Raw genomic sequence first — 139,687 nt, 5'->3', positions numbered from 1 at the left:
AAACCCCATCTTCAAAGAAGCCTGCTTCATGTTTTAGTAAATCTAAAAGTAAAGTAATTACCTTGTTGATTCATTGATCATAACACAAGAGGACCAAAGTTTGACTACAATATATGGTACATCAATCATATAATATACACAAAATTAGATATAACACGATTCTTGTTATATTATCACAATTCTAACAAAATCAAAATATATAAACAAAAACAATTCGCTTTCTAGTTGGCAAACACAAATGTTAGTGAAGATTAATCATTAATGCATTTAAGTAAAAAAACAAAAATTTCAATTGTTAGATTAAATTGTTTACTTAGAATGACCCTGTTAGTAAAATATTTATTAAAATAGTGTTTCAAGAAAAAAAATATGTTTAATAAAATAAACCTATTTTTAAAAGAAAAAAAGCAAGAAAATATAATTAATTAATGTTAAAGCACTTAAAAAAACATTTATTATTGAAACATGTAAGATGGCGTGGTTAGTGAAAAATACTTACCAAAATAGTTTTTTTTTATTAAAAAAGTGTATGTTTAATAAAATATAACTATTTTGAAAGAAGAAAACAGTAAGTGCACTTAACTAATGTTTTTTATTTTCTCAAACATTATAATAAATGTTAGTGAAGATTAATCATTAATACATTTAAGTAAAAAAACAAAAGTTTCAATTGTTAGATTAAATTGTTTACCTAGAATGATGCTGTTAGTAAAATATTTATTAAAATAGTGTTTCAAGAAAAAAAATATGTTTAATAACAAAAAAAAAATCAAATTTGTTTTGAATACATTTAAAAAAAATAAAAAATAAAATAAAAACTAGCTAGAGAAAACATACAAAACTTTTCAATTAATTAAGTTTATTTAATTAATATTTTCTCTATCAAAACATTAATAAAAAAAATAAACGTATCCCCCTTCCATCCATTTTTACTAAACATACCTCATCCCTCAAGTTTTACATTAAGCCGTGGGTAACGGGGGTGGGGGGGGGGGGGAGGGGGGGGGTGAAGGATGGGGGCGGTGGTCCAGGTGGCGGGTGAGGTGGCTCGCGAACACCACTACACGCATCAAGTGGTCAGGGGCGCAGACAAGTCCCGTGGCCGGGACCTACGCGGGGCTTGAACGAGTGTTTGAACAAAGGGTTGAATCAAAAACTTTTGGGTGGATCAAACCAAGTCCCACTACACCATATGGGGCTTGATCACGAGCAATGTCATCGCTTACGTGTCGGGTTTTGATTGGTCATTTGGGACTCAGCCAAGCCCCATTACCCTTAGCCTTAATACAATTAGACATTTTTGTTGTTTCTTTTGTCATTTTGTTATCTTTTATTATCATTATTATTTTTATAAAAGCATTTTTTTTCTATTTTTATTTAACAATTTTTTTTCTATTTATCTTTTTATGTATATTAAAAAGCCTTTAAAAACATATTTTTTCTTACTTAGAAAAACGTTTTTTTTTTTCTTATCTAAAAACGTCGTCATTCTTGGTTTAAAAAATGTTGATTTTTCTATACCCGCTTTAATTTTTTTGAAGAGCGTTTTTTTAAGAGATAGTATACATTTTTTTATAAAAAATCGTATTAATTTTTTATAAATAAAATGGTTAAATAACATACAACTTGATAAACAAGTTTGGCTCTTTTATCAGGTAACATTCATCTTATTTATCCAAACCTAACAAAAAAATCATATTGTTTTGAATACATTTTATATAAAAAAAAAGATTTAAAAAGTAGCTAGAGAGAACATACAAAACTTTTTAATACATGTAAAAAGTAATCAAACTTTTAATAAGATCTTAAAGAAATAAAATAATAAAATCAGTAACAAAATTTATATAAAAAAAAGTAAAACACAAATAAGAACTTAATAGTTTTTTAATTGATATTTTGAGAGAATTATGATAAAATAAAAAGAGACTAAAATGTTAATTACAAATGTTAATGAGAAATGAAAGTTCAGGGGGTGTATGGTTAGCAAGAAAGAGGGGTACGTTTTATGCTCATTAATTTGTAAACACAAGCATAGACTGTTTCTAAATTATATAATGGGGTTTTATGCTCATTAATTTGTAAACAGTCTCATTGCAATTTATAAAAAATCATATTTTCTTAATACTTTATGATAAGTTTACTGACGTTAAACAACTCGTGACTACTTAGTTGATACCTTTTAGAATTTATAACTAAATAGTTATTTAGTATATATTTTTTATATAATTTTGTGTTTTAAAGGCTAAACATTAATGTAAATATAATTACCCTCAATACAAACTGGTCATAATTTTTATTTACCACATGCAACTTGTAATAAAATGTTACGCAAAAAGTATGGATATTGGTTTTTAATACTTCCAACTTTAACTCGTTGGATGATAACACTACAACTTTAAATTTGTTATCCACCACTCCTAACTTTCACCATATTCGTTTATGGCACTCCCGAATTTAACGAACCATAACTTTGTTAGTTTTCTTGCTGATGTGGAATTTTGTATCAATAAAAAAGTAGGTTGTGGGTCCTACGCCATCTTCTTTCTTCAACATATTACATATTACCCACCTTCAACAATTAAAAACCCTAGATCTCAAAAACCAGCCGCCATTCCACCGTCCACTGCCACCACTCTATCACCCAAAGAGACCATAATCTCCACCCACCGACACCATCAACGTCATCGGAATCCTTTGCTTGTCGGAAAAACGAGTTGCAGGTTTCGACGAGCACCATATCCATCATTTCACCGCCCACCCAGCCACATAAACCATAACCTCCGGCCACCCTCCGCCACCACCAACTTCGCACCCAACCACCTTTCAGAAACTTCTGCTTGCCGGAAAAAACGAGTTGCAGGTTTCCGGCGAGCACCATCCTCATCGTTTCTCCACCGATACACAATCTCCATGATCTCCATCATCTTTCTACACCTTTGCACCATCTCCATTGTCAGAAAAACGAGGTCGTCGGAAAAAAGAGGTCGCCGGAAATGGAGGTTGTTGAGGTTTTATGTTGAAAATAGAAGATGGTATGAGACCCACAATCTGATTTTCATTAATAAATATTCCACGTTAGCAAGAAAACAAATGGAGTTAGGGTTCGTTAAGTTCGGGAGTGCAAAAAACAAATAGGGTGAAAGTTGGGAGTGGTAGATAACAAATTGAAAATTAAGAGTGTTATCATTGGATAAGTGAAAATTAAAAGTATTAAAAACCAATATCCAAAAAAAAAGCTATGTTAGGGAATAAAATAGAAGAAAAAACAATATGAAGATAAAAATGATTTCATGTCGCCCAACAATATTAAAAATTGAGAAAAATAACAAAACAAAATTTTTAACATATTATCCTAAATCAATTTCGGTAGCCACCTTCACCGTTTTTCATATGGCTAACCTTCACAGCTTTATTAAGTTACTATATAATCAACCTTACACTCTCACACCACCTTTCTCATATACAAACTATTAACTTTTATCAACCTCACAACTTTTTAATAGGATAACCTTAACCTTAACACTGTGTTCATTAGCCTCAATAATAAAGAGAAAGGAAAAAAAATGAATGAAAAGTAAATAATTGTTGTTTCTTTAGGTTTTTTTAGGAGAGAAAGAAAAAAAAAGATTAAAATGGTGTGTTCCGGAGTTTCATTAATAGAAAGAAGGGAAAGGAAAAAAGGATGAAATAAAGAAAAAAAGTTGGTAGAAAACTTTCTTTCTAAAATAGAAAGAATTGAAAAGAAAGGAAAAGAAAAAAAGAAAGAAGGAAAGAAAAGTTTCTTTTCCTTTCCTTTCTCTTGTTAAGTAAGCTCGGAAACACAGCATAAATTTATTGAGCCACACTACACAATCAACCATACTACTTTTTAATGTGGCAACCCACAAAAATCCATTAGATTACACACACAAACAATCCACAAGTTTTAAGTATGATAACTTGCGTTCGTTAGTACTTTTACAGTGCTACATAATGTTTCTTAAGTGTCCGACACAAACGCGGCCGAACATCAACTAGTTAATTCATCAATTTTCAAAACCCTTACCAATATCAATTATTCAATCCTTTTTTTCTTTCCAAAATCGATGTGACCTTCAGTTTATAAACATTAACCTTGACACTGTAGTGAAGACAATTGCTGAAAATACAAATTTAAAGCAACAGAGAGCAAATAGTGAACACAAATGTACATTATATTAGCAATTAATTAAGAACATATCTTGAATATTCAGTTGTTTTATATTTGGATAAACATTTTCCATATACACAAACGATGGCTTCTAACAGCCGTTGTTAATTTATACCCTCACATTGCCCTAGGGTATGTACACAAACCAAACCAACACAAGCAAATATGATGCAAGCCCCTGCCGTTAATAATAATGACAATCGACCATGGCTTTTTGATAGTGGTGCTTCTCTCCATATTACCAACGATCTCAATACTTTGTCTCTTGCTCCATACGATGATGCCCAATAACTCGTCATTGGTGATGTTTCACTTCGTCCCTTAATATTCACTTTATTTTGACAATGTTTATTTAATTTTAGATAATGTATTATGTGAACCATCCATCTCCCATAATATTATCTCTATATCCCGTTTATTTCTTGATAATAATAATATACTATTCCAATTTTCTCTCTTAGTTTTGTTATCAAAGGATTGCCAATCCCATCTCCCCTCCTTCGGGGAACACCTAAATACATAATAGCTTCGTCCAAATTCAACATGTGTACGACATCATTGTCTTAGACACCCGCATTCACAAGTGTTACAATATTTATCGTCCCTTGTTTTGTCTATTTCTTATTTTAATAACTCATGCTCAGTTCTTGTTGCGTTAAGAAAAGCCACAAACGTCCATTTCATGTTTCGTCAGTTACTTCAAATGCACCGCTACAAATTTTATTTTGTGGCATATGGTTTCCACAAGTTTTATCTTATGATGGTTATAACTACTATATCGTTTTTATTGGTCATTATACAAAATATACTTGATTTATCCACTTAAAAAATCCAACTTGCTGAACACGTTTATTAATTTTCAAAATATTGTCAAAAATTATTTCTTATGTAAAATCAATAATAATTCTCGAACAACGGGGGCGAATACATCAAACTTGCTTCCATCTTGCCTCTTGTGGCATCCCTCACCTTATTTCTCCACCCCATACACCAGAACACAATGGTTATGCAGAACGACGACATAGTAATATTGTCAAAACCGGTCCAACTCTTTTCTCTCATGCCACAAGTTCTCTAACATATTGGCCCTTTGCCTTTACCACCGCTACTTATCTAATTAATTGTTTGCCTACCTCAGCTCTTAAAAACTATTCTCAGTTTCTTCATTGATTTCATCAACTGCCTAATTATGATAAATAGCGTCGTTGTTTTGATTGTCTTTTCTATCCTTGATTAAGACCATACTCCTCAGTCCTCCCACAAGCTTCAAGCTAGATCTAAACCATGTGTTTTGTGGCGTACTCATACATTCAAAGCGCATACTATCTTCTCGATCCTCAAATCAATAAAGTTTATACTTACGAACATGCACATTTTGTGGAAACTCAATTTCCCAATGAAACTCTTTCACAATCATATACTCCTCTATCCCCAAACCCGGATACTTGCTTACCCTCACTGTCAATTTTCACCCTAACTTGCCCTCTATTACATCACATGCTCTAATACCCTTAACTCCACAATGATTTAACTCCATCTCAATCTACTTCTCGTTCTGCTCCAATCACTTTACAAAGCCCAAGCCCAAACAACTCCGCATCCATTACTCATTTATCCATGTAAATTTTATCGAAAGATGGTAACGATAGTTTTGTCATTTTATATGGACTTGACTGAATAATTCAGCGATGTTAGCATGTAGTGAGTGATGTGAGAGTAGAGGAAGAAGGGTGGAATTGGGCCCACTTTATTATTATTATTATTGACGATATATTTTGGTCACTGTAGTTACAAATTTCATACATTGCGAACACCTTAAGTTTATAACCATTAGGATTAAGTTTATCATTAGTTAGGTTTGTGGATCAGATGTGCAAAATCTGCAAATCACATGGACCAACTTTAAAGTTAACTCTACAATTTAACTTGTACTATTATACGTCATTTACATATAATTAATTTATTTAGTAATTCTATTCTGTTTTGAATAACAAATGTTTTTTAACACCATAATTTCATCATACCTTGTACTTGTAAAGATTTTAACCCACCACCACCAAAGTAGTAAAATAAACATCATACAACTAAACTAAAACGAAACTATTACTATTAGTTATCATGTCTTTTTTTAAAATAGATTTTACCTTAATGTTTGATTGCATTTATGACATTTGCGTGTTAACATAATTATTCTTTTATATCTATAACATATTTTTAATAATATAATTAATTATTAAAGGTTATAGATTAAAAAGAATTCTGTTAAAAATCTCGAAATGTTCATAAATGCAAACAAATATCAAGATAAAAACTATTTTAAAAAATGAAATCTTAAGTTATATAAAAAAATGCATTAAATGTTCAAAAGGTCAAATTGTATCAAACAATGTAATAGTTTGTTAAAAAAAATATAATTCCAAGTTTGGTGATATCTTTGTGTTTATCTATCTATAATATATATAAACGAAAACATAAAAATCTTACGCGTCGTGATGTGGTCGTTCCCCATTTTTTATGCAGTCACCAGATTTGTTTGATTTTTGAATGGAGGTTTCTCATGCATTTGACCCGAATTCACGTGTATGGGTCTAACCAAACCCAGATATTCTTTAAACGGGTTATAACATCTCATTAAATTAAAAATTATTCTCACTAAATTATTGATGTGAAAATCCTATAAAATAAGATATACTAAAAATTATTATATGATTTTTTTAAAATATATTATTTATAATTAAGAAACAATTTCATAGTAAAAAAATAAGCGGGTCTTAGGTCTCACCAAACCCAAATAACTTTTAAACCGGATTATAACATCTTAGTTATTTGTGAAACCATTTTATCATCAAACTCTAAGTATATTATAAACTTCCTTACAATAAATAAAATTAAACTCAAAAAAGTACATAAACAATAAAAACGAGTAATGTAAAACAGCCCCGTAATACAGGGGACAAAAACTAGTAATATATATATATAAATCATACATGTCGCGATATGGTCGTTCCCCCCTTTTTTAGAGTCGCCAGATTTGCTTGATTTTTAAATGAGGGCTTCTCATTCATTTGACTCGAATTCACGGGTACGGGTCTTATCAAACCCAGATATTTCTTAAACGGGTTATAACATCTCATTAAATAAAAAACCAATCTCACCAAATATTTGATATAAAAATCTAGGGATATACTAAAAATTAATATCTGATTTATTTAAAAAATAGATATATTATTTAAAATTAAAAAACCAATTTTATAGTAAAAAAATAAACGGGTCTTGGGTCTCATCAAACCCATATAGCTTTTAAACCGGGTTATAACATCTCATTTGTTTGTGAAACAATTTATCATCAACCCATAAGTATATTATTAATTTTCATACAATAAAAAATAAAAATTTAAAAAATATATAAATATTATAAACAAATAATATAAAACAACTCCGTAATACGTCGGGGAACAAAAACTAGTGTGTGTGTGTGTGTGTGTATATATATGTAGAAAATGGTTAAAATAAAAAGACATAGTTTTTTAGGAAGAGTAGGAATAACATAAAATTTAGAGTTTGGAAACTATTATATATATATATATATATATAGGAGAGGGTTATTCTAAAAATAAGTAGTTTTATAGGAAGACTAAGAATAAATCATAGCCATTAGATCATGTTAATCAATGGTTGAGATTTAAAATTACCAATAACCTACATAGTTTCCTATAATTACTCTTTCATCATTATAACCGACATAGTTTCCTAGAATTGTTCTTTCACCATCATTTGTAATGTCAAGTGTCAAAAATTTGTTGGTTCTTACCATTCTTAAGAAATTTTTTATTCTTGTTTGAACCATTTTCTCTCTCTCTCTATATATATATATATATAACATATAAAATCACTATGAAAAAAATGGGGAATACAAAACAATCTTTCATTCTATTTATGATGTTTGCCATCATTTCATGTGGTAATTAAAACTTCTTTTACTCCTTATGCTTCTTTGTCTTGTTATAGCTCTTCGGATTTTTATCTTGTATGATCTAATATTTGAGTTATTTGAATTATGTGTGTGAAGGAATGTGGCACGACACAACCGCATTTTGTCAAGTCGGACCAAGTTGTAGATGGTTTTATGACTGCGTGTATTATTGCCTAGATTGGCCGCAATGTGATTGTATAAAAAGAAAGTGTTATCGTCGAATCGTTTTAGACCCCCTTGTGGTCCCAAACTTGTAAAGGACATTAATTTGAAGGGGATTTAGCGTGACACATCACCCATAAGAAGCTTTTAGTGATATGATATTCAGTAAAATATAATTGTGGGCTTGTGGCTCTAGGTACTACTTTTCTTATTAATTAAATGGTCTTTGTAACCTAAGGATGACAACGGGTCGGGTTCGGGGCCGGGTATTGGTAATCTTGTGCTCATACCCATTTGTAAAACCGTGTCTCATACCTGGGCCATTACCCGTCGGGTTTCGGGCATACCCGCGGGTATCGGGTATACCCGTTGAGACTTTCCAGTACATTTTTTTAATCGTTATATTTATTTTATACCTTTTATTCATAAAAAATTATTACAAATATAAATATAATGCACTTCATATATAAAAGTGTGACAATAAATAAATACTGTTATTATAACTTTTATATATATTTTTATATATGTGCTTCACAACCTATAAAATACAAAGAGTTTTCTCATCAACAATAACAAAAGGGGGGACCCAATTCCCATAATAATAATGATAATCATATTTCAATTCTTGTTCCTCCTACATCACCTTCATCTTCATCTTCATCCAATCTGGTAATTTCATTCTTATTCAATTCTTCTTCTTATTATTCATTTCATTTCATTTCCCATGTGGTGGTTAACAGATTTTAAGTTTCTTTTTTGTCCTTTTCAATCATATGGTTTTCGGGTATATAATTCGGATACATAGTGCGGGTAAACGGGTATGTATTTTCGGGTAATCGGGCTGGGCATCATCTAATCTCATACGCGGCCCGTACCCGCCAAAACTTTTAAAACCTAATCACATACCCCGCCCATACCCATCGGGTTTCGGGTATACCCGTCCCATTTGTTTCAGGTTTCGGGTATACCCGCCGGGCTCGGGTTTTTTGCCATCCCCCGGGCGTAACCTACAATAAATATAAGTTTAACTTGGAGGTGTTTAAGAGTTTCGTACAACTGAGTTGGGTCAGTTAGTGGTGGCCTTTTGTCATTGGGTCACCCCGAATGGAGTATCTAGTCATTCTATGTTTGTTGGTCGTTAAAAAAAATAAAAAAAAATCTCCCCCTACATTAATTTATCTAAGAATAAAAAAACTAGTTTTTCAAGTGGTAGATTAAAGTATTTACCTAATGTCCTTTCCAATGTGGTATACTCGGATGTTCTTAGGATTAAATTGAAGATTACAAAGATTTCAGTCTTCGTTCATTGAATTACTCATATCCTTAAAAGTGTTGTCTGCGTGAGGATTGAACCTAAATTTCCATTGAAAAATTCAGACTTTCTACCATTACACCACATTAGAAATATTAGAAACGTTTCTATTGATTTTTGTTAACCTTAATTATTAATTTTAAGTGTCTTTTAATCTCTTGTGATGGTTTTCTATCAACGTTTTATTTTTTTAAATTTAATTTTCTATTCAACTTTTACTTTTACGCTGGTACAATGTTTAAAGTTTGATTTATTTATTTATAGTTTTACCATAATGTAGCTTTAGTTTTGCTTTATTTATTTTTATGACTCGGACAAAGTAACTAAACTAGCGACCATAATAATTGGCGATAATTCTACTTTTACACTAAATAGTTTAACATCAAAAACACCATATTTTACCGAAAGCATAAACATTAAATAACTATAAAGAAAACAATGATGTTCCGACAAACTACTTGGACATTAGTTGTTCATCATCTCAAAACACAACATAGACTATTTGCAAATTATATAATAGGGTTTTATGCTCATTAATTTGCGAACTGTCTTGTTGCAATTTAGAAAAAAATCATATTTTTAATATTCTATATAAGTTTTGTGGCGTTAAACAGATCGTGACTACCTAGCTTGTACATTATAGAATTTACAACTAAATAGTTATTTAGTATATTTTTATATAACTTGACGTTTTAAAGGCTACACATTTTCTTTTGTAAAATATAATTACCCTCAATACAAATTGGTCGTAAATTTTATTTACCGCATGCAACTAGTAAAAAAAAGTTAATGCAAAAAAAGCTGTGTTAGGGAATAAAATAGAAGAAAAAATGATTTCAAGTCATTACCAATATGCATTATCAAGAACCATTTTCTAATCATGGTTATCATATTTTGTTAAACACCATCACTCACCCAAGCAATTAAAAAAATTGCTTATAAAGTTATAATAATAGTTGGAAATTGGAAGTGTGTTGGGTCAATTGTTGTTTGGCCCGAGTGTAAGGCCCAACCCAAGAATTAAGGTTTTATTATATTTGGTAATGTCTTGGCTAGCAAGTTAGGTTAGTCTATATAAACCGAGTTATGGTTAGACATTAGAGATTGTGAGGTTGGTGTAACCGAGTTAGGGTTCATCAAGAGTCAAAACGAGTAAGGGTTTGAGAGAATTGTAATTAGTTTTTAGAGTTATTTTTTTCCGATTAATATAAACGAGAGTTATTTTTTGAGAGAATTGTAACTTACATAAAAACGCATTAAATGTTTAAAAAATCAAATTGTATCAAATAACATAATAGTTTGTTAAAACAATATGATTTTAATTTATGTGATATCTTTGTGATTAATTTTAGGTGTATATATACACATATTTGTATATCAGATAAAATCACAGTTAAAAAAATGAAGAATGCAAAACAATCTTTGATTCTATTCTTGGTGTTTGCCATCATTTCATGTGGTAATTAAAACTTCTTTTAGTCCTTATGCTTCTTTGCCTTTTTATATCTCTTCGGATTTTTTATTATGTATCATCTAATATTTGAGCTATTCGAATTATGTGTGAAGGAATGTGGGCATGAGACAACTGCATTTTGTCAAGTCGGACCAAGTTGCGGAGCTAATCCCGACTGCGCATACTATTGCTTAGATTGGCCGCGATGTTTTTGTAAAGACGGAAAGTGTCATCGTTCTGATCTAAAAATACCCCCGTTGTGATCGGAAACTTGTGAAGGACATTGATTTTGAAGGGAATTTTTAGTGACTCGTTACCCATAAGAGTTTTAGTGATAATACTTTAAAAGTTGTGACCGGAACATGTTGAATTGATCTGAGTAAAATAAAATTGTGGCTCGACTCCTTATTTTATTGATTAAATGTTCTCCGCAACCTACAATAAATATAAGTTTAACTAGTAGAATTCCCCCTTGCATTGTGTCAAGAATTCAATCGCAACGGGTATGGTACTGACACTCGGTATAGCAACCATAAGAGATCAATATGGAACCGATAATTTTAATAATTATAAAAACAATTATGTTAAATATCACACAAATGTAACCAATTTGATAGTGGTCCATTGATAAAGACAAAACATTTACAACACCTTAATTTGAGAGGGTAAGATCATGAGTTCAAATGTAACAGACGACAAAGATTAAATAGAAATTCGGTGATAAAAAATACGCAAATGTCATAAATGCAAACAAACATTAAGGGTAAAAAACTAAAAACTATTTTATAAAAATATATGTTAAGTTACATAAAGGTTTTTTGGATTTTAATAATCCCTATAGACTGACATCAGCCAATAATAATTCCTATTCATTTTATCACCACTAATGGTCCTAAATTTAAAAAAGTTGGTCATCAATGGTACTCCATTAAAAAGGTTAACGACGTTATACTTTTTTTTGAATTTCAAATTGTTGTTTTATGGCTTTTGATCGGAAGGAGGATATGGGTGATTGATGTAAAACTTAGTTTGAAACGGTGCTTCAAAACGACGTAACAATGCTTCAATTCGGGTGTTTAAGTTTACACTTAATAAAAATCAATACGTTTGGATCACCTTTTTTAGCTTAGTTTTACATCAATCAACATCCATCCTCTTTCCAATCAAAAACGCTAAAATATTAGTTCGAAATTCAGAAAAAAAGGTATAACGCCGTTAAGTCCTTTTTAATGGGGACCATTGGGTGCCAACTTTTTTAAATATATGTGTGTGTGTGTAATGGGTCAAATTATTGCACAAACTGGGAAAAAATGAACAGAATGATTTGTGATTTAGAAAAGAACCTGTAAAAATATAAAAAAAAATTAATAAAAAAATAATAACTAAAAATACAAATCAAAAAAAAAAAAAAAGTAAAAAAAAAAAATAAAATAAAATGTTTCTCCAATTGTCCTTGTTAAAAAAAAGACAAAATTGAGAGAAAAAGATCATTATGTCTTTTTTATTAATTGTTGTGTTTTTTTTTTATTTTCGTTTTTTATTGTGTCTTTTTCGATTGATATTATGTCTTTTTATCTAGTGTTTTTTCTGTTATCGTGTCTTTTTCCTCATTGTGTATTTTTATGAGCGAGAAAGATGGGGGAAATATTTTGGTTTTTTCACTTTTTTCGTTTTTAATTTATATTTTGAGTTATGATTTGTTTATATTTTTCCTGGATTTTTAGGGGGGTTTAAACCACAAATCTTTTCACACTTCTTATTTTTATCTCCCTTTATATTTTAACTTTTTCCTATTATATTGAGCAAGTCAATGTGAAAAATAAAATGGGGAATACAAAACAGTGTTTGATTTAATTCATGGTGTTTGCAATCATTTCAAGTGGTAATTAAAACTTCTTTTATTCCTTATGCTTTTATGTGTTGTTATATCTCTTTCAATTTTTTCTTGGATCATCTAACATATTAGAGCTATTTGAATTATGTGTGAAGGGATGTGGCACGAGACAACTACACTTCCGGAAGCAGATTTCTATTGCGTATACACTCATTTAACATCTGTTGGAGGCTTGTAGATGCACTTTTAACTAGGGGTGCAAACGATCTGAGCCAAGTCGAGCCGAGCCTGAGCCGGACTAGGCTCGAGCTCGGCTCGTTTAACCTACATAGACAGTGCCGAAGCTTGGACTAAGATACCGAGAGGGGCAGACTCAAAATGTATTAAAAATATTCTCAAACGTGGGGGCCGGACTCAAATTTTTGATCAAAAACGGGTAAATTTACACAACGTATTATAAATTTCGGATGAAAATGGGTAAATTTATACTGCTGCGCAAAAAAACAGAGGGGTAGGACCACCTCCGACCCTAAGTATGCTTCGCCACTGTAGCTCGAGCTCGGCTTGTTTACTATTTGTTAACTAGTTTTTGTATATTTATATTCATTTTTATAAATAAAATTCAAAGGTAGTTATATATATATAAGTTTAAGTTCAAGAGAGAAATGATCTTAGTGCAAGAAATGTGAGAAATAATTCCAACCAATCACATATTTTCTTTTCTATTTTCAGTTTATTTAATTAGAAAGGTGTATTAGTAAATTATCTAGTCTTGTTATTTTGGTAACTAATAAATGTTAATAGGAAGTTAGTAATCATTGTTATTTTTATTTTATTATATTTATCTATCATTGTTAATTCTTGATTTTCTTTTTTTCAAAACTAATTTATTCATTATGTCAATGTTATCAAAATAATATGAATCACCAGATTCAATATTTTCGAACAATAATATTTGTCCTACACAACGAACTAGGGCTAAGCACGGTTCGGTTTTTATGTAAAACCGAAACCGAAAATTCGGTTTTCTCATATATAAAAACCGATCGGTTTCGGTTTTTCGGTTTCAGTTCGATTATATTCGTTTTTTTTTATTTTTTCATGTTTTGTTTTTTTTGTTCTATTCTTGTTTTATGCAACTAGTTCCTATGTACAAAAATAAATAACATTTACTATTCCTTTCACAAACTCTAATTTCTCTTACAAATCTATTGAACCAACAAACTCCTAATTTGTTTCGGTTGTTGTCGTATATGGCTTAGTAAAAATATATTTAACAATCATTTAAATTAATTATTTTAATATACCAAATTAATCGGTCGGTTTGGTTTTTATAGGTATTTTTGAAATGGGTAACCGAACCGAAACCGAAATTTCGGTTTTCCAAAAAAACAAAAAAAACGTCGGTTAATGCTTCGGTTCGGTTTTTTCGGTTCGGTTTTTTCTGTTAATTCGGTTTCGGTTCGGTATTTTTGGTTTTCTGCTCACCCCTACAACGAACGATGTCAAATTCCATTTTTATTATTTAAATCACAACTAACTACTACACAAAGTATTGCCCATGCATATATAAAATTTGGTCAAGAGTTGTATCATTCAAATACAGGGAAATAATTTATACATACATAACTAATATTCTTCCTGCACAATATACATAACATCCTATATCACAAATAAGAGTCATACACAGATTCATAGTTACTACCTACACAACCAATAATGAGCCCTACATAACTAAATAGTTACTACCTTACACAACAAAAAATAATCCTACACAATATTAAAACTAATATATGTACTCCACAATAATCATGGCATCCTACATAACATATAAGTTTCATACGCAGTTGTACTTATGTAGGTTTACATATACAAATGATCTCCTCAATAATCTCACATGAATGATCTACCTACACAGATTAAATATATTTACATCATGCACAACATCTTTAAAAACTGTATATTCACACAACATGCATCCCTATATATATCTTTTCAAATGTTGTGTAGGATGTAAATATATTGTGTAGGTTATGTACGATTGAATGTTGTGTGAAGATATATATAGTGCATAAATATGTTGCGCGTGATGTAAACATATTGTGTATGATTAAATGTTGTATGAATATATGTAGTGCATAAACATGTTGCGCATGATGTAAATATATCGTATATGTTGTGTAGGATTAAATGTTATGTGAATATATAATATGTAAATACGTTTTGTAGGATGTAAACATTTTGTGTAGGATGTAAAAAATAATTATATAATTAGACTTGCTTTGTAGAATTTTTGCTAATTGACATAATAAGTTGAGTAAAAAATTAATAAAATATGAAGTTCCAAAAACATGGATGATGATATGAATACTAATCAATTACTTTTCAAATTAATAAAAAAGAAATTATTGTTTTGTGAGAGTTGACTTCCAAATTAGGAAAGATGAAGTTGAGGTCACCATTAACATCCCGTGGATTTCAACTTTTGATGTAAAAAAATTACAACATTACCCTTTTGTATTAAAAAGCATTGAAATCAAGAACCCAATAATTACAATAATGTCATAATCAGTATAGTCTATAGATCAATCTTAATCAAGGGCTATAATTCACTTCTCGTAATAAAATGATTTATCTCCTGAACCACTATATATATATATATATATATATATATATATATATATATAACATAATTATTAATATGGATAAGGCTAACGTAAAAAACAATTGTTTTGTGAAAATCATAAGAATAGCTCTAGGCCCTTGGATTAGAATCCAGTGACTGAGATTAGTATTTTTTTTAAAACTGTATAGTATCATATTCACATGGTATAGTGTGCTATTTTAGTGACGTACTTTATTTTAATGTTTTCTCACAAATATGTGTGTGTTTGCATGTATATGTATATATATTATAAAAATTATATAAATGACAGGCTCGTTTAGACTCGTGAGTCGGCTCGAGCTCGATGACGATAAGTGAAGCTTGGGTTGGGCTCATTTATTAATATGAGCTTATTTTTAGGCTCGAGTTCGGGCTCGTTTAAACTCGTCTCGATCAAGCTTTTTCACGATCCGACCTTGAGTAGCTTGCGGACGGCTTGATTCGTTTGCACCCATACTTTTAAAAGTTGGGCCAATCGCTTCAAACTTTTTTGCTATGTATTTACCCATAACCCATTTCATTTTAATTCCTACACTATGACCCGTTTAATATGTGTAGAATAACATCCACCACTAAAAGCATTTTCATCTTATTACCATAGTATGCTTACTACATTCTGAATCTATTAAGTTTAAATCATACCAAAAGACAAAAGTTAAATTTGAATTAGAGATCAATCAACAGTCCCTTGATCAGCTTTGATCAGATTTCTCCGGATCACGAATGTCTATATCAGACTCGACAGATTTGCCATGCTTTCAACTTGTTTTCTTTTTGATGGCTAATTTTTGCATTCTTCCGCATTTTCAATGCGTTTTATCCTAAAATAAAGGGATTACTTTATAGAATAATAACCAACTTTCAATTATCTTAAAATACTATTGTATAAAGTTTTACATAAAATAAAATGTATAAATGCATGTTAAAACTAATAATTATTGTTAACGAAACTCGATCATTGCAAACTTACGTGTTTGAGATACGCTCATATTAGGACTCGGAAAATAATCTGCAAGCAGTGTTTGGCGTATAATGTTTATTAACATTTAATATAATTTAACTTGTATTATTATTAAAATTATAGATTCAAACAACGTTTATATTACAAATCACGCAAATGTCATAACTGCAAACAAACATCAAGGTTATAGAAACTATTTAAATAAGAAGATATACTATGTTTCATAAAGAAACTCATTGAATGTTAAGATATCAATTTCTATCAAATAACATGATTCTATATTGGCTGATATCTCTTTGTTTAATTTTGTGTGTATATATATCTATATCTATCTATAATATATATAAACGAAAACATAAAAATTCTATGTGTCGCGATGTGGTCGCTTCCCCCTTTTTTGGAGTCACCAGTTTTGCTTGATTTTTAAATGGATGCTTCTCATGCATTTGATCCGAATTCACGGTATGGATCTTATCAAACCCATATATTTATTAAACGGGTTATAACATCTCATTAAATTAAAAACCAATCTCATCAAATATTTGATACAAAAATCCTATAAAGCAGGAATATACTAAAAATTAATATCTGATTTATTTAAAAAAAGATATATGTTATTTATAATTAAAAAACCAATTTTATAGTAAAAAAATAAATGGGTCTTGGGTCTCATCAAACTCATATAGCTTTTAAACCGGGTTATAACATCTTATTTATTTGTGAAACAATTTAATATCAAACCATAAGTATATTATTAACTTTCATACAATAAAAAAAATAAAAATTCAAAAAATATGTAAATATTAAAAACAAATAATATGATACGAACAGTACGGGGAATAAAAACTAGTTTAATATATATACATATATATATATATATAAACTAAAAAATCTCATGTGCATTAAATAATATATAAATTAAAAGAAATAAAGAATAAATTACAACTCTATCCTTCTTGTATGCTTTATATAGTAGTATATAGATTTGTATAGAGAGAATATCATAGCAAAAAAGTATGAGGAATACACAACAAGCTTTGACTCGGTTCATGGTGTTTGCCCTCATCCTATCCGGTATTTAGAACCTCTTTTAAACTATTACTCCTTATGCTTTTGTTCTTGTTATCTTTTTGGCTTTTAAACTTGTTTCGTCTAATATTTGAATAATGTGTGAAGGGATGTGTCTGGAGACGATTGCCGACGGTATTCCATGCAACGATTATAGTACTTGTCTACCATTTTGCAATGGATGTACGTTTTGTGGTTGTGTAGGTGGACAGTGTGAGAGTGTTAATTGTCATCAAACCTCAAGCCAAGAGCTAGTAAGGAATAGGGGTTTTGAAGGAGAGTCAAGTGTGGTGAACCATCCTTAAGACTTTTGTTTATTGTTATATTTGATTAGTTAATTATGATTGGAAATGCTATAGATCACAAATCTCAACCATTAATTTTATTTATATCTCCATGTTAATCTTCACATCTTATTCTTAAATCTCTCCTAAATTAAAGATTCCCCGACTGAAAGCATTTTCATCTTATCACCACTATAGTCTAATAGTTTAAGCAGTTGATGTGATACATCCAAAGACTTCATTTAAAAAAAAAGAGAGTCTTGGGTTCAAGTCCCATCTGTGACAGAAAATAAGATGACCGGATAAGTCAGTAGTCCGTTATTGATTTGAATAACCACCATTAAAGATAAAAAAAATCTCCCGTCTTCCAACTAATCATCATATTCTTTGAACAATTCCAAATCCAAAGAATCCCGACGGTTTTGAACTTTTGATCTCACCTAGTTCCAACACCACCTCAAACCACTAGGCATCAATACTAACAATCGGTCCGCCACCAAACATGCTTGGACTTTCCAAGCAGGGACAACAGATTTGGAAATCTATAACATAGTGGCTCAAAATATGTTTCCAAGGAGCAGCATATGTTACCTTATCCGGGATCGATCTCAGGACCTTGAGTTGCCATGCAAGGATCAAATAACATTCCTCCATAGCCTATATATGTTTTTCTCTTTTGAACCTCCAATATCACCGACTGCTACATTCAGGGACGGATCTTCTAACGGCCCAAGATGGGCCTCGGCCCATCCAGCCTTTTCGTTTAGTAGGGTAAATTTTTCTAAAAAAGTCATAAACGAAATTAAATATATTGAGTCCGGCTCATCCATATTATTTGTGTCCGGCCCATTCATATTTTTGTGTCTTGCTCACGTTTGAATTTTTTTTTAATTAAATTCCTTAAAGTCGAATAACGAGAGACCGTTTACCTAACAAACGTGAAGAAAGTCCCATAAGCCCATTTTTTTTGTTTAAAACAAACAAGTCTAAACTCAAATTATTTAACAAAAATTAACAATAAGTTTACACTCTCAACCCTAATCGAACAGCCGAAGCAGAAGAGTTTTTATCTGGGCACTAAGGTGTGAAAATTGAAGTTGTAAAAGCATATTCAGGGCATTCGAAGAAGACTCGGACTACTAAGCCAGGGTCGAGTCACAAGTGCTCACGAATCACAATTTAGACATTAAAGTTTTTATTGTTCGACCCAACCAGACCCGAACTGGATTGCCAACCCAAAACGTAGAAGTAGGAAAAAAAGTTTAATGGGTCTCGTGACTTTCAGTCCATCCATACTAAATGTTCAAGATCCACTGGCTTTTGCTCATGTGCGTGTGATTTGCGTTTCAACATGTTGACAATTGGCTTTTGTTAAGAGTTATGAATTATGATGCCTTATTTTAAACGGCAATTTCATATATACTACCAAACACGATACATTGATTGGTTTAACACTATTATTAATTTATTATAATTCCGTGACTTCCTTGTTGTAGCTCCGGTTTTATAACCAACTCACATAAGATTTACATAAAATCATTCGTTCATACCACGTTAAAATTTAAAAATTGTTCAAATATATAAACATCCATTTATATATGAAATCTTCTATACGGGTATCCAACCTAGTGCAAAATGAAGAAACTTATGGCCTGTTTGGTATGTGGTAATTCCGTGACTTCCTTGTTGTAGCTCCGTCATTACCAACTCACATAAGATTTACATAAAATCATTCGTTCATACCACGTTAAAATTTAAAATTGTTCAAATATATAAACATCCATTTATATATGAAATCTTCTATACGGGTATCTAATCTAGTGCAAAATAAAGAAACTTAGGGCATGTTTGGTATGGGGTAATGCCGTGACTTCCTTGTTGTAGCTCCGATTTCATTACCAAATCACATAAGATTTACATAAAATCACGTTCATACCATGTTAAAATTTAAAATTTGTTCAAATATATAAACATTCATTTATATATGAAATCTTCTATACGGGTATCTAACCTAGTGCAAAATGAAGAAACTTAGGGCCTGTTTGGTATGGGGTAATGGAATGGATGACGAAATGGAGTGGACGTGGTAATGGAATGGACAAAGGAATGGAATGGGTTATTACCATTCCAATGAAATGTTTGGTTACCACATGGGAATGAAATGAATCATTAATTTGTATTGTTGGTAGGTAAGAAAAAAATAAATAAAATAAAATTAAAATGGTAGTGAGTGGTGGTGGTGGGAGCGGTGGCGGTAACGGTGGAGGAGGTAACAGTGGAGGTGGTGGTGGGCGGCGTGTGTGATGGTGGGGCGATGATTGATGGATGCGGCGGGCGGCTGGAGGTGGTGGCTGGCTAGCACTGATGGCGATGGTTTGTGGAGGTGGGTGATGGTGGCGGTGGACGCAGATGGTGGTGATTGGTGGCATTGGCGGCGACGGTGGGCAGCGGTGACGGTGGGCGACATGTGTGATGGTGGGGCGATGGTTGATATATGCGGCGGGTGGCTGGCACCGATGGTGATGGTTGGTGGAGGTGGTGGTGGCAGCGGCGGTGGTTGGTGGTGGTGGTGGGTGTTGATGTTGGGTGGTGGTGGTGTTGGGAGGCTGGTGGAGGTGATGTAGGGTGAAGGAGAGAATGAAATGAAAAAAACATGGGGTATGAAAGGAATGAAATTGAAGTATTTTAGAGGGAATGAAATGGATTTGGTAATGAGTCATTTCATTCCTTTGATCAACCAAACACACTATTAAGGATTTAATTTATCAACCCATTATCTAATGTGAAGGCGTAAACTTATCCCAAAAATATACCAGAACTAATTAAATCATTTTTTTTCTAATATTATCTCATCTCTCTTTTAAGTTAATGACTTGTATGATTGGATCAAATATTTACCAAACGTGTCACTAATATTAGTCCCGCGTTAGTGATTCAACCCAAATATGCATCTTATATACCACACGTTAGTTTACATGTCCCGAAACAGGTACAATCATAACGTGCACTTTATGTTTTAACTCAAATACAATAAACTATTAATAATAAGACATAAAACTAAAAATAGTTATAGTAATAAGGCATCTTTCACTCTACTATTTTTGTCATCTTTTGTTTTTATTTTATTTACAAAATATAGTTTTAAAAATTCGTGTGTGTGCATATATATATAGATACATGTATGTGTAAGAAAAAAAGATCATAGAAAAAAAGATCATAGATTCATGGTGTTTGCCGTTATTTCATCAGGTAAAATCTCTTTATACTCTTATATAGGCTTCAACGCTTTGTTACGTACTTTTTCTTTATTTTAGTCTAATAATATTTGAGTTATTCAAATTATATGTGAAGGCATGCGGTTGGGGACCATGGCTGTTCGATCAAATGATCTCCCAAATTGTAGATACAATTGGGATTGTTTACCACTTTGCAAAGGTTGTGGGTTTTGTGCTTGTTTACAGGGAATATGTGTTCGTGGGTGTCCTGGTCCCCCGGTCAAGAACTTGTGAAGACGAAGGGAAATTGATTGTGATGAACCGTCTATAAAGCTTATAGTAATTGTTGTTATATTTGAAAATCTATATATGGTCACATATTGGAATTGATTTGCTTGTGACCAAGAATATTGTTGTTCTATTGCACTAGCAAATGAAACATTTCCTTCTATTATTTAAATGTTTAATTTAAATTTCTAGCACTAAAACAAATATAAGGTTATCTATATGTATTGTGCAAGTTGAAGTGTGCATTTATTAAACGAGACTACTTTTAGGCTCGAGTTTGAGCTCGTTTAAACTCGCCTTGATTGAGCTTTTTAACAAGTAGCTTGTCTCGTTTTCACCCCTACTTTTACTATGTTTATACAGACTCCAGTTGTATTAATCAAGCTGCTCATAAGTAACTCGTCTTGGGGTTTGATATTTGATTCCCTTTTGTCTCTGTTTTAAACTTTTGTATATTGGTTTATATAACCTTTAATCTTGTGACTATGGGTTGTTATTTCAGGTTGTAATATTGTAATTTGGAATAAAATGAATTATATATCATAATTCTAACAGTGTTAAAGGACCTATTTTCTAGTCTCTTCGATGTCGAAAAGGAAAAAAAATGTTAAGTTTGTCAAAAGGATGACCTTTCTAAATTAGTGACTTGGAGTTAATAGGAAGAAACTTAACATGACTCAACAAGTCGAATTTTTGTTTTTGGTTTTAAAAGGTGACCCGTAATTGTAATTTGAAATTGTGGACCCTATTGTCCGGTGACATGGAAATTTTGAAAGTGTTCCGCCATTCTAAATGAAGAAAAAAGTAGTTTGAATTTTCTAGGATCCGTCATTATATGTATTTGTCTAACGAGAACAATTCAAGACCAACCAGTTGAGGTATGTTTTATCATCGTTTAAATTTCTTCGTGTTGATATCAGCCATCAGTGCTGCAACATGTTCCACGTGAGTATCACATCGTGCGTTTAGATTCCGCCACTGATGCCCGATTGCAGAGATTAGAGGAGGGGATGTCACATCTCCAGCGTCAGATAACCTGGGTTGTTGATATTCTAGCCTTCGACCAACGTGGTGAGGTGTACACAGAACCACCACCACGTTTTGACCACCAGATGAGCACATCGGGCGTCATACGCCGCAAGGACGACGACAGTGGTGATAGACCGGGCTTCAGTCGTAGGCTTGACGACGACGACACTGCCCTTTAGATATATTTTTACATTATATTTTACTTTTACGAACTCGTTATAATGGTTGTGTATATATAAATATAGTTTTATTTATAAAAAAATTATTTTCTATAAAACAAATTAATATTACAAAAACAAAAACAAAAAGAACTTCTTTTGAGAAAACAACCCTAATCCGTGACGTATATCCTTATACGCCCCGTACTGATAGAGTGTTTTACCAAAAGGGGAGGAGAAACCCCCCAAGTTAAGTGTTCATTAAAAATGCATTAAATGCACATGAAAACAGAGTCAAGGGGCTTTGTTTGAAACTTATGTTCATCACCATCAAATAAAATAAATAAATAAATCTTCACTAGCAAACCAAACCCATTGATTCGATAATATGGGTATCTTAAATTCGATTGATTTGGAACACGAATCGTTCCCAACATATGGGGATTTTGCTGTTCTTCCTATGTTCCTTGTCTTCTTCCCAACTCTTCGCTTTTTCCTAGACAGATTCATTTTTGAGGTAATTATATTCTTGATTTTGTGCTCATTGGATCATAGAATATTAATATTCTAAATGTTATTTAAAATTCCCAAATGGGTATATGATTTTTGTTGTTTAAATTTCATGTCTAGTAATCTTGTTATTGGATCATGTGGAAAGTCAATAAATAAGAGAGCTACTATTAACTATTTGACTTAATATGTGACGGGGTACCGTAAGTTTATATTTAAATACGTGACAGGGTATTGTATGTCGCAGAATTGCCTTGCTGTCATGGTCGACTGAGATTCAGTCTTGCGTCTCTCAGATTCGTTAAAAAATGTTGTTTCGGGCCTGAAAAGTTAATATTAACATAATTTTTTTATAGAATCAATGTTCTTACCGTAAACATGACTTAATACGTGACGGAGTACTGTAAGTTTATATTTAAATATGTGGTGGGGTATTGTAAGTCGCAGAATTGCCTTGCTGTCATGGTCGACTGATATTCAGTCTTGCGTCGCTCAGATTCGTTAAAAAATTGTTGTTTTGGGCATGGAGAGTTAATATAAACACTTTTTATTATTATTATTATTATTATTATTATTATTATAATGCCATAAATCTCTAGATTGTTTGTAAACATGATAAGAATTTTTTTTTGTGTTTCGTCTGTTTTTGGGACTAAAATGCGCGTTTTATTACTTTTAAATTTTAATGGTTTGAAGAAATTAAGGAGACATGAATTTGTTGATAGAAATATTTATGGTTAGTAAAACAATTTTTTTTATATTTGTGTTGCGTGTTGCAGCGGGTAGGTAGATGGTTAATATTCGATAAGGGGCAGCAGAAGCTAGAAGTCGAGACAGACGAAAGAAATAAAAAGATAAGAAAGTTTAAAGAGTCAGCTTGGAAATGCATTTATTTTCTTTCAGCAGAGTTTTTAGCACTGGCGGTAACTTATAACGAACCATGGTTCACTAACACAAATAACTTTTGGGTAGGTCCCGGTGACCAGAAATGGCCAGACCAGAAAATGAAGTAAGCTCTCTGCTGTTTTATGCATAATTAATACTTGACCATAATAAGCAAATATTAATAGTGTAATTGATTTCCAGGTTGAAATTGAAAGGTCTGTACATGTATACGGGTGGATTCTACACATATTCCATCTTTGCTTTGATTTTTTGGGAAACAAGAAGATCTGATTTTGGTGTGTCGATGGGACATCATGTTGCTACCGCCATTCTTATTATGATGTCTTATATTTGCAGGTTATTAGTTTTCTTTTTTCTTTTTGTAGAAACTAAGAATTGGTATGTTCTTTTTCTATACAAACTAAGGATTGATTATTATTATTATTATTATTTTGTAGAATTTTTTTTGGTAGAAACTAAGGATGGATCTGTTTTTTTTTTAATTTTATTATTATTATTATTATTATTATTTTTGTAGAAACTAAGGATGGACAATATTTTTGTTTTGTGGAAACTAAGAATCAACAAGTCGATTTTTTAAATACTTTTTGTAGGTTTGCTCGTGCGGGTTCGATTATTTTAGCGCTTCATGATGCAAGCGATGTGTTTCTTGAAGTAGGCAAGATGTCCAAATACAGTGGTGCGGAAACACTCGCAAGCTTCTCATTTGTTTTATTCGTAATATCTTGGGTCGTGCTTCGCCTTATTTATTACCCGTTTTGGATATTGTGGAGTACAAGGTTAGAACATAACTTCTATTAAGAATATATTCATCAAATACAATTTTTTTAAAATTTTTTGAAATTTCAGTTATGAAGTAGTTGTGAGCTTGGACAAGGACAAACATATTAAGGAGGGCCCGCTTTACAATTATGTGTTCAACACACTTCTTTACTGTCTACTTGTTCTTCATGTATATTGGTGGATGCTTATGTACCGTATGCTCGTTAAACAGATTCAAGATCGAGGCAAACTCAGTGACGATGTTCGTTCTGGTATGTTAATAAAAATAATTTATATATTTGATAAAAAAAGTTTTGTTTTTTTACGCTGATTTGGTTTCTTGGTTCGGGATGTATGCAGATTCAGAATGTGATAAAGAACATGAAGACTGATCTCTCGTTCCTGTCGCAAAGTTGGTACCTGAACGACACCCCGAGTAGGATGCATAAAATTGTCCCATGATTAAAACATTTATCGACTTTCAAAGATTTATAAAATTATCAAACCATTACTGATATGGCTGTAAACAAACGGAACGTCTGGTCAACTGTTCGTGAACAGTTTGGCGGAAAGTGCGTTAATGTTTTTCTGTTTCATAACTAAACGAACATGAACAAAGGGTTTCATTCGGTAAGCTTAATGAAGAACACAAACATATGATGCATTCGATCAGTTGTGTTCATGAACGTTCTGTAATGTGTTCGTTTAGGTTCGTTCGTTAACGTTCATATGGTTACATTTGTTTACGCCTGTCTGGTTTCGTTCGTTTAGTATAATTTTACTATTGCTATTTTTATTTATTTATTTTTTACTATTTTGATATAATTATGTTTATGATTACTATATTAAGCTTCTTTTTTTTTTTAATTATATTATGTGGTGTATTTCTGGATATTTTTTTGAGTGATTTAGTGATTGTTATTCTCAAATTAATATATGTTTGTTATTGTTCATTTACGTTTTGTGTTTATCAGTGTCTTTTAGTGTTAGGTAACGTTTGCTTGTGTCTGTTAGTGTCCAATTGCAGCTGTTTACTAATTTAATGAACGAACACGGACAGACACAAGCACTAACAAAGCCCAATTTCTTAATGAACGAACACGAACACAAAATTTTGTTCGGTAAAGTGTTTGTGAACCTTACGTTTGTCAGACTAAAGCTTAACGGACGAACACAAACACTGTCCCGTTCGGTTCGGCTCGGTTCGGTTTGTTAGACTACAACCATTGGCATTCTCAAGATTGCAATCTTGAGATTTTGAGAATAAGAAAAAAGAAAAAAAGGAGTAAAGGGGGCAATCTCGATCGGAATGGCAAACCAGATTGCAAAACCAATTTGTTTGTCTCATTCACACATGTCACATTTATATTGGTTACTTTTTATTTTGATTTTTCCTTTTTAATTCATAACAATTATTTATATATATATTTTGGGTTTTGTTTTATAACTTATTATATTTGACTTTTTTAAAAAAAATCTAAAAACACAGTCTTACTTAGTTTTTTTTTTGTGAGCATTCCGGTATAAATTTCGTTAAAAATGGAGTTTGTTTAAAAAATCGTATTTTTTATATAAAATTTTAGTTTTAATTATTATTGAATTATCTTATTTGAACCACTAGTTTTCTAATTATAAATTGAATTTATTTAATAAAAAAAGGATGAGATTGGGTTGTTAATGGGAGTAACACTGTGTTCCCGGGTTTCATTTAACTGAGGAAAGAGAAGGAAAATGAGGGATGAAAAAATATGTTGTGTTACCGAATTTCATTTAAGAAAGGAAAAGGAAGGAAAATTTTAAAGATGTGTTCCCGAGTTTCATTAAAGGAAAGAAAAGGAGGGGAGATGAGAGAAAATGATAAATAAAATAAAAGAATTTGTGTCTTTCCAAATTGGAAAGATTTGGAAGAAAAATATGTTGAAGAGAAAGAGGAGATACCAAAAGAAAAGATAAGAAGAGAAAATTTTCTTTTCCTTGCTTTTCTTTTCATAAATGAACTCGGGAACACATCGTTAAAGATTGAAGTGGGTTAAATTTTGTAGATTGAAGAGAGAGAAATTAATTTTATAATGTGAGATTGAGATTGTGAGATTGTTGATGGATTAACGAGGAGCTCAATTTACAAATACAAAATTCTAGTGTATCCAATTGAATCATGAGGGGCTTTTCATGCCAACCCCAATAACCCGAGGGACCAAACCTATAACAAAACCACCCCCTCAAAAACAAAACACTTGTCAATATAGACCCAAACTACAATACAATATAATATAATATAATATAATATAATAGAATAGAATACATACATGGTGGTTTCAGAGTATCAGTAGCCACATATCCGATCTCCGGCGAAGACAACTTTGTAATTCCGATCAATATTCATCACCAGTATCACACGCAGTATGTACTCTTTCAGTTCCACTGCATTTCACGCACAATTACGTCTTTCTTCCTGCTCAAGAAATCTATAAATTGATGTTCTGTTAGGGTTTGTTGCTAGAATTAGGTTTGTTATTGTGGAAATGAGTATGTTTTAGTACGTAGGCTAACCAAACAATTGTAATTGTAGCAAGTACTGGCTAGGAATTAGGGTTCCTGAGTATATGCATCATTAAACTGTGTGATGTTTTTGTTTGTAATTGTTCCTGAATCTGTGCTTCAGCTAACTATACTAGGCTTACAAATTTATAATTTGTCGAAACGGTAAACGACCTTGACTAGGCTCGAGCTCTGCCAGTTTCGAACTCTATTTCTAAAGCCCGGGCTTGGTTAGTGAGTATTTCTTTTTAACTGTTCTATATATAATAGTTTGTATTATATAACTATATGTTAAATATAAGTAATATAGATAATAGGCTCGTTAGGCGGCTTGGGCCTGTTTATTAAACAAGCTTATTTATAAACTTGCGATCCGGCGTGAGCTCGATTGGTGAAGCTCGTGCTCAGGCAGTCGCTCGTTTGCTAAACGAACTTATTTTTTTAGTCTCAAGCTCGTTTAAGCTTGGATCGATTCGAGTTTTTTTTTTAGCCTATATCGACCAGTTTGCTAGAAGCTTAGCTTGTTTACACGCCTAGGTACTGATCAGTTGTACGTTCCTTTGTTTTTGTTCCAATAAATGTTTTATATTTCCCGATGTTCCTTTGTTTATATTAAGATCACAAGTGTAGAAAGGATATCAATTTTACACAAATAATATTGATCTTGTTTGTTTTCTGCAAGAAATTTTTGTGTATGATTCGTTTCAAAAGTGATATGATTCAAGTGAGACGTTTTTCTGATACTGTTTAAACCTTTTGTGCATGAATTTAAGGTAATAATAATCAAAACAAGGCATGGAAGACATGCTAACCGAGTTACCACCACCTTCACGGTTCTTCTTAGATGATCTAAACAACTTTGCTCCACCTGCAGCACCATTACCATCACCCTTCATATCACTCTCCCCTCCAAATTCCAAAACCACAATCCGACCTGCTCTTTTAATAATCGCTATTTCCAACCCGTCTCTAAACTTACTCCATCACTTATCCCTTAAAACCCTTATCGGAACCCTAATTCTACCTGAAATACTAACTTCAGGGAACTCCGTTAACCCTTCTCTTAAAGACAAATCCTGCAACCTGTATGCAATCAACCATGCTGATAAATCCATTGTTATTGCCAACTTTCAATACTCGGTTTCTTCAGAACGAACCCACTCGATTGCCAAAACGCTCATTGGTCAACAGATTGTTCCAGAGCGTGTTTTGATCTTTGACTCTGTTCAAAGCCGAAACTATCGTGGGCGAATCTCAACCGATGATACATTTGCGTTGAAGTTGGAAACCTCGAGGGAAAGAAAAGAGGGCCCGCTTTTGAAACGTTTAAACTATTTTCCTTCGGGAAGTGTTTTGGAAGGGTTGGGTGCTGCTTTGTTGAGTCGGTGCCAGATGATGAATATGAAGGCGACTTTGTGTGTCTCGTGGCCTGAGTCGGGTGGTTCGGTCGTGCAGATGGTTAAAGATTTGTTGCTTAAAGATGTGTTGGTGGATACAGATGTTACTATTGAGGCTGATGATGAAGATGAAAGCTTGAGGTTTGGTTACAAAAATCATTATCTTGATTCTGAGCTGTATACTTGATTTTGAGTTCAAAGTTTTCATACTTATTTCATATTGTAGAAACTGAGCAGACAATGTGTGTTCTATCTTTCTTGTAATACCTGTACCTTTTAAGGATCTGTCACTTTTGTGTGTTTTTAGTGTTCATTATTTGGTTTGGACTTGAAAAATGGATTCTCGACCCGAATAGAATGCAATTTTGAATTTGGTTTTTGCGGTTTTAAGGTCGGTTTGTTTAAGAAAATGTATTGTTTTTCGGTTATTGTGATGGAAATTAACATGGGTTTTGAGGTATATGGTGTATAAACGGGCCGGCTCACTTATAGGCTACTTGAGATTAACTCGCTATTGACTTGCTAAATGGTAGAACAGAGGTGTGCTTAAACGAGCCCGAATCGAAATATGAGCTTGTAAACGAGCCTGGGTGTTACATACCGAACTTCAATAGGCTTGCACACCTCAAGCTTAAATGAGCCCATTATTCATATAAATACAATTAATTTAATTTAATTTAATAATGATATATGTAGTTAAAACTAGAAGAGAATAATAAACAAGCGCGCTCAAATATCGAGTTTGGAAACTTACAACCCGAGTTTTAGATATAGATCTTGAAGCGACACGAGCTCGAGCTCGGCCTGTTGAAACCTCTAGCTTGGATTTGTATCATCTATTGACTATTGTAAAGGTTGGTTATCAATTCTTATACAAAGTAAACTCTTTTATTTAGTAAATCTTTGTTTTTAATAATATAGTCATTGGAAATTAATTAAAGATTATAATTTGGCAGCCCAATTCTCCTTATATGACACACACAAGTTAATGAAAGTAAAAGAAGGCCCACCAACTAACCAAGAGTGGTTCCATCTTCTCTTGACTAAAAACTCACATTTTTCACACACAAAAGCAACATATTACACACACAGACACATATATATATCCATGCAAGTTTCTCTACTTATATAGCCTCAGTCCCAACCATTTTCATTAACCATACCATCCAAGAAACATCACAATGCATATCAAATCAACCGTCTTTATTCTTTCATTTTTCACCATCTTTTGCTTCAAATCATTGCATGCAGCCAACCCACCATTATCTTTAGATTACTACAAATCTACTTGCCCAAATGTAGAAGCCATTGTTAGGAAGGAAATGGAGTGTGTGGTGCAATCTAATCTTAGAAACGCGGCTTTGGTCCTACGGATACACTTCCATGACTGCTTCGTACAAGTGCGGTCAAACAAAAAGATTATTTTTTTTAATCTTGTTTCTTGTTATGTTTTGAGAAGTTTAGTTTGTTATTTGAATCTTTCTTGATTTGATATAGGGTTGTGATGGATCGGTGTTGCTAGACGATACAGTCACGTTAAAAGGAGAAAAAAACGCTCCCACTAATTTGAATGCTTTGAAGGGTTTCGAAATCATTGATAGGATAAAGGAAAAGCTTGAATCCGAGTGTCCTGGAATAGTTTCGTGTGCTGATCTTCTTACATATGCCGCAAGAGATGCAACTGTGTTGGTAAGTTGAATATTGAAACATACTGTGTTCACCTGATCCCATTGGTTAGCAGGGTATTGGTGGGGTCAAGTAATCGGTCTAGCAATAAAGATTGTTTTTAAATGATTATTGTTAACGACAAAAGTTATGGGTACAGGTTGGTGGACCTTATTGGGATGTCCCGGCTGGGAGAAAAGACTCGAAAACGGCTAGTTTTTCACTGGTGGAATCAAATATTCCCCGTCCAAATGACGGCCTTCTCTCGATCATTGCTAAGTTTCTGTATCAAAGCCTCTCCGTCACCGACATGGTTGCACTTTCTGGTAAAAACATTATATTTTATAAATTTTGAAACGGTTAATATTATGAAAAAACAACGTACTTTCTAAATTAAAAAAAGAAAAATCTTTTCAACCTAATTTTGATATATATAAGTCCTTCATCTTGTAAATAATAAACAAAAAAGTTATAAAAATAACTCTTTATTAGACGTCCTTAAACTTGTTTAAAATATATGAAATTTGTTAATATTCATTCTTAAATTGGTCAAAATAAGATAGCATAATTTCTTATTCTTTTGCAAAACTTGTCATATTTTGACCACTTTTAATAATTAACAAGTAATTATTTAAAAATAATTCACAAGCACGTGTATTTTAGACAAGTTTAAGAATATTAATATATATATATATATATATATATATATAAAAGGTATTTTAGTGACTTTTTACAATTTGAGAGACAATATACAAAAGGTTAAATAGTTTTCGTTAAAAATAAGAAAGTATACTGGTTTTCTTATGATATTAACCTATTTAAAAGTTGCACGTTTTGAAAGTGATTACTTGATTATTACGCTCTGAAAACTTTAATTATTAGGTGCTCACACAATCGGGATGGCTCGTTGTACAAGTTACCGAGCAAGAATCTACGGAGACTACCAAGCAACCGCAACAATGCCTAGTATCGCCGAGTCAAACCTCAAAACATTAAAGTCAACGTGTCCGGCTGCAAGTGGAGGAGATAACAACGAAGCGGCAATGGACTACATTTCACCTAGTCTTTTTGATAACGCGTATTACCACTTACTTCTTAGAGGAGAAGGTCTTCTTAACTCGGATCAAGAACTCTATTCCAGTGTTCTTGGAGTCCAAACAAATAAGCTTGTGAAGAAATATGCCGAAAATCAAATCGCGTTTTTTGAACAGTTTTCTGAGTCTATGGTGAAAATGGGAAACATTACTAATCCTGAGACTTATGTTGATGGTGAAGTGAGGCAGAATTGCAGGTTTGTTAACACATAAAGAGTTAAAGATGATGATTGGATATTTGGATTTAAAGTGTTTAAATTTTGTTGTATTCTTGATCAAGATGTGATATGAGCAGATTTTATATATGTAATGTTGTTTAATGAAATTTATGATATATATTGTTTTTATAGTTGGTGGAAAAAACAAGTATATGTGGTGTTCATTGGTGTTAAGACTTGGTGTAGGACAAAGTCAATTAAATAAGTTTACATCTTGAAAGAAAGTTAACTACATAAGCTTATGATGTAGGACAGAACAAACAAACAACAAATATACTATGGTGTTGTTTGTTTTTTTAAAGGTAAAATGTCTGCAGTCTGCGGACCACATCTGCAGACATATGTAGAAGAAGAGGTGGACCAAACCTCTGCAGTCTGCAATAGGGCTGTCACTTTTACCTGAAACCCAACCTGAGAAAACCCGAACCCAAACTAACCCGACCCGAAAAACCCGAACCTGGACCAAAGTAATTCCGGTATTTATTGGGTCTGATTTATAGGTTTCGGGTCAACCCGAAAACCCGAATAAACTATTTGTTTAAAAACATAATATTATTATTAGATATGTACGCTGTATACGGAACACTATAAACATTCCACTTGTTCGTATTCCGCCTATTATGGTTGATCGATTGTTTATTGTTTATATATCTTCTCTGTTTATGGCTAATAGCAATGTAACAGAAGAAAGTATGTTGGTTTATCGGGTTATATTTATTTATTATTTGGTTATTACGTAACGAGTAAAGAAAAATACGTTTCTTTAGTTTTCGTATTGTAGTTTTACTTTACTTTTTTTATTTTCCTTTTGTTTTCTTAGATACCTGAAACCCGATTAACCCAACCCGAGAAAACCCGAACCCAAATAATCCGAACCCGAAAAAACCATGAGAGACTCAGGTTGGGTTTCGGTTTGAAACCCGAAGAAACTGACCCAAGAAACCCGAAACCCGAAAAACAATCCCGAAGAACACCCCTAGTCTGCAAGAAGAAGATTGTTTGTCTTTAACGTCTGCAGATTGCTAAAATAAACTGGTGGTGGTGTACGAACTGTGGTAATGGGTGGCGGTGGTGGTGTTGGATGGTGATAGTGGTAATGGTGGGTGGTTGTGGTGGCAGACGATGGTGGTAGTAGATGGTGGTGGTGGCAGACGGTGGTGGTGGGTGGTGGACGATGGTGGTGGGGGTGGACAGTGGTGATGGCAAACGGTGGGTGGTGGTGGTGGACAGTGGGTGTGGTGTTTTAACCCTCTGCAGACTTTAGAAGATCTCATAAGTAAATGGACCAAGTCTGCACCAAGAAGAGCTTGCGCATACGTTTTTTAATGAAACGTCTTCGAGAAAACAAACACTCTGCAGATGGCAATGTCTGCGCGTGGTATGCATGAGCAGACAAAAGAGCATGCGCAGACCTTTTTCAGAAAAACAAACATCACCTAATGTTTTTTGCCACCTGTTGGCAAGGTCTGGAAGGGTGAGAAACGAGATTAAACTTTACATTTATTTCAAAAGATGGCTTAACAACCCTTTTTCTTTTCTAGATTATGATGTAGGACACATAAACCTTAATGAACTATGGCTAGGGTTGTAAACGAATCAGACCCCGTTCAACGGGAAGTTCGTTTATGTTCGTTTGTTTAACAAATGAACTGGGCATGAACAAAATTTTCGTTCGGTAAGCTTAACGGACGAACACAACCAGAGACCGCGTTCATTTAATAGTATTTGTGAGCGTTCGGTAAGGTCCGTCCAGTAACGTCTGTTTAATAAACAAACCGAACATGTATTGGTTACTATGTTAAGTGTTAAGTATTTTTGGATATCATGTGGTGTAATTCCGAATTTATGGGTGGACTTGTGTGGATTTATGATTATTATTTTTTAATTTATATGTCATCTTTCATGTTTGTTTATTCGTTAGAGTCGTTTATGTTTCTTTGTCTATTAATGGTTTATTAACACCCATTATTGTTCATTTGTCCATTATTGTTTGTGTGTTCGTTTGTCCGTTAGTGTCGTTAGTGTTCGTTTGTCTATTGGTGTCTATTAGCGTCCATTTACAATACTAACAAACGGACACGAACAACTCAAATCCTAAATGAACGGACACGGACACGAATTTTTGCTCGGTTAAGAGTTCGTGAATCGTCCATTTGTCCGACAAAAAATTAACGGACGAACATGGACAAGGTCTCGTCCCTATCAATTCGATCAGTCTACTTGCAGCCTAACTATGGCTAAAGATCATAGGATATAAAGAGTATAAAGTGATCAGGAACAACAATGTTATCACAAATGGTGATAAATGTGTACTATGAAAATGATTGAGCTAACAAGAATGATGCTGGTTCATTGTACACAACATATAAAATAACAATTTCTTCATATACATAATTTGAAAGACACGTTATCAACATGTGGAGAACAAGCTTTACTTCACTAGGTTGACATTTTATATAGTATGTGTTCAAACAAGGTTTTTTTTAAACATGAACACAACTATAAAACATCAAAACATGTCACCTATCAATAAATTAATTAATTTAGTTAGTTAGAATAACTAGTATATCATTGGTTAAGGACTTATTTGATAATATAAATTTGATTGACAGACTCTATTAAGACAAAGATGAGTTGTTAAGAAAGTAAATTTCAATCTATTAAGACAATGATCGGTTGTTAAGAGAGTAATTGAGGCGGGATGAACATTTGGTTAGGTATAGTATGGATCGTACATGGATGATAGTGGGAGTCGGTGGCTCTCCAAGGGTTCACTTATCAAGACTCGTATATGGAAGAAGGCTCAACTCAAAACCAAGTTTCATTAGAGGATTGCGATGACCGCATAATGCATTTGTACATATTATTTTGACCTGAATCATACAAGTAAAACCAAAATAAATGGGCAGGATAACCGGTTGAGTATTCACGCACGAGGTTAATTAAAAAAGAAAACTGTGGGTATTATGTCAATTATAAAAAAAATAAAAATCGTGGGCATGTAATAGTTATGGCATTATGTGATACCTTGTTCAATTACACGAAAAATGCGTACTCAGTTATTTGAACTACAATCGTAAACACTTTCTTTTTATTTTTTTTTCTTGTGTGGATAATAGAATAATTTACTAATTCATTAGCTTTTAGTTTTTATGTTTCTACTTATTTACATTATAAAAGTTAAAATAGTACACAAGTATTTTTTTACAAACAAATGGGTATACCCAATACCCACGTGTATACCTAATGTCCAATGGGTATTAAACCAACTGTGAAATACAGTTTTACAATCAAGTATAAGATTGAGATCATCAATACACATCTTATTATCATCTCTTAAACATAGTTTAACCGCCTCTTATGTTAAAATGTCATATAATAACTTTAATTATATAAAACCACATAATATTACTTGTGTAACCAATTAGACTTTACCCGACGCATAAACGAACCTGGTGTACCCGACCCGTAAGTATAAACCATGTTTCAGTTCCTAAGAGAAACCGTTCCTAGACCCCGAACCACACCCGACCCACCAGAACTGGTTCCACATCTACCCGGTCAAAACCCGAACCCGACCCGACCAAAAACTTATAAAAACCCTGCCAAAAACCGAAACCAGTTCTTACCCGACCCGATTTTGACTTTATTGACCGAACCCAGAACCGATTCCAAACCAACTAAACCTAAATCCTTTTCTAACTTTTAAAAATCTAAACAGTCCAATCTCCAAACCCATAACATGGGCCCCAACAAAAATCTACCATAATAATAATATTAATCACACCATGATATTTTCTTCATTCAAAGGGTTTATATATAATCAAATCAAAAATCAATCTCCTCTGCTAACTACAGAAAATCCTGCAAATTCAATTCCCAATTCCCTATAAATATCACAACACCTCATTACCTTCCACATGAAGCAAGCTCAATACACACAATAGCAATAACCATTGGTACACAATCTTGTTACTCCTCTGTTCTGTTAACACTTCTTGTTATGATAAAGATTGTTGCTTTCATTGATTTAGATCCAATTTATTTACAACCCCACTTTTATTTTTGGATAATATGATCTGGGTATTGATTTGTTTCAGTTATTGTTCATTTTTATTGGTTAATTTTGAATTGTATGCGTTTATTTTGGGTTTTTTTTATGAATCTTGATTTGGGTTTTTGTAAAGATTTGGATTTTTATTGATTTGTATGGTGTGTATCATTTCTGGGTGGGCTGGCATTCAATCTTTTTAGAAGATTTGTATTGAATTTGTATTGAATTCAAGAATCTTGATTATTTGTTTATTAGGGTTTATGTTTTAGTCACTTATTATGATTAGAAATGATAACATGTTTTTGGTGAAATGTAGAGAATTGAACATAATGGATCAAGATAACTCGAATGCCGAATCGAATTCGAGAAAACAACGGCTCTTGAAAGATCAAGTGCGTTTAGTTAAGCGAAAAGATAATGCTCGGTTCGAAATTGTTCCGATTAAAGATTCTTTATCATTTGAAAAGGGATTCTTTGTTGTAATCCGGGCTTGCCAGATGTTAGCCCAGAAAAACGAGGGGATCATTTTGATCGGGTTAGCGGGTCCCTCGGGTGCTGGGAAATCTGCATTTACTGACAAAATAGTTAGCTTTATGCCGAGTGTTGCGGTTATATCGATGGATAATTACAATGATGCCACTCGAGTGATTGATGGGAACTTTGATGGTATGATTGTCACTTCATTGCTAAAGTTTTGATTTTTTTCGTGTCAAATTATTTAGGAAACCAAATGTGTAATGTTATTATTTTTGTTTTTGAGTAGATCCTCGCTTGACCGATTATGATACTTTGTTACAAAATATTCTTGATTTGAAAGAGGGGAAGACGATTGAAGTCCCGATATATGATTTCAAGTCTAGCTGTCGCACAGGTTATAGGTGCGCATATCCTTTTTTAACCTATTACTTACTTATGCAAAGTCATATAATTAGTTGTAATAAAACAGGCTATAGAAAATAGTATTCTACATAATAAGAAGTACAAGTTTTTTTATAAAATTTAGGAAAAATCACCGAAATGACCATCTCGAACAATGTGTTTGACAAGATAATTTGGCTTTTAAATTTTCAATTAACCATTGACAAGTATCCCTAGGCACAAAAGATTTTAATGTTGACGCAGCAGATTTCCATTTGGCGCAACATAATCATTCTCCTGAAGCCAAATGGAAATTTGTTGCACTTGCAACAGGGTGTGACATGTGGAAGCTTTTGGTTGGCTGAAACAATTTCTTAACTTAAAAACAAGAAAAGCCAAAAGATACTTTTGTAAAAGAAAAAGTCTAGGCTATTTTTTCAAACTCATCGGTCAAAATGGCCATTCCGCTAAGGTTCCCTAAAATTTATAGCATTTTTACTCCTTAACACTCACATTTACGCTATATTATTATTATTATTATTATGTGATTATACAATGGTTTCAGGACACTTGAAGTCCCGAGCTCCCGAATTGTGATAATCGAGGGGATCTATGCGTTGAGTGAAAAACTGAGGCCCTTATTGGATCTTAGGGTATCCGTGACAGGTGGCGTTCATTTTGATCTTGTTAAACGGGTTTTAAGGGACATACAACGGGCTGGACAGGAACCTGAAGAAATCATATACCAGATTTCTGAAACGGTTTAATCTAAATTTTTAATTCATTTATAGGTAGAAAAAATGTTTAATTCACAAGTTTTTTATAAATATATTTATAATCACTTTATATGTACAGGTTTATCCAATGTACAAAGCATTCATAGAACCCGACCTTCAGACTGCTCATATAAAAATCGTCAACAAGTTTAATCCTTTCACGGGGTTTCAAAATCCCACTTATATCCTAAAGGTTCGTACTTTCTTTGTTAAAATCTTACATATTATGTCAGACATACGAACCCAAACGCGACATAAAAACCCGTACACGTCTTGAACCCGAAGATCGTGTCAGGCATATGAACCCGAACACGAGATGAATGTTTGCACGTTGACACGACGATGATTCATTTAACCTGAATTTTTAGTTTTTATTTTTTTATCGCAAATAATACTTTAATCTTACAATTTCACAATAAAATATACAAATGTATATAAAAGAGTTACATTTTCATTATATAATCTTATGTCAATTTGTATTTTAAGTTCTAAATACTGGCATAAAATATTAATTTATGACATAAAGCCATTAATAAGAACATAAATGAAAAATATAAGGGTTAAACGGGTCAACCTGCAAACCCACCAGGTTGAAACGAACATGGCCCGTTTAGCTAAACGGGTTCACGAGTTTAAACCGAAATGGACCTGAACAAGTATATACTAACCAAGATTCTAAACATTTTAGTCTTCAAGAAATGTGAGTGAGGAACAAGTCAAATCCGCCATGTCAGAAGAATGCACCAAATCATTGGAGCAGATTTATGATATATTTTTGTTGCCACCTGGCGAAGACCCCGAAACTTGTCAATCTTATTTGAGGATGCGGAACAGAGAAGGAAAATACAATCTTATGTTTGAGGTTTGACGATAACCTATGGTTTCTCGAAAAGTTATTATTTTTTCAAGATTATTGTTTTCGGTGATCAAGATTTTTTTTTTCCAAATTTTAGGAATGGGTTACGGACCCTCCGTTTATAATATCTCCAAGAATCAGTTTTGAAGTTAGTGTTCGGCTTCTTGGTGGTTTAATGGCGTTAGGGTACACGATAGCATCCATTTTAAAAAGAAGCAGCCACGTGTTTAAGTATGAGAGCGTGTGCGTGAAAATCGACTGGTTGGAACAAGTTAACCGACGCTATGTCCAGGTATAACTCACCTTTTACTTTGACTAACTAACTTTAAGACTTGACTTTGACTTTGACTTTATGTTCAGGTGCTAGGAAAAGACCGGGCAAGTGTTAGATGTGTTGCTGAGCGTTTGGGATTAAAAGGGTCGTATATTCCGCGAACGTATCTTGAACAAATGAAGCTCGAAAAGCTCTTGAATGAAGTCTTGGTATAAATTTTATTTTTATATTTTCCAAAATTTATATAATTTCTAAATGTTTATTGCTTTAGGTGTTACCCGATGATTTAAAAACGAAACTAAGTATAGACGAGGAAATGTTTTCAAGTCCAAAAGGTTCGGTTACTCTACCTACAAGAGGAAATAAGTTTCTTAAAAGGTACACTTGATAACAATTTTATACCCATAAAAATAATAATAATATTTGTTGGCATTGCATATTATATTATTGCATATTTTTATATGTGCAGTGGGTTGTCACATTCATATTCAACCGCGAGTAAAAATTTGACTTCCATTAAAAGATTTGAGGGCGTAAGTCACGAACCGACACACGCATTGGCAAGCCAGGTAAGGATATTAGCGTGCTTAACATTCTAGAAGGTCAATATCTTGACTTTTTTTCCTTTTTTGCTAAGGGAACAATTAGTCAACTTTCGGAACAGATTTCGACTTTAAACGATCGAATGGATAAGTTTACGTCTCGTATTGATGAACTGAATTCACAGTTGACTAGAGGGGTCAATTATGCTAGTCAAAGTCAACAGAAAATCGACTCGTGTTTCACTGGATCCCCGGTGCGCCAATCATCATCTTCGACTCAATTAGTCAAAGATTCTAATTTGATAGAAGAGGTAATAATAATAAAAATAATAATGTGTTTTTAAAATGTTTGATTTTTTGTTAGAAATGAAATTTTATTAATTTTTTGAATGTATGAAACAGATGTCGGGAATTGCGAGAAATCAACTGAAAATTATGCATCAGCTTGACATTCTGAATAATAGTCTTCGTAGTAAAATGGGCGAAAGATCTCGTCACGAAAGAGAAGTCAAGAAAAGTCAAAGGTCAAATCTTGATGGAGTTATGGTGTCTTTACTGTTAGCATTTGCATGTGGTGGTGTTGGGGTCTTCTTGTTTAAGGCTGTTTCGCCAAGAAATTGATTCTTTTTTTATATTCTGATTTCGTTCGCATTTCATTTCTTTTTTTCTAAGAAATTCGGGATCTTTTGACTTTGGATGTGAGTCAACGGGCTCGTTTCTTTTTGAGCTTTAACGAAAGAAAGATACTGATTTTAGCTTTGATATGGTTTTTTCTGGTTAATGTTTCTATCTTCCATAGAACCGTAGTTATCCACAAACATTAAGAGAAGAAACACAAAAACATCCATGTCTACAATTGAAGAACATAAAGATATCTAAAGTTTTGGGTATCTACTTATGATGGTAATTTATCTTAGGTTAGATAAATGCGGCGCAACTTGTTTCCCGCTTACATGTATCTCTATTCTAATTGGATCCTTTTGTCAAATTACCAATGGAAAATATGATAGATGAAAATCAATTCGATTATTCATGGAATCTCTTCCAACAAGTAGGGGGTGCTATCTATACGACCATTTGATGTCAAATCAAGTCTATATACGATAACATGTGACATCCCATGTGTCATATGATAGTGTGATAAAATGTCATGTCATATTGGTCATATGATAGGCGAAAAATAATACTGCAGGCTCATATGACTTTGTCAGTTGTTATATTAGTCATTTTTTTGTAAAACACATCATACAAGTTGTGTGATTCGGCAAACACCACCTCATAGGATTCACATGACCATTTTTTGGTATATCATTGATTCAAACCTAGTATAGTTGAGGCTAATTTGTAGGATGCAAAATAATGGGTTAGTTTTTGTAACTAGTAAGTGACAACCGTAGAGGATTAGTATTAATAGTTTCACTTTTCTTTGTAATTAGGGTCAATGTCTTATGTTAATTAAAATTATGGTTTCCTAATCTTGTATTTGGTAATCTCGAATCGGCTAACCCTTCCTCTTCCTCTTCGGCGGAACGCACGGTGGAAGTAAAACCCGGATGGACTTAGGATTCGAACGGACAACCTCGCAAGCCTAACTCAACCTTTGTTTTTACATAATGACGACCTTCTTGTATTTAGGCTACCACGCTCTCCAAATTTGGAGAGCCCCATTGACCCACTTTGGCAGACTATGTTGTCTTAACGGGGCCCACACTGGCTTTCCGAGTTTGGCTTGAACGTTCCCGCAAAAGACCATACCATCATCTGCCACTTCACAGTCGTTATACCACCTTAAGGTTATGTGTAGTGAAGGGGCTACAAAATGGGCGTTTTGCGCCATGTGATGCCCAGTCAGCAAATGTTAGGTTTTTGTTTTTAAGGTGTAATGGTGTTGTAGCCCCTGTATATATATATATGTGTAAATATATATCACTCACAAACATATATAATATTAATATATAAACAACCCAAAGCCGGCAACAAATACCCCCCCCCCCACACACACACACACACCTTTTCGCCCCACAATTCGCCCAGGGCAGTGTTGGCGCCCATTTTCGCCCAAATTCGTCCCAAAACTTCGTCCATTACACGTAGCCTAACAGCAAATATGTTAAAAACGCACACTTTAAAAAATAAAAAACACACAGAAATTAGGTTGCAGAATTCCATCATTTTAACGTAATACATATTAATATTATCGAGTGAGCCTGCAACCAAACCACTACACTCTCTATCTACCAGATCCGATCCGATCACGTCTCCTCCGGCCAATCCAACCACCGCGCCGCCGCCGCGTCCACCTCTACCCGCCAAATCCAATTTCTTATTCTTATATCTTAGAGAGGTAAATCGTTAAATCTTAGATAATTACTTTGATTTATCTTTCATTCTATCAATATGTTATATATATATTTTACTCCAGTTTCATCTATACATGTTTCAATTACAGAATTAGGTTAATAATTAGTATGGATGATATTAATTTGTTGAAACCCTAATTACTGAATTAGTTGTTTCAATAGGATAACTATTGCCAATAAGCAAATAGATCTACATTGCCCCACTCGTACCGTTTTTAAGAACATCGAATAAAAAAATTCCCGGATCCGCCACTGCATGCCAGTACAATAGAGAAATAATGAGAATGGTGTGCCAGTACTTAGATAAAATTATGTATATGAAATTTTTTTACTATTTTTTAAAATAAAATAAACAAAGTTTATTATATAACGTTTAGTATCATGTAATTAGTATCAAAAGTTCTAAATATTCAAGATTCAAATGTAATCCCGAAACTTAGAAGTTAGAATGACAAAATGAACAATGTAGTTTCGTTGATCTTTCCTAGATTTAAGTTTCAATAGCACTCCTTGCGTTTCTTTTGCTTGGCTTTTATCCTCTCATGTTCCTGTCGTAGACAATGCTGAAGCGATCGCCTAGGAACTAGAAGCGCATTTATTGAGCCTCGCTTGAAAAATGGGCCTAGGTGCAAGAAGTGAGGGCTTTTAATAATTATGGATAACGCAATTTGTAAGCTATGCTAAATGGTTTAGATTACCTTTTTTTATTAGTCTTGGTGAAGTGTGAGTTGGGTGGAAAAGAAAGTACCTGCATCAAAGCTGCAATACAAACTTGTTACTTTAGCTGACTAGCCTATTTTATAAATGTTATATAATAATAGTTTATTGAGTTTACAGTACTACATACTGCTTAAATATACATATTTCAGGTAAACTCTTGGTGAGGCGATGAATTTTCTAGGACTGCGGTCCCAGTCGACTGCAGCTCATGTGCCACATGCTCCGTCTCCTCAAGCTCCATCTCCACAAGCTCTACCGCCACTCGTTCAAGCTTCTCCAAATAGGAAGCCAAGTGCAACACTAGAGGATCTTGTAACTGAAGACCCGTTTCCGCTAGCGTCTCTGGTTGAAACTTTTGATGGAAGAAGTGAAGGAATAGTGAGTGAAAATGGTGTATTTGGGGGCTTAAGTACAAAGAATGGAGCACATGCTGTGGATAAACACATAGATGTTTCTGAAGGAGAAGGGTGGATTACCATTCCATGCAGTACGCCCTCTCCATTTCTCTTATTAGCATATTTTTTACTTGCATGAATTTACTTGTATTCATCTTTTATATATTTTGTTTAGATGTATTTGCTGTCTTTGTCTCCTGTAGGCCAAAGTAGTAGTTTTAGTGGATCAATTTCACTTCGTGCATTTATTGTAAAATTGATATGGTTGATGTTAAAAGCTGAATGGCCTACTCTTATTATGTTGCTTGTTTTGTTAGTATAACTGCTTGTGCATATTGATCACAATTACTAGTCAAACTAGCATTTCTTGCATTGAATATATCTCATAATGCTTCAGCAGTCGAGCTTTAGAGTTGTTTTTCTGAATCGAAATGCTAATGAATTACATGAGTCATCATTGGTATATCACGCCAGTGATCTGCATCAAGGACTAATGGATGAATTCAAGTAACAGAAAAGCTTCACAGAGTTTGCTTAAGGGGAAAAAAATTTATGAATGCTTCCTTGAGTTATCTGTGTATGTTTTTTAAGGCTATTATAGTTAGTATTGATTGTTCCAACTTGATAAAAATACATTATGTATATGAATCCTTTTAGTCATGTAATGCAAAGATTGACATTACGTTTATGAACCCTGTCAGTCATGATTGGCATCCCGTCCAGTATAGTAAGAGCATGATTAGCTGATTTCTACTATGTGACTTGTTCCATTACTAGGTTTGTCTTCTGTACGCTGATACATAGTTTCTGAGATCAAGAAAAAACAAAAAAAGGAGCCGGAACGTTTTAAGTTACAGCATGTAACCATGATGTACTTAAATGTTCAAATGCTCCTGATGAATAACTGTAAACATAAGTGATAGATACACTAATACTCAAAAAGGCACTTTTGATGGTTGTAATAATTTGTATTGCCGTTTTTAGATGCACCATATATTGAACTATAATTGGTGGTCATCACTTTTGCAGAGGAACTTCCTGATCATTGGAATGAAGAGCCGGATATGCTATCTTTTAAATCTTTTGACCGCCCATTTGTCTTCCCAGGTGACTCTTCTTGCTCAATTCTTTTCGTTGAATCAATTTTCGACATGACGTTCTGCCGTTCTTCCTGTAAGTGGGGTCTTCTTATCATTTTACTATATTACATTTTTATTTGTTTCCAGGAGAACAAGTTCATATACTAGCATGCTTGTCTGCATGTAAGCATGAAGCGGAAGTTATAACACCATTCAAGGTTGCTGAACTGATGAGTAAAAATGGCAAAAAGCAAAATGGTGAAGTATCTCCATCTGTTTCTGGAAGTCCTGTTACTCAGGACAAGACTGGCCCGAAGAAGGATATGTCCACTGGCGAGTCGCTTCTCAGAATGGAAGATCACAGAAGGCAAACCGAAATATTGTTGCAAAGATTTAGGAATTCTCATTTTTTTGCCCAAATTGCCGAGGCAGATGAACCACTTTGGTCAAAAAGAAAAACCCAAGACACGTTTCGAGAATCGACGGAAATGGTTGGAGGGAAGCCGAGTGATAAGAAGATCCTTCCAGTTGATGGAGAGAATCCGGATGCTAGTACCTCAGGTGGAGTGGCAAGAAACGGGTTTAAGTGTTGCTCGCTTGCTAATGGAGATATAGTGGTATGTTTCTGAAATGGCGTGTTATCATCCTAGGGTGGTTTCGAATTTCGAATATCCAAATTATTCGAGTTTTAAATTTTTTAAAGATTTGAAATAGAGTTGACAAATTCGATTCAAATTCAAGCTAGTCGATTCGTAATTCGATTTGATTCGAGTTTGAAGTTCGAATTTGAGTTGAATTCAAATGGATTCGATTCGATTTCAGTCAAAAAATAATTAATTTTAATTCCAGTTTCAAAAACACTACAAACAACTAAAAATACAAGTTTATAAAATAAATAAATCATTCAACATCCTAAATATTTGAAGTGGTAACATCCAAAATATTTGAAGTGGATCCAATTACATGAATTAATGACCAAAATGATGAACTTCAAGTTTTTAGTCTTTAGAACTTACAAGACTTCTTTAATATATCTTTTTATTAATATGTATATTTATAATAAAAATAAAATGTATAGTTTGAATTCGAAATTCGAACATAATCGAATTCGAATGATTGAAAGCCAAATCGAATCTTCAATTCGAATGTGAGTTTCCCAACATGTTTGTACTTTTTTGAAAGGATATTACTGATTTGCATTCGATTTTGTTGTTTGGAAGGATGCAGGTGCTTTTACAGGTGAACATTGGTGTGGACTGTTTGAAAGATCCCGTGTTAGAACTCATTCAGTTTGAAAAATACGAGGAGAGAAGTTTGAGTGCTGAACCTGAAGGCAGCAGCAGCTTAAGTTACTCAAATCAGCAAGGGGACCCGTGTGGAGATCTGTTGAAGTGGTTGCTTCCTTTGGACAATTCTTCGACTTCTCCTTCCCGTTCTTTATCTCCTCTCAGTTGATTTTAGAGTCCGCCTTCTGATGGTGTGATGCTGGGTGATAAGTATGCAGTTCTAGTATCATGTTGATGCAACTATACTGGTAATTAAGTTTCCTCCTTACTCAACCAAAAAACGAAATAGAAGCCGTTTTATGATGATGTATAATTTGAATGCAGAATCTAGGTTGTTCTTCAAACAGCCAACAAGTTGGCGACCTCGTATGCCAAGGGATCTTTTGATCTCTGTTGCTTCTCAAATGTCAAGACCGATAGATGATAGAATTCCTCAATTACCTGTTCAGGTTTCAAGTTTCAACCAAGCTATAATTAATGATTATTAAGTTGAATGGAGATTAAAATTCATTTGTTATTGTCAGGTTTTAACACTCGAGGCTTCAAATCTGACATCTGAAGATCTAACACTGACTGTTCTTGCTCCGGCCTCGTTTTCTTGTCTGCCTTCGGTGGTATCTATAAACTCTACACCTGCATCACCTACGGACGGTGATAGTAGACAGGGACAGGGACCGCTGAGTGATGACAGCTTTAACGAGTACACAATTTCCCTCAGCGATGTACTTCCGACAAGTGATCTGGGATGCACACACTTGTGGCTGCAGAGTAGAGTTCCCCTAGGGTAATAATAATAAATAATAAATAATACTCATCTCTTGTTGCTATTTTTGTTTATGGTTTACATTACATTACTGGATGACGCTTTGTTTGTTTTTCAGGTGTGTTCCTTCTCGATCTACAGCGACAATCAAGCTCGAGCTACTTCCACTTACTGATGGCATTATTACTCTAGATTCGTTACAGATCAGCGTTAAGGAGAAAGGTACTAATATTATTAGAAATATGAAATCAATATTACTGAGATTTGTTAGAAACAAACAAATGATAAGATGGTGGTTGATACATACAGGTCTAACCTATGTCCCGGAGAAGTCCCTGAAGATAAATGCAACTTCCAGCATAAGTAGCGGAATCATATGATAGAGATGGTTGTTGATATAGAGTTGTAGTGGTTTTTGTATGATTGAGTTTGATATGTATACCTTACTTGCATTACATTGGTGTGTGGAATGAATCTAAACAGCAATACTTGTACATTGACTTTGAATTTCAGTCAACCCATCTGTTTGGACATTGAATTCAATTCAATCTTCTTGCTCTAAAACAAAAGGTTAATAATAATCTTTATTATTAACCTGGCTACTATTGTACCAGGTTAATAATCACTTATTGTTACCTGGCTACTATTGTATAATAATCGCTTTTGTGTTATGTATTTTTACAATTTTTTTTAGAATTTTTTTAGAAATTTCTTTCTTGCGTTGACCTCGGGTAGATTTAAGCTTTACCATAAAAAAGTCAAAACATGTAGTTGGTTGGTAAAATTCGCGCTTTGCAAGTGTGAGTCGACAATTGACATGAATTCGATTGGCAGCGGGTTGGCACCAAACATGGTTTTTTATGTTATAGATAAAAAGGAAACCAAAGTATATTATATTTTGATCAATAATAATAATAATAATAATTATAATTAAAAGAAAAAACAAAGGAAACCGAAGACATCTAAAGCCAAACGGATGAAGCTGTTTTTTAGTTATTATTGTTTTCCGTGTTGGAATCTTATATCACATAGTAGTGGTTGTCTACTTCATGCATACCTTGTACTTATTTGTAGGCCCTTAATAATTTATAATAATAATACTTATTATTATTATTATTATTATTATTATTATTATTATTATTATTATTATTCTTCTTCTCTCTCACACTCACTCACTCTCCTCAACAAACAAGAAAAGAAAGGTATGAAGAATCATCATTTCATCCGATCACTAATATCTACTGCTACCTCCTCCAAGGTTAATATAATATTTTGACAAGTGATATTGTTTCATCGGATTTCTATACTGTTTAATCATCATTATATTAATATTGTTATCATATATTAATATTGTTTCATCGGATTTCTATACTGTTTTATCTGTGTATTAGTTTGTGTTTTTTAAGGCTATGCTGCTGAGTGTTGAATGCACCTAGACGTGTTTCTGGGTCAAGTTCTGTTTTCATGACTGATAAAATGCCTTTATATTTTAAATCATACATGACAACTTTTTAGATATTTATAACCAAACTTTTATTATGCATTAGTTGGTATACAGTTTGACTTAGATTATTATTTTTTTTTCGAAATTCTAATAATTTATGCCAATTTTGTGTTTGAATTATGGTGTTTGACCTCAAAGTTAAAGGTCTTGTTGATTCTCACAACATGAATGATTAAAATTAGAGAAAATCAAGATATCTAAAGTTTTATTTAGGAGTTGTCTTTTTATGATAGTACCTTATTTAGTGCGTCTATTTACCTTGCTTTGGTCACACATAATAATGGTGTTTTCTTCCCATATACATATTATTATTATTATTTGTATTATTATTATTATTATTATTTACTGTTGGACTTTGATTTTCATATATTGTCCCAGACATATGTATTCTAGAGCTGAGGGTCTCTCTGGAAGCCACCTCTTTATCCATATGGATAGAGGTGCGGTGTGCCTACATCACACCCTCCCCAGACCCCACTTATAGCTTTGCTGTTGGTGGGATTTCACTGGGTATGATTGATTGATTGATATATACCTTATCTTGGGATCAAAATAAATGTTATAGATGGAACTCATATTTATTTACATGAATTCACTTTCAACAAGTAGGGTGATAGTATATATAGTGACACCACCTCTAATGAATCTGTACACCAATGTGTCTGTCACATCGTACGGGCCGCTTGATGTCAGATCAAGACTACACACTAGAGCATGTCATATCATACGGGCTATATGTTAAAGTTAAAAATGATTATACAAGCCATATGACTTTATCGATGGTCTCATGGTCACACTAGTCATTTTTGTGTTGATCAAATACATGATACGTGACAAACACTACTTCATACATCCCATATGACACGTCAGTGGTGTCTGGATACTGTGTCAGTGGTGTTTCTTTAGCAAACTCAACAATTTATAACAAATTCATATAAAATCGTTCTTTAATTAAATTTTGGTGTGGTTTACTTGCATAAAGATCCATTCATGCACAAGAAACGCACGCACTCTTTCCGCTGTAAGATCGTACAGTACAAACGTCGCCAAGGTTGATGATGACGGGTATGTCACATTACACGCATAACTAATTGTCCGCTCTCAATTTGCATAAATTATGTAAACTTTAATATGGTTTCACAGATATAAGGGACATGGTATGTTGGCACCTTTCACAGCCGGATGGCAAACTACCGATTCAAACCCGTTGGTCATAGAAAAATCCAAGGTATTCAGTTAATACAGGTTAACTTATAAGCTAAATTAATATTTACATTTTTTTTATAAAAAAATATTATTCTTTTATAGGGATCATATGTATATGATGTAAATGGGAAGAAGTATCTTGATGCACTTGCAGGCTTGTGGTGCAATCCTTTAGGTCAATCTCATATTTCCATTTGCAACATTTTATTAATAACTTATTAATATTATTTTGAATTATTTTTAGGTGGGAACGAGCCTCGACTCGTTGATGCTGCAACTAAGCAACTAAATACTTTACCTTTCTACCATTCGTTCTGGAACCGTACTACAAAACCTTCTTTGGTACAATAAAATCGTTTATTTCGTAAATGTACAATAATAGAATAGTTGATAATATTTTTATGCTTTTGGTTACAGGATCTTGCAAGCGAACTTCTGAGCATGTTCACATCAAATGAAATGGCTAAAGTACATTTCACGAACGGTGGGTCGGATGCTAATGATACTCAGGTTCGGTTATAAACTTATAATGTGAATTAATGATTTTAATATTTTGTAATGAATGTTAATTTTCATTTTGATATCTACTTTACAGGTGAAGCTGGTTTGGTACTATAACAACGCGCTTGGAAGGCCAAATAAGAAGAAAATCATCGCGAGGACAAAATCGTAATTTCACATCCTTACGACTAATTTCGCATAAATATTTCATACTTAACATTGTTATAATATATTAATATGTACTCTATATTGTCACAGATACCATGGATCCACTCTCATATCAGCTAGTCTTTCAGGGTATGATGTGTATACAAATTATAAAAATTTAAAGATTTTATAGAAACAGTTAAAAAAACAAGATTTTATAGAAATTTTAATTTTCTGCTATGTATATTTTTTTACTTATGATTTTTTTTTTCAGACTTCCTGCATTACATCAACATTTTGATCTGCCAGCTCCATTTGTATTGCACACAGATTGTCCACATTATTGGCGATTTCATCTTCCCGGTTTGATTTCTTTTTCTTGTTTCAAGACATTATTTTCTGTTATTTTAATTTTTTAAAATAATATGTTAGGCGAGACCGAAGAGGAGTTTTCAACTAGACTCGCTACCAATTTGGAGAATCTTATTCTCAAAGAAGGACCCGAGACGGTAAACTCACTTAACATATCATTTTAACTAAAGATTAATAATTGGTTGACTAAATTTTAAATAATTTTTTTGTTTTTTTTGTTTAAAGATTGGTGCTTTTATTGCCGAACCGGTTATGGGAGCAGGAGGTGTGATACTTCCTCCTAAAACATACTTTGAGAAGGTCAAGTTGACTTTTAAGTTGACCAACATTTTGACCCTATGCTCAGTCGATCGTTCGTTTTCATATTTTTTATGTGTCTTTTGTTTATGCAGATTCAAGCTGTTGTAAAAAAATATGACATTTTATTCATTGCTGATGAGGTACTTTCGATATTATTAATGTCACGCCTACATGACACGCATCCGACTCACTTTTGCATATTATTTTCAGGTAATTTGTGGATTTGGAAGACTTGGAACCATGTTTGGTTGTGATAAATATGACATTAAACCTGATCTTGTCACCATTGCTAAGGTATAAATGCATTAAAATATTTTCATTTTAAAAATTATCACTTTTAATCGTTTAAAAGGTTAATATTAGTTAATATTTTCAGGCACTTTCTTCAGCATATATGCCGATTGGTGCGGTTCTTGTGAGCCCAAAGGTTGCAGATGTCATACATTCTCAAAGCAATAAACTTGGTACTGTCTTTTAAACTTGTAAAACCATATTTTTTATAGTTACAACATAATCTCGTATTTAATTTGTTATTTTATTTATATTATAATATTTAGGTGCATTTTCTCATGGATTCACGTATTCCGGGCACCCTGTAGCGTGTGCGGTTGCGCTGGAAACGCTCAAGATTTATCAGTATGTTATTTTTTGTTCGGATTTTAAATGAAATAAAAGCTAAAGTCGTAAAATTTACTATTTTAAGATTTTAATATGTTGAATTTTTATAAGAGAAAGGAATATTCTTGATCAAGTAAACCGTATCTCGCCAATGTTTCAAGACGGTATCAAAGCCTTTTCGTCAAGTCCCGTTATTGGAGAGGTATTTCTAGCATTTTTTATGTTGTAACAACAATATGTTTATGTTTCAGTTAAGAAGTTTCATGTTTTTTTTTTGTTGTTTATTTCATGTTTGACTTCAAAAGTCATAACATAACTCTTTACGTGTTCAAATGTTTATAGATTCGCGGAACTGGATTGATTTTGGGGGCAGAGTTTACAGATAACAAGTCACCACACGAGTTGTTCCCACCCGAATGGAGTAAGACTGATTTTAACTTAAGAATCACAAGCTTTCGACTATATATATATATATATATCCTAAGAGAACTTTTTGAAATCGAGAACTTTGAGAACCATTTTGAGACACAAAAACATCTCTTAAAAAATATATATAAATAATTATAAAATGAAAAAAAACCAAACATTTTAAAAAAGTAAAAAAACCAAAAAATTTTATTTTTCATCCCGGTTTAATAAAAAAAACCTACTTATACACATACGAATATTTGTGTTTAATCTCGATTTACATAATGCACCACATATGCACATTATCATTTATCTTAATTGTACATATGCGTATAAAGAATAGTATGTATAAGATTAAAAAAATAAGTATTATACATATATGTATAATTTTGCTAAACCGATAATCTATTTATTTATTTTTTATTTTTTTATGAAACCGGGATGAAAGACAAAATTATTTGGTTTTTTTACTTTTTTTTATTTTCGCGTTTTTTTTGTTTTATAATTTTTTTATTTTTCTAAAAAAGAGTTTTTCTTGTGGTCAAAATGGTTCTCAAAGTTCTCAATTTTAATATATATATATAGGATTGATTTCTTTTGAGAACCGTTTTGAGTTTTAAGAACTCGAAATAACTCAACGTAACAACTTTTTTTTTGAATTTTTTTTACACATGTGTAATACGTAAGCGTAAGTAATGTACAAAAAATTACCGTAATTTTTTACACACCGAAACGACTTTTTACACATGTGTAACTAAAGTTTAAACTTGTGTAATCAACAAAAATCTTTATTCTCTCTCCTGATTCTTTTTTTAATCAAATTTAATCTCATCCACATATTCCAACTCATTTAATAAAATATGTGGTTTAAAATTGAGTTCTTAAAGTTCTTAAAACTCATCAAATTCTCAAATTATCCCTCCACTATATATATATATAGATAAAAGGGTTCAAATAAGAATAAGGAGTTTCCTATGAATGGTAAGAACCAATAAATTCTTGACATTTGGCATTACAAACGATGATGAAAGAACAATTCTAGGAAACCATGTGGTTATAATAATGAAAGAGTGATTATAGGACACTATGTCGGTTATTGGTAATTTTAAATCTCAACCATTGATTAACTTGATCCAATGACTATGATTTATTCCTAGTCTTCCTAGGAAACTACTTATTTTTAGGATAACCCTCCCATATATATATATATATATATATATATATATATATATATATATATATATATATATATATATATATATATATATAATTAGCCATCAAAGATCAAAGAGTTAATGGCCATTTTCGTCCCTGTGGTTTGCTGTTTTCGCCACTTCAGTTCAAAGTTTGAAATTTTGTTAATTACATCTCACGGTTTTAAAAATTGGCCAATTACGTCCCACCGTCTAACGACATCCAAATATGTCGTTAGTTTAAGGGGTATTTTCGTCTATTACATTTTACTAAATATTTTAATAAATAAGTAAAAAAACATATTTTCTCTTTCTCTTTCTTCTTCAACTCATCCTTCACCACCATCCCCAACCCGCCACCACCCCCACATCTCTAATCAAAACTTTACAATGAGCCCATGTTCCATCTCCCTTAAATCAATACTGGGTTAACCCTTAATGTACCCTCCCATTCATTATCCGATGCCAAGATATTCTGGTGGTCGGGATTTGGGGTTCGAATCGGTTTTTTCAATTTCCTGCACACACATTGTGCTTCAATCTACTTAACAACCCAAAAGTTTGCCAAACAAATCCATCTTTTACTTGATTAATAATAATAATAATAATAATAATAATAATAATACCTCCGATATAACTAAACTCAGCGCTCATGTTTAAAGCACTCGAAACCGGAGACCCAAAGCTTCCAATTCCAGTTTTGAACAATACTAAACGGATTGGACGCATCATTCGGACGATACGCGACCTTCACGGACGGACCGGATTCGAAGAACGTAGCGAGGTTTAACGACGGCTCTTTTGATTCTCCGGCAACGATGCCGGATTGGAACTGCAAGCCGAGAATGTTGACCGGCACTTTTGCTCTCAACAGTGGCTTTTGATCCTCTCGAAACTTCATTGAAGCTTTCATGGCTGCCGGAAATATATTAAGAATGGACTTGGAGGTGCACAAATCTGGGTTATAAAAACCAACGGCACCGGAGAGGTGCACAAATCCGGTGCTGGTAGGCGGTCGTAAGCTTCAACACAGGCTTTCATTGTTTAGAGGTGTACAAATTTGGGTTATATATTAAGTTTTAATTATTAAAATGTGTAATAGACGAAAATACCCCTTAAACTAACGACATATTTGGATGCCGTTAGAAGGTGGGGCGTAATTGGCCAATTTTGAAAACCGTGAGGACGAAATTGATAAAATTTCAAACTTTGGACTGAAGTGGCGAAAACAGCAAACCACAGGGACGAAAATAGCCATTAACTCAAGATCAAACCTTAAACAAAGTTTTTAATGATGTTTGAACACAGAAATAGGCGCATACTTTGGAGCACAATGTGAGAAACACGGGATGCTGGTTCGTGTTGCTGGCGACAGTATAATGATGTCTCCGCCTTTCATTATGACATCAAACGAAGTCGACGAGGTGGATTTTTGGTAAATAAATATTGTTAGAAGGCTGATTAATGGTTAATAATTTTTTTTTTATTTTTTTTATTTTTTCAGTTGATTAGTAAATATGGGAAAGCACTAAAGGACACTGAAAGAAAGGTTGAAGAACTCAAATATCAGTTGAAGTAGCCTTTTGCAGTGTTAATGTGTCAAGAAATATGTTATGCTTGAAACTAATAAATAAAAAAAATGTTTTTATGCATAAAGTTGATCGTCCAATCGTAGCTCAAGTTATGTATTTGAAACAGTTGTTCGAATTCCTTACGATACACAACCACAACCGGCAAAATCTATATACTAAATCGTCGATTTGGTCCTCATTTTATTAAATAAAAACCAATAATTTATACAACATTTTTCTTAAAAGATTAACACTTAACAAACCCAAAAACCATATAAATAAACATAGACTTATAAATATAAACTTTAATTCGGTTTCTGTACAACCCGATCATCATAAACCGATTTTATTAATCTTTTTAGACACATCATCGCGGTCCTGAAAGCTCCATCGCTTGTGCAAGCAACGAAGAGTCATCAGTAAGATCAGAATAATGTTCAGAGTGCGAGAACTCATTGGCCCGGCCCCCGTTAGCCTCGGCCCATTGAGATGCTTCCCATTTTTCAGCTAGCCCGTCGCCTTCCAACATCCGGGCCACTTCAGACATCTTCGGCCTTTGACCCGGTTGATATTGCGTGCATAATAACGCCACTTGAACCATCTCCTCGAGCTCGATTCGATCGTAATTTGTTTTTAAATCCTTATCTACCAATATGTCTAGTTTATTCTCTTGATGTATTTTCTTAACCCAATCAAGCATAGCCCCCTTTTGGTTCGCGGATTTGCCAAACTCTAAGGCTCGTTGGCCCGTGATGAGTTCGAGTAGTAAAATCCCGAACCCAAACACGTCTGTTTTTTCTGACGATTGGCCCGTTGAGAGGTATTCTGGGGCTATGTGGCCCACGGTTCCTCTAACCGCGGTTGTGACATGTGAGTCATGGTGGTCTAGAAGCTTGGCCAGCCCGAAATCACCTACTACGGCTTCACAGTAATCGTCTAGTAATATGTTTGCGGCCTTCACGTCTCTGTGGATTATTTTCGGGTCGCATTGCTCGTGTAGATATAGTAAACCACGGGCCGCTCCCAAGGCGATTCGCTTCCTTGTGCCCCAGTCGAGAGCCGGTTTGGCTGCAATAATATACAATCGTTTTTTTAACTTTAACCGAACAAATGAATGTACAGGAACATTTAATGAATGAACATTTATGTTTGTTCGTTAATATTCTAAATTAATGGTTCACGAACACAAAAAAGCACAAATGAATATAAGCGAACGCAAATGAATGAACATAAACGAATATCAATTAAAATTTTATTTGAATATCGAAATTATAGTCTAGCTTTATCATTACATCCAACATTTTAAAAGCTAAAAAAGATTTATACAAATGGTTTCAAAATATGAAAATGTTAAAGAATAAAGCGACTTAAAGAACCGGTTATGTTGTGAAACGCTTAGTTCGTAACTATAGTTAAAAAAATGTAACATGATGTAAATTAGTTTGTTAATTTTCTTTATAAACAATGTAGTTGATACCAGAGGTGTCTGTTGCATTCCCGTTTTACGCTTCCGCATATTGCGGTTAAAAATAACATATAAAATGAATTTTTATATATAAATAAGTAAGTTTAATAACTCTGAAAATATTTTTATAAAAATATACACATTTTAATTAGTAAGTTGAAAATTTCTCATAATTTAAATATATTTAAATAAAAAGTTATAATAATTTAAAATTTTAATAAATATAAGTTTTGATAAATCATATTGATTTTAAGTTAATATATTACTAAATAAACTTAAATATATTGTATACTATTTTAGACAAATGTAAATGAACGAATGGAAACGTGTTCATGTTCGTCCACTTAACTAAATGAACAAAAATGTATGTTCATAGTCATTTATTAATAAAATGAACAAACATAATAACTTTCCGCTTAACAGTTCACTGAACATGTCATTTGGTTCACTATATAACAAACCTTAACTAATATATTCTATCTAACAACTCGTGTATAAACACGCACCTTTAAGACGAGAAGCAACGCTCCCATTTGACATGTAGGGGTAGACCAGGAGCCGTTCTGACGACGTCATGCAAAAGCCATACAACCTAAGCAAGTTCCTATGAACCGCTAGGCTTATCATTTCAACTTCGGTCTGGAACTGGATCTCACCACCAACCGCATTACCATCTTTTAGCCGCTTAACGGCTACAACAGTGCCATCAGATAAAACCCCTTTGTACACGATCCCGAACCCGCCCTTGCCAAGTATGTTTTTACTTGTAAAGTTGCTTGTAGCAACTTGAAGTTCTCTAAACTGGAATCTCCTTAAGTTGCCCATGCACACTTCTTCCCTATATTGTTCTGCATGCATAAAAAACATAAGTTAAACCACATGTAACATATAACATATAGTAATTTTATTTTTTTTTATAATTAAAAGTGGTTTGGAGCATGTATAAGTGTTTCTAGTGATGAATAACTTTTCTTTTTCCAATAATTATTTAATATTTTATTTAACCTTTCTCTAATAATTTGCAATATTTAACTTTTTCTTATCTAAATAATAGTTGGGTTTGGATCAAATACAAATTAGTGTAAATTTTTTTTATAAAAATGACAAAATTAGTAAAATTGAGAAAAATAATAATTGTAAAAAAAATCTGAAAAACTTCAAAAACAAAAATAAAAAAAATAAGATTTCTTTTGCATTTTTTCAGATTCTTTTGCAATTTTTCGCAATTTAAAAGTTATTTTTCTCAAATTTTAAAAAATATTTTGCACTGTCAAACTATTTAAAAATAGGAAAAAAAACCTGCATAATCTGCTATCCAGGTAAAATATCTATGATAAGAACAAAAATGAAACTTAGTGACCTAATTGGCACAAAAAATTTTATGAGTGACCTGATTGGAACAATTTCAAAACTTGGTTACTATTTTATAGAGTGATCTCTTATATATACAAGTAGAGTAGTTATGTACATTACATTACATAACTACTCTACTTGTATATATAATTACTTTATTTGATTCTCACGTTTAGCACGTTAATTTCATTTATACGTTAACTTCCCCCATAATAGTTTTATATAAATTTTTTCAACATTTCAATATAAATTTTATTAAAAACCGAGTTACTTCAAGATAAAGTATTTTTTTGTCATTTAAATATAAAAAGTACTTTATTTTGAAAGAATTTGGTTTTAAATAAAATTTATTTCGCGATGTTGAAAAAAATAACCTACAAAACTTTGTTTTTAGATTTTAGAAAGAAAAAAAAGTTAATAATACAATTTATTAAAAAAAACAAATTTAATTTTATTGAGAAACAAAATGAAAAAGTAATTCAAAAATTTTAAAACCTCTTAAAAACACTTGTAATTTTGCTAAACAACCTAAAAATAAATTTAATAAAAGTTTAATCAAACATTAAAAATTCTAAACTCACCATTGATATCAAAGAAAACTTGTTGGTTAATCCGTCTTCGCCACCAAAACGCGAACCCAAACCCGAAAAACAGCAAGCAGAAGCATCCAAGGCTGGTCCCGAATGCTAGAGCCATCTTGCTTGTTTTTGGTGTAGCAGATGGTTGTGACTCTGAGTGTAACAGAAACTGTTGGGTCTATTGTTTCATGCAAAATAATAATAATAATTGAATTGTACAAACATGTGGGCATATATAGTCTTACTTTGTTGACCGCCAATGGTTAACGACATTGGCGTGGGCGTTGTTCCGTTGCAGTCTTGCTCGGTCCCAGTCGCGCATATTATTGGATTTCCCATAATACTGGTCACATGGTTGCAGTAAGTTATTTAGTTACAATGGTTATAGTTTTAATTTGACTTTCGAGGTCAACCGGATATAAATTCCTAGCTTAATATTTTAGTCATTTCTTTAGGTGTTTTTATAAAAATTTGTTAAGATTGTCTAAAATATAACAAATATTGTAAATTAGTTTTTATGGTACTGGTTGAGATCATATATTTCTTCAAATTTGCAAGTCAAATGTTGAATGTTTGACCAAAAAGTCAAAGTGTAGTCAAAAAAAGATTTAAACAGTTGTAAATTTAAAAGTCTAAAAGGACAAGGTGGCACATATTATTGGATGTCCTATAATACTGTCCATCTGGTTACAGTAAGTTACAATGAGTTTAACTTAAAGTAAATACTAGATACAAAAAAGTTTTGTTTGACTTTTGAGGTCAAATGAATATAACTTTGAAGCTTCATATTTGATTTGTTTGTTCATGTATTTTTATAAAAATTGTCAAGATAGTTAAATAATTTAATAAGTATTACAACTACAAGTTATATAGTACTTATTAAGATTTTACATCTCTTCAATTTTACAATTTAAATATAAAATGTTTGACCACAAAATGTAGTTAAAAAAAAAAGATAAATGAGGTAACTCACTTGAATGTTTTAGCTTGAAACTTTGGAACAGGACCACTTAAATTATTATATGACAAGTCCCTGCAAAAGGGTATTTCAGTCAATTTGTCTTAAAAGACAAGGGTATTTTTGGAAAAAAAATTCTTTTAAAAAAGATATTAAAGCTAACTTACAGAAATGTGAGTTGTGTCATGTTAGCCAAAGCCTGAGGAATTGGACCAGTAAGACTGTTATTATTTAACCGCCTGTGACAATTCAAAATAAAAAAAACTTTAACATAATAAAAGTAAGACCAAATCATTACTCTTTGAATATAATAATTCGCTCCCGAAAACCAAGGGTAAAACGGTCATTTCACACACTTACAAGTACTGCAAGGTCTTGATCTTGGCTAAAGAAGGCGGGATTGCGCTGGTTAACATATTGTTAGAAAGATCAAGTGTTTGAAGCTTAGGTAACTTCCCAAGCTCAACAGGAAGTGGACCCAAGATTCGGTTATTCTGTAGCAGCCTGCATTAAATACTTGTAACATTAGCATCACATGTCACAACTTGCACATCCAAATATTATTAAGTTTTTGTGTTTTACTACTTACACTGTCTGTAAATTCGTTAAGTTACCGATACTTGGCGAAAGTGAACCCGAAAGATTCTGGCTTGGACTCCCCCTACAATATTTCAAGAAAATATCAAGTTAAAAAAATGATCTTTAATTTTTTTTTTCAAGAAAAAAAAATTGATAAAAAAAATGATTTTTACAAGCCAATGACGAGTTTATCCGAAGAACAAGTGATCATAGTCCAGCTACATGGATCAACAGCATCAGCATCCCAATTCAACACCCTATGTGGATCATCTAAACCATTCTTTATATTCATCAAAGCTTGTACTGCAAAAAAAAAATAAAAAAAAATTACAAACTTTGTAATGAATTCATTAAACTATGAATAAAAAAAAGTTACAACCTTCAAAGTTGACACCAGTAGGAGAAAGCAAAGTAGTAGCATAGGTGAACAACAAAGCTAAACAGCTGATAATAATAAGTGGTTGAAGCTTCATGGTGAATATGTTGTATGGAAAGTGAGTGAGAAGTTGGTTATGAAGGAGTAAACTTGTTATAGAGCACACAATATCACATGGTCATGTACTTGGAGTTAATGGAAGTGAGATCAAAGATTTGTGTCAGTAGGTTTAAAGAAAAAGAAAGAAGACACAGTGGTATGGGATTGGTGTTGGTATTGGGACTGTTGGTGTTAAAGTGAAAGTGATACTCAGAATGGGACGGAAACAATATGCATCCCACTTGTTTTAGCAAAGAATATATACATAATATATATATATATGAAGGGTTATTTTGAGAACCATGGTAAGTTTTAAGAACTTTAAGAACTCAATTTTGAACCACACATTTAATTAAATGATTTGAAATATGTGGTTGAGATTAAATTTAATTAAAAAATGAAGCAGGAGAGAGAATAAGTATTTTTGATAATTACACAAGTTTAAACGTTAGTTACACATGTATAAAAAGTCGATTCGGTGTGTAAAAAAAACCGTAATTTTTTGTACATTACTTACGCTTACGTATTACACATGTGTAAAAAAAATTCGAAAAAAAAAATTGTTACGTTGAGTTCTTTCGAGTTCTTAAAACTCAAAGTGGTTCTAATCAATCCTATATATGTGTGTGTGTGATTTACACTATATACATACATACATATACAGTGTTGAAGTTTGAACATAAACGTCGAGGGGTCAGACTTAATATGCATAAAAAAATTCATAAACTAGAGGGAGGTTGGCTCAAAATTTCGGTCGAAACGGGTAAATTTACACTATGTATAAAATTTTTCGGTTGAAACGGGTATATTTACACTATAAATTTTTTGACAGAAAAAGGATAAATTTACACTACCGAGCATAAAAACGGAGGGGCGGGCTCAAAATTTTGGTCAGGTCGGGTAAATTAGCATTATGTATAAAAATTTTCGGCCGAAAAAGATAAATTTACACTACTGAGCGAAAAACGGAGGGGGCCGAGGCCAAACCTGTCCCCAGCTAAGCTACGCCACTGTACATGTGTGTGTGTGTGATTTACACCGGTTAAATTGTTTTTCATATGTATTATATGTATGTTATGCAAACGAAATACAAAAAACATACATGAATCGACGATTTATATATGTGTAACGAACGCTTGAAAAAAAATGTATGAATATTGAATAGTTTAGCTTATATACTAGCTAAATCTGTTCTCGATTAGCGTTGTTTATATATTTATTTTTAAAACGTCGTTACACATATGTAATAGTCGAATTATGTATGTTTCTAGTTTTGTATATGTAATTTACATATAATGTGTACGGAAAAATAAAAAAATATTTTTTTATTGTTTGATAGGAGTGTTCTTATGACTCAAGTGAGTTCTCAAAGTTTGCATATATGCACACGTGTGTGTGTGTGTCGGATATGTTAACGGCCACACATACATATTCTTTGCTAAAACAAGTGGGACTTAGGCATAGAATAATTTTTTAGGTTTTTAAAAAAATAATAATAAGTATTTGTGAGTAAGATTTAGATAAAAACAGAGAATGAGATGTGTGTTGTTTTTAAAATATAAATAAAATTTAGAGAAAATAATATGTTTAGTTAACATACATGAATAGAGATGAAGAATCGGATGCAAGTTCTCTAATAACTGATTTCAAACATAATATACGTAATAATTTATAAGTTTCCATCTGTTATATTTAAAAAAAATAGTTAATCAAATTTGTACATTTCTAAATTCGTTTCATATGTGGGTATAAAATTGGCTAAAGATGAAATACTGACAAAACTCATTATTATAAATTTTACAAAGTTTATAAGATTACTATTTTCATGAAGTTTTTAAACATATATAATAATATTAATTTTTAATAAAAATAAATTAGAAGACAGAAAAAAGGTTAAAATGTTATTGAGACATGCTTTTAGAAAAAGAAAAGTTAGTGCATGAATATATTTATATATTATACACAAATCGAATTTTAGCGTTTCTTTTGAGAAATAGTTGTTTTACTTTTTTTTCAATAATATGCCAATATGAGCAATCCATCAAAACTTTTTGATAATGATTCTGCAAGCTTCAAAATAGGCGGAATCGAAAGAAGTAGCTTGGTGGTTCCACATGTTTTGATAACCATCTTGTATGAGAAAATAAACAGACTAGACTCGGATAGAACGTACGAGTCAAGATAATCGTTCGACAGTGAGGAAACGATTGTGCATTCAGCAGGGTTCAAGATTTCATCAATTTGGGCTTTTGACAGTGCCCGGAGACCCTGACCTTGCGGGTCAACAAATATGCTGGGCTCGAAGAAAGTGATTTCGAGCCGTTTTTCATAACCTTCAAAACCAATTGCAGACATTGTTATTAACAGAATTTGAAACTAACAAGAAAGAGGCTGGGAAACGAAGAAAAGGAGGAAAAAGGGGACAAACTATGACTACGAAAAATAAACGAAAGCAGTAAATAAATCACGTTAGGAAGACGTGAACGCGGACCCTAATTTGAAGAATATCAGGATGGTTTGCGAGCGCACTGCAATAAAAAGATAATAACACATGATCAGTACAGATTATATAAGCCCATTTGATTTGAGAAAACAGATAATAATCTAATATTAATGAAAAACGACTCACGTTGGAGTAAGCAGCCGATCTGAATTTCTTGATTCCTCCGTTTGGTCGAACGTCTTCAATGCTGTATCCTAGGGGAGCTTCATAAAACGATTTACTACTACTACTACTAGACTTTTTCCCACCTTTAGTCTCCATTAGAACATTCAATTTTCCTGCATATCAAATCATAACAAAATCATTTAACCAATCATGCTACATAAAAAGTAAAATCAACTGTGTAATCATTGTTCAAAACACAAAAAGCTTCATCATTTCATAATAATGATGACTTGATTTGATTTACTTTTTAGGTTTTAAGAAATCATTATCAGTAACTTATGAGGGCTATTAATGCTTTGAAAAATATTATAGAGGTGCTCCGGAGTCACGAGATGTGACATAAAACATAGCCGTTTGTAATCATGTAAAACTACAGTAACAAGAGTTGTGATATTGATCTTAAAAGAAATAAAATATTTGTTTTTGTAGTGTAGTTTTTTTAAATAAAAATATAACCTATGAAAAAAGTTATGCGTGTTACCCGATTCATGAAAAAAATGGTACCGGACTGCTTCTGAAACCTCATAATATCGGTACCGATTTGGTACAAAGGTTCCCAATTTGGTGGTTTCAAACCAGTACCATTTGTTCAGCTTTACATTAAACATTGTACGTCTTAAATTTTAAGATGCTCATGGTCATGTATTTTAATACAGTGTCGATAAAAAACAAGCATAATGAGCTCATGTGGTTGTTAGATGGGAAAACGCTTGCGATCTCATTTTCAAACCAATCTCACGCGACAACCATAGGGCTGCAAAATGCATGTTTTTTAAACAAGGTTGCAAACGAATCCGGCTCGTAGCATATGTACACAAATTGCAATTCACGCTCTACTTTATTACAAACATTATTTTTCTATTCATAGTACACGCTTTTAATATTCATTAAACGTTTAGTGCTAATACACTTTCACTTTATATTTATTATCGTCGTTTTTTATTTTAGAAATACTGCATATGTAGCATAAAATAAACATTAATGTATAAATAGCATATTCTTTATTCTAAAGTTCATTTACGCTATGTTATTAGCTAGATTGTATTCTCGTGTGGTATACGTGTGTAGGGGAGAGTTATCATAAAAATAAGTAGTTTTCTAGGAAGACTAAAAATAAATCATAGTCATTGGATCATATCAATCAATGGTTGAGATTTAAAATTATCAAAAACCGTCATAGTTTCCTAGAATTACTCTTTCATCATTATAACCGACATAGTCTCCTAGAATTATTCCTTCACCATAGGTTTTAATGTCATATATCAAAATTCTATTAGTTCTTACCATTCCTAGGAAACAACTTATTTTTATTTGAACATTTTTCTACGTGTGTGTACCAAACATAGTATGGAACTATGTTATTAATAGTTTGTGTTAAAAACTTAAAAACGTGTAAACAATATAGATTCGTAAGAGTGTAAGACACAGTTTTGTTCGTGCGTATTAAACTCAAAATATTTAACGATTTATTTATACCTAAACATTATAAAGTTAAGTTATATTGATTTTGTATTACACATAGTTGATAATACATTATTAATTATAATATGTACGCGAGTAAAATTATAAAAGACGTGTGTGATATGAATTTTGAATATTAACTCTGTTAAATCTAAATGAACTTGGCGAACAAAAAGCACTCCTACTTTTGGAGTATGCTCATAATTAGTTTCGGTACTACATTAGACATGTTATGAAAAATTATCAACGACACATCAAACGCACTAGCAAGCGTGTTACCAACTTACCATGTATTTCACATGTGTTGGACACATCAATTCCCCTATTTGATAAAGTTATGGTTAATCACGGAACGCAACATAATCACATCATTCACACCATTCACACCATTGTTGTTATATTGGTCTATTAAACATGATTGTTGATGCTAACAAACGAACTAGTGTTGTGTTTCAACAAGTTTGTTGAGAGTTTGGTGAGTGAAGGTGTTGTGAATGTATGAGTGGTTTGATTATGTGTATGGGAATATTTTCGATAATATGAGTATATTTGTATTAAAAGTAATTTATCACAATATAATCAAGTTTATAGAATTATAGGTATCAAGTAAGTAAACATTAATATTGAATCTTTCATGTTCATATCTCTTCAAATGTTGATTTAAATTGATTGTAATAACAACCGGTTTTTATGGTTTTCCTTGAAACTAAATAGTAAACACTCATAATTGTATGAATTTATTATTAGTAAACAAATTAGAGGATTCTATGTGCTTAAAAAATTATCTTGTAATGATTGTTTTTAATTAAGAAAAATAATTTATTTATTGTCAATTTTATATATATTAAAAACCAACATATACCCGACTTACATAAAACACTATTTATCATTCCCTTAAATTTGAGCCACATGATTATATTCTTTCTTCTTATATTAACATGTCATCCTTTAAATTTAAGCCACACAATTCTAAGTTTTATTTAAGTATTGTTTTATCTCTTTAAATATCTTTTACATATTTTATTTTTCACTTACAAATTTTGAAGTATAATGTTTTCTTAAATATCAAATATAACATTATAAAATACATTATTTTACCAATATTTTAGCATAAGATTCGTTCAAAACTAATTCACGTCAAATATAATATACTTTTATTTTTTTTTTCACAACATAATGTTATTCTAAATTTCAAATATACCGTAATCACATTAATATGTCTACGTACGCCGCGATACAACAACCTTCTACAATGTGTGACCATAGCATATGAATAAATGTCATTTTTTTGTTTTCATCAAGAAAACTTAAATTTTTATTAAGACAAATTTTATTAACATTACCTTTTATTAATGTTCCCATCGTGACACTTGGGTTTATGTCTATCAACGTTTCCGCTGCAACGTGCGGGAGCGTTTACTAGTCTCTATTAGTTAAACACATTATATTATCTTTAAACTGGATTTATAAGATGGTTTATTACTAGTCTCTATTAGTCAACGCGCGGGAACGTTTACTACCTTCTTAGACTTTCAACTATGGGCGAATAAGGGACGACATAGGGGTGGTATGGGAAGCAAACACCGCCAGTATAGGGGGAAAGTAGTGGGGTCATGTGTTTTCTCTCTCTCCCTCTCTCGCAAACACATACATACATACATACAAATAACATGGTAAATGAGCTTTAAACCACAACAGAGTGTTATGGAGAAGGATTTCAAGACCTTGTTTTTTATGTAACGATGACGTGAAGGGGCTTTAAAGCCTCCTCCGTGATGAATAGTCTTATGGCTTATGTCCACACCACTATATTTCATGTAACACGTATACATGTTTAAATGGTTCTCGTACTAATTGCTACACAAATTAAAAAGCGTTTATTCTAAAATGGAATATTGAAAATATGAAAATGACACGCTCCAACCTTTGTTCCATATTCCAAGAAATTGCTAGGAAACAATATTCCACAATTCTTCATCAAATGTGGAGAAATCCAATTTATTTATACTTATTTAATAAATCGTTTTTAGCTGTTTTAAATATTTAAAGGCAACCATAAATTAAGTTGGTATAAAATTTGTTTACAAAAATCAGTTAAATATAACTATTGAATAAATATGAATTAAGTTCTTGTGAAAATTTATGTAACTTCGATTTTTATTTATTTATTTGAGATATAAACTTTTGAAAGATTAAAGATATTACTTTGATGCAATATTGCATTTTATAGGGTTATATAGTTATGCAAAAGATGGTTATTCAATGAATGGAACTATGATATTTTCAGTAAAGAAGCGATAGAAAAGGATGCTAAACAAATCGAATTTATGCTATAGAATCACATAAATCATGGTAGAAATGTTCAAATTAGCCTTGTACCAAAAAAGTTGGAGAATCTGTATCGTAGCTAATTAGATTAGAACATGTTTTGTATTTACGATGGGCCTTTGTTTAAGGAAGAGGCTACGAAACTACTAAAATCACCGTTAAGCATACGTGCATAATATGTGAGTGTGAGCGTGTAGCATGCTGGCTAACACCCACTGGAACACTGCGACCGGTGTGGATGAGTGGGGGCATGAGCAACCTTTCCATGAGTGTGGCAACGGGAGATGTAAAGAGAGGAAGATATGTTCACTTCATATGAATTTTTTTCTTATTTTTTGTGGTTTGGGTTCTTTACATCGATATCCCATCCACTTTAAATAATTTTTAAATTTAAACCATAATTAATCAATGTTATTCTTTTATCCCCAACTAGTTAGACATAAAGTTTCCACTAATAAATGGTGTTCAAAAGTTCTCATTATATTATAAATATCCATTTTTAACACTTAATCATGTGTTTTATAAGATGTATTTTCAACAAATTTCTAAATAATAATAATAACAAATATAATTGGGATGTTATAATACATACTAAGGAACCAAGTTGGGTTGAAATTGACTGATACATCTACTCATAGGTGTTTAAATATGACTAAAAGGTTGCATGTAGTCCATATAAAACAATTAAATTGAGTGGTCATGGAAATTGTTGAAATTGCTCATCAAATGTTGCCTCCATCCATCACTAATAAAAAACAAAATTACCCTCATGCATGTTGTACATTGTATGACTTGACTTAACCTTAATTTTAAGCAATCATCCAATGATGTGTCCATCCATGCACAAGTTTAAAAACATGGACCATTGGCTTTGTGTTTCTAACTTAATGTACCAATAATTTGGTAAGTACAAGTGATTTTTTTTCTTTTTGTTGTGCAATTTGGTGAAACTACATTTCAAAAATATCTTATTAAACAATTACAATGGAGAGCATGTAAGCGGGCAACAAACTGTGTCACAACTTCATTTGAATGATAAAACTGATCATACGGAAAACTATAGAGACCAAACTCATGACTCTTGAAGGTTGAAGATAATATCTGCCAGAACCCGTTTCTACATTATCCATGAACCCTATCTTCATGACTGAACCATGGTCCATGAATTTGTGATCATCAACCCTTGGTCTACACCCCGCTTGACCCAAAGGTCCAAACTTATCCACCATAGATAACATCTATGATGATTATTTTGTTCATGTTGACTTAATAAGTTTATCTTACAAATATAATGTAAGGTTAGTAGTTTAACCGTATGATATGGTAAATACATTTTATGTAACACTTTAGACAAATTCATGACTGGTCGTGACTAGGATATATGTTGAGTTTATATGAAATGCCATGTCTTAAGTTTCACTAACGCGTTTTGAATGCTAATTCATTAGGTGTGGATAAAAGGAAAAAATTATAGATAAACGGACAAAGGTGCTAATTAAAACACATGTTTTGTTCATTCATTTATGAATAATATATTTTCTTCCATTTAGTTAAAGAAGCAGATATAAAATATGACTTTGTTCATTCAATAATGAGCGTGAAAATTCTTTTATGTTAGTTTCTTTAAATTCACGTGTTTATAATTTATATATTCGTTATAAGTTTTTTTATGCCCATTACCTCCTTCGGATGATTCAAAATTTCAATCAAGTACATACACTCTAATTATGGAAAAGACACGCAATATTGGTGATGTTCTTACAATAACTTTATTATAAAGAGAATGCGTATGTAAATGAACAAACTACTAGAATTGAACAAGAAACCAAAAATTGTAGAAGATGCCTATTACACTAAAAGGAAAAGAAGGAAGACATCAAACGTTTGAAAACATGTTCTTATAGTAATTTTAGTAAGTAATGATGATGGATAACGCATTGCTAATCAATATTAAGGATTCCGAGTGATCTAAAGATGCTGTTTTGAGACTTGTTTTGACTTAACTTTGTGAGTTATCTAATTGTATACAAGACTTTACTTTAGATATCTTTGTTTATTTTTGAAATGTTGGAGATAATAATAATAAGGGAAAATTCTCAAAATAACCCATTTATAGAATGTGTTTCCAAGTTTATCCCCACTAATTCAAGTTTCCAACTTTGTCCATTTGGTATCTCGTCGCCGACGACATGATAGCGAACACCGACGATGCGTTACTAAAACAAATAGGATAACGACACGTGGTCGGAATCTGTGTTGACGATGCGTTATGTTGCTAACGTAGGGTAGCGGCGATGCGTTATGTTGCTAACGTAGGGTAGCAACGATGCGTTATCACTAACGCATCGTGGAACCCTTGTGTTGTCATAACAAGGTAGCAGTAACATAACGCATCACCGCTACCCTACGTTAGCAACATAACGCATCGTCAACCCTATGTTATACGTAACATAGGGTAGCAACGATGCGTTATGTTGCTAACGTAGGGTAGCAGCGATGCGTTATCCACTAACGCATCGTCGACGACCTATTCCGGCCACGTGTCGTTATCCTGATTGTTTCGGTAACGCATCGTCGATGTTCGCTATCATGTCGTCGACGACGAGTTAACAAAGGGACAAAGTTGGAAACTTGAATTATTGGGGATAATCTTGGAAACACATTTTTTAAATTGGCTATTATAGGAATTTTCCCTAATAATAATGGTATGTTGACTATGATTGAGTTTGAAAAATGCTTATTGGCTTATTGGTGTTTTCATAAAGTTAATAAATTTAAATGTGTTTGGCAATCAAAAAAAACTTTTTTTTATTTTAGCCTTTTGAAATGGTTAAAAAAGTTATCTTTTTAGAAAGCCAAAATCCTAGTTTTCAAAATGATTTTTAGAAAAAGTCAATAAGCCTATAAGCATCTTTTAAACTCAATCCCAAATATGCTTTATATATGTTTGTACAATCACTAATTCACTTTTACTTGTAATTAATATTCGTCAGAGTTTGTGAATCCATCTTTTAGAGTATTAATGAATAAATATAAACAAAAAAAATATCCCATTTAATATTGTTCGTGTACATTAAATTATTTGTTTAAAATTAAAACAACAAATGCGAGCATACCTTCAAAACACTTAGTGATACATTATTTGTGTCATCACAACCTTTATATTTCCTAATTTCAAGTATTTCAAAATGTATCAGATCAATATTCATTTATGGGTAAGCCATCTTAGACTTTTCAACAACAACAAAAAAATACCATATCAGAGGCAACGCTCATGAATGACTGTAAAAGTCAGTAGGCACTGCTAACTCGATCGACTGGTGAGTTGCAAATACTCGGTCTTAATCAGAGATGACTCGCCGAGTACTCGGTCTAGACAATAGGTACTTCAGGATTATTCGTTGAGTAATCAACGCGTAGACGTGATGCTTACAACCATGATCATGAGTAAGTTTCGTGTATAATGTTTTTCACAAGAGGTGTGAACTTAATCATTCTTTTTCGGTTATCAATGTTTTCATGAAACAAATAAGAGCATTCTCATCCTATTCCTCATCCATATCTCTATAATTACACTAAAAAACACTACATTTCTCTCTCCTGTTTAATTAAATAATATTTTTTATATATTTATCATTACAGTTTTCTCATTCCTCTACTCACAACCAATCCAACAAATAAAAAAATAAATAGAGACAAACAATGTTCCCCAAATGTTTCCCTAAATTACAAAAAATCACTACATTTCTCTCTCCACCATATAATTTACACTTACAATCACTCACAACTTCACCCTATAATTTGCAAACTCCCCACACATAATTATAGGGGATGGGATGAGAATGCTCTAATATCGAATCTTGGTCAAAAACTTTATATTATACGACTCTTTCAACTAAAAAACAAAATAAAGAAACTTCACGTGAAGGACTTCATGGTTTTGGATTCTAACAAAATGTTTTTTAGTTTAAAAAAGTAAAAAGAAAATTAAATTGTGTTAATGGCATTTTTATTTAATTGGTAGGTTCCCTGCATTTGTGGTGAAAGGTGAGATTAAAAGGACAAAAATGAGATTCGGATATTGAAAGGGGTTTTTTATACACACCCTCCATTTTACTAAAACACCTATTGATAGGGCTATACGGGGCGTATAGGTCTCTATATATACCCTGTATAGCACTATACGGCGCGTATAAACACTCGTATAACCTCACCTATAACTCTATACGAGACATATAAGGGGGGTGTGGGGTTCCCCTAGTAAGACCCTGGGTGAAATAATTGTATGTGGCCCATTTTATTTATATATTTTTAGAAGAATAATAATGTTGAAAAATAATAATAAAAAAAGAAATCCAAGAAAATGATAAGATGCCCATCGGCTGAATTCAAAGGCTTTGCTTTTGTCATTTTCTCACTTTAATGTGTGTCTTCGTGTGAATTGGTTTATCAAATCATACACGAAACCAATGTTTTCAGAGCTGGCCCGGACGTCGACCCGGACGCTTTACCGGGTCAAAGGTCGGACCGATCCGGAAGGGCGGACCGGTGTTTGACCCGGATGATATCATAAATAATATTATATTATATATTTTAAAATTTAGAGAACTTGAAACATAACACATTTATTTATCTTTGTTATATTTTAAAAGTATAAGAAATTTTAAGAAATAGTTAGTTTTAAATCTTAATTCTAAAATAATAATAACATATAAGTATTCATCTTTATACATTCGGTGTGTTAATTTTTTAATTTTACGATTCTACATATAATATTTATATTTTACTATTTTCTAGCAAAAATAAACCAGCCCATATTAAAAAAAACTTTAACTGACAGTCCATAAAAGCCCATATCAATTAACAACTTCAACTTATAAGTGTTTCAATTTTTAGGGTTTTTAAATATGTTATACTCAGCCGTCAGTTTCATTATCTACCATCTAAGCTACCCTTCTTCATCTCCATCTATCTTCTATCAAAAATTTCATCCATCTATAAACACAAAACAAAAAAATGTGGTGGTTTTTTGTTGTAGTGAAGGCTGGTATAAAGTAGTCGCCCCTGCAGATGGCTCAAACGAAGGGTGCAGGCTACGATTTAGGGTTTCTGTGAGAAAAAAACACCTTAAGATTCGAAATATCCAAAATTGCCGGTTCACCCGTCGGGTCATCGGGTCCGGGCCGACCGCGAACCGTGAAACCCGGCCGGGTTTTTAGAAAACGGTCTTAATACCCTGACCCGGCCCGGTATAGGTACCGGGTCCCGGTCGGACCGGTCCCGGTTGTAAGGTTTTTAGAAAATTATGGTTGTAAGGTTGTTTTATATTATTTGTTTTAAATATTTTTATATTTTTTAAAATTTTAATTTTATTTATTGTAATAAAGTTAATAATATGTTTTGAATTTGATGATAAAAAAGTTTCACAAACAAATAATACTTCATTTAACAAAAAAAAAAGATTCAATTACAATAGAGAGACAGATAATCGGACAAAAAACTGCGCCGTCACCCCCTTTTGAATGACAAAATTGATTCTATTGAAAACAAAGTTATCGTTTTTCGACGTCGCCGAAATATTGTGCACGACTCGCTGGACTCATTTTAAAAACGTAGCAGTATAGGGGATAAGAGAATCAAATGTATCAAAAACAAAATGAATGAATGCATGTTGATTATACGTCTTCTCGTACTTAGTAAATAAATGAGATGTTATAATCCGGTTTAAAATTATCCGAGTCCATAAAAGCCCATATCAATTAATAACTTCAACTTATGTGTATAAGTGTTTCAATTTTTAGGGTTTTAAAAATTATCCGAGTTTGGTGAGACCTATGACCCATTTTTTACCATAAAGTAATTTCTTAATTATAAATAATCTTTTAAAAATCGGATATTAATTTTTAATATATCACTATTTTATAGGAATTTCATATCAAATATTTGATGAGATTAATTTTTAATATATTGAGATGTTATAACTCCTTTAAGGGCGATCTGGGTTTGGTGAGACTAATACCCGTGAATTCCGGTTAAATTAATGAGAAAACTTTATTTACAAATAAAAAATCTGATAGTTTGAAAAAATTCAGGGAGGTTTTGTTTATATATACTTAAGATATATTTTCAAACTTAAATCTTAAAACAAATTATTTATGCTACTAACACTAATGTGTGGCTACATATAATGAAGCTTTTGTTCTTTTAATTAATCTGAATTCTGAGGTAGATTAGTCATCAATGTAGTGTGTAGATATGGTCACAATTGAAGCCCAAACATAAGTAAGTTCTAGTGGGCCAAATAGGAGACACAAATTAAATTAAGCCCACTGATGAATTATTCGAGCAAGGTTTAAACTTCTAAGGTCAAAACAAAGGTCATATTATTTGGGTTTGTATAATCTGTGACAGGCTTAACTTATTCGAGGCAATATTAACACATATTGAGGAACTAGCATGGGTTTAGCGTACCCAAAACTCGAGCATTAGGCGAACAAAGCCCAATCGGTGAGCTTTGATTGCGACTCATAAACCGATACTCGTTTCTTTTTATATAAAACTAAGGGGGTGTTTGTGTGAGCTTTTGAAACTTGCTTATTTGCATGTTTGTTGGTTAAAAACAAAAGATGGTTGGCAAAGCTCATCCAAAAACTTTGTAATGAAGCTTTTCAAAAGTGGTTTTTTGTTTTTTAATAAGCAAATGTTAATCGGTATGGAGTGTTCATATTTGAATAGGGCTTAAAAAGAATCGAAACCACCGAACCAAACACAAATTCTACTTTCATATATATTTTTAATCAGGTTATGATTCACATTTTCGTATCGATTAAAATTTGTGCTTTCAAATCGATTCAACCCGACTATTAGAATCGAATTGGCGTTTCAAATTATAATTCGAATACAGTTTCAAATACTGAAATACTTAAAATTCGAATAACCCGAGAACTATAGGTGCACAAATCGGGTATTAGAAAAACTCAGATTCGGATATAGAACCGGGTTCCGGTATGATCGGGTATTAGCAATACCCAGGTCGGGTTCGAGTATTGCCTCTAAAAACCATACCCTATGTATCAGGTTCGGGTCGGGTATAGAACCGGGTATTCTAAAACAGGGTGTTTTAATACCCTATTTATGGGTATTGAAAAAACTATATTTTCGGGTTTTTTCGGGTATTTTTTTCGAGTATTTTTCGGGTATAGATTGATATTTTTTAGGGGTTGCACTTTTTAGGGGTTTTTTCGGGTATTTTCCAGTTATTTTTCTGGTAATTTCGGGTGTAGATCGGATAATTGAAAACCCCGGTTTCGGGTATTGGAAAAACCCGGTTCCGGTATGGAACCAGTTCGGGCTTTCGGGTATTACCAGGTAAAAATCGGGTCCGGTTCGGGTACGGGTTTTGGTACTAAAATGCATGCCCTATCCGTACCCTACGGGTAGGGTCGGGTACGGGTTCGGGCTTTAAAAACTTGAGTATAAACAAAACCGGTTCTGGATTTTTTTTGGGTTCGTTTTTTTTTTCAACCTCTACCTAGAACCAATTAGATTAACACTCCCACATGAGATAGCTATCTCATGTATCTAAACACTGTACATATTTAGCTAGCGTCTAGCCAGTATTTTTAATTGATATTTTGTTGGTCTTAAAAAAAAAAAAAGATAAAACACTCCCACAGTCCTACTTTCCATAACCAAAGGCAACTTCAAAAGCAATAACATGTAAATAGACGCAATAAATTCACTTTGGGCTGAAATTGTTGGGGCCATTAGTGGGCTATATTCTCTTACAGCCTATAAGAGAATATGAGCTGCTTTAATATGGACTGAGCCCGAGGCCCATACCCGTTGGAAGATTATGACTTTTGACTTGTGAGGTGTGTTTTTCATTTCATTTGTTTTAATATTTTTATTAATTTGGTGATTAAATTTGGAACTCTGTCAATAGCTTCTTGATACAGTTTATTGTTGGGGAATTTCGGAATAACAACTTGGATTATCTTGAATTATCTGAGAGTCGTATGCACTTTTCGGATATTGGTGGTTCTCCATAAATATCAATCGAATAAAACTCATACGAGATCAAGAACTTCGAATGTGATTTTCTCAAAGTGAATTAGATGAACCGACAAATGAAGTATTCCATGCAATGAATGAGATCTCAATTAGGGTTTGGTAACGGCCAAAAGCGTTATTCATTTAAAATTCGAATTTCATTAAAGTTCCATCTATTTTGACTTATGTTACAACTAACAAGTATGGCAAATTTCATTAAGTTGCCCTTGGACCCTATTAGGGGCTACCGTCCCTTAGATCCTGCTACTAGACGCGCTGCTTCCGGACCCCCGCCAAGGGGTACTACCCTCTTAGAACTCTTGTTCATTTGGGACATTATATTAAACTACAACTAGCGTGTACTCCTAATTTGTTTAATGTATATTACTAAAATATCTAACATATATTTTGATGGAAAATGCATGGAAATATATCTAAATTTATACTTATTGTTACCAACAAAAAAAACAACCTAAAAATTTTGTTTTATAAACTATTAATTTCGGTTTGCTTCGTTTAATTAATTTGTTTATACACATATAACCATAACCGAATTATAAAAATTACGAGTAGTTATTAATAGCATCATAACCGAGCCATCGATTTCTAAGTTGGTTCGATTATGATTTAGTTATTTGATTTTTGTTTTCTATCAAAAAGTTAAGATTAAACACACCTAATATGAATAACATACACATACGTAAGAAATAAACACAAGATCATACCATACGAATGTACGATCGAATTTTGAATCGACACATTTTAGCATATTTTCACCCTTAAGCCTGACTATTATTTTCGTAAAATGTTTAGTCAATATTCAAGGCACGTAACTAACAAAAAATTGCAAATAACAAAACGCCTCTAAATAGTTTATGTTTTGATTTTTCTATATAAAATAGTAATTCGGAACATAAATAATTAACAATTCACTAGTAAACGTGTTATTTTTTATAAAATCATACTATGATTTTATATTAATATAATTTCGTAAAGTAAAAAACACTCAAAATATTATTACCTTACTCCCTTAATTAAAAAGAAAAAAAAACTACTTATGATTTAAATACTAAAATTTACGTAATATACTGATGTTATAATGATGGGTATCAAAATTAGATGTACAACTCATTCCAAATACAAAGGGCTGAATAAGAAGCAACTGAATTAATTAACTTTTTTAAGGTAATTATGGCAATTTGTTTTAAGTTAATAAAAAGAGCAAAAGAAAAATCTTTATGGCACCACTGCCCCCGCGTCGCTACCTTCATCACTACCGTCTCCATCAAACCCACGGTCCATAAAATATAGTGGGTAAACAGTTTTCTAAAACAACTCATTATAACCCGAGTCTATTTTAATGAAAACTTGTTTTTTATTTGAATTCCTTTTGTTGAAAACTTGTATCAGCCCGAAGTTGTTTTGACCCGCTGTCCAACATGTTTTGTAATAATAATTTGTAATTGGTAAAGAAGAAAAATAATATAGTTGATTTATTTGGTTGAAATATTGGTGGTAACACAATAATTGATGGTTGTATAGGAAAGGAATACTAATTAGTTAATAATGGTGATATGGTTTGATTGATTGATCTAACATGCGTTTGGACCCAAAGGAAGTACCAAATTAACACTTTTGTCAACTTTACTTAACCTACGACCCCAACACTTCTAAAAGTTTCACTCCTAACAATCATCATCACCACCACTACCACTACAATTATTAAGTTATCCATTTATCATATTAGAAAAACATTAGGTTTTATGAATGGTTTTATCACAAACTATATAAAAGTAAGAGCATTCGTAGTAGAATATAAAATCACGCCAACTCAGCTCCGAAACACCCCCACACGGCTACGCCATTGATGTTTTTAGCTTGTGGGGGTTGTGAGTTTAGAAGGCCACCAAGGTATTTGGGCGGTTGTACTATTGGAGAAAATAAAATAAAAATCGTTTTTTAGTTTATAAATAAACGACATTGAAACCCATTTTTTACACAACAATTTAGCCTCTTTGTCTTCCAAAACCAAACCTTTTTCATCTATTGTTCATACCAATGTTCGAACAATCTTCGTCATGGATCCCAACAACCCGAACAATCAGCTCTTTAATGGGAGAGACAGGTAGAGCCATCTCCGAGAATTTATATGCATCGGCCAAACTGAAATAAAAAGGCCCGTAAATATTAGCGAGTAACGAAATTATAAGCTAATTTTTTAAACAACATGAATGTTATAACAATAAATATGACAAAAATATAGTAATAAAATCAAATAGATTAATATTTAAAACCGCTAACCGACAATTTGTGAAGCTCTCCTAGCATTTTTACTACCTAAACTTTATCAAATGGATAAATAATAATAATAAAAAATTAGACCCGGTAATTTAAAGATGATCAAAATCCAATTATATTAAGTTTTATTATATATATAAACAAATAAAAAAATTGACCCCTAGAAAAGCGTGCCTCGACCAAAAGTGCGGCTCGCACACCTCAAAAGCTGGCCATCGATTGAAAATATTTCCTTTTACTACAAATATTACAAAAAAGTTTTACGTACAAATTTCTTCTTTAGATACTTTTTCATCTTTCCAACTATTTTTTTACGTTCAATAAATGAAGAATAAAAATAAGATAAGAAAAAGATGATGACAATGATTAAAGATTGCTTATTGTAATATAACTATAAGTGAACTAGTTGGAGATGATGATTGAGAACACTCATGACTAATCTCACTACAACAGAAAGAGACTAGTTCCAACTTCCACGTACCTAAAACTTTGCTTGTTTCATTCATTCACTACTTTTGTCACATCACCCATTCACTATTAATGCATAATTCAAAATGGTTTTTTCTTCCCATGAATTTTATTTTCATAAAGCATGCTAATTTAACCATTGTTAGAGGATTATCACAAAAGTGTATATCAACTATTGGGGAGAACACCATTTAAAAAGGATTCGAACTAGGGTTAGGATTGGTTGTTGTAGAAGCTTTTCTTCAGGGATCTGCCAGCTAGACTAACAACATTTAGAAAGATATAATTTCTAACCGTCCGAAGTGTAAGTCAAAGGCCGGTTAACAAAATTCAGTATAATAATTAAAAAGTCCAAATATTAAATTTTATAGCAAATTAGTAGCATGCGTGGACTGAACAATGTTCAAAATAGCATCCTCGCGATTCTTAGACCCACAACAGAAAAAAATGTCAATAATGGTTCCGTGTAACCAACATAAATACCAAAGTATAAGATTAGCATCAAGTAAATTGAACTTCAAAATCATAAGTCTTACTCCTACTCTCAATCTTCAAAGCTAACAATCTCAAGCATGATTACATCTCATCACGATTTCCCTACGAAGTTCCTCGAAATATAGTCGTATTTCTAGCAATGCATTCACATCCATGATCATGATTTATTGACATGCTTCGTTCTTTTCAAGCTCCATATCTCACCTCCAACCTCAGTAATTTGTCCTTTTGGCGGATTTTGCTTTCCTCTATTTAGCTTTAATCCTTAGCTTCTTTGCTTCCAAACTTAGTATTTCATTTTCAATTTGTAATTTTTTCCTTTTTGTCCATGCAATGCACAAATCTTCTAGGCTATAAGACAGTACAGCCGTAAAACACATTCTCTTGATCGTGTGGCTCCTTTAAACGAGTATACTTCATCTATCATAGTTAGATAGTTTCCTCAATATGCCTCTCTTGCGGGTTTTAGGGGATTTTGTGTCATTTTTCAGCTTTCCTACCCATTTGTCGGTCCAGTTCGATAACTTCATTCTTGATCACACTCCTCTATAGAGAAAAAAGAAAATCGAATCTAATCAAACATAAAAATAAACCAAAAATCAACTTGAAATTATGTAATTAACTAAAATGTTGAAGACCACATAGCGCTAACAATTGTATCAACTTAACCTAACGATTGTATTTGCCATAGTTGGGCTATCAAGAAAGTAGAAATCAAAAGTAGAATTGGTTGGTGTTGCTTTGGGAGGGAAGGGAAATGGGTAGGGGTCCTAGGAGAGTGGGGGTGGGGGGACTTATTATTATTATTATTATTATTATTATTATTATTATTATTATTATTATTATTATTATTATAACGTTCTCTTTTCGCATTAGTTTATCACGTTATGTGATTACAAAGAGTATCTTGCGATTGCAAAGTGAATCCTAACGCATAGACGTGTGATCCGTTAGAACAATCATGTGTGATTTTCCAAATGCACTCATTTCTTTTCTATACAAGTTTTAATGCCCAAAGGAACAACTTCAAATATCACAAATTCACAAAATTAAAAATTGTGGATGGTATTTGTATTGGAGGTCTTTCACATATTCTTGCAGTTCAATTTGTTCCAAGTGGTGGAGACCGGTCTAGTGCATAAATCAAACAGTCAAACAACATAGCCCATGTGACCATTGACCGAATATCAATTAGCTAGTATAATCTTTAAATAAACTAATAAAAATGTAATATAATACTCAATAATAACAAATAAACAAATGTAACAAAATCTTTAACACTATCACTAAATTGCAAATCATTACAATTTAGTGGGGTGTCCCCTCTTGTCGGGCTTAGGGACATCGGGTTTGTTGCTAGGCAGGCCGTGCTAAGGCAGAAGCAAGAAAAATTGCTAAGCATGAGAAGACGTGTGCGGAGAATCAACACGCCTTCATTCCTTTTGCTTTTGATACATTTGAGTCTCTTGCTCCCGATGCTGCTACGTTTCTAAAAAGAGTTCAGCGGGTCGTGCACAGTAAATCAACGACGCCGAAGAACGATAATTTTATTTTCAGTAGGATCGGTTTTGCCATTCAAAAGGAGATGACGACGCAGCTTGTTGCCCGCTTACCGGCCTCTTTATTGTAATTGGATTCTTTTATTTGAAATAAAATCCATCTCAAATCATTACAACTGTCTTTTAATAACCTATAAATTTCCAAATCAAATAATTAAACCCTCTAATCTTTTAGCTTAGATCAAGCAATCAAATATTAGTGGCTAAAAAATTGGACCTCAATAATGCCTAATTTAAATATTTATTAAATTAAAATACTTTCTTTATATAAAATCCATAACAAAATCATTGCAATTATAATGGAAGATGGTGAGGTAGCATGTGCAATTTCTCTCTTTATGAATATATAAACTTCATCCTCACACTCAATTCATAATTCCCACAAAAACTTTACACTAATTGTGAAAACTGAAAACAGAGTATCATGAAAAACAGAGGAAAATCTGTGAAAACAGAGCAAGATAAAGCCAAATTCATCTCAAATTCCAACAATTTGTCATCAAATTCATCACAATTATGTATAAAGCACCCATCAAGTTCATCATCCGGTGGAATTTGTGCATACTGCTTAAACGAAAAGCTGATTAAGCTCGTGTGTGCCGATTGTGGAGAACAGAGGATTTCCCCTTGTTCTTGCTCGAATTCGGGTTTTTCGTCGTATAGGAACTCGTCGTACTCGTCGTGTGCGGTGGATGTGGGAAGCGTGGGACGGGTATCGTGTTTGATCGATAGCGTGGCGGGTTATAATGGAAACGAGGCGAAAACGCTCTTTTCGCATATGAAATTGAAACAGAGTGAAACAGAGGATGTGGTAATGTTTAAAAGAAGTAGTAGTTGTGTTGTTGATGTAAAAAAAAAAAATGGGTTTTGGAAAATTGGGAATTTTTTCAAGAAAAAGAAAGAGAAAGAGAGAAATAATATTGGATTGGATCAAGAAAGTGATGTGTCAAGATCAAGATCATTAAGTAGCTTCATGGGTGATAAGTTTCACAATGAGATTATTGCGTGTTCGAGTGCGAAGATTTCTGATTTCACTAGTGGATTGATGGATTTGGAAGGCGGGTTTCGGGTAAAAGAATCGAAGTTTAGTAGAATGGAAGATGATGATGAGTTTATTGATTTGGAGATTGAGGTATGTGGTAATTCAAAAACAGAGCAATCTGTTTTCAAGAAGTGTGATTTAATGGATTTAACCAATGGCGGCGGCAACGGTGGCGGAATGGGGGTTAAGAAGGTGAAGAACAACCATATGAAATCATGGAAGTGGAATTTCAAACATCAATCTAGGAATGATGATCATAATCACATCTTGAAATCTTGATTTTGATTATTAAGATTGTTACTTCATGTAATATTGTTTGTTATTTCATTTGATGTAATAACTAATAACCATATACCATTTATTTTTATGTTATGGGCTATCAGCATAAGCCCATGAAGATATTGGGCCATTTTTTCTTGAATACCTTAAGGAATTTGTTTTATGTATCAACTTGTTTTTAAGGAATATTATTGTAGTTTTGGCATACTTTGCATTGAAAAGTTTTTTAATGTTGAGTAGAATGTTTCTTGAATTCCTTATACTAAAGAATTTTGATGTAATTATTTTATTCCAATTCCTTCTTACTAACCAACCATGCTTTATATAAGATGAAATTAATTTAATTTCAATTCTAATTCTAATTCCATCCAATATCAATATCGTATCAGAATACTAAAACCGAAAATTAGTACAAGCAATAACTGAATACCTTATCAATTATGATAGTATCAGACCGTTTCTATACCAGCAGTGCAAAAAATACCGAAAATACTAAAACCAACTCCTATCAAAACCGAAACCATAAAAATGAATACTTGGTAAAATTTGTCACGGATTTCATAAGTTTTAGAATTTAGAACATGCCTATCAGCGTTTAAGAATTTATGAATGCTGCAAACCAACCTTAAAATTGCTCCTCTCACAACCTAGTAAAACTTGTTTTTTTAAATCAAACCCAAATTTTGCTACTCTTACGGTCTTAGGGGACCATATGAAGCATTTGTGTGTTTATTATTAAAACTTTAATTTCAACGTAAATTACTTTGTAACTATGAGTATTTAGGATTAATTGATTATAGTTATTATTAATTTTCATTTGGTCCAAATTGTACTACTTTCTATGTTCAATCAATGCATGATTTGAAACTCACACGTGTACCACGGCAAAGTTATGTTAGTGATGCAAATGTAAGTTATTTTTAATTTTTATATTCACGTCTGTATCTGAAATATTAACTAATCAATTATATACTAGGTTAGAACTCGTGTATTGGTCAAAAATATTATAAAACAAAAAAAAAAAACATATATATAGATAATAAGATAAATAATGGGTTCATATTATATAGACAATTATAATACTTTAAGTAAACATATAAATTACAATTCTATAAATATTTTCTTGACTTTGATTTACAGTCATCGCAACATATGTATCGGAAAATTCTAATGTATATCAAGTAAATTTCAATAAAACTAATCAAATGTATCGGAAAAATTTAAGCCTACTTTAAAAAAAGTTTAAATTATCTTTTTTTAAGTAATGCACTATTGCAAAGTTATAAAAAATTATCTAAATGTTTTCGTGAATGGCCAGTTTACAACTTGATTGAAAACCATTATAATATCCACATCAAATCCTTTAACCTGTTTACTAAAATGGGCCACATGGAAAAAAAAGGCAAAAGAAGAAACATTTTCTTATGTTCGGAAGCAAACAAAGTACACATACCTTGTAAACTATATATGCAACCCAAAATACAATCACTTAAAGATATCTAAACTTAAAAAAATAATAATATAATAATGATAGTAACATGGACACTTACCATTTATGGTCATTCTTTGTTGTGTAGAGACTAAATTCTCATTGGTGATACCTATATAATGAAAAATTAAAAATGATAATTTTACTGAATAAATAAATCACTATGAAAATGAAGCATCTAAAAATAGTGCATCACCTGAAAAAAAAAATCTAGATCCGTCACTGTTGATTGAGTTTGGACTTAATGGAAATCAATCCAAATATTGATCTGTTTATTAGGGGGTTATTCGAATCTTTGTGGAATATATCGAGTTAAATTGGGTTGATTTTTGGGTTGATCAGTTTCTAGTCGCATTCAACCAACGTGGGTCCACCCCTGCTTTTCCTATCGTTTTTCTTATTTTTTTTCTTGTTAAATAAAGTGAGAACTAAACCAACTATACAAGTTTTGTTGGGGCTTGGACACATGGTGGTAGAGCCAATCACTTTTCTCTTTTTAAATAAAATGAGAAATAAATCAACTGTACCTAGCTGCATAATCATTGATAACGAATAGTGACGACGTTTAACAACATTCAAACCTTTAAAATTCCAAATCGTGTACATAAAACGGCGTATCAACTAAACTTGAAATGTTAGCTAGAAACAGTATGTTTTTAATAAAAATATATCAATAGAAAATATGCAAAAGAAATACTATATATAAAGTTGATTTGGGTCTACTTAATTTGGGTCTCTAAAATTTAAAATTTAGTGAATAGTATATGATTTAGAAATATAGCATCTTTACAAGTGATATTTCATAGGTTAAATAAAATTTAGTAACAGTTTTTTTTAAATAATTGTTAATTAAATTACATTTCTTATGATGGAAAAGTCGATGAAATTATTATAGCTATATTTATTTTGTTAAATATTATTAAGTGAAGTGATATTTTCACAATAACTAACAAATATTCATAAGTTCACTTCATTAAATAAAAAGAATATGTAATAAATAAATAAATAAAAAGAATCTCTAATTAAATAATTAAAAATATTTATAAGTTTACTTGATTTTAAAATTGAATTAAAATAACTAGGAAATGCCATGTGTCATTTTAAAAAAATTGGGTGAAAAGTAAAAGGAGAATTTTGTGGAAAATCCACTTGTTTATTATATAGAGAGATATAAACGAAAACCCAAAAATCATATTTGTCGCGATGTGGTCGCCCCTCTTTTTTGGAGTCACCAGATTTGCTTGATTTTTAAATAGAGGCTTCTCATGCATTTGACCCAAATTCATGGGTATGAGTCTTATCAAACCCATGAAATTAAAAACTAATCTCACCAAATATTTCTTAAACTAATCTCCCCAAATTAAAAACTAAATTATTTCTTAAACGGTTTATAACATCTCATTAAATTAAAAACTAATCTCACCAAATATTTAATTTAAAAATCCTATGAAGTAGGGATATACCCAAAATTAGTATCTCATTTATTTAAAAAAAGTTATATATTATTTATAATTAAAACACCAAATTTATAGTAAAAAAAATAAACGGGTCTTGGGCCTCATCAAACCCATATAGCTTTTAAACTGGGTTATAACATCTCATTTATTTATGAAACAATTTATCATCAAACCATAAGTATATTATTAACTTTCATACAATAAAAACATAAAAATTCAAAAAATAAATAAATATTATAAACAAATAAGATAAAACAACCCCCGTAATGCGGGGGGATAAAAACTAGTATTAAATAAAATGGATCCATGATTTGAAAAATGTACTTGTTATGTTTAGATGATAAGTATATGCAAGTTACGTTTAGGGTTGTTTGAATTGCTCGATGCTCGCTTGAAATATGTTTGGAAAATGCTCGCTCAAATTTGGTTTGGTTTATAGACGAGTTGGCTCGAATTAAATACACACACACACGTATAGGGCTGGCATATCGTGTATATCCATACACGATAAGACACGAACACGAAATGTGTATACCTGTGCACGACGCAAAAACTTTTCATGTATCTATATCCCAAACACGAACACGAACTTTTAGGGATTTAGGATTTATAGTAACTTATAATATATATATATATATATATATATATAATTATAAAAACCTAACCAGATACTTAACATTGCTTAACATGTAAACATGTATTTTACCCGTTTAGACGCAAAAATTAATAGGTAAATTCGTGTCTACCTGTTTAGTACAAGAAACTTGTTAATGTCTTACCTGTTACCTGTTAAAGTCGTGTAGGTACGTGTCGTGTATTCATGTATAAATTGCCAGCCCTACACATGTATATACAAGTAAATATAAATTTTTTAAATGCTTTTAAAATTTCTCTTATTCAGTCATTTTCAAAGTTTTATTTATTCGCTTCAAGTTTTCATATCCAACTTACTACATTTTGTCTAAAAACTACAAATATGTTTATAGAAACATTATTTCTAACTTCAAACTTGTTTCCTATTGAAATTTCTAAAGTGAAAAAAGAAATAAGTAATGCTAGAAAATTATTCGATGCTCGGTTTGATTTTCGCTTGGTTTGTAAGTGAGACCATCGGCTCTGTCTGATTTGTAAATAGGACAGGCACGAGCAAGTTCTCAATCAGTTTGGTTTGACACGCGAATAGCCCCTAGTATGATACAAAAGTCTGTTGTTTACAATTATATTTATTTTATTAAGTTGTTTAAAAATATAACTAGTTTTTTTCCCACTTTAGGTAAATAACTTGTAATAACAAATAAACATATGATATTCTTAATTATTTTTTTCCCTATTTCCATATGTTAACATATGACTTGGTCGTTTCCTATAGTTTATGCTTTTTAAGAAAGAAGTAACAAAATTTGATAATGACTTAAGGTTAACCACAAATTAAATATGATAATATAATAAAATGACAAAATGGTTGTGAAAACTTGTTTACTACTCAATGATTTTTTTTAATTGACTTGATGGAACAACTATAAATCCAAGTTATTATTTAGTAACAAAGTAAATTGTGGTTTTCGTTTATATGGTTTATCCAAATATACGGTTTTAATCCAACAGTTTTAAATATGTGATTTTCTTCCCTGTTGTTTTATTTTAATTGCAACTAAACCCGAATTCATTAACCCCCTTAAGTATGGTCGTTAAACCCATCAGCGTGCCCCTCACGTATTTGGGGAAAAAATGACAACCCTGCCCCTCATGTGAGGAGCATGCTGATGGGTTTAACGTTGCCAGATTTAACGAGGTTAATGTATTCAGGTTTAATTGTAAGTGAAATGAAACCATAGGGACGAAAATCGCGTACTTGAAACTATTGAACTAAAACCGTAGAGTTGAACAAACCATAGATACGAAAACCTCAATTCACTCTAAGTAAAAAGTAAAAAGTTTTTTTTTACTATTGTCTCATACTTATAAAGTTATGCAATAATATAAAACTTTTAAAATTACGAAACAAAAAAGTATAATAACTAACTAAATGGGTCACTGAGTACAGTTAAAGAAACCAAGTAATTAATAGGTGAAATTACCATAGAAAATTTATTAAATAAATTCAATGCATGAATATTATCACAAGTAGGACAGTAGGTGTAGCTGCTATATCTAGTGTAGATTATCACATGAATATTATCTACACGTCTCATGGTGTTTAGAATCATCTCATTCATATATTTTTTTTAACAGTAAATTTGTTTTTATATTTGTTATCTTTAAGACTTAAGCCTTAAACCTAAGATCTCTTTTTTAAACAAAAAATATTTAAAAACTTTATCTTTGCTAATAAAACACCACCCCATTAACTATATATTAGAAATCAATAAGTAAATGAAACAAAATTTGTAAAAACGATAAAGGAAGTGTATATTTTTAGGTTATATTTATAACTAGCTTTTGTACCGTGTATTACACGGGATTTGTCAAATGACAAAAATAAATAAATTCTGTTATTTAAAAAAAATAAACAAAATGAAAGGTAAAATTAAATAAATCAGGTATGATATTTTAATTATGATTATTAAAAAGTTAAAATAGTTCTCATGATTGATATTACGTGTAGCTTAACATACCATGTAATAAATCTAAAAGATTCATTGATGATGATAAACCGAGTTACTTTAAATGCAAGGTCATCCACAAGCCTTTGAGGCTATATTAGTGTTTATTGAAATTGTTTTGAAATGAACCAAAGTCAACATTTTTTAAAATGACCCATACTTATTCGATGATTGCCTCATGTCAAATCAGAACGAAACATGTGATACAATTGTAGTTCGAAATGCGACAAACATAATTTGGTAATAGGATTGCATGTCCTAAATGTGTCTTCATATTAAACGCAACATATGATACAAATTTTGTATACAAATAAGTATTTTCGAATTTGTAATCGTCACTTTAAGGTCTCATTTACCATGTAAATTAATGTATTAGACAAAGTATACGATTTATGAATTATAAGATTTTCACGTTTCATGACTTATAAATGTATTTTCTTCATGTTTCACTACGTGTACTACACATGATGGATAATATGAACTTAATGTAATTTTTCGTGTAACAATGTTTAAAAGATGATGATCAATGTGCATATAGACAATAATCTTGAGTATAATGTCATCAGATTACATATATGCACACCTAAATATATACTTTATGCGACGTTGAAAAACCACAACCAACCCAATAATTGATTATATTTAGCATCAATTCTTCTTGAATGGTGATTATAAACGTGACATTTATACACCTTTAAATAGTTAATAAAATCCATCTAACTATCCTATAATCCAATTGATAAAATGGTTTCGACTATGGATAATTAGGATAAATGAGATGAGATATTAGAAATTATAAAGAAAAATTAACCTATGAGTGAATGTAGTCTTGACACCTAAGCATTAACACTTTTTTTTATTAGTAGAGTAACATAAGGTTTGTTTTGTTAAAATTGATTATGTAATAAATGTTTATGAAATAAAAAAACGAAATTTTACAGTTTCCAAAAAAACAAAGAATTCGGTTTTTTAACATTTCAAAAAAAATCTGAATTACAATTACAAGACTTCAAATTTCTTTAGGTATAACTAATCATTGTTTTAATGCTTAAATTTTTTTAGTATGACTACGTTTAGAATATTAAATTAAAGATACAAAATTAATAATCACATTAATTTGAAATTTAAATTAAACAGAATAATTAAAAATTTATATATATGAAGTGAGAAGTCTCGCATAATTCAAACTGAATTCATAAGTCTTTATTGTTAAAACATGTGTTGACATTTTTAATAAAAAGTAATATATACATTGAGCAAAATTATGTTTTAGGTTTTATATTATTGTAAATAGTCATTAATGTATGCATTATATCTTGAGATGTAACTCATGGGTCAAACCATTTTCACCAATGACCCAATGGATAGCATGGATTAAGGAGAAGAAAGATTAGAAGATTAGTATGAAATTTTAATCTAGGAATGAATGTGGTTAGGACACCTAGGCATCATTATTTTTGTTTATTAGTATTGTAAGATCATTAACATGTATTTATATTTTTACGATAACTTTGTTACATTAAAAACTATCGAAGCCATCGTGATTCTTCATTTCTTGAATTATCCGTAGAAACAAAATTAAAGACTAACAAATCTTCTCCATGATCGAATATCGCTCTAACCGACATCACACAATCACGACATAGTGGACAAGTCATATTCCTAAACCTTAACCATCTATCCAAACAACCTTCATGAAACACATGACCACATCTTAGTTCTTTAATATCTTCTTCATCTCCTATAATACTTAAGCACACGACACATTCCACTTGTTCTTCAATAGACGTTGGCTCAAACCTTACCTGACAAGACCCGAATCCTTGAAGATTTCGAGGAACCCCATATTATATAATATATTGTTCCCCCCAAGTGTAACCAACTTTTGGGGGAATCTTGGCAGGGTGTGTTTGGGATTCCTTATCTAAGTTGAAAAGGCCTTTTTGTGATAAGTTGAAAAGGACTTATGACTTTCTAAGAAGGAGTTTCCAAAAAGGTGTTTGGATTAACTTAAAAGCCAATAAGTTAATAAGTTGTTTTTTAAAAAGTGTTTGGTTTAGATTATTGATGTTTGGTTTGGAATTTCCATTCCACCCTTTCATTCCACCATCCAAATCTCTATACTTCCACTATTAATCTGCTTTGGTATGTTTCATCTATCTAATAGGTAATGATAATAAGGACAGAGTTGAGAAGAGGATCGAAGAATCGCTGGTGAAGTTCACCATGTTCGGGCGTCTAATGAGTGTAGGCTGAAGGTGGAGTATAGCCCGCAATTCCGCAAACTGCTTCGACATGGTCGGCGTATAATTGTTTCACTTCAAGTATTGATCAAGTTTAATCATGTATCAAACTGGTACACAATTTTAGAGTCTTGCAAAACATATGTGTACTGCAACTTAATTCATATAGTGAAGATAAAAAGCTATTTTTGAAGAAAAATTTGATTATTTTGTAGGATAATTACAAAGTTGAAAATTGGAATGCATGTAGTAGCTGAAGCTATTGACAAACTGATTTTCTATTATAGGTGGTACCCTTTTTAACTGTGTCAAAAGTTTGGCAAATTTTATGTACTTCATTTACTTTGAACTATTGAAATTCTTTCATAATTATGTTTCAAGACCCTTTTAAACTGCAAAGGTGTCTGTTTTTTAAGATTATGTAGCACATGATAGTAATTTTGTTATATTATATATTTGTAATCTCTTATGATGTTATTCTAAATTGCAGAATTGGTTGGTACGTGCAATAAATATGTCGAGAGAGGAAATTGAATTGGTTTAAGCGGAGAGAAGACATAAGAAAAAAAGGGGAAGGATGGTGGTTGCGTGGGACGAATAGACGAACGCTGTAAGAGCCACCATACAATTCATTTTTATTTTTTTTTATCAAATGCACTTTTTAATACATCTAAGGTCAACTCACGTACAGGTTGTATATTTGGCATATAAGCAAAAAAGGAAACGGATTGATGTATCAAATGCATCGACCCGTTCCTTTTGGCATATAAATGATTATATTTATATAATTTATATGGTAGCTCTTACAAACAATGTTTATCAAATGATATTTTTTTAATGTCTATCACTCTAGCGAGTAGCGCCCTTCATATTAATGGTGCAAAGGTATTTTATGTTTTGTGTTATTTATAAAACAAACCTCTGAGGCTTTATGATTCATATTTAAAAGCTTTTTAGAAAATATTGATAACATATGTTACTTTTACAGGTAGATGTTCAAAGTTTAAAAGATGCTATATCCGTTTGCGGCCGATGTGATGCAAACAATGGTATCGTTGAGTTGTAGACCTTTTTGATATAGTTGGTCATAATTTACTCCCAAGAAAAATGAGCAATACTTTTTTTTTGTCTGAGGTGTAAAGAAATATAGTTTTCCATTATTACATTAAATAACCCGTCCACCGGACGGGTATAAAACTAGTTGTAGTTGATGGTGAAAAAAACATTGGTGTAGAAGAAAACTCCATGCCCACTTCAACTTTGAAACAAGAAGTTTCATGTTGGATTAGATTAGCTCGATAAGAACAAAAATAAAGATATAAAGGAGGTGTAAAGATGAGGAAGGTGAGAAGCTTTGCGTGATCATCATTTTGAAGGTTGTATGGACAACGTATTTGCTTGTCTTGTTAGTCTATATATAAGGGAGAAAAAAATAGTAGCTAGCTTCTAATCACCTTTTTCTTATTGTTATGTAACTAACCATTCAAACTCATAATTCAAGGTTTGAAAATTAATACTTCGATTTTTCCTTGAGGTCAAATTCTGAAATCCAATTTAAAATAAGTTAATATTGATGCGTAATTTGGTATAAAGGGTCTTCGATTGGACATCCGGGTGATAATGCGATATACTTCTAACCAAGTGATTGTATGTTTAAATCTTGTGAAGTTAAGTGTCATTTTAGTACCTGTGGTTTGGCCAACTACGTAACTTTAGTACATATTCTTTATTTTATGCAAATGGCTGCCTCAGTTTTAAAAAACTTGCATTTTTAGTACTTTTTTTCTAACCCCGTCTTTTTTTTCCCGTTAAATCAGGGATAATTTGTAACTTCGTTATTTTCTTTGTTTTTTTCTTTTCTTTTAACGCTTATATCTTGTAAACCCTAAATTCCCAAATCATAACATCAAAATTCAAATCCTATATCCCCAAATATCGTAAAAGTTCAAACCCTATGATGATATGGAGAAAGAGTTTGGGGATTTAGGTTTTAAACTTTGATGTTATGATTTGGGGATTTAGGCTTTACAAGATATAAGCGTTTAAACTTTTAACTTTTGGACTGAAATGACAAATTTGACAAACCACATGAATAAAAACTGTAGTTCTTTAATTTCAAGTAAATTACGTTGTAACTTGAGTATTTATGATTAATTGTATATATTACAATTTCAAAGGTCGGTGGTCTCTTTTTGTTAATTGTAGTTGTACATTTTGCTTCAGTCGTTGTAAGTTGCCTCTATCTATTTGCATCAGTTATTGTTGTAAGTTCAATATTCATTCCTCTCCTTCACTGCCTCCATTGTCTGCTCTCAGGATTATCGCATGGGTTCAATTTCTCCCGGTTATCGCATGCATCACCGATCAGACCATTCTTAACATGGTTTAGTATAATATAGTGTTGCAACTATGCTTTTTGGTCTTTGATTTTCATTTTATGTGTACAAGCATTTTAAGTAGTCCTCTATGTTCTAACACTAGAATATTTAAACTTTCACATTTACCCGATGTATTGTTGTATCTTTATTTGTTCAATACACTAGAATCTTAGTTTTGTTTTCTATCATGTATTCATTTCATTTGATTATTGTTATATACTATCAGAATCTTAATTTTAATATCATCGGGTATATCATACCAGTTGTGTTTGTTTTATAGTTTTACAACAAATTGAGATTGAACTTTGTCGGTGCCACAATTTATATTGTAAATTCGAGTATGAACTCCGAACACATTTCAGCTTCTCGTTTTATAAACAGATTTTTGCGTTTCAAACTGTCATGGGTATGTGTCATTTTTCAAAGCTATGATAATCAAACTCGAGAAGATTCACTTGACTAAGTTACGGTTGCACACTCCCTGGCCCCAGCAACGCGGAGGTCAGAATACTAGTTGATTATAATTATGATTAATCTTCATTTGGTCCAAAATGTACTACTCTCTATGTTGATATAATAATTTAATCAATATAAACGATTTGTCTCCATTAGATGGCTTCAAACTAACACGTGTACCACGCCAAAGTTATGTTTGTAATGCAAATGTTAGTGTATTTTTATATGCATGTATCTATCTAAAATATTAATCATTATAAATAAATTGGAGCCGTGATTTTAACGATGTAGTTGTTAAGTTTAAGATGAGAAGTACATAAAAATATATTATGTTTTAGGGGTTGTTCGAACTGCTCGATGCTCGCTTGAAGTATGTTAGAAAAATTCTCATTTAATTTTGGCTTTGGTTTATAGACGAGCCCATTGGCTCGGTTGGATTGGCTCAAATTAATTATACAAAAACACGTGTGTGTATATAAGTAAATATAAAGTCTTTTAAAACGTTTTTAAATTTTCCCTTATTCCGTAAATTTCATAATTCTATTTATCCGCTTCAAGTTTTCAGGATACTAAGTCTAAAAGTTTGTTTGCATGTACATCATATCCAACTTACTATAAGTTTGTCTAAAAAGTAAAAACTACTAATTTATTTATAGAACATTATTTCCAAATTCAAACTTGTTTCCTATTAAAAATTTTAAAGTGGAAATAAAAAATAATAATGCTTGGAAATTGTTCGATACTTGATCGAAAAATGTGTGGTTCAATTTTTGCTCGGTTTGTAAATGAGCCGGTCGACTCGGTCTGATTTGTAAATGAGCCAAGCATGAGGAAGCTCTTACTCAGTTTGGTTCGCCTCATGAACGACCCTACTTATGATACAAAGTTTGTAGTTTAAGATTATATTTTTATATAGTTAGGTTGTTGAAAATATAATTAGTTTTCCCACCTTTTGTAAATAACTTGTAACTAATTAACTACTCGCGTGTTGCACGTCGAAATCAGCCGTTAAAACCTAAGCATATCAGTTGATATAACCCGAGCATTGAAACCGGGGCGTTGATAAAACGCATCATTGGTAAAACCCAAGCGTTACGACAGATAGTCGACGCGAATTAGTCGATTTCGGTTACGTTCGTTATGGTATAAACAATGTGGTTAAAACCGAAAGTAAAAACCCAAAAAAATTGTCAAATTACGTTATAAAAAATAAAACTTTTAAATAGATGATTATTTGAACGATAAAACGTGGGTGTGACGTTGTCGTGTTGGTAAAAAAAAGCTTTGTGGTTCTTGGGTGCTGACATGGTCAGTTGATTTTGATCACGTTCGTTACTTTTCGGAACTAAAACAGGAAAAAAAACAAAAAAAATTGAGGTGGCCCAATGAGGTGACATCAGTCAATGAAACTCGGGTGTTGGTAAAACACGAGCATCCTAAGGCGATGAGGCTACGCGACATCGGTCAGTTGCCATTACATTAGTTGCAGTGTTAGAACTAAAGTTACAAAAAATAGAGTGTTGGTGAAACCCGATCATTTTCAAGCCGAGACATTAGGGCAGTTAGTTTACATAACATCGATCGGTAAAAGATAAAAAAATACAATAACAAAGTCAAATTACAAAAATCAAAGAAGACAATAAAAAAACTTGAAATTAATTTAAGGCATTGGATGTCTCATTTAATCTATATATATGCAGAAAGTGAAAAAAACAATAAATAGATCAACTTGTAAAAAAAACAATAAAAAATTTAAAATACTTGGATAATAACAAGTAAACATATAATATTATTAATTAATTTTTTTCCCTATTGCCATATGTTTGAGTTTGACATATGACTTGGTCGTTTCTTATATTTTATGCTTTTTTAAGAAAGGGATTACTTCATATAACAGTAATCAACTTTGAAAGTTGTTTCAATCAACTCACTGATACAAACTTTTGTTCCAATCAGGTCACTAAACTTTCATTTTTGTTCCAATCCTAGATATTTTACCTGAATAGCAGGTAATCTAGTTTTTTTTTTAATTTTTCAATGTTTTTACTTTGCATAATAACTTTTAAAGGTTGCGAAAATTAGTAAAAATGCGAAATATAATTTTAAAATTTCGAAAATTTGCAAAAAAAGTTCGGAAAATTGAGGTTCGGGTTAGAACGGGTCAAGGTCGGAACGGGTCAAAACGGGTTTCGGGTCAGTTTTTTTTAACCAACGAATCAACATGTTTTCAACACGCTACAACTCGTTTTAACAGCAAAAGCTCGTTTAAGTGATATTTCAGTTCGTTTCAGCACCTAACAGCTCGTTTAAGAGATTTTTAAGTTCGTTTCAGCACGTAACAGCTCGTTTTTAAGTGATGTTTCAGTTCGTTTCAGCACCTAACAGCTCGTTTAAGCGATTTTTAAGTTTGTTTCAGCACCTAACAGCTCGTTTAAGCGATTTTTAAGTTTGTTTCAGCATCTAACAGCTCGTTTAAGCGATTTTTAAGTTCGTTTCAGCACGTAAAAGCTCGTTTAAGCGATTTTTCAGTTCGTTTCAGCACTTAACAGCTTGTTTAAGTGATTTTTATGTTTGTTTCAGCACGTAACAGCTCGTTTAAGCGATTTTTAAGTTCGTTTCAGCACTTAACAGCTCGTTTAAGCGATTTTTCAGTTCGTTTCAGCACCTAACAGCTTGTTTAAGCGATTTTAAGTTCGTTTCAGCACCTAACAGCTTGTTTAAGCGATTTTTAAGTTTGTTTCAGCACCTAACAGCTCGTTTAAGCGATTTTTAAGTTTGTTAAGCACTTAATAGCTCGTTTAAGCGAATTTTAAGTTCGTTTCAGCTCTTAACAGCTCGTTTAAGCGATTTTTAAGTTAGTTTCAGCACCTAACAGCTCGTTTAAGCGATTTTTAAGTTCGTTTCAGCATTTAACAACTCGTTTAAGCGATTTTTAAGTTCGTTTCAGCACCTAACTCGCTTAAACAAGCTGTTAAGTGCTTAAACGAACTTAAAAATCGCTTAAACGAGCTGTTAGGTGCTGAAACAAACTTAAAAATCGCTTAAACGAGCTGTTAGGTGCTGAAACGAACTTAAAAATCGCTTAAACGAGCTGTTAGGTGCTGAAACGAACTGAAACATCACTTAAAAACGAGCTGTTACGTGCTGAAACGAACTTAAAAATCTCTTAAACGAGCTGTTAGGTGCTGAAACGAACTGAAAAATCACTTAAACGAGCTTTTGTTGTTAAAACGAGTTGTAACGTGTTGAAAACACGCTGATTCGTTGGTTCAAAAAAAAACTGACCCGAAACCCGTTTTGACCCGTGCCGACCTTGACCCGTTCTAACCCGAACCTCAAATTTCCGAAATTTTTTTGCAAATTTTCGAAATTTTAAAATTATATTTCGAATTTTACTAATTTTCGCAACCTTTAAAAGTTATTATGCAAAGTAAAAACATTAAAAAATTAAAAAAAAAATTAGATTACCTACTATCCAGGTAAAATATTTAGGATTGGAACAAAAATAAAAGTACAGTGACCTGATTGGAACAAAAGTTTGTATCAGTGACCTGATTGGAACAACTTTCAAAGTTGGTTACTATTCTATGGAGTAATTTCTTTAAGAAAGAAGTAAAAATTTGATAATTGACTTGATGGCTAATCCTACTATACTATTAAAACAAATTAGTTTGGTGCCATATGCCCCTTGCCTATTGGACGATTGTCTTTCCTTCCAAAATTATCTTTCACTTCTCTATTTTTCTTACCAATTAAATAAATCAAAAATAAATTCTATTCCTAATAATTAAAATACTTAATGTATTCATTTCAGTTAATATACCGGTTTCTAATTTTAGATTTTAACTATTTTTTTATTTTGAGAGTTACATATAATTTGTAACTAAAAATCACTTAAAATAGGAACAAATTCATCAATAAATGTAGATTGTTATCTTTTTTTTAATGTTCAATTAGTTAAAATTGGACCAAATTCATCAATAAATGTAATTTCATTTAAGTTTTTCGTTCAAATTATCATCAAAGTTTATGGTAATTAGATTTTATTTATTTATTATGAACAATAATTTTGTTTTACATATGTCATTATTAACAAAAATCTCGGTCATTCTTTTTAATTCGTAATAAATATAATTGAAAATTAATTTTTCAACCTACTCAATATTATATAAAATACACTATATACTACAATATATTGATTTGGTCAAACAAATTAAACAATCATAATGATTCTTTCAAAAGAGAAAACTTAATTTATGCAAAATAAAATCCAAACAAACTTTTCATAACTTATTGAATTATTATTTATATAGAAAACACATAATTTATGCTAACCATAGAAACTTGGCCTTCCCTTAAAATACTTTTACCATAAACTTTCACACCTAAACTTCAAGCCTATATATTATATACTTGAGCTTACAAAATATGTCACTCTTAAATTGTCACTCGTAATACTTTGTGGGTTATTAACTCGGAGATTCAATAATTTGGAAGTGTTGATAACATTTTAAGTTGAATGATGTTATAAGTTTGAAGGTATGTACGATTTGTTTGTAAAATACGCTACTTTGTATAATCGATATAACTATACGCCAGTCTATGTAACTTATTGTTCTCTGCATGATATAAGATTTCTAAAATTTTCACATGTTAATCGTATTTTTTTTATTTTATATTTTAGATGTCTTCAAGTTTCAAAAGACACACTAATTCACAATCATCATCTTCCAATAAGAGGAATAATACAAATGGTTAGTGAGTTTAATAATTTAAGGTTACTCTCAAAATACTATGTTATAATAATATAATTTTGTTTGCAAAACATGCAATGTCATCGTCTAGACAACCATTGCGTATCATATCCAACGGTAATAATTTTTTTATAAACCATCAATTGATTTAAAATGTTAATATTTTATGACTGTCTTTTTTATTAGATCTAAAATTTTATGAGATATACGGCAAGTAACATGAAGTTTGAGGACTATTCAGAGTATAGCTCGAGCCACGGTATGACCTGGTCACCAAATGCGTGTTCTTACTGATGTAAGATTTCTTGAAATTCATATTTACAGTTTTATTTTTATATGATGAGAGCTCCCTCTATTCATATTTACAGTTTAAGGACGATTTGGAGACTAACTCTAGCCAAGGTAGGACTGGGTCACCAAAGTTCCACCTACTCCTTCCAAGATTCAATAGACATGTTGAAGGTTTTGAGATATACGAAAATATTGTTGATTTATTTCCTTATCGAAATTATCATGCTAATTATTCCGATTACATTCATTGATAATTCTTACTAATTTGCTTTTTAATAGTTCAGTATATCTAACATTACTTTACTTTTAATAATTTTAGTTTATGACGATCCAAATTGGTAGATTGGCTAATTGCATGGAAAAAGTATTTGATGTAGAGTAAGTTGGTTGTGTTTGTTTTGGTCATTACTAATGTATTTTAGTTATTAATTTTCTATCATTTTTTTATTTTATGTAGCTTAGATAATTCATATACATTAATTCATTTTTATATGAATAACAATCTTTATTTTTTCTGTGTTAAAATTTTTGAATCTTATATTGAAAGTTTTAACAATTATTTATTGAACTTTCAAAAAATAGAATGTTTTTTTTATAATAATATTTACAATTATTTATTTCTGTTTTAAAATTCAAAATTGGCCATTATTACAACAATATTTTTTTAGTTTTTAGTAGTATTCAATCTCAACAAACTTTTCATCTTTTATATTTTACCAAATTTTAATTAGCATAAATAACATATTTAATATATATGAGAAATTTTAAATAATTTACTTTTGAGTATACTTAAAAGTTAATAAGTTTTGTATTAAAAACATATTAATTTATTTAACCAAGTTAATAAATGGTGTATTACTTATTTCAAATTTATATTTAAAAATCTTAGATATTTACTATAATTGCTTATTTATTTTAAAATATTCATCTTTAATTTTTATGATACATTCTAATCATTTATACATTTATTTACTTATATTTTTAAGAACCGAATTTGACCACTCTTTTTTAGTTTTAATATTCTCCAATCTCAATAAACTTTAAATCTTTTATATTTGACCAATTTTTGATTAGGCATAAATGCCAAGAATTACCGATTCGTCTAAATTATTTCGTTCAAATTAAAAAATAAACTAATAAACTAAATAGAAAATAAAAACTTTCCATATTTTATATTTGACCAATTTTTCATCAGGCATAAATGTCAAAATTAATGTATAAAATTAAAAAAAGAATTATCTAATGAATTTACTGTTAAATAAGTTAATGATGCTAAAGTCTTGACAATAATTTCGTGATTATTAAAAAAATTAATAGTATATTGTTTAGTTAGTAAATTTCTAAAAAAAGGAAAGTTTTTTATAATAATATTTACATTTATTTATTTTTGTTTTTAAAAACCGAAATTGACCACTATTGTAACAATCTTTTGAAGTTTTTAATAGTTTTCAATGTCAACAAACTTGCCATCTTTTATATTTGACCAAAATTTTTATTAGTATAAATGGCAAATTTAATGTATATTAAAATTTGAATACTTTACTTTTGAATACACTCGAAAGTTAATAAGTTTTATATTAAATACACATTAATTTATTTGACAAATATAATATGCTGTTTATTACTTATTTCAAATTTATATTTAGAAAATCTTAGATATTCACTATGATTGCTTGTTTATGATAAATATTCATCATCTTTAATTTTAATGATACATTCCAATCATTTATACATTTATTTATTTTTGTTTTTAAAAACCGAATTTTGAACACTCTTTTGTAGTTTTTATTCGTCTCAAATCTCAATAAACTTTCCATATTTTGTATTTGAACAATTTTTAATTAGGCATAAATGTCAAGAATTACCAATTTGTCTAATTTATTCATGCTAAATTAAAAATAAACTAATAAAGTAAACATAAAATAAAACTTTCCATCTTTTATAGTTGACCAATTTTTAATTAGGCATAAATGTCAAGATTAATGTATAAAATTGAAAAAAAAGAATTATCTAATGAAATTTATTGTTAAATAAGGTAATGATGCTAAAGTGTTGACAATAATTTTGTGATAATTAAAAAAATTAACAGTATATTGTTTAGTTACTGAATTTCCAAGAAAAATAGAAAATTTTTTATAATAATATTCACATTTATTTATTTATGTTTTTACAAAACCGAAAATGACGACTTTTGCAAGTAGTTTTTAATAGTATTCAATGTTATTAAACTAAAAAAGTTAATATGTTTTGTATTTAATGACAAATTTAATGTATTAAAACTTTCCATCTTTTATATTTGACCAAATTTTAATTAGCATAAATGACAAATTTAATGTATACTGGAAATTTAAATAATTTACTTTTGATTATACTAAAAAGTTAATATGTTTTGTATTAAATACCCATTAATCTATTTGACCAATTTAATATGTTGTTAATTATTATTTCAAATTTATATTTAAAAATCTTAGATATTCACTATAATTGCTTATTAATGCTAAATAATCATTATCTTTAATTTTAATGATACATTCCAATCATTTACACATTTATTTATTTATGTTTTTAATAACCGAATTTAACAACTCTTTTGTACTTTTTAATAGTCTCCAATCTCAACAAAGTTTCTATCTTTTATATTTGAACAATTTTTAATTTCGCATAAATGTCCAGATTAATGTATACAATTGAAAGAATAGTTATATAATGAAATTGATTTTAAATAATGTAATGATGTTAAAGAGTTTGAAACATAATTTACTTTAGATTGCAGTCACGTTAATAGAACTTTAATTAGGGAGTGACTTCTATGTAATAAAATTAATATTAACCGATTTAATTTTAATTGTCTCTACATTAGTTTAGTTAGACTTAATTAGTGAAATTAGTATAATAAATCTTTATTACTTCGATTTAACTTAATACATTTAACTAAAAGGTCTTTGAATCAAAATAAAACAAAAGTTTAATTACAAAATAATTTATAAGAAAATATATCTTTATTTATTTATTAATGTTGAAATGAAACTCATAATACCTTAAAAACTTTAGTTGTATATTAATCAGGCTGCTATGGTTTATTTTGTTTTTTAGATTGTGAAGCAAAATTATTTTTTTTGTTTGTGAAATGTCGAAGAAGTTAATGGTGGGCTAATATGATTATAACATGTTCATATCTTCATTTGGTTTTTTAGTTTAGGTGCATTGTAAGTTTGTGTAAGTATTACCTTTTTATTTATACAATCTAAATGTTTAATATTTTGGTTACAAATTTATGTTAAATATTTTTGTTGGTTAATATGTTAGTTATGAAATTTTATGGTTGTCTATATATATATGGTTGTTGATATGCTTTCAACCCATTTGTAACATGGATAATAACTTACTTGAACTAATAATCTTAAATCGTTCATATTTTTCCGCTGGTACCTCAGAAATTGGTATCAGAGCCACGCAAATTTCTTTCGCGGGGGCTCTAGCCGATGAATTTAATATACATGAATACGATTTTAATAACTTGATATACTTAGATTTTAATTTTATAAATAATATTTTTATAATGCAAACAGAAGAAATTAGTCAAACTTTTAATTCAGATTATGATTTTGATGAAGATTATATTTCAGATGAAGACTTTAATTTTAGTGGATATGAATTCACTAATTCCGAATACTATTATGATGATACTGATTGGCAATACCCTTCACCGTAATGGAAAATAATAGTTTTAATAAACTAAAAGAAACAGAAAACTCTTTAAAAATAGATAGAGATATGATAGAATTACAAAAAACAATTATATTTTATGGAGATAAAATAATTTTTAAATTAGATACGATTATAGATTTATTAGAAGCAGCGTTCCCAAATAGAAAAAACAAAATAACCCCAAATAGATTTCAGGAACCTTTAGTTCAACTTTTACAAAATATGAAAATTCATAAAGAATATAAAAGAAATTAGAAATGAGCTCAGACGACTCTGAAAGCGAAGTTTACGTATCTCCTGAAATAGAAAATTTAATAACAAAGATAGGGGATATGGAATTAAATGATAATTTTATAAATATAAAGGCTAATGAGGAAAACTTTAATATTAATGATACTGAACAAACAAGCTCAAGTACAAATCCTAAAATTCCAATAAGAGATGAAACCCATAGGTCAGCACAAGGATATGCTGCTGTAAAATCAACAATAAAAAATGAAGATAATTATAAACCATACCAGAATATGAAAAATGAACCGATTAATCCCTTTGGAATATATTTAGACGTAGATTGTATAAAAAATACAGAAGAAGCAATAGATAAATGGGAAACAGCTTTAAGAATAGCAGTTTCTGTTAATAGAATGGATATTGAAACACTTCAAGGATTCTTAGAAAGAACTTTAATAAATAGTGCTTTAAGATATTGGCAAAATTTACCTTTAGATATAAAGAGAACAATATTTGAACAAGATGAAATAATAGCAAACATAATAACAAGAGCAGTGGAAGCCTTTAGGTTAGAATTTTGTGGAGAAGGAAATATTATAAAAGACCCAGCAACTATCGAAAAATACTCAACAGCCTTAATAAGATTACAATTATGTGACATATGTGAAATAGATAGATATATTTGTGTATTTCAAGATTATTATTACCATATATATAATCAAGTACCGGATATGAATAGTTATTTAGCATTATTTTTTGCAAAAATACCAGACCCTTGGGGACAAAGATTAATAAAAACTTATAATCCAGGAACAGCTGATACGTTAGGAAAAAGAATAACTCATGTTAGAGATAAATTAAGCGAATGGTGCGGAGATGCTATATTAGCTAAATTAAGCAAGGGATTAAAAAGAAAAATATCTTTATGTTGTAGTAGTCCAAAAATGCCTTTAATGATTGGATGTGATAGTTCATATTATTATGAAAAGATAAAAAGAAAATATAAGAAAAGAACTCATTTTAGAAAAAGATATTTTAAAAAGCGTAAAACAAAATACTATAAGAGAAAGGGATATAAGAAGACGTTTAAGCCTACTTATAAAAGAAAACGAGGTCCTAAGGAATGTAAATGTTATTTCTGTCATGAAAAAGGTCATTATGCAAATGAATGTCCAAAAAAGTTTAAAAAGAATCTTAAAATATTTGAAATAGACGAGGATATAGGAAAAATGATCGAAGAAGGAGATTTTATACCAATAAATGATTTTCAAGAAATAGACTCTGATGAAAGTATATTTATTTTAACTGAAACAGAATATACGTCATCTGAAGATGAATAGATTGGATACAGCCTCTAGTAGTAAAATAAATAATAACATAATCGATTGTCAAAATGAACAGTTAGGAGAATATAAACAAGAAATTTTAATAGATAAGAAAAAGCTTAACCAAATACAACATGAAAATTTTTCGTTATCAAACTATTCAGGATTTAAATTGAATACTTTACAAAGATTAGGAATAAAACCTAGAGATCATCATTTATATTATGGGTTAAACATTCAAGAAAGGGCTCTAGATATTAATATAACATCCAATAAAGTTATGATACCTTTATTATCTAAAAAGGATATTCAAGAAAAAATACAAAAGGTAAGACCAGAAATAAGAAATACTTTAGGATGGGTTCACGTTGGAGCCATCCAAATAATAATAAAATCCACATTTAAAGAAGGTATAGATACTCCTATAGAATTAGCAATCATGGACAATAGGATCCAAAATAGAGAAGAAGCGTGTCTTGGAATATTAAGAGGAAATTTACAATATGGAAAACTTAAATTTAATATTTATCCAAGAATTTCCTATCATATTCAAGACAAGGATTTTGATAAAACGTTAAGTTTATTACAAGATTTTAAAAGAAAAGATTTCTTTAAACAACAAAACAGGCCATATTCTATTACATATGCTATCTCTTATTCAATATCGAATACTCATCATTCCGATTGTTTTAGTATAAAAGACACAATAGATTTTCCTTTTTTATTTAATGATGTGTGTCAGATACAAACGCCTACCTTACCTAAAATAGAAGAAATAGATTCAAGACCATTAAGTCTTGATTTACAAGATAAACCGTTATTATTATATAATAATGTTTCTTCTAGATTATCATTTTCTAATAAAAGTGTAATTAGTCACCATTTAATAAGAGATACAAATTCTAATAGATTCTCTGACATAATTAAAGCAAAAGAAGATACTATAAAAAATTACAAAATACAAGGAGAATACTTTAATGGAAATAAATATTCTCATGTAAACATTTTAATAGATACAGGTGCAAATGGAAACTATATAAATTTCAAACTTTGTAAGAATTTACAAAAATATCCATTAGACGAACCTCACCAGTATACTAATTTTAATGGTGAACTACATGAGATTAATGAAGCTGTGGAAACTATGATAAAATTTGGAGATGAAAAAATTCCATTAAGATTACTAATAAGTAATGAGGATGAAAACGACACATTAGAAATTATGTTAGGATTGACATTTTTAGAAAATGTTAAACCATATCAGATAACCTCCTACGGGTTAAAAATAACACGATATGATAAACTAATATATATACCAAAATGACAAGCCCTAGAAGTATTTATATTCCAATAGGAATCACTTATAAAGATTATAAAGCCGAGTATTTTGCAGCTTACATAGATAGTGGTTCAGGATTAAGTATTTGTAAATCAGAATGCTTTCCAGAAGAATACCATGAGGATTTAACACCTTGTAATGGTATTAGTTTTTCTAAGGATATAGTTTCTTTAAGAAGAGAAATAAGAAATCCAATAATATTGTTAGGATCATATCTAGTTAAATGTCCTTCATTCTACTTTTATAATTCAGGATCAGACGTATTATTAGGAAGTGATTTTTTAGAAAGATTTAATAAGATAACTTTTGATATAATAGCATATCAAATAATATTAAAAACACCATGCCACCACTTAATAGTTGTTAAAAGAATAAAAAATGCATACGGAAGAAAATTTCCAATTAATTTTACAAAACGCGTCAGCAAGCGTGGTGATATAGGCTACAAACCAAACCCAAAACTTGAAAAAGGAATCCCGATTTTACAATGTTACCCAGAAAAACCATTAGACTATCAAGTAAATCTAAGAAATTTAGATATCCATATTGAAAATATAAAGCATAAGCTTAAACAATGTTATACAGATAATCCATTACAATTTTGGAATAAAAATCATATAACAGCAAAATTAGAAATGAAAGATAAAGATAAGGAAATAAGAATAAAGCCCATGAGATATAATCCAGAAGACCAAAAAGAATTTAGCACCCAATTAAAAGAACTTTTAGATTTGAGATTAATTAGAGCTAGCCACAGCCCACATAGTTCTCCTGCATTCCTGGTAAGAAAACATGCAGAAATAATAAGGGGAAAACCTAGAATGGTAATAAACTATAAAAAATTAAATGATAATACTGTTTTTGATGGATATTTCTTACCTCATAAAGAAAGTTTAATAAACTGGACTAGAAATAAAAAGATATTTTCTAAGTTTGATTGTAAAAGTGGATTTTGGCAAATAAAAATGCATCCTGATAGTATTAGTTATACTGCATTCTCCACCCCTCAAGGTCAGTATGAATGGCTTGTGATGCCTTTTGGATTAAAAAATGCACCAAAGATTTTTCAAAGAAAAATGGATACTATATTCAAAAATTACGATTTTATTTTTGTTTATATTGATGACATTTTAATATTATCTGATAATATCAATAATCATTTAAAACATCTTGATATATTTATAGATTTATGTATAAAACATGGTTTAGCCCTATCTGAACGAAAAACTAGCTTACTAAAAGATAATATTGATTTTTTAGGTATGAAAATAGATGGTAAAGGAATAGAACTCCAGAGCTATATTCTTGAAAAAATTATATCCTTTCCTAATAAATTAATAGATAAAAAGCAAGTACAAAGTTTTCTTGGTATATTGAATTATGCTTCAGATTTTATTAAAAATCTCGCAGATATAAGAAAGCCTTTTCAAAACCTATTAAAGAAAGATAAGATATTTAGTTTTGATAAAAGCTTAGAAGACCAAGTGAAAAATATAAAAGAATATTGTAGGAACTTACCAAAATTACAATTACCTAAAGAAAACGATGATTTGATATTAGAAACAGATGCTTAAGAATATTATTGGAGTGGGATACTTAAAAAAATAAACTATGACTCCGAAAATAAAAAAGTTGGTGAAAGCATTTGTAGATACTGTTCAGGCACTTTTAGTGACACTGAAACAAGATATCATATTAACGAAAAAGAGCTTTTAGCAGTTGTAAAAAGTTGTCAAAAGCTTTATTATTTTCTATTACCAGTTAGATTTTTACTAAGAACTGATAATACACAAGTAAAAGCTTTTATAAAAAACAATTTGCCCTCTAAACCTGAGTATAAAAGGTTAATTAGATGGCAAACTTTAATATCCGAATATAATTTTGATATAGAAATAATTAAATCTGATAAAAATGTATTAGCAGATTTTTTAACCAGAGATGGAAGATCATGAGATAGCCCAAAAAATGGATAAGCATATTGAAGACATGGATAGGCAGGTGGTATCTATAAAAGAAATAATGAAAGATATGAAAGAGATGCTAAGTTATTTTAGCACTCTCCCTGAACAGGTCTCAGACCTAAAAGATTTGATCACAAGAAATTGTCTTCTTATAGACTCAAAAATAGTCTTTTATGAATATGATAGCATGATATTGAAATCTTTGGTAAAGCACCAAATAAAAGAAAGAGTGGATTTATCTCCTATATATAAGGAGGTGAAAATAGAAAAAAGAGATATCCCGTCATCTTCAAAGGGAGTTCAAACAATAGATCTTACTTCTGATCAAGATGAACCTAAAGAAAAACATTTTAATTTTAAACCACATTCTGGGCAGACTTCAAATTTTGATAATACTTTCCAAAGGATACCAACTCAACAAGATCTTGTTGAGCAACAGTGGTTTAAAATGAGAGATTTATATAACCTTAAAAATACAGATATAAGATATGTTGATTGTACTGGGGTTTACCCCAGAATTAATTACTTACAAGGTAATTCCCCTGAAGAAATAAGATACTGGTATGATTTTGGATCAATAAATTCAATATATCTTACATCACCAAATTTCCCAGAAATTTCCTTTTTACCAAAATGGGTTAGGGACGGAGTAAGGGACAGTTATCTATATAACTCTACTATTACTCCAAGTGATGTTATGGTGTTAAAACTATTTTCTGCAGGGCCTGATTTTTATAAAAACAATAATTACCCTGCATATCATCTGATTATAATAGAAAAAGTTCATGCATCTCTTTCTTACAATATAGAGACAGAAAGATTAAAAACTTTTCAAAGTTTTAATGAAAATGATATTCATAACAGAAGAGCACTTGGTATGAAGATAGTTCTTTATACTTTAGAAAATATTTTTAAAAGAGAATTTAGAACTTATGGAGGAAGTAAGATGCATTCCTCTGTTATGATAGCTCCAGCAAGGAGAACTCCTCCAGCAGCTAAAAAATATATAGAGGATAAAATCAGATTTTTGGATACTGGTGTTATAGCATCAAGTCCTCAAGCTCAATATAAACTGTGCTTAACCAGAAAACATCAACACAATGTTTGTCCGGCTTGTTCTAAGAAAAAAGGACAATATGATTATTGATTCTCCTAAAGAGAGTCAAGCATCATCTGAAGATTAAGATTTTAATTAATCTTATAAAAATAAGATTTCATAAATTAATGATTTAATAAATAATGGATAAACTCTCATGAGATACATACAAAAGTTGGAATGCATGGATCATATAAATCCAAATGTTAGAGTTCCCATAGGGAACATGGATGCAAGAGAAAAGAAAAGCCAAAGTTCAAGTTTCCATGAGGAATCTCAACACCAAATTCAATGATCTGACAATGGAGAATTTCAAGAAAAAGAATATCACATGGAAACAAGATATAGATGACAAAGTGGTGAAGTCTATCTAAAGGGATAAGGGGCCTATATAAGAAGAAAAAGAAGGAAGAAGAAGAGGATCGGGCCTGGAACAAAATTTGAAAAAAGAGTGTTTAAGCTTTCATGTATTAAAAATAAGAGTGTTTGTATTTACTTATGTACTTTCTTTCACATCTTCATTGTAAAATACCCATCATGAAATAAAAACTTTCACTTTCCTTATAATACCTTTGAGTGTTCTTCCTATTTAGAAGTATTTCTCTTTTAAAAAGAGGAAATCTCCAACTACGAACTGTTCCTTTTTACCATACACCGGAAGTAGGAAACGAAACCTGGTTGAGCTGAATATTGCTGAAGGAGCCAGAGATAAGTTACCTAAGGCTACTTAGGTTTGGTCTGGAATAACCTAGTAAAAAGACTCCTGGTGTAACCCGGCGATATCTTGGTCAAAACGGGAAAAAGGTACGGAAGCATGTTGGACCCTTGTTCTTTTTAATTTTAAAATACTTTTAAATATTTGAATCTCTTGGGTCTTATAAGGAAAATTCTCATAATTAATTTGAAATAGAGATATAAATACTTGCCTTAATAATTTTAAAATTACACTTAAAAATAATCCCTATGTGTTTAAATTTTGCATACTTATTAAATATTTGTTATAATATGTGGTTTATAAAATTCATAAGTTTCTTAAACTTAGATATAATCTTAAATTTCATGGATAATAACTTACTTGAACTAATAATCTTAAATCGCTCATATTTTTCCGCTGGTACCTCTGAAATTGGTATCAGAGCCACGCAAATTTCTTTCGCGGGGGCTCTAGCCGATGAATTTAATATACATGAATACGATTTTAATAACTTGATATACTTAGATTTTAATTTTATAAATAATACTTTTATAATGCAAACAGAAGAAATTAATCAAACTTTTAATTCAGATTATGATTTTGATAAAGATTATATTTCAGATGAAGACTTTAATTTTAGTGGATATGAATTCACTAATTCCGAATACTATTATGATGATACTGATTGGCAATACCCTTCACCGTAATGGAAAATAATAGTTTTAATAAACTAAAAGAAACAGAAAACTCTTTAAAAATAGATAGAGATATGATAGAATTACAAAAAACAATTATAATTTATGGAGATAAAATAATTTTTAAATTAGATACGATTATAGATTTATTAGAAGCAGCGTTCCCAAATAGAAAAAACAAAATAACCCCAAATAGATTTCAGGAACCTTTAGTTCAACTTTTACAAAATATGAAAATTCCTAAAGAATATAAAAGAAATTAGAAATGAGCTCAGACGTCTTCTTATATCCCTTTCTCTTATAGTATTTTGTTTTACGCTTTTTAAAATATCTTTTTCTAAAATGAGTTCTTTTCTTATATTTTCTTTTTATCTTTCCATAATAATATGAACTATCACATCCAATCATTAAAGGCATTTTTGGACTACTACAACATAAAGATATTTTTCTTTTTAATCCCTTGCTTAATTTAGCTAATATAGCATCTCCGCACCATTCACTTAATTTATCTCTAACATGAGTTATTCTTTTTCCTAACGTATCAGCTGTTCCTGGATTATAAGTTTTTATTAATCTTTGTCCCCAAGGGTCTGGTATTTTTGCAAAAAATAATGCTAAATAACTATTCATATCCGGTACTTGATTATATATATGGTAATAATAATCTTGAAATACACAAATATATCTATCTATTTCACATATGTCACATAATTGTAATCTTATTAAGGCTGTTGAGTATTTTTCGATAGTTGCTGGGTCTTTTATAATATTTCCTTCTCCACAAAATTCTAACCTAAAGGCTTCCACTGCTCTTGTTATTATGTTTGCTATTATTTCATCTTGTTCAAATATTGTTCTCTTTATATCTAAAGGTAAATTTTGCCAATATCTTAAAGCACTATTTATTAAAGTTCTTTCTAAGAATCCTTGAAGTGTTTCAATATCCATTCTATTAACAGAAACTGCTATTCTTAAAGCTGTTTCCCATTTATCTATTGCTTCTTCCGTATTTTTTATACAATCTACGTCTAAATATATTCCAAAGGGATTAATCGGTTCATTTTTCATATTCTGGTATGGTTTATAATTATCTTCATTTTTTATTGTTGATTTTACAGCAGCATATCCTTGTGCTGACCTACGGGTTTCATCTCTTATTGGAATTTTAGGATTTGTACTTGAGCTTGTTTGTTCAGTATCATTAATATTAAAGTTTTCCTCATTAGCCTTTATATTTATAAAATTATCATTTAATTCCATATCCCCTATCTTTGTTATTAAATTTTCTATTTCAGGAGATACGTAAACTTCGCTTTCAGAGTCGTCTGAGCTCATTTCTAATTTCTTTTATATTCTTTAGGAATTTTCATATTTTGTAAAAGTTGAACTAAAGGTTCCTGAAATCTATTTGGGGTTATTTTGTTTTTTCTATTTGGGAACGCTGCTTCTAATAAATCTATAATCGTATCTAATTTAAAAATTATTTTATCTCCATAAAATATAATTGTTTTTTGTAATTCTATCATATCTCTATCTATTTTTAAAGAGTTTTCTGTTTCTTTTAGTTTATTAAAACTATTATTTTCCATTACGGTGAAGGGTATTGCCAATCAGTATCATCATAATAGTATTCGGAATTAGTGAATTCATATCCACTAAAATTAAAGTCTTCATCTGAAATATAATCTTCATCAAAATCATAATCTGAATTAAAAGTTTGACTAATTTCTTCTGTTTGCATTATAAAAGTATTATTTATAAAATTAAAATCTAAGTATATCAAGTTATTAAAATCGTGTTCATGTATATTAAATTCATCGGCTAGAGCCCCCGCGAAAGAAATTTGCGTGGCTCTGATACCAATTTCAGAGGTACCAGCGGAAAAATATGAACGATTTAAGATTTTTAGTTCAAGTAAGTTATTATCCATGAAATTTAAGATTATATCTAAGTTTAAGAAACTTATGAATTTTATAAACCACATATTATAACAAATATTTAATAAGTATGCAAAATTTAAACACATCCAATCATTAAAGGCATTTTTGGACTACTTTTATAATGCAAACAGAAGAAATTAGTCAAACTTTTAATTCAGATTATGATTTTGATGAAGATTATATTTCAGATGAAGACTTTAATTTTGTTATAATATGTGGTTTATAAAATTCATAAGTTTCTTAAACTTAGATATAATCTTAAATTTCATGGATAATAACTTACTTGAACTTTCCATTCATTATGTTATCGGTATATTACGAAACAAAGATTTGTTCTTCACACGGGTTAGTTTGTTGATTTGTTAACCTAATTTTCTGATTATGGTATTTTTTTTATTCAGATTCTATGTTCTTCAAATTAATATCATTTGTTTGGTTAGTTTTGTTTAGTAAGATTGGTGTTTATAATATAGGTTGGATATGTCTTGAATGTAATAAGGTTAATGGCTCTGTGTTTTCTTATCAATTTCTTTAAATTTCCTGGTGATACTTCAACCAATTGTTGAAAATAGGATCATCAAGGTTCGAATTTAGAGTCAATTTAGGGTTTATAAGTTTTGGGTATTTACGCCCAGCTTGCGGTGCGCGCATATAATGTATATATGTGTGAACCCTCGGGTGGGCAAAAGTAAAATTGCAGTAATTTTGACGTTATTTTACTAATCTCGTGAAAATAACGTTAAAAGTGGCGGAAGGTTAATCAGGCATCATGTGGTGGCGTTGATAGCCGAAAGACAAGGGCACATGCACCGATCAGCCGGTGTCCCGATGATTGAGTGCTATGTGCCTTATGTCCAAGGCTTGATGCAAAACTACTATCGAGCCGGGGGTCTCACCGGAAGCAGCCTCTCTATCCCTATGGGATAGAGGTAAGGCTGTCTACATCTTACCCTCCTCAGACCCTACCATAGCATTGCTATTGGTGGGATATACTGAGTACGATGATGATGATGAAGTTTTGGGTATTTATTGTTATTGCTATGTGAAGAAACGTGGATCTACTCACTGGTAGCAGATCTACTTTCCTCGGGTATGATTAAACTGTTTCACCGATGGTTCTTCTGAATCCGTGTTCCTCCACCTACAAAATGAACAACGCCGTTACTTACCCCTCAGAAAGGGACAGAGGGGTCCTCTTTGGGGTAACCCTCCGGCGTGAGAATCAGTATCTTTGTGGAGAAGATAATAATGTGTGAGTCAGTCAATCTCAAGAGTATTGCTGAATCGCTGAATACTCTTGATTGTGTGACTGTGTGTTTTTTGTAACTGACTGTGAGTGAATATAATTCAATATGATTGAATGTGATATCACTGCTTGTAACTGTCAATGATTGAGTGTGAATGTGTCATCAAAGTGGAGTTGATGCTGTATTTATAGTGCTAGGGTTTCCACTGGTTGGGCTCAGCCTCGTTGGCCTCCTCCAATCGCACTGCGCCACGTGTCCTCTGGGACACCTGGCGCTTTCTCGTTGGTTGTAATCATGTGGTAGCACATGTGTCATGCTGAGTTGTCGACCTTTCATTTGGCAGCTGTCAACATCAGCATATTCTTACTCCTTAAAAAGATGCCTTCTGGAAGATTGTCTGACGTGCACAATCAAGGTTGCCCTGATCCTGATTTGGATAAGGACGAGGTTGATTATGTGCACGTGTGATATGCGCCCATCCTGAGGATGCGCGAAGTCTTCTTTCTATTCTCACGCGCAGATATTTCATGCGCAGGTGTGATATGCACGAGCGTGTGATATGCGCCGCGCGCTGGTGCGCCACGCGCATATGTGATGCGCGAGCATATGTGATGTGCAAGAGCATGTGATATGCGCCGCGCGTTGATGCGCTGCGCGCATATGTGATGCGCGAGCATATGATGCCTGAGCATGTTTTGTATGCGCCATGCGCCTGGGTTTTGGCTTTGTGCCTTCATAATGTCTTTATCTTGTGGGTTGACCCGCCTTGCTTGGTGTTGAGGCGGGTACATACCTCTTCAAGCCCCCTCAGTCTAATGTGTGTCTTATCTTGCGCGAGCGCGGTAAGATAGATATTAGACTCACTGAATTGTCCTTTTAAAGGGGGTTTTGTCGTTTTCTTGGTTGTTTCCATCGTCGCGCGAAGTTCTATCCATTTGGTTGAAAACGAAAGGTCCAAACACGTGGTTGGTTGGTGATGACGTGCGCCGTAAACGTGTCAGACGTTTCGTGTGCTCGAGGTGCTACAGTTGCCTTTCATGTCCCCTCACACAGCTGTCTTGAACACGTGTCGCACTCGCATTGGTTAGTACCTGCGAGTGGGGGCGCGTCTCTGTTCCGTGGCAGGTCGGTTACATCTTTATGTCCCCTCACACAGCTGTTAGGGACACGTGTCGCGCCTTCGTTGGCTTGCCCCTGCGAGTGGGGGCGCGTGAAATCCGATCAGCTGCCACATTTCTCTCTCCTGGGCCTATAAAAGCAGGCCCTTAGGAAATTTTTATCTTCATCTTCATTGTTGCTAAAATTCAAGTTTCTGCTTTCACATTCTGATTTGAGTGTTTACATCGATTCGAATCCTCGATTATCGGCTATTGCAGTTGTATGTCTGATAGTTCATACTCGTCTAGCCCTTCAATCACCTCCGTTGCCTCTCGAAGACGCCGTGTGAAATCTGTGGTGATGTCGACATTGAAGCAAAAGGGGAAGGGGAAGAAGGTTGTTGAGACCACATCGGAGGAAGTAGGGAGGACCAAGGCCACCAAAAGGTGGAATGAAATCCCCTGCAAATTGAAGCAGGCAGATCTCGACAACCTCATCACCTCTCAGGGCTTTCCCACCCTGTTTGGCTGCATGTTGCCTAGGTCCGGGCAAACGGCGGCGGACCCGCCTGCCGGCTATATATCCCTATATAGCCACTTTTTCACCCACTGCAACCTTCGTCTCCCGATGACAAGGTTTGTGGGTGCACTGCTGAAGTTCTATGGGATTCATATATCCCAAGTCCATCCGTTTGGACTCGTGCGCGTGACTCACTTTGAGTTCATGTGCAAATCCCAGCGCGAGGAACCCACTCCTCGGCGCTTTCAGTATTTTTATAAGGCCAAGATCCAAGACAATTGGATCTCTTTTATTCCTCGCAGTCAGAAGGTGAAGTGCTCCACTGTTTCATTCAAGAGCCTTCATGACTGGTCTGAGAGGTTTTTTTACATTAGGGCCGGTGTGATCCCCATCCGTATGACCATGCGCTCTATCACTTCTGCGCCTGCGGATGAGGGTGTCCTCAAGAACCCAACTGGCGCATGGGTTAAGAAACTGACCGCCGAACCATCCCCGCGAAGAAAATTTGCGAGGAGGCGCTGGTTGGGGTCGGCATGAGCAGGCTCTGGGCCGACAGCGCGCTTGAGCCCGTTATCCAAGTCGACGGGATGTGTAAGTTTTTTTTTTTTTTTTTTTTTTTTTTTTTTTGCGCGAACATCGTTCTTTTGCTGATATCATTTAACTTGTCTTTGCGCAGTCACCAAGGATTACATCCTTGCCGCTTATGATGAACATGTGGAGGGCGGCTCCGTCGAACTTGGCGCTGGGGAGGTTGGTTTCCCGGATCGCTTCGATGACATGTTCATCCCAGTGGATCTGGATTTTGACTTTGACGGTGACGCGCCTGGTAAGCCTTCGCACTTCTGCTCATTCCTTTAGAATACCCAAGTTTATTAACAGTTCTGTTGCTTGTTTTTGTAGATGCGCTTGAAAACTACGAGCTAGAGCTCGCGGAAGAGGAGGAGGAGGAGGAAGAGGAGGCGCCCTACTAAAGCGCAGAGCTAAGGGGAAATCTGGCGCAGGGGCCAGTAAGAAACAGAGGAAAGATGACACCCCTGTCGCTCATCCCCATGCTCAAACGAAGGGACCAAAGGAAACCCAGGTGTTTACCACCAAGGTTTCTTTAGCTTCGTTGCCTGTGAGAGTGGGCAGGCCTCCTGTCCACTTGAGGTATGGGGGCGTCGCCTCCTCCGTTCGCGCGGCTGAAGAGAGAAGCAGTGCCGCGCCTGCAACAGGTATACTTTGCTTATCTTCATCTGGCTGAATTGTTATTAAACCTTTCCTCCTTTGAATGTTTGCAGAACCGGCGACGGTAGGAGATGAGCCACAGGCGCCACAAGGTGCTGAGGCTGCGCCGGGGGCTGCTTCGGAGTCCCCTGTTCTACCCTCTGAAAAGGGTAGAATGAATTTTATGGCGATGTTCGCCGCGCGAACAGAATTGCGCCAAGGTATGTTTTGCACACTTGTCTTCTTTATTTTTCTTTTGGATTCAGTCATAAACCATTTTTCCTTGTTGATTTCTTCATAGGAGTTGTAGCTGGCGTAACAGTTGCTGGTGATACTCCTGGCGCCGCTGCCGGCGCCGCTGGTTCTGGTCCTGCTCCTGCTCCTGCTAGTGCTGAGTCTCCCCTTATTGGGATTACCAAGGAGCAGGAAACCGTATTGCGCGCCGAACTGGCGGCGTCGAGACCTCCCTCGCCTCCTCCTGCACGCAGCCCTCCCCGCGAGGCTGGTTTGGAGCCTTCCAGGTCGCAGGAGAAGAGGCCTGTTGAAGAAGATGAGGAGGACGAGGGGGTTCAAGCTGAAGACTCCTTGGGAGACCGCGCCAGCCCTGCGCTGCCGCAAGTGTTCGCAGCGCAGACTTCTGGTGGGGCTGGCGCTGACTTTCCTGCTTCATCCCCGCAGGTATGTATTGATTTGTTGGTCCGCTGCGCGTACCTCCATATAAGCATGTTTTATGACTTAGAACTTTTCTTGTGTTTTGTAGGAAGGTGACCACGTTTACCGCCCGAGATGGAATATTAATGAAGAGAGTTCCTTTCAATCCATGGGCGTATGCGAGGACTTCTGGGCTCATGCCGTGCCTCCTACTGAAAGGAGGTATCAGGAGGAGCGCACCCGCGCGGACTTGCTGAACGACCATGTTTTCGCTGGGTCGGCTTTCTTCGCTGCTTCCCAAGAGCTTCGTCGTGATTATATTAAAGTACGCGACGCTCTTGTGGAAGCCCAGCGAGAGGCTAAGGTGGCCGCCTGGAACCTGTCTGATGCTCGCGCGCGAGCTGAGAAACTCCAGGCGGAGCTCAGTGAAAACCGAGCAAGTGCCAACACCGCATACATCAAGCGCGGGCATGAGCTCCAAGCTGCGCGGGAGAAGCAGCAGTTGGTGGAGGCCGAAGTTGCCAAGTACGCGCGCAGAGTGCGTGTCTTGGAACAGCAGGCCGAGGCGCGTGACCAAGCTATCGTCCAGAGTATCACTGAGAAATCATCACTGGAGAGCGAGGTTGCGCGCCTGAAAAGGGATTTGGCGGCCGCGCAGGCCGATAGAGATGAGGCCTTGGCGACGGCGGCGTCTAGCCAGGAAGCACTTGGTGCTGCGCAGGCGGAGAAAGAAAAAATTTTGGCGGCAGCAGCGTCTGATAAGGAGGAACTAAATAAGACTAAGGAAACTGTTGAGTTATTAAACTCTCAGGTTCCTGCCCTCGAGACGTCTGTTGCTGGCCTCGCGCAGGATCGCCAATGGCTGGTGTCACAGGGCATGGCTCGCTGCGCTTTGGCGATGAAATATTCCGCCGAGTTTCAAGCCCTTGTGATGGACTGCAATGCCGCCGCGCGGTTGGTGGGCCGAGCTGAAGGGTTTACGGATGGGTATGACTATGGCATGTTGAAGAAGAACCCATCCGAGTACCCTTACAAGAGCGACGCGGCCTGCGCGGACATGGCCGCGGTGGGGCAAAAGTATATGAATACTCCCATCCCCATCCTTATGCAGGTACCTTGATTTTAATGAGTTTTACTTGACTAACTTTTCTAAGTGTTTTGTACTCATTACTTTTCTAATGATTTACAGATAGCTGCGCTTGCTGACCAGCCCGACCTCGGCGCGCTAAAGAAGTTGCTTGATGAATGCGAGAGGGCTGGTGGCGATGATGGTGGCGCGGGGGATGTTGCCCCTGCCAGCGGCTCTGGCGCGGCGAAAGAATCTGCTCCTGACACCGTTGTGATCGAAGACTCCAATGAGGAGGAAGAACTTGACTATGGTCAGTTCGGGGATGAGGAGCAGACCGCGCCAGATGCTGCGGGAGATGATGAGGGTGATGAAGCGGCTGACGTCGACGTGGAGACTTGAGAAGCCCTTCATCAAATTTTGTATATTTATTTTTTTGTTTTTGTACTTGTAATTTGTAACTCATCATACTTGTAAATTTCAATGCAATGGAATGAAACTTGTTTTCTCCTTCTTTCATCTTGCGCATTTCCATTCATCTCTTCATGTTTGCTTGTATAGATATAAGATATGGTTGCACGTTAAAATAAGAACAAGGTTGTAAGGAAATTATTCACTTAACCATAGTCCTATTTTGTAAGTGGTTTCGCAGTATCTTGTTTATGCTGACATGCGCGATAACTTTTCACAATTCCTTTTTCGCGCGTCATAGTCGCGCTGTTTTTACATGGAAGTATGAGTTTTAGTCATTACATGTCAGCATGTGTTAGTCAGATATCCACTTTGATTCCTCGCGCGATCTCGATCTGAGACCTTAACAACTATGTTATGGCATGTACTTTGCCTTAGTCGTTTAAGGAGTTTTATGATCAAGCTGCGCGGGATGTAAAATGGATGTTTGTGAGTGTTTTGAGCTAAGGCTCTTTGTTTTGGGCTAAGGCCCTGACGTGTTTAGAGTTAAGACTCATTAACGTGTTTGAGCTAAGGCTCGTAGGTTTGGGCTAAGGCCCTGGCGTTTTATTGTTAAGACTCGTTAACGCGTTTGAGCTAAGGCTCGCGCATGTATGTTTTACTTCGCTTTATGTTGCTTTGAAATCAATATAGTGTTGTCATATTGTTCCAAATTAATAAAGGAAGTGTGAAACATGTATGCAAAGGTAATAGAACAAATATTGAAAGATAGCGCGACAAATATTGAAAGATAGCGCGAATCATCATTCATGATGGCTTAAAAGCCTTGATTACATATTTGAACTTTTTACATGAAGCATTTTCTAAGTTGTGCCGCGTTCCACGCGCGCGGTATCTTTTTTCCATTCAAATCTTTTAAAGTGTACGCGCCTTTCCCCAAATCTTCTGAAATTTGATAAGGTCCCTCCCAATTGGGGGACATTTTTCCTGGGGGTATCGCGCGACTAGCTTCATTGTTTCGAAGGACAAAATCATTTTTCTTGAAGTGGCACTCTTTAACGCGCTGATTATAATATTTTTCCAGCTTTTTCTTGTATCTGGCTTCATTAATGATAGCCGCTTCTCTGCGCCCTTCAAGCAAGTTAAGGTCCAATCTTCTTTCGCGCTCGTTATCAGTTTTGCTCATCATGAGTACCCTATGGGATGGGCATCCAATTTCTGCTGGGATCATAGCCTCTGTCCCATATGTTAGGCTGAACGGGGATTCGCCATTGCTAGTTTTGCTTAATGTCCTGTGCGCCCACAGGACATTAGGTAACTCTTCGACCCAAGAATGGGATTCTCCCTCCAACCTTTTCTTCAGCCCATTTAGCAAACTTTGATTCGCGCGCTCCACTTGGCCATTCCCCTGAGGGTGGTAGACGGACGTGAAGATTTGGTTGATGTGCAATTCTTTGAGCCAGCTTGATATCTTCCTGTCAGTGAATTGTTTGCCATTGTCGCTCACAATTTCCATAGGAAGGCCAAAACGGCAAATGATGTGGCTCCAGATAAATTGCTTCATCGCCTCAGCTGTGATTTTTGCTAGTGGCTTGGCCTCAACCCATTTTGTGAAATAGTCTATCGCCACTACCAAAAATTTCACTCGCCCTTGCGCTTGCGGCAGGGGCCCCACAATATCAATGGCCCATTTGTGGAAAGGCCATGCGGAGGTGACTGGAATCAAGTTGTTCTTTGGACGCATGGTGTTTGGCGCGTAGCTCTGACATGCCTTGCATTTTTGGATTTCTTTTAGCGCATCCAAGTACATGCCTGGCCAATAGTAGCCTGAGCTCATCGCCTTGGCAACCACCATGCGCGGACCAGCGTGAATTCCACAGATTCCTTCATGAATCTCCCTAATCACATAGGTTGCTTCTTCAGCATCCAGGCATTTCATGAGCGGTCCAAGATAAGAGCGCCGATATAATGTACCATCAAGTAATTCATAGTTCTGTGCCTTGTGTCTTATCTTTCTCGCCTGTGCGCGATCGTCCGGTAACTTCCCCTCCTTCAGGAATTCCATTATTGGAGTTATCCAGGATGAAGGGGTTGTATGAATTACAAGGACCGATTGCGTTTGCACTGACGGGCTGCTCATTACTTCCACCCTGACATCTTTGCCAAAGTGATCAAAATTAGTTGATGCCATTTTACTCAACGCGTCAGCGGACTTGTTTTCGCTGCGCGAGATGTGTATGATTCTGAAGAAGTCAAACTGCTCAACGAGCTTTTTTGCCTGCTCTAGATACAGAGGCATTGTGTTCTCCTTGGCGTCATATAGGCCGTTGACCTGAGCAGCTACCAAGTAAGAATCAACATGCGCCTCTAGTCTTTTAACCCCAAACTTGCGCGCGATGCGCAGACCAGCCAGCAGGGCTTCATACTCAGCCTCATTGTTGGTACTCTTGAAGTCCAACCTGATAGCATAAGTATATTCATGATTATCAGGGTCCACCAGTTTGAGGCCTGCGCCGGACCCTTCGCTGTTGGAGGCTCCATCAGTGAATAGCCTCCAAACATCTTCTTCATCATTTGCTCGCGGAGGGTCTACCTCGCGCTGAGCTTCTTCAATCTTTCCCTCTGGGATTTCCGTGATGAAATCCGCCAAAACTTGACCCTTTATCGCTGGACGGGGCTTATAAGTGATCGTGTGTTCACCTAATTCCAGCGCCCACTTTGTCAGCCTTCCGGAGAGCGCGGGGCGTCGCAAGACTTGCTGGATGTTGTAACCAGTCAGAACTTCAATAGGATGACCATTGAAGTATCTATGGAGCTTGCGCGACGCGTGTGTTAGTGACAAAACTAACTTTTCCATGATGGAATAACGCGTCTCAGGGTCTGTGAGCACCCGACTCACATAGTATATTGGCGTTTGTATCCCCTTGCGATCCACCAATAATACTGCGCCGATCGCGCGGTCTCCAGCTGACAGGTACAACGTAAGGGTTTCGCCAGGAAGTGGAGCTGTGAGCGCTGGCAACTTTATGAGACATTCTTTTATCTCAGTGAAAGCTTGCTCAGCCTCAGGCGTCCACTTGAATTGGCTCTTCTTCAAACAGTTCCTCAAGGTGTTAACGAATGGAGTAGATTTGCTGGCGTGGTTCGCTAGGAACCTGTTGATTGACACCAATCTACCATTCAGCTTCTGAACCTCTTTCATGGTGGATGGTGAAGGCATGTCAAGGATGGCTTCCACCTTTTCAGGGTTCACCTTGAAACCATCCTTAGTGACCATTACACCAAGAAATTTCCCCTCTTCTGCGCCGAAAGTACATTTGCTCGGGTTGAGCTTCATGTTAACTTCCGTTAGGCGCTGAAGAGTTTCCTCGATGTCTTTGAGCATTTGTCTCTCCTCCCTGCTCTTGATCACCAAATCATCAACGTAGACTTCTAGATTTCTTCCGATTTGTTCACTGAAAACCGAATCCATAAGTCTCTGATAGGTTGCGCCCGCATTCTTTAAACCAAAGGGCATTTTTGTGTAACAAAAAACACCCTTGTCGGTTCTGAAGGCAGTCTTGTCTTCATCCTGTGGTGCCATTTGAATCTGGTGATAGCCTTTGTAGGCATCCAGGAAACATTTGAGCTTGAATGGCGCCACGGAGTCCACCTTTGCATCGATGTTTGGGAGGGGGTAACAATCTTTCGGACATGCTTTGTTGAGGTCCTTGAAGTCAATACACATTCTCCATGACCCGTTGCTTTTCTTTACCATCACAGGATTGGCTACCCATGTCTGGTATCGGATCGGGCGGATGATGTTTGCGCGCAACAGGTCCTCCACTTGCTCATTCATGGCCTTCGCCTTTTCATCCCCCATGATTCTCTTTTTCTGAGCAATTGGCTCCACCGACTTAAACGTGTTAAGAGAATGTTGCGCCAAGTCTCGCGGGACCCCCGTCATATCGGAGTGTTGCCACGCGAAAACCGACTTTGTGAGCAACTTTTTCATTCTCAATCTCGTTTCGTCTGAAATGGTAGCGCCAATTGTGACCGTTTGCTCTGGGAATTTTGGGTTTAAAATCCACTTCTCTGGCGCATTGTCAGCCATTGTAAGTTTCATTCTCCCTTCCCGCGGCGTGCTTGTCACTGCGCACAAATGATCGCGGTAAACAAATGCTACGCCTGTTGGTGTAGGGATCCCCAATGCGCCGTGCGCTGGCGACGGTACAGCATTAAATTGGGCAATCGTTCCCCTACCCAGGATCATATTGTGGCATGACGTGGTGGGCAAGACCAAGAAGTTGACAACTTCGGCTCGCTTGTGCTCATCATCCCCCATAGTTAGTTCAAACTGAATCTGGCCTAGGGGATGTATGATTTCATTTGAGACACCACAGATTGGTGCGTTCACAATTTCGAGCCGCGCTTGGTCTGCCGGGTCTAACTTTCTGAAACATTGCTCATACATAATGTCAGATTCGCTTCCAGTGTCCACCAGGACCTTTGACACTTCGTAATGAGCAATGTGTGTGGTGATGACGAGAGGACTGCTTATTGAAGGGCCTCCCCTGATTCTTGGGAAGATGACTTGCTGCTCGCGCCAATCTCCGTGGATTTGCGCGCTTCTCTTTTTTGACGTCTGCCCTTGTCGTCCCCCCTCAGCCACACAGATTCTTTTGTACTTCTTGCTGGCAGAGGCTCCTTCCGGTTGCTCATCTTCTATTCTTTGGTTTTTTACCAAGTGAGCCAGCCTGCCTGACTTTACATCCTTCTCGATCGCATCCTTTAAATGATGGCATGCGTCGGTGTTGTGGCCCGGGGACCTGTGAAATTCACAATATTTGCCACTGTTTTGCGGTCCCTTATAGTGTAGTTGCTTGGGGGGCTTGAATTGGACATTCTCAGTACTTAACACCTGTGAAGGTGTTTTAGTGAGGGGCGTCCATATTCTTGGCAGAGGTCTGCTAGGATCTCTGCCGCCCTCCCTCTTGTCACCCTCCCCACGATTACGAACTTCTTTTTGGGGCTGTGGTGAGGTTGGTTGCGCTTGTTTTTCCGCGGAAGAAAAACTTGTTGGCTGCAACCTGGACCATACAGAGTTCTGTTTGGCCCTCTTATCTTTGCTGCGCGGTGATTCCGCCTGATGCGCTCTTTCTCTTGCCCTATCTTGGGCAATCTGTTTCTCATTTCTCGCGAAAACTCGCGATGCCTCCATTAACTTGGCCCACGTGGTGGGCATACCATCTTTGCTTACGAGAGCCCGGCGGAGTTGATCACTGCGCGCGCCTTGTATAAAGGCCACGCGCAGGAGCTGCTCAGTTATACCCCCGATTGCCAGGGATTCCTGATTGAAACGAGTGATGTAATCTTCAATCGTTTCATCATTCCTGCGTATGCAGTGCATGATGTCATCAGGATCGCGCGTGTGCCTGCGCTGCTGTACGAAGTGGGCTTGGAACTTTTCTAATAGTTCCTCGAACCCATCAATTTGCCCTGTCGGCAAGCTCTCGAACCATACCCGCGCTGCGCCCGTGAGGCAGCGAGCAAACATATGACACCATGTTGGCATCGTCCAGCTCTCTAGGTTTCCCGTGTTATAGAAACCTTGCAAAAAGTCATCTGGATCTGTTGTGCCATCATATTTGCCCAGACCACTTGGCATCTTTGTCTTGTGCTGGATGGGAGCCTGCGCGATGCGCGCAGTAAACTTTGAGTGTTTTACCAGGATGGCTGGTCTGTAGGGCGTGGTTACGTCCACTTGCCCTCTGATCGGTGGGCTGTACGGCATGTGCAGATCCAGATCTGCTCTGGCTCCAGGCGCCATGTTCACAGGCGCGCGGAGCTGTGAGCCTCCTGCATGAGTATCCCGTGTCTTCCTCATGCTATGCACTTCTTCATCACTGAACTCAGTGTGTGCAGTGTGAACAGAATGTCCCTCTTCCGGCGCGCGCGGCCTCTTTGTAGTCTGCTTATCAAAAGCTTGCCTTTGTGTTTGGTCGGCTAGCTTCTTCTGCTTGACCATTTCGTTGTACTTTTCAATCAGACGCCGCTGCTCGTTTATGAGCCATTCATTCGGATCATTTGCTTCATCTTCTGGACCCATTGGTCCTTTTAGCTTCGCGCCGGCCATATTTTGTAACGTGTGATCGTCTGGAGGAGTTTCAGTCTGGCCGTGAGGGGTTGTGACGAAGGGACGGTTGCTGGTGGTACGCGTAGAATCACGCGGAACCCTCAGAACCTGCTGTCCGTCGTTAACACCCTCACGTTCAATATCCTCCAGAGCTTGATCAACGTTACGAACTCCAGAAACCATGGTGATTGATTTTTTTTGTAGATCTGGATGAGATCTGATTGCCGTTTGTAATGAAGAAACGTGGATCTACTCACTGGTAGCATATCTACTTTCCTCGGGTATGATTAAACTGTTTCACCGATGGTTCTTCTGAATCCGTGTTCTTCCACCTACAAAATGAACAACGCCGTTACTTACCCCTCAGAAAGGGACAGAGGGGTCCTCTTTGGGGTAACCCTCCGGCGTGAGAATCAGTATCTTTGTGGAGAAGATAATAATGTGTGAGTCAGTCAATCTCAAGAGTATTGCTGAATCGCTGAATACTCTTGATTGTGTGACTGTGTGTTTTTTGTAACTGACTGTGAGTGAATATAATTCAATATGATTGAATGTGATATCACTGCTTGTAACTGTCAATGATTGAGTGTGAATGTGTCATCAAAGTGGAGTTGATGCTGTATTTATAGTGCTAGGGTTTCCACTGGTTGGGCTCAGCCTCGTTGGCCTCCTCCAATCGCACTGCGCCACGTGTCCTCTGGGACACCTGGCGCTTTCTCGTTGGTTGTAATCATGTGGTAGCACATGTGTCATGCTGAGTTGTCGACCTTTCATTTGGCAGCTGTCAACATCAGCATATTCTTACTCCTTAAAAAGATGCCTTCTGGAAGATTGTCTGACGTGCACAATCAAGGTTGCCCTGATCCTGATTTGGATAAGGACGAGGTTGATTATGTGCACGTGTGATATGCGCCCATCCTGAGGATGCGCGAAGTCTTCTTTCTATTCTCACGCGCAGATATTTCATGCGCAGGTGTGATATGCACGAGCGTGTGATATGCGCCGCGCGCTGGTGCGCCGCGCGCTGGTGCGCCACGCGCATATGTGATGCGCGAGCATATGTGATGTGCAAGAGCATGTGATATGCGCCGCGCGTTGATGCGCCGCGCGCATATGTGATGCGCGAGCATATGATGCCTGAGCATGTTTTGTATGCGCCATGCGCCTGGGTTTTGGCTTTGTGCCTTCATAATGTCTTTATCTTGTGGGTTGACCCGCCTTGCTTGGTGTTGAGGCGGGTACATACCTCTTCACTATGACATCTAAGAATCATGAATCAATTTGTTAAATTTAGATTCAAACATTATGTTTTAACTATCTTATCCATGGTTTTATTGTTTATAGTCAAAAAGCTTCTAGACTTTCAAACAGTGTATTGTTCTTCATTTATATGCTCACATCTAAGGCTTTATGTCGGTGATTGTATGCAATTCAAGACAAAGGATGCATGGGAGCCAGATTGTTCAACTTGTTGTCCCCCTTTCTTTGGCCAAAGGCAAGCAGGTAAGGTTTTAATCTGGTTATTTTCTTAGATAAAGATTGTTAATGGGCTGGCACTACTGCTCGTATCAAGGTTTTGATCATCATTTTGTTCATTCTACAAGTACATTAGGAATGGATGATTTTATGAGATCAAGAATTAAATTTAAATTTGTAAAAGTGCTATTAGTGTGATTTGTTGTTGATTATGGACTTACTTGGTTGATTGTGGATGAGAATAATAAGCAGTTTATTTCTCTCTCGGGATCTATAAAGTTTGTATTTTTTTTACTTATTTTGGAGATTTTTAATAAACTTTTTTCTAACTTTTTAGATATATTAAACTAGTAAGCAAACATGGATTAGAAATAACTTTTTAGATATATTAAACCTTTAACATAAAGGTTTAACAGAAGTACGTGCAATATGTTAATTTTATGCTTAATTTATTTTACACGTATGATATTTTATGATAAATGTAAAATCTTAAATTATTTCTAAGCAACTGAAAATGACGTTGTTGAATTATGTAACCTAAGCATAAAATCAAAACCACGTTGTTTGAAATTGTGATTATGAAGTAGAATTTGTTTACTTTCAATTTTGAAGCTAAAATTCATAATTGTTCAAATTGTTAATAAAATCATTTCTTCAATTTTTTAGTAGTAATCATTATTTAAATAGTTAAAGTTAGCAAATTCAATGCTAGTCCACCCTTTTAGTTTTATTAAAATTCATTTAATGCTTAATATTAGTATAATAAACAACACTGTTAAAGTGTTATAAATACCACGGTGAATTAAAGAAACATAAAATAAAAAAAATAAAAATAAAAAAAGAATAATGCAAACAAAGGAGGTCGGCGACGCGTTTAGTATTACATTTTACATTTTGGTTGTTGGGAAACATTCAAGATTCAGAAATATATAAATGCAGTAATTAATGTCTCAATATATATTTTGTATCTTATAAACATCTTGCCAGTTTTTCATATACGTTATTATATAAAGTAAATATAATACTCTCATTTTTACTCAAAAAAGTACATATAATACTTTAATTGTATATACACACACATGTACACATATATTAACATTTTAATTTAATATTTGGCATGTAAAGAAAATGCATATATATAACTTTTATTTAGGGAAAAATAAAGATTTAAAAAAGATATGCATATATATGATAATTTGATAAATGATTGTGGGTCCAAGTATGTGAATTAATGTATGGCTTAAATTAAAGTCTTAATTTATGTTGTATCATCATAATAGTATTCGGAATTAGTGAATTCATATCTTTATTTGGTTTTTTAGTTTAGGTGCATTGTAAGTTTGTATAAGTATTACATTTTTATTTATACAATATAAATGTTTAATATTTTGGTTACAAATTTATGTTAAATATTTTTGTTGGTTAATATGTTAGTTATGAAATTTTATGGTTGTCTATATATATATGGTTGTTGATATGCTTTCAACCCATTTGTAACATGGGCTACTATTCTAGAAATATATTGGTGGGTTAGATACTTTTACATAAATGAATTTCTGATCATCTATGTGGATTCAAGTTAGCCAATAGTCTTCATATCCAGTAGAGTAAGTTGTGTTGTTGTTTCATGTGTAATATTTCTAATTATCATGTATTTAATATATTTATGAACATCAAATATAAATAACCTAATTGGTTTCCTGGTTTTCTAATTTATATATTTTGTGTATTAAAATCATTCATTAAGTCAACAAAATTGAAACATCATGCTCTATAAAATTCTGTTTTTTATATTTATGTTCATTTTTTTCATATGCTAACCATATTATATTCTATTACAGATGTATTCAAAATTAAAGAAAACGTAATTTTTGGTCAATCAACGCCTTCCAATAAGAAGATTTCAAGCGGTTAGTCAGTTTAATATTTTTTAGTTACCCTTTAAATTTTTTTAAGTATGCATATTTTTTGTAAACGTGCAGCTTCAACGCCAAGAGAACTACTTATTAACATTTTGAACAGTAACATTTTATTTCAAACGTGTTAATAAACTAAAGTATAATTTCTTTATTAACGAAAATATAGTAAATAAAAATTAATATGTTATTACCTAAAAATTTGGCACTTGTAACAGAAATTTATAAACGATTTTTGATATTTTTATTATTAACTACATTATACTTTTTTAATAAATGAATTTTTAATAACATTTGATGTATGTTTACATATTTCTTTTTTCTATTTTCTGTTTTAGAATTGATAGGAAACATAATTTCCGGTTATCCATACTATTTTATTTTCTTAAAACCAATTAAAATATATGTTTTAACTAAGATGTGTATACAAATAAATTTATGTTAATTAGAGGCGCAAAGATATTTCACCATTATTTTTTACTTATATCAGGTTTACTCAATTTATATTGTTTCCATACTTAGCAACAAAATTAACAAATTTAGTTGTGCTCCATATAAAAAAATCAATTTTTTGGTTTTTAATTAAGACCATACTAATTATATTTTTATATTTTAATTTGAACTAAAATTTTAAAAAACACATTATGCTAAATAAATCAGAAAAACCAAAATTATTTTGACTCATAGATTGGTTATAAAAGTCAATGTGCCAATAATGTTACTAAAGAATATGGATTAGAAGAACAGTTTGTGTAATGGAACTAGATTGCGAGTAATTAATTTGGGTATGCGTTTTGTTGAAGTAAAAGTTATTTCAGGTACTAATGCTGGTTATCGCACTTATATAATTTGTTATGGTGTAACACCTTCAGATAAGAAACTTTCGTTTAAATTGAAGAGAATGTAGTTTTTTTTCCAGTTGTAGTCTGTTTTGCAATGACCATTAATAAAAGTCAAGGTCAATCTCTGGCAAGAGTTGACATATATCTCAAAGACCCGGTGTTTACACATGGACAACTCTATGTAGCTTTATCAAGAGCGGAGTGTGGTGTCAAAATTCTTATATTAAAAAAGGAAGACAAAGTTACAAATAGAGAATCAATATTGTTTATAAGGAAGTCTTTTTAATAGCTTATGTATTTTACATTTTTAACTTTTGATTATATTTTCACTGTAATTTGAATGTTATTTTGGTTTATCTTTGTATTTCACAATCATTTGTTTTCGTACAAATATTATTTACAACTTAAAGTATGTTGTCGTCCTGAATAACATATAACAACTTATGTTGTCCTTTCAAATGACACGTGTTAGTTTGAAAATTTCAATATTTCCACCCGTGTCGTACACGGGTTAATAACCTAGTCACAATATAAATATGATCTATACATACTATTAAATCAAGATGCAATTTCCACTTGTCAACATTCTAGGGCCTCCACCTCAATGCCATGTCACCCATTCCTTTCATAATTATGTCAACTCATCATCTAACATATATTTAAACAATAACATTTCTTAATTTTTCACCCTAATCATGTTTTTCTATCTTTCTCTAATAATAACCAGACCATCTTTCATCCTCTCCCATATTCCGGCCACTCCATATCTATATCTTTATTAATCGTTATTCGGTAAGTTTCTATTATATATTAAATTCCGATTGCTGATCTATGTATTTCTGGCAATAATATATTTTCTTTCGGTTATTGTTTCCTCATATCTTTCTATGTTTCTTCTAATAATATCAGTTTAGGTTTTAACTAAAGAAAGGCGATGTCTACAATTTTTCGACGTGTTTACGTTTTTTCCGGTGAGTATTGACGGTAGATTTTTCCAGTTATATGTTATACTTATAACAATGATTGTTTTATATTTGTTTGTATTTTTTAATTTTTCCTGCTTTTTTGTTTGACATGTTATGTTCTATGTCAAAATTATATTCATCCATCGACGGTATCAAAATCTGAGATTGCATGGTTAAAAACCATATTTGTTTTTTTTTCCGGTAAGACAAACAATTTTTCCGATTACAAATTAAAAATCAAATATTCAATAATATAAAAAATAATATTATACTTTCTGATTTCAAGTCAATGCCAAGAGTAACAGATCTTCATTTATTCAATTCTACACAAAAATCCTACATCTGATTGTCATTGTCACAATATCGTTTTTCCGGTTATTAACTATAATTCAAAAAAAATAATATCAGATATTAATTTTCGATTTTTTTATTTCAGGTTATTGTCCGACTCATAGATGAAGGCTTTCACGATTGATCAAGACTTCATAACATTTTTTTTATTATTTTATCATGTATCGATTTTTTTTTGAATAATCGTGTATTTCAATATTTCAATATAATATGTACATTATATGTCCTATGTCAATAATCATGTATAGATTATTCTTTCCCGATTGATCAAGACTTTATAACCTAGATGCATATTTTGTTTTCCGGCTCCTTAATAAATTACACAATTAACTATTCCATTAATTCAAATTATTTTCTTTGACTTTCATACTTTATGGTCATAACAGAATTCCCATGATTATATAAATTGACTTTCCTACTTTATTATTTAAATTTCAATTTGTCTTTCTAATTAATGTTCATACTAATTGTTTGATTAATTTAAATTTGAATTTATAATTAATGTTTAAGCTTATTTTGACTTTCCCTTTTATTTATCAATTGTTTGACCATATTATTTTTGTTAAAAAAATAATATCAATAGTTAAGGCAAATATAATTTTTTAAATACAACAAACGTAACAAATTAAAATGCACTTTATTGTCATAACAGAATTCCCATTTTATATACATTGGCTTTCTCAAGTAACTATTTCTTAATTTTGTTGCTTAATACAACTTATTCCATTCAAATTTCATACACAATTTGTTTCCTTAATTATTAAATTAATAGACCGATTTTACAAATTAAGTTCATTTGTTTCCTCATTTACTATTTTGACCATATCAATGTTATTATACAATAACATTTACACATACATAGAACTATTTTGACCATATAAATGAATTTGACTTCCTAATTAATGTCTATACTAATTGTTTGTCTAATTTAAATTTGAATTTATAAATAATGTTTATGCTTAGTTTGACTTTTCCTTTTATTTATCAATATTTAATTATTTTCACAGATTATGTTAAATTTAGAAATTATTAAAAATTTACTTTACAATTTCAATTTTGTTTCTAAATTTTTAAACGGGTCCTAAAACGTTCCTCATTTACTATTTTGACCATATTCTTTTTGTTATAAAAATAATATCAGGCAAGTATAATTTTTTAAATACAACAAACGTAACAAATTCAAATATAGTTCTAAATGTTTCGACTTATATTATGATAAGCAATTCAAAAATATTTAAGTTAATTTGGTATTCGAAAATATTTAAGTTAATATTAAAGTTGATTTGAATATTTTTTGACCATCAAATAAATAAGTTAATCTTGTATATTTTTGGTACAAGTTAATATTCTCTTACAATCCATTATTATGTTATTAAGAGTTACTAATAATGTTGAAAATAGTAACCGTAAATTTTTAATGGTCTTTAAGTGAAGCATAATTTATGCATGTTTATACATATAATTGTGTATTTATCAATAGTAATAAATTGAAATTTAATTATATTTTGACCGAAATCAAATAATTAATTTGTATTAATTGTATTAACTTTGCTTCAAGGAAAAGAAAAGATAGTGGACACATTTTGGATTTTAAAAAAAAATGCATATATATTATTTGACATTTTAAAGTCAAAATATGACATTTTAAAATTAAAAGTTAGACTTTTATTTCAAACATGATTTGTTAATTTTTTTTTCAAGATAGTAGGTTACTAACTATAAATTTTTCAAGATGGTAATATTTAATTCAAACATGGTTTGTAATAAATGTTTTAAATTGATGTGCAAATAAACACGGGTACTATCTTAGAATAATAAATATTACAGTTATTGATGTTTAATAAATGTCTTAGATAGTCTTTGTTAGTTTTTGTATGTTTTTGTATTTGATTCAAATAAGTTATAATGTCTTATAATTCATGCAAAAATATCATTTATTTATTAGGACAACATTTGCATTTCATTAAATTTATATTATGTTGCATATATTATATGTTTTTAAATATGTTCCACCGTGTGTAACACGGATACTATCATAAATCAATATTGAAATCCAATTAAATGTTTCTTTTAAGAGATTTGGATCACTTGAAACTTGCTAATGTTATAAAAGAAATGACACATTTGGATTTGAAAAATGAAGTTAGTGATAAATGTTTTTCAAGATGGTAATATTTAATACAAACATGTTTTGTAATAAATGTTTTAAATTGATATGCAAATAAACACGGGTACTATCTTAGAGTAATAAATATTACAGTTATTGATGTGTAATAGATGTCTTAGATAAAGTTCATCTTTTGACTCAGCATTGAGATAAAAGTTTTGTTGAATCGACATTGTAGAATTGTTTTATTGATTTGGAGACTAATTTCCATTGTTTGCTTATTATTGTACTAATGATATAAGTTATAAAATATTTTAACTTTTCATTCATCTTTGTTAGTCTTTGAATATTTTTGTATTTGATTCAAATATGTTATGATCTCTTATAATTCATGTAAAAGTATCATTTATTTATAAATACAACATTTATATTTCATTAAATTTATATGATGTTACATATATATTATGTTTTTAAATATGTTCCACCGTGTGTAACACGGGTACTATCATAAATAAATATTGGAATCCAAAGATCTGTTTCTTTTAAGAGATTTGGATCACTTGAAGCTTGCAAATGTTATAAAAGAAAGGGCACATTTGGATTTAGAAAATGAAGTTAGTGCTAAATGTTTTTCAAAATGGTAATATTTAATTCAAACATGGTTTGTAATAAATGTTTTAAATTGATGTGCAAATAAACACGGGTACTATCTTATAGTAATAAACATTATAATTATTGATGTGCAATTAATGTCTTAGATATAGTTTATCTTTTGAATCAACATTGAGATAAAAGTTTTGTTGAACCGACACTGTAGAATTGTTTTATTGATTTAAAGACTAACTTCCTTTGTTTGCTTATTATTGTACTAATGATATAAGTTATAAAATATTTTAACTTTTCATTTATCTTTGTTAGTCTTTGAATGTTTTTGTATTTAATTCAAATAAGTTATGTTGTCTTGTAATTCATGTAAAAATATCATTTATTTATAAATACAAATTTGCATTTCATTAAATTTATATGATGTTACATATATATTATGTTTTTAAATATATTCCACCGTATGTAACACGAGTATTATCCTAAATCAATATTGGAATCCAAAAATCTGTTTATTTTAAGAGATTTGGATCACTTGAAGCTTGCTAATGTTATAAAAGAAATGACACATTTAGATTTGGAAAATGATGTTAGTGAGAAGATAAAATGGTTGTTAGAGTATGAGAACTATGGGTCAAATTTTGATGATCTTCCAAACTCTTTGGAATCTGAAGATGAAATTTAAGGTAACACCAATAACTTAGTTATGTAGTTGATTACTCTAAATTTGTTACTTTCATTGTTTATTTTGTGTTTTCTATTTAAGTTATTAGTTTAGTTCATAACTAAAAACTTCTAAAAACATACAATAAACTTCTATAATTGTTTATTTTGTTTGTTAAGTTATGAAGGTAATTTACCTTTTTGGTGAAATTTTTAAGAAGTTGATGGTTGGTAAATTTGTCTATATTGATTTTGTTATTTATCTATTTTCAACCGTGTTCACATAAAGTTATTATGATATACCTTAACATTTTTGTTTAATTCTTAATTGAGTTCCATTGTTTGTTTGTTTTTTTTCAGACTTTAAGGCCGGATGATTTTGTTTAAGACAGGAATTTTGAAGATTATGTTGGTATAAAACTGTTAATATCTAATATTTTCATGACTTTTGTTATAAAATTAGGTTTGTGAAATTAGTAACTGCTTATGTAAACAATGTTATTCTCTATATCTCCAATATAGAGATATATGATATCTTTTTTTGTTGTAAATTTTATGATATCTTATGGTTATTCATATACACTTTCTTACTTATCTAATGTATTTTTCTAGTAATATAATAAAAGGACAAAATGGTTGTAAAAACTTGATTACTACTCAATAATTATTTTTAATTGACTTGATGGAAGTTATCATATCTCTACTATATATAAAGCACCAGTCAAGGACCTCTTAAATTTTAAGAGGTACCTAACTTGGTGCTACAAGTACAACTCACTTTGCATGAAATTTTGAATTTTAAGGGTTATATTGGTCTTTTCATAAACAAATACCACGTGACAATTGAGTCCGTAGTGATATATTTACAATAAATACCCTTTATCTTTGTTCTTTTTTTGTAAATTCAACATATATTTACGTTTCAAGCCCATCATTTTTATTCACAAATTCCTCAAACCCATTTTTTTACTATTTTGTTTAAATCTTCGAGTATATTAAGTTTTCTAAAACTTCAAACATATCATTGCAATGTTCTTATTTTTATCTATGTTTTGATATAAATTTTATTCAAAACCGAGGTGCGGATAATAAAGTACAAGTTATAGTTGCATCTATTTACAAGTCTCTAAAGCATAAAAATTGAAACTTTTCATATATAATTTTACCATTACCAATTTTTTCACTAAAATTCAACTACCTTCAATCTGCTTCATTTATAATACGTTCTAAAATAAATTAAACATGTAAATCATTTGTTACATATTTATTCTATTTATATAATATTTACAATAAATACCCTTTATCTTTGTTTCTTTTTTATAAATTTAACATATATTTACATTTCAATCCCATCATCTTTATCCACAAATTCCTCAAACCTATTTATCATACTATTTTGTTTATATCTTCCGACTATATTATTTTTTCTATAAACTTCAAACATATCATTGCAATGTTCTTATTTTTATCTACGTTTTGATATAAATTTTATCCAAAACCGAGGTGCGGATTTTAAAGTACAAGTTATAGTTGCATCTATTTACAACTCTCTAAAACATAAAAGTTGAAACTTTTCATATATAATTTTACCATTACCAATTTTTTCTCTTAAATTCAACTACCTGTAATCATTTCCATTTATAAGAAGTTTTAGATAAATAGAATAAATTAAATATGTAAATCATCTGTTACATGTTTACTCTATTTATCTAAATAAAACATTACACACCAAACTATAATTCAAATTACACACCACATTAAGAATTAAATATACTTACAATCACTTTTATTCAATTGTCCACTTGATGATTTATCCTCCTTGATAGGAGCCTTTAATCCTTTATGCATCATTGAAAAGCTGCAAAATAAAATAAATCAAAATGTTATGGTCTCGAAGAACTACATGCATAGCCCTCTAGCTGTGGTCAACATTACTAATCCAGTCACACTCGCATCTAGACAAACTTACCAAGCCATCAATGCCAAAATAATTATAATAATTAAAATGATGTTTTTAGCTCACCTTTCTTGACTTAGCTTCTGTTTTACCATTTTGATTCTCCCCATTCTGCACCCCACGAGTTCTTAACTAACCAGTAGTCTTTTCCGTTTTCAGTACCATATCCGGCTGCTAGAACACCGTGGTCTAAAGCGGTTCCACATGAACTGGTGAAGATACCTTGTGCAAAATGAAAATAAGTTAAAATTTTACAAAGATTCTCAGAATGTTTTACAAGAGTTAAAGTTGTGTAAAGATTTTATTATTACTGAAGTGTAGAACTGGAAATCCCGGCCACCAGCTTCAATAGCGACTGCCACGGGTTGGCTTGCTACGGCCTTTTGGAGCGATTTCTCGTCGTTGACCGGAACATCTTCGTAATTATCAATAGTAACAATCTTCGCGTTTTTCTGCATATAATGAATAAATGTCATAAAAAGATTCAAAGAACTTAAAAAGCTTAATTGACAATTTTAATTATAATAATCAAACGTTAATGGTAATCCTAATATTGAGTGAAATAAATCAAGGCTTTGGTCCCCTTTCTTTGGTCCACAAATCCTAAAAAAATTGTAGAGTAATTTGTGCAAAACCAACACTATTTAGTTATACAATTTGTTTTCAACCTTCAAATAATATATTATAAAAAACACAATCTCAAGAAAGGTAACAAATTGTTAACAGTTGTAAATTACAATCACATTTTGCATGTGTGACAATAGATTATTATTATCACAATGCGTATCATTTACCTAAATTAAAGGAGCCCGTATTATTTATAAAGTTTGGAAATTTTGATTCCCACTTAACAAATTTGGCACAAATTAACCGTTCAATCATGTTTCAAATATTAATAAGTGGGTTAGTGGGCTGACACATGGCATAATTGTATTTATTAGGCAAGTGCAAATTAAAATTATTTAAAGAAGTAATCGTTTGTTAGACAAACATTCCTGCAAGGCTGTAATATCTCAACCTGCTTCTACAATAATGAAGATAACCATCAACATAACACACAAAGATCACAAGGTAATATTTAATACAAATTATTTATGCTTACATAAGTTATATACTTTTGCACATGTTGCTAACTATTATTTTTTGTTTATCTTATATGTTAGGGAATAACAAATCACATGGAGACAAAGCATGATGCAAAGGAAAATTTCAAAGAACAAACACCAAAGGAAAAGCTAAATCATTCACCTTCCGTAAGTGTAAAGTCTTTTCTTTTTTACTGTTTTTTTGGCTAATATAACTTTTGTATGTCCATTTTTTTGCAGCCTACTTCTGATGGTGTTGAGATCATTTTATGTGATCTTAATATGGACCCCTACAAATCTCCTATGAAGCGTGGAATGAGTGAAATGTTAGCTATATTTTCTTTATTTTTAATTTTTCTCATTTGCTGATTTAAAAAAATGTTGTCTACGTAGGCTCAAGGGTTTGAAAAGAATGCCAAAAGACTTAAAAACCTTTCAGAATGGTGTTGGAGTGAAGTTATTAATGTTGATGACCCTGACGACAATCAAGATGATGATGGCCTAGCTGATAAAACTGACTCGGGTTTTAATCCTAAGATGATAATCAAAAAACCATGTGTCTCTGTCCAGAAGCGTAATCGAGTTACTATTGTTAATTCTTAGATAATCTAAGTTTAGTTTTGTTTAGTTTTAAATTATGTTTTGTCATGTCTGTTTGTTTTTATTTACTTAGGTATGTTATCTTTATCTTTGTTTTAATGAATGTTGAGTTTGATTAATCCCATGTTTTTAGTTACATAAATGATCTATGCCAAACAAAAAATAACTATTTATTTCTTTTAAAAAACTCGACAAAAAATTAAATTAAAAAATTGGTTATATATCTCCTACTTTCAAGCAAAATGCTAGGGAGTTATGAGATCATGGGTTCGTTTGAATGTATAATTACTTTATCCAGACAATTTCAAAAAAATAAGTTTCATTTATGTTTTATTTAAAACTTATGTTTGTCATCACACATAATCAATTAAGGCTGTAAATATGTATCACATTACTAAATTGATCTAACATTAATTAATGTTTTAAAATATTTTTGAAATAATATAATTAAAAAAAATACAAATACTCGAAATAAATAAATTATTTTAACATAACGTATACATTTAGTTAAAAAACACTTGATTTATTAAAAATCTTTTAATATATAACATGTGTTTGTTACTTGAAATTTAATAATAAGAATTATTACATGTTACTTATATTTTTACATATAAGTTAATAACTCAATACATTTATGAAATTCCGTAAATAAAAATAACTTGTATTTCATAGTTGAAGGTTTAATAATATAAATAAACAGTTACATGTTAACAAAACAGTTACTTGAAACGTGGTTTCCTTTTTTTTTTGGTGGGTGTGGTGCTTCAATATAAGGAAGGTAACTCTAACCTCCCTTTTTGATCTGCTTCAACTATCGGAATTTGGATCATCACTCTAAATTCACAGTTTTCAACAAGTTCTTACATTGATAGGTATGCAATGTATTTACTATTTTACTAATCAGCTATAAAATTTTCTTATATGTTTTTTATTGTGATTGCATTCTTTGGTTTAATCCCCTACAAATCATTTTAAACTACAAACATGTCTTACATTCTCAGATTACTTCAAATTCTCTCCGTGAAAGCTTGAAGAATTTTGCATCTACTCTCAAAAGTACTTTCAAAGGTATGTACTTTATTTGTTTTATAATTGCTCCTACTTTATAAAAATTTTATGAAATAACCTACATTATTGTGTTTTATTTGTTTTAGTTTGATATGTGTTAATATGTTTAATATTTAGCTATATCAGTTTATGTGTTTCATTTGTTTGATAGATTGTTTTGTATTAAATGTTTTTATTATAGCGTAGTTATTTGATAACGGAACATTTTTGCAAAATAAATGTAATTTAACAATATAAAATAGACACACATATACAACAAAAGTAGTTTATTTTAAACAAACTTACCAGAATTGTTTTTGATATTTGACACCCCTGCTGCTCTTATAAATGGGCTTGTCCTCTGGTCAAGTTGAAATGGATAGAAAGCGCGTGTAGTTATCATAAATTCTGCCCATAAAAGTAACTACATATTAATATTTGTGACAATCGTCAATTTCAGGTTAACTCCGTTAACTCAACTTCGTCAATTCAAACTTAAGATCATTGAATCTATAACGCACACTTCATTACATTTAAACTAGGGTTTAAATGACGCTTAACACTTACTACATGTGTAGTCTTTCGGGAATTGCACAGAAACGCAAACGAGTTGACGCAAACGATTGATGAATAAACGAAAAACGTCAAAACAGTAATTATGTGATAATTATGTGTTAGACTTATGTGTTATGTGATAACATGGTTATAAACATTAACTCAAGATGTAAACTAGTTACTTAAGTTAGAAAAACAACAATTGAAAAGTGGAGGGACTTGAGTGTAACTTGTATGTTTATAAATATATCATTAACCACAAACCCTAACTTATTATTCTTTCTTCTCACACAAGTCCGATTGGAAACCCCACCCCCACTTCCCTTGGCTGCCGTCCATCAATACACACACATACAACATCAATTCAAGCCCTTGATTGAAGAACTAGGTGCTAGGAAGGTATATTTGATTATCCTATACATTCTTGTTGCTTGATTTTGATGTTTGTTGGGTTAACCACAAACCCTAAGCTGCCGATTTTGTGTATGTATATAGCTAATATGATTGTGGTTGATTGAATGATGATTTGATAACTAGATTGAATCTTGTTGCATGTTGATTGTTGTGTCTTTGATTTGAGTTCAAACACAAACCCTAATCAAGTATGTAATATGTAATTGATGTGCATGGATGGTGTTTATGGAGTCTAGAGTGTTATATGAATGCATGATAGTTCATAGGTTGTTAATATATTGAGTTTGGATGCAAACAGTTTCTGGACAGAATGTGTATTTGATGTTTAAGTGACTGTAACGAAGTGTAAACATGAAAATTGGTTGAGATTGTTGGTACTACAGTAAACTAGGCTGAGTCTAGTTTCTAAAGAATATAAACTTGTAATTTTTGGACAAGTAGAAGTTAACTTTTATGATTTTACAAAAACATTGTGCAAAGCTGAGCTGTTAGACCTGCTGTTAGGTTGTGTTGTAAATGTTATATCTCATGAACTACGAGACCAATTGGGTTGGTTCCACTTCTGGAAGTTGACTTATTGAGTTAGGAGCCTAACCCAAGTGGTCTTGCATTTATTGGATTTTTCGTTTAACGGGAATTGCAAATAACATTCTGTTGCGCATGAATTTGACTATAGCCATTTGATGATAAATACTATAGCCATTTAATATACCTTTGTGGTTTTTTTTAAACATGCTACTCTTTTATTGATTTTCTTTTTCTTTAGTGAAATTTTGATTAAATATTTTTTTTTTTCAAAAGTCGCTAGAAACTTGACGGGTTTTGGCCGAGTATACTCGACGGGTATTTTTTAAACGTCCATTTTTTATATATTTTATATATGCAAGATAACTCTTTTTGGTTTTTATAATTACTAAGTATATTTTGTTATCTTTAATTTAATAAATTATACATGTTAAACTAAACATGATTTGTCTTTTTTCCAAACTACATTGTTTAGATCAAAATGACTATATCGTCCCTTCCGATTATGGTATTAATGCTGGAGATTATTGCAAAACTCCCTCCAAATGCTATAGCCCAATGCAAGGCTGTTTGTAAGGAATGGTTAGCCTTCATATCAACGTCGATGTTTCTAAAGGCTCACTGTGATTACATGCGGGCATCAGCGGATCAAAAGATTCTTGAGGCCGATCAACGATCGTGCAAGGTTTGCTCGTTGAATTATAAAGCCGCGAACTATTTCTTGGCCACCAACATTAGCATCCCGTTTAATGCTAGGCCAGAAAATTTGTTATTTTTATCAAGTTTAGATGGCATGCTATGTGTTTGCCTAATAAACACATGGGAGTTGATTGTTTGGAATCCATTGACAACTTTCTTCAAAAAGTTGTCAAACTCGAACAAACAAGGGTTCTACAAATATAACAGAGATGCAATCGGCTTTTGTGTTAACTCTTCATACGATTACAACATCGTACACGTAAAACGTAGACGGGGTACTTTGGCCATTTATGTCTATCCAATGCGATTAAGCTCATGGAGGACTGTACGCTTCCTGAAAAAACGCCCGTACCATAATGAAACCTTTAATTGGTCGTCGGGAACTTTATGTGGTGATGGTTTATACTTCACGGTTGCCCAACACTGGGATTTTGGTCAAAAAATTATACTTCGGTTTGACGTAAACACGATGGAATTTTCAGAATTAAGCTTGCCGGATGTCCATGGTTTTGGAAATATGGGTGTTTTAGCCGATATAAGTTCCGAGCTCCATATGCTTGTTAGTCCCGGATCTATAGAGTATGGTACTGTAAGTTTGTGGAAGTTAAATAACGGTGTATGGATAAAGTTGTTATCTTATAGTCATAGAGTGTCTATAAGATTTCCGCTGACTACCTCTATCACGTATTACAATTTAAGTGGCTCGTGTCTTGTGATCACGGAGTGGGGACAAGTGCTTGAAGTTGACTTGAGGTTCGATCATTTCGCTTATAAAATTCCTTCCTTTCGTAGTGAATTCAACCATGGTGCAATCTATACTGAGACTATAGTTTCTCCCGGATTTTAGTTTCGTGTGCTTCTATCATGCATTTGTTATAGTGTTTGACACGATGTTTATTCCAGTCTAATTTAATTTTTCATTCTAGAGAACTCTAATTTTTGTTTTATGTACTTATATTTGAATGACATGCATGTTTTACTTAAAGTCATTTCTATGTATTATTATTGTTATTACTACTACTACTACTGCTACTACTACTATTTGTGTTTGGTTACAAACTTCAATTTTATTTTGTGATGTTATTACATTCAAATCAAGGCGCATCATGTAGGCGGTGATATTATATGTTACATGTAATAGTTATATTTTGGACGTAGTTGTAGAAATTGAAAAAATTAATATCATATTCCATTAAAAGATTGGTTTCGTCTAAAGTTTTAGTTTGGAAAGAAAACATCAAATTTCTATATAAGATAACAATGTACAGCCATAAACAAAAAAAAATAACCATAAACATTAACACTTCTTCTATACTAGCATGCACGTAGTATTACTATTAATTTATTATTATAAAAATGAAATCAAAGTAATTGACAAGTAAATAATATGACGTTGAGGCTTGTGAAAAATTGCAAACGGTATTGTTAACTTTAGAAAATTAACAATTAAATTTGTCTATAAAGGTATTTAGGGGAAACGTTGAAAAATAAGTATGCAATGAGTTCTAGATTCTAAATTAACTAGATGTAATTGGTCAAATGGTGATAAGTTATAACAAGTCATGCGACCACAATTCAAATATTAAAAGAGTATATAATGAAATATTCTAAATACATTTATAAATGTCCCAATATAAAAGTTTTTAAATTTCGATATGAAATACATATTAGTATATATATATATACACACAACTAAAAAAAACTCTTTTATTAAAATTCAATAAAGGTTTTTATTTTATATCTTATATTTATTATATGTGTCTATGCACGTTTTATTGTTAAATATGCAAGAAATCTTCACATTTTGCGTTTTAATCTTTTAAATTCCTTACTATTTTTTAATATCAGAGTATTTCGCATTTGTTTTGAAGGGTTTAATTGATCATGAATGCGCATTCCATTGTTGACTCCTTTTCATCACTCACACTATACGAAGTTTGGTATACCGTGGCTGTTGTTTGGGTCGATTTCATTTTGCCTATAGTCCGTGAAAACAAATTGTTGGTTGTTTTTCTCGACCAAGCCGTAAGATAATTTTTCATCTACTCTCACGCAATAAAACTCTATTTTAGATACTAAATATATTTTTCTTTTTTAGAGACATCATATAGCCGCATTCGTACCGGCACCATTAATGCACTTTTACAGTGACATGAATTTAGTGGGCAACGTGTTCGTACTATATCATTTCCAAATAGAGAGTTTTGAATACAAAGAGTGGCCAAAACATGAAAACCATCTCCTGCTTGGCGGTGATTTCAAGATTGTATTTAGCGAACACACTAAACTTATTAAATTTACAAGTAATGTCTCACGAGGGTTTTGTTTGTACCCATTAGTGCCTTCTATAAAAACTCTTGCGCATGACAGGAGATATGAAAAAATAATTACCGGTACGTATAATCACATTTCTTACATATATCCTTCTATCATACGCTAATTTTACTATACACATATCATAAAGAACTTTTATATTGGTTGTAGCTGTTGTTGGAAAAATTATCATGGGTTCGCGATCGTATGGTACTTATCGTTTTAGTGTGTTTCTACAAGATGTAACGTAAGTTATTATTTGTATAATAATTATAACTTTTGTTGGTTTATATTTACAACTTTTGAGGTTTCTAATCTATGTTATATGTGGCAGTGGTCACATAATACAACTATATTTAGACGACACGATGCATATCAATATTACAAAAACTTTTCGAGCTACGTTAAGTAAATCTATTGTGTACGTATCTCGGGTTAAGCTGGTTCGTTTGCAAGATAGTAAGTTATACATTTATTGTGTTTTTTTAATTACTTACAATAATTGTGTCATGATTATTTGTAAACTTATGCATTTCATGTTTTATTACTTATAAGGAATATTTTAAGGTCAACGAATTTAACTACGATCGATTATGAACCAGACATGCCTGAGGCACATGACATTAAGATGTTGGGTTTTCTTATAGCCCGTGTTCGTGTTGAACAACATTTGTCCTCTTTATCTTAGTTCCCATTTTGTTTTAAGACCTTGATATCGTTGTGTTTAATTACTTTACTTTTCTTATTTTACTTCACAATTCAGTTTGACAAACCTTCGTAGTTAAGTTTTGGTTTCCTTATCTGTGTATTTATTTTAAATCTTTGGTTATTTTGGTTACTTTTATCAATAAATAGCGATAGTTGGTTACACTCAATAAATTACTATTATATTTAATTCAATAGGTTATTCAAATACTCAGACAAACCATCTATACCACAATCTTAGATATATTAGAGCTGAAATAAACGACGATTAATATTATTTTTTTATTTAGTTTCTGCATTTTGTTAATTAGGCCTAATGGCTTAAATGGACAATTGATAAAAAAAGGTTTTGGGCCCAATATATTTAAG

The 139,687-nt window shown here is 32.4% G+C and overlaps 7 protein-coding genes, 1 long non-coding RNA gene and 1 pseudogene across 10 annotated transcripts; 7 read left to right on the top strand and 2 right to left on the bottom strand.

Moving 5' to 3' along the window:
• Nucleotides 1–22,934: 22,934 nt before the first annotated feature.
• LOC143558088 (ceramide synthase 1 LOH3-like) lies at nt 22,935–25,187 on the top strand. The gene is made up of 6 exons (XM_077047002.1): nt 22,935–23,108; nt 23,881–24,110; nt 24,188–24,343; nt 24,601–24,786; nt 24,857–25,041; nt 25,130–25,187. Exons 1-6 carry the CDS (start codon nt 22,980–22,982, stop codon nt 25,159–25,161), a joined length of 918 nt encoding a protein of 305 aa, XP_076903117.1. The 5' UTR covers nt 22,935–22,979; the 3' UTR covers nt 25,162–25,187.
• Nucleotides 25,188–27,124: 1,937 nt separating this feature from the next.
• On the top strand, nt 27,125–29,271 carry LOC143558102 (uncharacterized). Its single transcript, XM_077047014.1, has 2 exons — nt 27,125–27,169; nt 28,081–29,271. The coding sequence occupies exon 2, from the start codon at nt 28,103–28,105 to the stop codon at nt 28,889–28,891; it is 789 nt and encodes a 262-aa protein (XP_076903129.1). The 5' UTR covers nt 27,125–27,169; nt 28,081–28,102; the 3' UTR covers nt 28,892–29,271.
• Nucleotides 29,272–29,885: 614 nt separating this feature from the next.
• On the top strand, nt 29,886–31,698 carry LOC143558101 (peroxidase 11-like). The gene is made up of 4 exons (XM_077047013.1): nt 29,886–30,104; nt 30,202–30,393; nt 30,530–30,695; nt 31,252–31,698. Exons 1-4 carry the CDS (start codon nt 29,886–29,888, stop codon nt 31,674–31,676), a joined length of 1,002 nt encoding a protein of 333 aa, XP_076903128.1. The 3' UTR covers nt 31,677–31,698.
• A 3,887-nt stretch (nt 31,699–35,585) lies between these two features.
• LOC143558100 (inorganic pyrophosphatase TTM2-like) lies at nt 35,586–39,774 on the top strand. 2 transcript variants are annotated; one of them, XM_077047011.1, is made up of 12 exons: nt 35,586–35,640; nt 36,052–36,401; nt 36,499–36,613; nt 37,159–37,354; nt 37,449–37,562; nt 38,058–38,231; nt 38,323–38,517; nt 38,586–38,708; nt 38,771–38,877; nt 38,969–39,068; nt 39,137–39,352; nt 39,444–39,774. In XM_077047011.1, the coding sequence occupies exons 2-12, from the start codon at nt 36,065–36,067 to the stop codon at nt 39,660–39,662; spliced, it is 1,896 nt and encodes a 631-aa protein (XP_076903126.1). In that variant the 5' UTR covers nt 35,586–35,640; nt 36,052–36,064; the 3' UTR covers nt 39,663–39,774. The 2 variants fall into 2 exon arrangements, with proteins under 2 accessions (XP_076903126.1, XP_076903125.1); XM_077047010.1 differs by having other exon boundaries at nt 35,592–36,401.
• A 2,430-nt stretch (nt 39,775–42,204) lies between these two features.
• On the top strand, nt 42,205–46,182 carry LOC143558094 (uncharacterized; annotated as a pseudogene). The gene is made up of 9 exons (XR_013139673.1): nt 42,205–42,608; nt 43,546–43,623; nt 43,743–44,212; nt 44,823–45,032; nt 45,063–45,129; nt 45,206–45,330; nt 45,406–45,665; nt 45,763–45,866; nt 45,954–46,182. The product of XR_013139673.1 is annotated as an uncharacterized LOC143558094 (transcript).
• A 1,951-nt stretch (nt 46,183–48,133) lies between these two features.
• On the top strand, nt 48,134–53,491 carry LOC143558086 (gamma aminobutyrate transaminase 3, chloroplastic-like). The gene is made up of 18 exons (XM_077047001.1): nt 48,134–48,213; nt 48,292–48,376; nt 48,457–48,529; nt 48,599–48,696; nt 48,772–48,864; nt 48,950–49,023; nt 49,114–49,152; nt 49,277–49,365; nt 49,435–49,511; nt 49,600–49,674; nt 49,767–49,814; nt 49,885–49,968; nt 50,051–50,138; nt 50,232–50,310; nt 50,404–50,494; nt 50,635–50,713; nt 53,202–53,317; nt 53,398–53,491. Exons 2-18 carry the CDS (start codon nt 48,308–48,310, stop codon nt 53,470–53,472), a joined length of 1,347 nt encoding a protein of 448 aa, XP_076903116.1. The 5' UTR covers nt 48,134–48,213; nt 48,292–48,307; the 3' UTR covers nt 53,473–53,491.
• Nucleotides 53,492–53,725: 234 nt separating this feature from the next.
• LOC143558099 (protein NSP-INTERACTING KINASE 2-like) lies at nt 53,726–59,102 on the bottom strand. The gene is made up of 10 exons (XM_077047009.1): nt 58,777–59,102; nt 58,571–58,700; nt 58,408–58,479; nt 58,179–58,322; nt 57,986–58,057; nt 57,834–57,893; nt 57,106–57,203; nt 56,864–57,013; nt 55,436–55,777; nt 53,726–54,532 (listed from the first exon to the last, which is right to left on the bottom strand). Exons 1-10 carry the CDS (start codon nt 58,868–58,870, stop codon nt 53,832–53,834), a joined length of 1,863 nt encoding a protein of 620 aa, XP_076903124.1. The 5' UTR covers nt 58,871–59,102; the 3' UTR covers nt 53,726–53,831.
• A 72,420-nt stretch (nt 59,103–131,522) lies between these two features.
• On the bottom strand, nt 131,523–134,549 carry LOC143558085 (uncharacterized). Its single transcript, XR_013139670.1, has 3 exons — nt 134,414–134,549; nt 131,687–131,827; nt 131,523–131,597 (listed from the first exon to the last, which is right to left on the bottom strand). It is a non-coding gene; the product is annotated as an uncharacterized LOC143558085 (long non-coding RNA).
• A 1,533-nt stretch (nt 134,550–136,082) lies between these two features.
• Nucleotides 136,083–137,147, top strand: LOC143558093 (putative F-box/kelch-repeat protein At3g17570). The gene has a single exon (XM_077047005.1). The coding sequence runs from the start codon at nt 136,083–136,085 to the stop codon at nt 137,145–137,147; it is 1,065 nt and encodes a 354-aa protein (XP_076903120.1).
• The last annotated feature ends 2,540 nt before the right edge of the window (nt 137,148–139,687 follow it).

The sequence above is a fragment of the Bidens hawaiensis genome, unplaced genomic scaffold, assembly GCF_021521415.1.
Source record: "Bidens hawaiensis isolate Kalapana, Puna unplaced genomic scaffold, B.hawaiensis_p1.1 tig00019321_1, whole genome shotgun sequence".
NCBI lineage: Eukaryota > Viridiplantae > Streptophyta > Magnoliopsida > Asterales > Asteraceae > Bidens > Bidens hawaiensis.
The sequence above is the reverse complement of the archived record's forward strand: the minus strand, read 5'-3'. Positions and strand labels throughout refer to the sequence as shown.

What these genes read in the sequence shown, in the direction of transcription:
- LOC143558086 (XM_077047001.1), top strand. Translation starts at nt 48,308, where the DNA reads ATGTTGGCACCTTTCACAGCCGGATGGCAAACTACCGATTCAAACCCG. An exon ending in ATCATCGCGAGGACAAAATC is followed by an intron (nt 49,024 to 49,113) that starts GTAATTTCACAT and finishes ATATTGTCACAG; the next exon opens with ATACCATGGATCCACTCTCA. An exon ending in ATCTTGTCACCATTGCTAAG is followed by an intron (nt 49,969 to 50,050) that starts GTATAAATGCAT and finishes TAATATTTTCAG; the next exon opens with GCACTTTCTTCAGCATATAT.
- LOC143558099 (XM_077047009.1), bottom strand. Translation starts at nt 58,870, where the DNA reads ATGAAGCTTCAACCACTTATTATTATCAGCTGTTTAGCTTTGTTGTTC. An exon ending in ATGACACAACTCACATTTCT is followed by an intron (nt 57,894 to 57,985) that starts GTAAGTTAGCTT and finishes ACCCTTTTGCAG; the next exon opens with GGACTTGTCATATAATAATT. An exon ending in AACCATTGGCGGTCAACAAA is followed by an intron (nt 57,014 to 57,105) that starts GTAAGACTATAT and finishes TGTTACACTCAG; the next exon opens with AGTCACAACCATCTGCTACA.
- LOC143558088 (XM_077047002.1), top strand. Translation starts at nt 22,980, where the DNA reads ATGGGTATCTTAAATTCGATTGATTTGGAACACGAATCGTTCCCAACA. An exon ending in TAGACAGATTCATTTTTGAG is followed by an intron (nt 23,109 to 23,880) that starts GTAATTATATTC and finishes TGCGTGTTGCAG; the next exon opens with CGGGTAGGTAGATGGTTAAT. An exon ending in CAGTGACGATGTTCGTTCTG is followed by an intron (nt 25,042 to 25,129) that starts GTATGTTAATAA and finishes GGATGTATGCAG; the next exon opens with ATTCAGAATGTGATAAAGAA.
- LOC143558101 (XM_077047013.1), top strand. Translation starts at nt 29,886, where the DNA reads ATGCATATCAAATCAACCGTCTTTATTCTTTCATTTTTCACCATCTTT. An exon ending in CAAGAGATGCAACTGTGTTG is followed by an intron (nt 30,394 to 30,529) that starts GTAAGTTGAATA and finishes TTATGGGTACAG; the next exon opens with GTTGGTGGACCTTATTGGGA. An exon ending in CGACATGGTTGCACTTTCTG is followed by an intron (nt 30,696 to 31,251) that starts GTAAAAACATTA and finishes TTTAATTATTAG; the next exon opens with GTGCTCACACAATCGGGATG.
- LOC143558093 (XM_077047005.1), top strand. Translation starts at nt 136,083, where the DNA reads ATGACTATATCGTCCCTTCCGATTATGGTATTAATGCTGGAGATTATT.
- LOC143558100 (XM_077047010.1), top strand. Translation starts at nt 36,014, where the DNA reads ATGATTAGAAATGATAACATGTTTTTGGTGAAATGTAGAGAATTGAAC. An exon ending in AATACAATCTTATGTTTGAG is followed by an intron (nt 38,232 to 38,322) that starts GTTTGACGATAA and finishes TCCAAATTTTAG; the next exon opens with GAATGGGTTACGGACCCTCC. An exon ending in CACACGCATTGGCAAGCCAG is followed by an intron (nt 39,069 to 39,136) that starts GTAAGGATATTA and finishes TTTTTTGCTAAG; the next exon opens with GGAACAATTAGTCAACTTTC.
- LOC143558102 (XM_077047014.1), top strand. Translation starts at nt 28,103, where the DNA reads ATGGAAGACATGCTAACCGAGTTACCACCACCTTCACGGTTCTTCTTA.